General features: G+C 43.0%; 1 protein-coding gene across 3 annotated transcripts; it reads right to left on the bottom strand.

Annotated features, from left to right (window-relative positions):
• Positions 1 to 31,140: 31,140 nt before the first annotated feature.
• On the bottom strand, positions 31,141 to 142,307 carry TOX3 (TOX high mobility group box family member 3). 3 transcript variants are annotated; one of them, XM_082712166.1, is made up of 7 exons: positions 142,207 to 142,307; positions 61,713 to 61,778; positions 57,300 to 57,554; positions 44,356 to 44,625; positions 39,825 to 40,052; positions 37,707 to 37,787; positions 31,141 to 33,150 (listed from the first exon to the last, which is right to left on the bottom strand). In XM_082712166.1, the coding sequence occupies exons 2-7, from the start codon at positions 61,755 to 61,757 to the stop codon at positions 32,389 to 32,391; spliced, it is 1,641 nt and encodes a 546-aa protein (XP_082568292.1). In that variant the 5' UTR covers positions 61,758 to 61,778; positions 142,207 to 142,307; the 3' UTR covers positions 31,141 to 32,388. The 3 variants fall into 3 exon arrangements, with proteins under 3 accessions (XP_082568292.1, XP_082568290.1, XP_082568291.1); XM_082712164.1 differs by lacking the exon at positions 142,207 to 142,307 and adding an exon at positions 141,002 to 141,593; XM_082712165.1 differs by lacking the exon at positions 142,207 to 142,307 and adding an exon at positions 141,002 to 141,593 and having other exon boundaries at positions 57,300 to 57,551.
• Positions 142,308 to 144,179: the final 1,872 nt, after the last annotated feature.

Raw genomic sequence — 144,179 nt, 5'->3', positions numbered from 1 at the left:
TCAATGCTCACAAACTAGCTGGCTAATAATATATGTTTTCCTTTATTGGCTTTCTTAAATTACAAAAGCAGTGCATGCTCCTTAAAAGAAATTCTAAGAACACAGAAATGTATACAGAAAAAGAGGCAATATCTATCCTCTACTCCCATCTCACTTGCCAGATGTAACCTCTGTTACTACTTGATGTATGTCTTTCTTTTCTCTATGCATATAAACATATAGAGAGATATACATATGTAGCTTTAAGACAAACATAGGATGTGTGTGTATGTATATGTATTTTCTAATTTACTATATGGTAGACGTTTTTCTATGCCCATACAGATTGATCCACTCTATATTTAATGGTTACATAGAATTCCACTGTATTCATTACTTTTTCAAAATATGCTTAATTATTTTATGAGCAAAGAAATAAAAATGTGGGATTGTAGATAAACAAGAATGGCAAGATATTGACAATTATTACAGCCTGGTGATAGCACATGGAGCTTATAATGCTATTCTTTCTACCTTTGATGTAGAATTTTAAAAGAAATACTTAACAGACTTCTTTCTAATGGTGAATTGCTGAATACTTTTCTCTGATACTATAAACAAAATATGGATACTCAGTATCACTTCTCCTGAACATGATAATGAGGGGTCTGGGCAGTATAAGTTGCCAAGAAAATAAAAGGGATATGAGATAAAAAGGAAAAAGTAAAAGTCATTATTTACAGTTGATATAACTTCATATAAAGAAAGTGCAAAAGAATCTACAAAGTCTTAAAATCAATTAGTGAATCTAGCGAGGTCTCTGTTCACAGGTTGACACACAACTCAATCATGTTACTATCTACCAGCAACAAGGAAAAAGAGTTTTTAAAAATCTACTGAAAACATCAAGTACTTTGGGATAAATCTAATGAAATATGTAAGACTTCGTTGGTGACAACTATATGATATGGAGAGAAATTAAAGATAATCTAAAACAATTACTTAACAAAACTTTGGTGTTCTATGCCACACACTCTGGCCAGCTGAGGATACAGTGTGAAGTAAAAAGAAGCACAATCCTTGTATTCTTGAACTTGCAGGCTGGTGGGGTAACCAATACCCATTAGGTAACCATGAAAATTAATGTCATATTGCAAATGTGGGAAGGGTTCCAGAGAAAGGTACACAGCTTTGTGAGAGCTTTAGAGATTGGATTTGAGCTGATCAAAAAAACCAGGAAGCAGTCTCAAACTGCATTCCAAATAAAAAGGAGAGCATAATCAAAGACTTTGTGCAAAGAGTAAAGTATGAACCCTAATTAAATCAGCCATTCTTGGCACTGATGGTTATTTAGGTTATGGGATAGACTTTTGGATAAAGAGGCTGCAAGGTTTCCCTTCCCTTGGGTGGTATGCTACTCTCTGGACTCTGCGGGGAGACCACGTGGCTTCCCTTGGCCGATGGGATTATATCAAATGTTGATTCAAGTAGATACTTAAAGATATCATACCCTGGGACCTTCTCTCTCTTGTGGCACTTCGAATCTTGGGAATGTCACATGATCGAGCTCAGGCTAACCCACTGGAGGGTAAGAGACACAGGGAGCAGAGAGGGGCTCTCCCAGCTGACCATCCAGCTGCAAGCCCAAACCCTGCCAGACACCAGGGAGACAAAAGCAAATCCGCCAAGTCAGCCAAGACCAAAAACCCACGTGGTCAACTCAGAATCATGAGCTGAATAAAATGGCTATTGTTTTCCACCCCTACCTTTTGGAGTAGGTGTTAGGCAGCAAAAGCTAACCAATACAGGGTGACTGCAGTTTTCTTACAAACGTGATTTAAGAAATGACTTTGCATTTGCATCTTGCTGCGCTGGGCACACATCAAGGTCCTGGGGATGGGTACTTTGACTGTTACCAAGACAAATTAGGAAGTTACCCAAATGAGGAAACTGAGATACAGCTAAATGAAACTTCAATACCAACCTTATGGTTGGAGAAGGAGATATTTGGGATTAGTGGCCAGGACTTCAAATCCCAATGCAGCAGTCATTCAAATCCATCATTGTCTTATCTCGCTAGTGGAGAAAAGCGACACATTTTTCAAAGTCAAAAATCAAAGAAGTTCAGGACCAGTTCACTGGCTTACAACCCATCTATATTAAAAAAAAAAAAAAAAAAAAATCCTGTGCCTTTTAATCCTGACAACAAACCTGAGTTTCTCAGGCTTTAAGGAAGGGCGATCCTACAATAAAGACCACTGGGAAGACTGACCCCAGTTTCAACAGAAAAAGATTGCTGTCCCCTGGGAAAGAAAAACAGCAGACAAGCATTTTCCCTGACCCGGTTGGTCCAATAGTAGCCACAAATCATGAAGGGTTAAACAAAGATTATAAAGTCTCCTCAGAAGGGAGTGGTAAAGTTTATTTTTTTTTTAATCCAGTCTAGAGAATTACAAAAATATTATTTTCCTGGAACTTGGAAGGAGAGTTCAGCAGACAATATGAATTTCAGGAAAATATTTTTGCCATTAATTATGTCATAAGCAAAAGAGTAAAATAAACTGTTTATTATCACATATAAAATGCTTTTGATCAGTCAACTGAAAAACTAATTTCATTTTCTCATTACCCTGCCTCAGGCATCCTTTAACGTCAATTTTTATTATAGCAAAAGCAAGGAAATTAAAATGATCAGTTATGGTGCATAGAGAAACATTTGCTTCACAATTTTTAAAAGTAAAAATAATAAAGTACTGAACCTCTTTATCATTCATAATAATCACAACTCATCTGGCAAGGGAGGAATTTGGCTCCAGGGGGACCATGCCACCATAACCCTCTCCCGGAGACCCTGGGAACCGATAACGTTGGTCAGCAGTGAGAGATGCTAGCGGCCCTGTTCACGTACCTAGTGGAGATTGGATTGCATTTCCATTCCAAGTGGCTCAACGTTCCATAGATGGTACAGGGTAGGAGGGAACTCTGTAGCCACCCAGAGGAGCTAAAGAAGAAAGCTTTGTGGACGATTAGGGGATCATGAGCTTGGTCTCCATCTTTTGGCCCAGGAGCCGATGTTGTGGAAAGAGAAGAGATTTTATGGAGATGTGTTTTCTAAACGTGCTCCTGCCTTTTGCAAACTTCTTGATTGCGGGCGCCATTCACGGACCAAGGGTCCTGACTCAACATAGCATTATAAAAACATTAACGACCTATATATGTAAAAGTGAAAGCACTTTGTAAAGCAGTCATCAAGGTCCATTTTATAGTGGTTTTTAAGACAACCATGCCCTGGCTCAGGTGACCCTGGGACTTGGTTGTGTCCACTGGGGGAACCCTGGCTATGAACAGACCTCTTGTTTTCTGGCTAGAGGAAGAGGAAGTGATTCGGGGGGTAGAGGGTGATGGGAAGAAGGGAAAGAAGTCTTGGTAACAGAGTGATGACAGAGCGTTTGACCCTTGTCAGCCTGAATGGTCTGACGGAGGGCCCCATGGAAAAAGAAATAGGGAGAAACTAAATGAGCCATGATTCCATGATTCTTGGGTGAACGTCCCGACCCAGAGCCTAGAAGACAAGGTTGTTGAGGGACCATGTTCTCTCTGACCTGCTTCTCCACGCTCACAGAGCAGCACTGGCAGTCACGAGGTTACACTTTAGGAAGCAGAGGAGGTGACGTAATTCTTCACAAGATGGCAGAGGCAGAAGGAAGTAGGAGACCTACTCACCTAACCCTCCCTGCCCTCTGCCTCCTCCCTTCAATCCTGGGAATCCCTAAAGAAGCTCCGGCAGCATTCCTTCCCTGTGTCTGTTGGGGCTGGTTAAGAGAGAAGAATCTTAGCCAAAGGCAAGCAAACTGTCCCCTCTGGGTTCCCCACAGGAACCACAAAGGAGCCACTGTCCTCTGAGATTTGCATAAACATCCCCATTCCCCGAGTCGTCCCGGCAGAGATGAATCTTGAGGCTGGACTCTTTCAGCAGCTCTGTAGGCTGGGGAGAGACAACACAAGCCCGCAGAAGACCCTGCCCTCAAAGGTAAGTCAGTCTGCTGGGGAGTCAAAAGTCAGACACAAAGTGACCCCAAGGGCAAATCACAAACAACCTATAACTGGTCCAGTTAGGAGAGATGGGCCAGGTGGAGTTGAGGAGGCTGTCTTTTCAGAGAAGGATAAAGCCCACCCCAGTATATAAGGCTCCCCCAGCTCACGGTTGTCCCCCTGGCCTCTGAGAAATGTACGTGGGCTGTCCTCCCACTGTCCACTCCAAGGATGGACCTGCTGATGGGGCCAGCGTCCAGATGCCAAACAACACAGGTGACTTATCTCTGGGCTTTGCTTTCCTTAACACCAGCCCCATTCCCAGGCGTACTCTCCTACATGCCAGGCCTTTGGGCTTTCCAATCTTACATCCTGCCAGCATGGACAGAAAGAGGGCTTTGGATGCAAGTTCTAGAACGGGGTCTCTTTGACCCAGGATGGCCTTGGTGAGGGACCCTCAAAAGCCTGACCAATGCCATAATCTGATTGGCTACCTTTGGGTCACATGACCCTCCCCAGGGTGGAGAGAACAGGGTCCTTCTTCAAGGAAAAGGCTGTCAGGGAGGCAAAACTCACAGATGGCTCTGTAAGTACCAATGACTAGGCTCACCTTTTCCAAGCTTTCATTAGGGCTTGGCTTGGAGCAGGAAGATCTGAGGACAGATTCTAGATCCCCTCATGCCTGTGGCATTTCGACAGGCACACGCAGGTATGGGGCAAGTCCCGGGCAACCCTGTTTTTCTCCAGCCAAGATCGCCCAGCCTGATGAAAAGCACGATTAATCCAGCGGCCTCTCGGTAATCCAGCAACCCATTTGCTAACCATCTGTATGCCTCATTCCGTGGGGCAGCCCAAATGAAAGAGGCCCGTATTTGTTGTTTTGGAAAATGTTATGATTTTTCAAGTAAACAATAGAAACTTTGCAAAGCCATGAGATTTATTGAAACTGCCGGGCTGTCTGGACTTGATCACACTGGTTTATGCAGGTTTAAATGCAGGTTTCCATTCTCTCGGTTTTATCATCATAAACAACAATTTGTATTTATTTGTACAGGATCACAACTTCTCTTCGTGTTTCTCACATATTATTTCACTGACTCCCCACCAAATCCATGTTTGAAACAAGGGCAAAGACTATTCTGGAGCCTGTTTGATGGAGAGGGACGCTGGTGTACCAAGTGGTAAAAGGGTTCTGGAATTCACCTTGGTACAATCTTGGGCGGGTGGAGGGGGGCGTTGGAGCCCCACTCTTCGGATTGAAAACCGTGTTTCTTCTGGTGTGGCTTGTCGTGTCTTGACTCACCTTACAATTGTTACATGCCTCACAGGCCCTCTGGCCTCATTCTGCACCAGTCAGACTACTCAAAAGAAGGTAAAAGTAAATGAAAGAAGCCTTTGCTCATTATCCATACCCGAGATTTGTGCTATTTCTGACCTAGAGAGCCAAGGCCATTCTATTCCATTTTATTCAATCAGCAGACTTAGTATTTCTATGGAAGAAGCATTGTTCTAAACACCCTGGTAAACGGACACAGAGGAAGGAACAGTCTTATCTCCTAAAAAGTATGATGCCTAGTTGTGGATACAGGACAAACAGGAGGGAAAAAAATGCTGTACGTTTTTGCAAATTTTATAAAAATGATAATTTTATAAAAATGTTTTTAAAGAGATTTTATTTATTTATTTGCCACAGAGAGAGAGAGAGAGAGAGAGAGAGAGAGAGAGAACAAGTGCACAAGCAGGCAGAGGCGGAGAGAGAAGCAGGTTCTCCACTGAACAAGGAGCCTGATGCGGATTCGATCCCAGGATCTTGGGATCATGACTCAAGCCAAAGGCAGCAGCTTAAGCAACTGAGCCACCCAGGTGTCCCTATAATAATATTTTTTAAAGTTTATGGATACATTTACTTACTTAAGTAATCTCTCCACCCACTGTGGGGCTCAAACTCACAACCCTGGGATCAGGAGTCACACACTCTTCCAAATGAGCTAGCAGGGTGCCCCAATTATAAATTGTATAAAATGTAGATAGAATGATAGATACACAGATAAAAGAGCTCGAGACAAAGTAGATGAGCAGGTGGCCGTCACAATGTGAGGTAAAATACCACACAAATTGTACAGAGGACAAATGGAGAAACGCTTCAAAGAAAAGATGGCATCTTTAAGCCCTTGTTGCTGAATCACACCTGTCAGATGATAGCAAATCGCCTGAAGTTCAGGGTTTTCCCAAGACTAGGTCAAGACCCGGATCCTCCTAAAAGCATCGCAGTTGCTACCCTGTAGGCTGTGTATGAACAATTAGATGCTTTTTTTTTTTTTTAATGGTAATTAGAGACAACTCTTCTCAAATTTGGAAATGCTTGGGCTTGCCTTGTCTTTATTAGTGAATCATAAGCCTCCGGAGGACCTAAAACTTGATTTCTACCTTTTCTTCCTCTCCTCACCTTCCCTAGCAAGAGTTTGCCTCCAGAGCAAAAGCTAAGTCCTATAAAACTGGTATTGAAATAAATCTAATTTAGCTAATGAGCTCTAAGTACCCAGCTGCTTTAACCACGCAATGTTTAGGGAAAACATTCCCTGAGAGGCTGGCATAACTTAGATGGGGGTCCTGAGAGCAACTAGGGAAACAAAGCGCCATAAATTCAGCCTCCTGCCAATCGCACCTGGACTTTCCCACCTACTGCACCATGAGTCACCCTAAAAGAGGGGAGAGGTGAGTAACTTGGTTGACCAGAGGCTTAATCCAGATTCTTAAGGCTGGGCATATCTCCCAGGGGACTCGTCTCTATCCTTAGTGACCTTTCCTTCATGGTCATCTGAACCAAGGAGGGACCTAGCTCCTGTGAACAGACCATTCATGACAGAACTGAACACCGGAGACCATGGGAAGATACATCTGATGGAAATCAGTACATGACATACATGAAATATCTGGAATCATTTGATGAAATCCTATGCTTCATGTCCTTGGGTTTTTTTTTTTTTTCCTCCTCCTCTACCCTGTTAAATGTTCCCACTTGTGCTTGCAAGATCTGTACTGAAACCGCCTTAATACATTATTTCTCTTCCGAGCAATGAGTTGATCGAGTCTTGTTTGGTACATCTGTTATAACACATCACAGCCTCCCATAATTGCTCTTTTATTTAATTCTACACATTCTGATTAGCTGTGTCTGTTCCGGGCGAGCGCTAGGAGTGTGCTGAGTGTCCTTCATTCTAAAAGAGTTCTCCAGAACAGTATGAAGTGAAATTAAAGTAATTATTAAGTCATAGAAACTAAACACAGTCCCATAATTGGCAGATAGCTCGCACCCCGCAGGAAGAAGGGATCAGAGCGTCCTTCTGAAAGAATCCCTAAGTTCTGGTTCTTGGGAATGGCATGCAGTGAGTGAAGAGGCAGGAGAACAGAGTCGTGAACTGCTTGAGGATGGAAAAGGAGCCCTCTCTCAAACGCGGATGAGGATCTGGAGAAGCAGCAGCCGCGGAGAAGTGGTGTGTGTGATCCTGAGGCCGGCCAGGCTTGTCTTCCGGAGCTCATCTGCTTAGTTCTCATGAATATTCTGTGAGCCGAGAGGCTTTTAGTAGAGAAGAGACAATTAAATGCAAGCTTTTCACCATTGTATCTCTTGCACCAGAGAGAGTAATAGGGCACAGGGCAATAGACTGAAATTACATTGTAGCAGAACATGTGTACTGACCTTTCCTCTGAGCAGATCTATTTACTTGATGCCGCAGATCAACTTGTAGGAACTGATGTACTCCTAGCTGGAGTAAAGGTTAAAAACTGTGTGCATCTTAATTCATCTGGATTTCAGCTCTGCTCGATTCCTTTGCTTACTCTACAGACCCGCATGGATTGGCATCAACGCAAGTGAGGAGGCGACATTGTTTTGAAGTTAGCAATACATTGGCTCTTCCCTCCCTGAGCTCATGGGTCCTCCAAGTGTGGTCTTCGGCAGCAGGGTCTGGGTTACCTGGTATCTCCTTAGAAATGCAAATATTGAGGCTCTGTGCCCAGCCTGGTGAGTCAGAAACTGTGTTGTTCGACAAGCCCTACAAGGAATTCTGTTGAACGCTAATATTTGAGAACCGTGTTTGTGCACGCATGTGAGTGCACTCAGTTTGTGAGGCGATCCCTTTGACTGCTTTAACTATGCAGCCACCAATGTAGTACATCGTTTCCTAAAATGTGGCACGCAGCAGATAGGACCAGCCATGTATGAATACGAAGTGGTAGATGACTCACTTTGGGTGGTCTGGAGAAAGTGATTTTAAGTGGCACTGGAATGCACTTTTAAATCATACTGAATCTTGTAGCAAGAAAGTTAATCCTTTTCAACCCTTCTCACTTCTCAAGAAGACTCAGTTGAGTACTAATAGACTTTCCACCATCTCTCTAACTTGTGATAATCTCCCTTTGAAATAAAGACAGATCAGGATCCAAGCTCAGAACCTTCAGCATTCAACAGTATCAAAATAGAATACGATTAATATCATTCAGTTTTTATCTGGGTTATCCCTCCGGGTTGCTTTCTGTTTATCCCAAATGACACCAGTTTTCATACTATGACAGTGAGATACATTTTCTTTTTAATTAATTTTTCCTAAAAAGAAGGGAAACCAATTTAAAAAGAAATCTGAGATCATTCAACTAATAGATTATGAATGACTCTGAGGGACTCATAAACAGGCCAGGGCAGGAAGGCAATTTCCAGGGCAGTACCCAGTCAGTGTAGATTAAGTTTAATTTCCAACACCAGCTCGGCCTGTATCTCCAGGCCTTGACCTTCAGAAAAATGACCTGAAGTCTGAGACATTTGCCATCAGTAAAGAAAAATTCCATTCCGGTTACCACACAATTTAAAAGAGAGAAAAATGACTCATACATTTCCGAACGACTTCTAATCACAACCTTTTGAAATCAAAAGGGTTCTGAGGTGCTCAAAAATTAAAATATCAAAAATAGTCCATTACTCAAAATTCAGATTCATTGAATTTGGGTTGGTCATGGGGAAAAATCTTACATTTCCTAACTTTTATAAGAGTAACAAGTTTTCTAATATAACATTTGAAGATAAAAAGAACCAAAAGGAAAAAAAAAATCACACCATCTATATTTAGGTCTCTAAAAGGGACTTATTAAGATTTTGGTCCATTTTCTTCTAGTCTTTTTTTCTGCATGATAGTAAAAATTTTTCTTTTTATTTTAATGGGGATTTTATTGTGTGTGTAATACAGGAATAAATAGATGACTTATAATAAGTTTCCAGGTCCATATTTTCAGTATAAAAAGCATACCTTAGGGGTGCCTGGGTGGCTCAGTGTGTTAAAGCCACTGCCTTCGGCTCAGCTCATGATCTCAGGGTCCTGGGATGGAGCCCGCATCGGGCTCTCTGCTCGGCAGGGAGCCTGCTTCCTCCTCTCTCTGCCTGCCTCTCTGCCTACTTGTGATCTCCGTCTGTCAAATAAATAAATAAAATCTTAAGAAAAAAAAAAGCATACCTTAGGATGCTTTTGGTGGCAAATAGCAGAAAACCCAACTGGCATGGACTAAAACCACAAAGATATTCATCATGCCGCATAACAGAAGGCCCAGAGTAAAGTACACTGCGGGACTTAGTCTGATGATGACGTGAAGGATCTAGGTTCTCACGTCTTCCCAGAATAGTCTGGGGAAGAAGAATAGTCCCTTTCTAGGGAAAGAGATCCCTTTCCACAGAAATTCCTCCAACAGACTTTTCAGCCTTTGGGATATGGGCTGGATCCCATGCCCACCTCTGACCCAGTCACAGGACAGGGTGGCCTGGTTGGTTTACACCAAACTCCTCAAGAGGACAATCATGCTGTTGTGTCAACTGCCTTTTGCTCCAAAAAGGAAAACAGATTGGCGGTTTTTGTAACACATCAGCCTGGCAAGTAATGTCTGCAGTGCTTGAAGATAGATTCAATATCTCTCGATGGCTGGTTGCTTTCACATATTGCATGGAATATAGCTCTAGATAACTTCTAGTCCTTTGATGTTTTGGTCCACTCTGTTTCTCCAGCTTCATTTTCTCACCATTTCTGAGAAAATTTTACGTTCTTGTCAGTCTTTATTCTCCCTTCTTCCCTCCAAGAACAAAGCATTTTCCCCTCATGATGTCCTTCTGATTAAGGTTCACTTCAGCTCCCACTCCATGACCAACCTCCATACTCCCTTATGTTTGTAGGACATTTTTTTTCTATAAAGATTTTATTTATTTGACAGAGAGAGAGAAATCACAAGTAGGCAGAGAGGCAGGCAGAGAGAGAGAGGGGAGGAAGCAGGCTCCCTGCGGAGCAGAGAGCCGGACGCGGGGCTCGATCCCAGGACCCCGGGACCATGACCTGAGCCGAAGGCAGAGGCTTTAACCCACTGAGCCACCCAGGCGCCCCATAGGACATTTTTTTAAAGAGCATTCCCCCCCCCCCCACATTTGTCAGTTTCCCTCTTATAGCCATGTCTTAGATTTGTTGATCTAACACCTATTTGCCCACTCATCTGCAGACGGCACCCCAAATTTCCAGGAAGAAACACCCCTCCCATTTGCAATCCACATGACTCTACCTTCTGCTTACTAGGACAAGACAGCCACAATGTCTATTTCAGGGGTGGACATATGACCCAATCAGAGCCCATGAGGCTGAATTCCAAGACTTTGGGAACTGTTTAGCAGAACAAATTTGCTTTTTGTTGGGGTTGCTGATGGGATTTAAATCTGGACATCCTGGCAGACCTCTTGCTACCAAAGAGACAGCCTGCCTGGGAATGAAGCCAGCATAAGGTAAAGCAGATATAAATCAAGAGACAGAGAGATAGGGGCGCCTGGGTGGCTCAGTGGTTGAGCCGCTGCCTTCGGCTCAGGTCATGATCTCAGGATCCTGGGATCGAGTCCCGCATCAGGCTCTCTGCTCAGCAGGGAGCCTGCTTCCTCCTCTCTCTCTGCCTGCCTCTCTGCCTGCTTGTGATTTCTCTCTGTCAAATAAATAAATAAAATCTTTAAAAAAAAAAAAAAAAAAAAAAAAAAAAGAGACAGAGAGATAAGACCAAACTCAGAGAACCCCACCAGGCTCCCTGGATCCAGCTATGTCTGAACAGTATTCCCTCCGGGGTTTTCAGATGTGAACAAAGGCATTCCCTTTTTTATTTACAGCAGTTTGAATTTGATTTTGTCCCTTGCAACCAAGAGAACCATGGCTTATGCGGCTCCTCCATTATTCTAACTCTGTTCATCCTTAAAGGCTCGGTGCTTTCTCTTCCAAGAAGTCTTCCCCATCTGCCATAGTCTTCACTTTTTTCCCTCTCTTAGCACCCAAAGCATAGGCAGTTTCATCTATTTATGGCCTATTGTCCCCCCCTTTTTTTTTTTAATGAATTTTAACTCAAAGTGCACTATTGCAAGCAAAGGCCACGTTTCATGGATCTTTTGTATTTATATCAAGAACTGAAACAGAACTTAATGCATAGTAGGGACTCCCTAATTTATCGTATGAAACAGGTCTCAAGAAGAAAAAAAAAATTAGAGATGCTTATTATGCAGAGGGTACTCAAAAAGGGACCAAGATGGGCGCCTGGGTGGCTCAATGGGTTAAACCTCTGCCTTCGACTCAGGTCATGGTCCTGGGGTCCTGGGATCGAGCCCCAAATCGGGCTCTCTGCTCAGCAGGGAGCCTGCTTCCCTTCCTCTCTCTGCCTGCCTCTCTGCCTGCTTGTGATCTCTCTCTGTCAAATAAACAAATAAAAATCTTTAAAAAAAGGACCAAGATGTTGGGGCAGCTGGGTAGCTCAGTGCATTAAAGCCTCTGCCTTCAGCTTGGGTCATGATTCCAGAGTCTTGGGATCAAGCCCCACATCAGGTTCTCTGCCCAGCAGGCATCCTGCTTCCTCCTCTCTCTCTCTCTCTGCCTGCCTCTCTGCCTACTTGTGATCTGTATCTGTCAAATAAATAAAATCTTAAAAAAAAAAAAAAAAGGGACCAAGACGCTATTGGACTTTTCAAATACAATGCTATGAGTTTCTGTCATTTTCCCACTATGACCCAAGGAGTCACACCCTATTCCATTCTCTGAGGGAGGTCCTTGAAAACAAAGCCCCCCCAACCAGAGCTGGCTTCAATGTCCTTTGAAGAAACAAAGAAAAAAGGTGAAGGCCAAAGCCAACTGAGTACATTAATAGGAATCAAGGTGGAAGACGAGCTGTACTGATACCATACTAATAGCACCTCAGGTAGAGTTAATGACCTAGTCTCAGCAGCACTGGGCCAGAGAAGCTTCCCCCAGCGTGAAAGGGGGAAGCGGAGATATCATGATCCTTGTGGACAGCTCACTCCCCGAAGAATAAAGGTCCGATCTGAGTCTCCCATACTCAGTCATTCCTCTCCTACAGTCAAGTCGGTCCACTCTAACCCCCCACGGAAAGGAGAAGGAGAAGGAAACTAGGAGTTACCACATCTGAGGCCTCCCCTCCACCTCAGAGGGAATGTCAAGGACAGGGAGGTAGTACCTCCGTCCCTTAACACATGCTCTAGCCACGTGCCTTTGTCAAACCTTAGCACATGATTGATGGCAGCGAACACTCTCCTCTTACACGCGTAGTGACAGAAAAGAATTCCCAAAGAGACTTTGTGGAAAGAGTCTGAGAGAGCGATACCCTTGAGGAAAAGAAGACACAGTGTCTCTTCAGAGGAACATTTTCTTTCTTTCTCTCTCTTTTAAATTCTTATTTCAGGCCTGGCTTTCCCTCCTTCTAAGTTTGCTTTCTAAATCTTTCTTTTCCATGTTTTTGGATCTATGCTGAAGAGGAATTTTATGCTTCAAGAAGAGAGTTGATGAATCATGGAAAGTATAATCGACAAAGAATTGGCATGTTTTTCAACTCTTCTTTTTTCTGCATCAACTGAATAAGATTAGTGTCTTACATGGATTATTTTTTCAATAATAGAGAAGGCTATGTTGGCAACAAAAATTGCAAAACAGCAACATCATAAGCTTGCCTAACCATCCAGTGGCAGAGAATTTTCAACTTGAAAAATACTCTTGGTCCAGCAAACCAAGGACTAGAGTAACAATTACAACTGAAATCATTAAACATTTGCCTTTTCTCCTACTGAGAAATTGGATCCTCTAGGATTCTTAGAGAGAAAAGCAGAAAACATGAGGGGGAAGACCTTACATAATAACCTTTCTGTAAAGCTTGGATGGCATAAATGATTTTGTGAGACATTCAAGTCACATGTCATTAATCAGAAATGACAGTCTTTATTCACATATATTTGACTGAAGTCGCATAATTTTAGACTCCAATAGGTCTAGATAAATGACCCTAAGTATTGTACTTTTTCAAATTGACAATGATTGATGATGAGGGGGGAGAAAAATGCATACTGAAAAGGGACCCTGAAGTAAACATTGAAAATCAGTTGCAGCACTTTGGGAAAAAAATGAGTTTGGGGATTTTTTTTCTTTAAGACTTTCCCTCTTTCTGAGCATCTCTCACTCTTTAATTTTCAGTTTAATCAGGTGGGCATTGCAAAACTCTCCATATGATCTCAATGAAAATCTGAGACTTAGTTATGTTTGTTCACATAGGCAGAAAGGGAAAACAATGACTAATTAAAATCTATCCCACTGCACAACTATTTCCTGGGGCCGTTATGTTCCGGGTGATATTCTACATACTAGGGCTTCAGTAGAAACTAAAACAAATATAGTTTAAGTTTTGGGGGAGCTCATATTTTAGGGGAAGGAGACAGGCAATATCCAAGAGAATAAATAAATGAATGGGGTCCTTTCAGAAAGTGCTAAGTTGCATGAAGGGGAAAAAAAAAAAAAAAAAAAAAAAAACCAGACTGGAGGGAGGAGCAAGATGGCGGACGAGTAGGCGATCTAAATTGCCTCGGTTCCCAGGAGTTCACCTAGATAGTTACCAAACCATTCTGAACACCTACAGACTCAACAGGAGGTCGAAGAGAGGAAGAGCAGCCATTTTAGCAACAGGAAAGCAACCACTTTTTGCAAGGTAGGACGTGTGGAGAAGTGAATCCAAGGTGGTATTTGGGAGGACAGAGTAGGAGGGTGGGGGAGGAGCCTCTGTGAGCCACTTAGGGGCAGGTGACAGAGCAGCAGGGCACAAAATCGGAACATTCAGAAGTCTGCTCCACGACGTCGCTCCAGTGGCTAAGTGGGGCGTGGAATCCTCACAGGGACAGTGTGGTCTCAGGGCCCGTGGGGTCACAGGAAGCCCCGGGGGTGTCTGAGTGCTGCAGAGATCCCAGGTATGGGAACGGGGACGCTGGCTGCTGAGACAGAGCTGAGGAGGGGCTCTCAGCTTGGGGTTGCCATAAACTATGATCCAAAGCACAGTCGGGCCACTGCTCTTCGAGCAGGAGCCCCGTAAGTGGCAGTCGGGGAAGACCCTTCCCCTTTCCTCCACTGGGAGAAGCAGCGCAGGAGCACGTGACAAGAATATGTAGGGTTTGGAGACTCCAAACAGGGCAGTGCACCTGAGATAACAATGCTCAGTCACAGGCCTGGTGAGCACGGAGCGCAGCCGGAAACCACGGAGTTGAGAGGCTGCTTTTCTCCAAGGTGCACTGAGGAATGGGACCCCAGCTCTCCATCCCTCCCGGCTGGAGATTGGGAAGCCGCCATCTTCATTCCCGTCCTCCAGAGCTCTACGGAAAGCGTTCAGGGAAAAAAAGTTCCTAAAGCGAACCTGAGCAGATTACTTAGCCTGACCCCTGGCAAGGGCCATGCAATTACACGTCGGGCAAAGACACTTGAGAATCACGGCAACAGGCCGCTCCCCGAGAAGATCAGCAAGAATATCTAGCCAAGACCAAATTTACTGATCTATGAGAACTGAAAAATACCAGTGTTAGGGGAATAAGCTAATAGAATTCATGGCTTTTTTCCCCATGATCCTTTAGTCTTTCAAAGTTGAATTTTTAAAATTTTCATTATTTTTTTCTTTTTCTTTTTTTGAATTTTTCCTCTTTCCTATTTTAACTTACTCTATTTTATCTTATCAATACCTTTTTTAAAATCTTTTTTTAATTTTCATTTTTATAGTCATTCTATCCCTCCATTGTACTTAACCTTATTTTTTGTACACATATAAGTTTTATTTTCTTTAAAATTTTGGAGTATAGTTTCTTCTAACAGACCAAAGTACACCCAAAATCCAGTGTGTGGCTCTGTTCTATTCACCAGCCTGATCATACTTTTTTTTTTTTCCCTTGCTTCTTCCCCTGGTTTCAGGTCTCTTATGATTTTGGTTAGTGTATATTTTTCTGCGGTCATTGTTATTCTTTCAGCATTTTGTTCTCTCATTCAACTACTCTGGACAAAATGACAAAACAGAAAAACTCACCTCGAAAAAAAGAACAAAAGGCAGAACTGACTGTTAGGGAACTAATCAATATGGACATTAGTAAGATGTCAGAACTGAGTTCAGAATGACAATTATAAAGATGCTAGCTGCACTTGAAAAAAACATAGAAGAAACTAGGGAATCCCTTTCTGGAGAAATAAAAGAACTAAAATCTCACCAAGTCAAAATAAAAAAAAAAAAAAGCTATTAATGAGGTGCAATAAAAATAAAATGGAGGCTACTGCTAGGATAAATGAGACAGCAGAGAGAATTAGTGATATAGAAGACCAAATGATGGAGAATAAGGAAGCTGAGAAAAAGAGAGATAAACTATTGGATCATGAGGGAAAAGTTGGAGAGATAAGTGATACCATAAAGTGAAATAATATTAGAATAATTGGGATCCCAGAAGAAGAAGAGAGAGAGGGACAGAAGGTATAGTGGAGGGGTGCCTGTGTGATTCAGTGGGTTAAGCCTCTGCCTTCGGCTCAGGTCATGATCCCAGGGTCCTGGGATTGAGCCCCGCATTGGGCTCTCTGCTCAGCGGGGAGCCTGCTTCCTCCTCTCTCTCTGTCTGCCTCTCTGCCTACTTGTGATCTCTCTCTGTCAAATAAATAAACAAAATCTTAATAAAAAAAAAGAAAGTATACTGGAGCAAATTATAGGAAGAACTTTTCTAATCTGGGGAAGGAAATAGGCATCAGAATCCAGGAGGCATAAAAAATCCCCCTCAAAATCAGTAAAAATAAGTCAACACCCTGACATCTAATAGTAAAACTAACAAGTCTCAGAGACAAAGAACAAATCCTGAGAGCAGCTCGGAACAAGAGGTCTGTAACCTACAATGGCACAACTGGGTCAAGAGGCCTCAATCATGTCCCCACACTCAGGTTTGCTCTTGCATCATCTTCACCTTCCTCTGTTGGATGCCATTTTCAGTGATGGGAGTGTATCTCCTAGAGCTGGTTACGATAACCTTCCATTTACTTCTGAACAAGCTAACGACAGATAGAGATTTTCCCTTCCCTAGAGATTTAGACTGTGGCTGTGTCCAGTCTTAGAGACCATGCGGGTCTCTAAGTCTATTCTTGTGGCCCATGAGATGTGATGCTCTAATTGGCTGGGCCTGGTTCGTATGTCCAAGTTTGGGCCAAGAATGAAGTCAGTAACACCCATGCCACACACAGATAAGGAAGAACCAGGATTCAGATACCAAGAGAAGAGGACTAGATACTAAGCAATCAAACACCTCTGCAAATTCTACTTCACTATGAACATGGGGAGGAGTAGAAGATGGACCCCAAAATTCAGGCTAGCCTTGTCCATCAGTGAAATCATTACATAACACATAAGCAATAGGTAAGTCTCAACAAACTCTAAGGCACACGACAACCTTGTCAATGAAACCTCGAAACTGGGGGAGGCTGAAAGCACAGAGCTAAAGATAGTCTCACTGCAGCAGAGGAGGCATGAAAGAAGGTTTAAAGCTTTTCAGAATTCATAGCGTCAATTCCACTCTGGTATCTTGTGAGCAACCTTAACTGATACACTTTTATGGGGAGTAGGGTAGGGACTCAAAATAAGATGGCACTTCGTCCTGACGGTGGGCTCCTACAGCTGATATCAGATCCCGAGTTGCAAGGCCAAAATAGGAACACTAAATACTGCTCCCCTGGAATGTTCTTTCCCAATTCCTCATTACCCAGGGGACTTAATATTAGATGAGTGAACTAAAGCTGCCACAGAGCTGATGGGCCCTGGTGAGGAACTGCTAACAAGATGTGAACATGCTTAATAAAATGACCAACTCTTGCTGATATATAGCCAACTAATTACCTGCCAAATATCGAGGCTGTGTTCTCCCAGCTGGAATTGATAGCAGGCTGTCAGTGTGAGGGGACAAAGAGGCAGCTCAAGATTGAGAAATAAGAAGAAGGGTTTGATGTATTATAGTGGACACTGTTACTCTGTATATCAAATTATCTTGGGCTGCCCAGGGTCACACTGTCAGACAAGTCCAACCCAGTACTGTTAGGGAAATCTACAGTGACTTAGAGTCCCATCTATGAACCAAATTTTGGGGAAGGGGTGATGAAAGATATTTGTAGGGTATGGCTCTCAGGAACAGGGGAAAGAGACAGTACACTAGTACAGTAGAACTCAAAAAATAGATGTCTTCTTTGCACATATCCCCCACTCTGGGACTGTAAAATATGCATGCATACATCCTCATAAAAATACCTTCCTTCTTATGAAGAACACCCACTTTGGAAACTTCTGCTTCTTGCATTGCTATTAATTTGGAGAGCCTGAGCTGCAAATCTAGTGCTTAAGACTAAAGTTTAGCTAGAGATTTCTGGCTAAGTAAACAACTAGCCACGTAACATGACTGCTAGAATCTGGCCCTTTGGCAAGAACATCCACATGCATTTAACAGGCTCACCTTGCTTATGTGGTTAGAAGCTTCTACCTGGGAATTAAGAGACTTTATATGGAAATAGAAGAACTCACTATGTGCTCAAGGAAAAAGCATTTGGTCTACTGGCCTTTCTTGATCCAGCTGTCAAGTGGTGCATCATGGTGCTTTTCCAATTTAGCCACGTGTTTATCTCATATATCAACAAAGGGGATATTGACCAGGAAAGCCTGGGGGTGTTGGCACTTTCTGAAAATATAATGATAGGAAGCAAAAGAAGGCATCAGACATCTAATAGTAGGTCACAGAGGGCTCCAAAAGCAAGAGCTACAGTTTGTTCATTTGCCCAAAGGGTTAGATTCCCTCATTTACCACGTTTTTCTCTTTCCCAGGACAAATGACTGTAGGGCATACCATAGTATGGAACTGTCTTCAACCGGCTAGCATCGTGATTTAATTAGCTCATCAACTTCTTCCATATTCATCTGTAGCTCCTGGTTTCAACATGTAATGCCCTTTGACTGGTTCCTCGAGACATGGTATATTTCCAAATTAGTAGTCTTTCCTTGTAAGCAAGAGAAGCTAATTTTAGCCAATTTAAAAGACAAAAGAGAATGTGTTAAGTTTCTTTATAAAGAGTTGAGCCCTTTCAAGAACTTGGGAAGGAAGAACCAACATACCATGGAGAACCCTGAACGGAAGTTCCTAGACTTCCAGCAAGTTATTTTCCAAATCAGCGTGAAGATAAGAAACACCTAGGAGGGCTTGCTAAAACTGGTTTCTGCTTCCAATCCAAACTTACTGAATCAGTTTTGCAGGGAGTAGCCTGGAATCTGCATACTTAACAGAAAAGACTGAGAATATTAGCAAAGTGCTAACATTAATTCCACTCCATTGGCCCTCAGGCTCTGCTCCAATTGGCAAGTTCTGGGAGGGGTTGATCTGATTGGCTCACTGAAACACAGGTGTCCCTGGTCCATCAACTCTGGCCAGAAAGGCTATGTCGGAGGACCCCGTCCAATGTATCAGGAAACAGTGCCAGACAAGAAAAAATCACAAAGAGCAGGGAAACCATCACTAAGTGGTGCCTATTACCAATAAAATAAGCCAACGCTTTGTGGAATTCATTATCAGCTCTTCATAATTCATTTAGAGTTCTGAAATACCATATAAACAGTTTTTAAAATTAGGAAACATAGCTGTACTGAAAAACTAGAGGCAACGTCCCCACTGGCAAATCCAATCTGGATCGGGAGTTTGCATGAAGTGGAAAGATGTCAAGATACAGAGTCTTCCAGTGACAAATGCAACCTCCAGGATATCACTTAGGCTGTGGAGGTCCAAGGATGCGTCCCAGCTCCCAGGCCGGCACCCTGAATGTCCTCAAATTGGAGTCCATCCCAGTCGTGCTGAATGTAAAGCATACAGTCAGTGTAAGAGCTTGGGCAGGGGTCACCTACCATGTCTTCTTCTCCTCTTCCCGCGGGAGGCCCCACAGAGAGGGCTTTTGCCAAATGATGGCAGCTTTACAGACAGCCTTCTTTGTCCATGAGGTCTTAGTCACAGCAAACGTTCAATAGATGGTTTAGCTGCAGGCACACTTTGAAATGCCAGAAAAGCATCTGACAGTGTTGGATGTTTGCAGGGCTATTGTTAGGAAGATAAGTGCTGTCTCATGTTCAATCATTTATTCAACAGTCACACAGGAGAGCTCAAGAGGGGAGGCAAGTGAGCTCGGATGTTTTGGTAGGTTTTGCAGAGAAGACTCTCTCTCCTTATTTTATATACATAAAACCACGCACGGGGATTCTGAACAATAGGCGGGTCATACGGCCTCAATTTTCCAGGATGGACTATATGGGTTGACTCCAGGCAATGTCCTCACTTAAAAGGCAGGCTGAGAGCAAGAGCGAACCCATCCCTAAAGCCACAAAACTAATTATGTTGGCACACACCAAAGGCAAGTTTATCCTTTTCCCAGACTCCTGTTAGATGCTTTGAAGCAGCCAGCTCTATGAGAGGACTTTCCTTTGCAGAAAGTGTGTTACTTGCACTGTTAATGCCTCCTAGAATCCACTTGTTCTTCTTCTAGTGACAATTCCCTAATTTTCCAGAAGGGAACAACCTCTCCCTGTTCTTACTTCGTGTACTTCTTGGGGAGCGAAATCCATCCTCTCCAGGGATGAACAAGTGGCTTGAGCCTAACCAATCAGAGTGGTACATTATCCTAGACCACTGTGATTGGTTCTGCTGGAGCACAAGACCCAATCAGAACCAACCTAACTCAGTGAGATTTTACTGGGTTGGGGAGAGAGTACATTCTCCTTCCTCCTGGGAATGCCAGCGGTGAGGGTATTATTGTAAACCAGTACTTCCAGAAGTCAAGGAGTGGAACCTGAGGATGAAGATAACACAGTAGAGGACAGAAAAAATGAGCCCTAATGACTTGTCTGTGCTCTTGGTACCAGCTGTGCCTGCAGCCAGTTCTATCCCTGGACTTTTCAGTTACATGAGCAGATAAATTCCCTTATTTCCCCTAAGCCAATTTGATTTGGATTTTTAATCTCCCACAATTGAGAGTCCTAATTAAAACAGGAATGAACACAATAATCCATTTTGTTAATTCCATTTCTTTAAACACTATCTCTTGAGCACCTGCTGTGGGGCTTCCAAAGAAGTAGAAGGCATGGTCCTTCCACCAAAAGTTGCTTATTGCCAAAGAAAGAGACAATGTTCATGCAGCCGTGAGGTATAGAATCACTTCTACTTAAAAAACTTAAAAGGGCTAAGTTTTATGGATCAAATGATACACAAAAAGCTTGAGGTGATGCAAAGGGAAAGATCAATGTCGAAGGCAGAAGTCCTATTTTCTTGGAGGTGAGATAAGCTAGCGCAATGTCAATTTGGAATTTCTTCCCTCTTAGCCAGATAGGCCTGGACTAAATGGCTTAAGCTTGAGATAACACTAAGAGTCATGGTCAAATTTGGGATCTTCTTAGGGGCCACGGGAAAAATCCAACCAATTCAACTTCTCCTTCTCATGTGCTCCTTGTGAAGCTGGATTCTGGGGACCATCCCAGTGCTCCAGAGCCTGGGACAGATCATTTGAAGTCCTCTTGCCATCCCCCTGCACTAACTGTTATTAACGTGCTACTCTTAAACTAAAGAATTATTAATAAAGTAAATGTTGATTAAAAGGTAAGAACTCTTATTTAAAACCAATAAAGTCCTCTTCTTGATTTCACATGAAAATTATCTGAAAAATCAGTCAATCCACATATTTAAGCATCCACTGTGGACCCAGCACTTTCCTTGGTGATGAGGGACTGCGAAAGATTCAATGTAAGACCCTGCGTGGCATGAGCTTTAAAATAGGTAGCAACCTATCCAACAAAGAAGATAATCATTAAGTGCTTATTTGTTGGTTAACTCAAGTGCTCCATGAGCAAAAGCACCACATAAATATTTGTGAACAGATGCATGAATGAATGAGAATACTATTATTAATATTATGCCTACACTTGAGCCAAAAAGATAATGGGATAAAGCATAAGAAGTCAAGTCCATTGATACTCCATTTCATAAAGCTTAGAGAAAAATCAAAACATTTGTAAACATGAAAAGGTGAGAATAATTAATTGGTAGCACATTCACAGTGAGCCATTAACAGAAACTAGGGTCTTGGAAATAAAATCCTAAACTCCGAGACTAACCCCAGAAGGAACAATTGTGGGACGCCTGGGTGGCTCAGTTGGTTAAGAATCCACTTTGGCTCAGGTCATGGTCCCAGAATGCTGGAATCAAGTCCCGCATCAGGCTCCTTGTTCAGCAGAGAGTCTGCTTCTCCCTCTGCCTGCCACTCTCCCCAGCTTGTGCTCTCTCTCTTTCTCTCTCTCTCTGACCAATCAATCAATCTTTAAAAAAAAAAAAAAAAAAAGACAATGATTCTCTTTCATTAACAGTCCCTTGGGCTGCTTGCTGCTTAAACTGTAGAATTAAGCCAGGTTGATTAAAAGGGGTGACATATAGTCAAATAAACCAAACAGTTGTGATATATTGGTTAAGCTTAGTAGTCCATAAATGCATACGCATGTTTATCTGATCTATTAAAAAAAATAGGGTGTGTCAGTGCAGGTCCAAGGAGGGAAAATCCTAAGCACCCTTGCTTACTGAATATTCATATTCTCTTTTGCAAGAGAACCTGATCCCAGAGTTGATTATACATGCTGCTGCACTCATGGAGTCAGGAGCATTCTTGGCCATCTTCCAGGTGCAGGAAACAGCAAGACAGTTTAGAATCTCTGGAAGGCTGGAGCCATCCACATACCCAGGCGTAATGCAGCAGGGTACCAAAGCCATGCTTCACTGCGTCCCTCCTCCAGGGCCAAGGAGGACAACCAGGAGCAGTTCTCCTTTTCAGAAACCATGCCTAAAACAGGTCGTTTCAATCTAGGCTTGGAACATTTAGTTTTGGCCTCCATCATAACAAGGGAGCTAACTCTCACTCTTCCTGGCTGCTAAGGCAGAAGACATCATGTTTGTTGTCACCTGGCAGATAAATATTCAAGGGCAAGGTCCTCGGAGCCACAAGGAGTGAGCTTATGTGAGTAATAGTCTCCAGGAGTGAGCTTATGTGAGTAATAGTCTCCAGCCTGGCGCTCACTCCTCTGCATTAGGAATCGCCGACCTTAGAGAGGGGTCCAGATGGTAAAGATGCTTCTCCCTTCTTGGTGATAACACAGGAACGTTGAAACCCCCCGATAACGCTGTAATAAAGACTCCAGTCATCAGAGTGCAATAATTACCCTCAAGAATCAGGCAAAAGTTCAGCAGTGGATGCCACCCATGAGCAGGAGGGGTGGGGGCGCAGAGCACTGCAGAGAGCTGCATTGATTTCAGTGTCCATTACACATGCATTGGAAAACAAGACTCTTACTGAAGTCATTTGTTCTGAAATTTACTTCCCATGCTCTACTGTTCCCAGCGAGAAGAGCTGCTGCGCTCATGGACACAGACCTGCTTTGTAAATGCAATTAAAAGGAAATGAAGTTTCGCTTAAAACGCTAATGAATTTTCTTTGTGCTGGTTTTGTCGCTTGGGGGTGATAGGGACATAGGCTCATCTTTTCTTCCTATTAGAAGACATAAGAGTTTATGTGTAGAAGGATCTGATGTCTGTAGATTCACTAATTCCATCCAGAAACATTAAAATAAGCATTATGCCGACGTACCAGTTGTCACAATGTGGCGTAACAGAACTTTCCTTGGAAAAAAACTGAAGAATTGGGTGCTTTCAGCAGCACAGACCCATTTTTTCCTTTTTTTTTAATTGCTAAAATATTGATATATCCACAACTATCCATTCATTTCAGTGGCCTACAGCAGTTGGCTCCTCAAGTCCCAGGTGGCTTGCTACTGGAAGCAAATAAAGGGCAACTGGTTTTCCCAGGAATGCCAAGAAGGAGAACCTGGGCGTTTTATATTTGCAACTTTGCCAAACCTTGCAGAAGTTTGTAAACACCATAAAATATGTTACGATGTTTACAGCATATGTCTCTTATTGTTAAGAACTATTATGAAAGTATGAACAGAGTCTACTTCTTAAAATATTTTTTATATAATAGTTATGGCATCCAATTATACAATAGTAATTGTGAATAATTATACAAAACCCCAGTCTGTTTTATGACTACTTCTCACGCTGAGCTCGTATACTCCACATAAACACCATCTGTATCAAACATAAAACTCTTAGTTGTTCTAAGAATACAGGCTTACAAAATGCAGCTTATTAGTTCTGGGGCCAAGCAGTTTCAGGGCTGTTCCCCGGGCCCCCAGAAACCACAGGAATCCAATCATCTCCTCCTTCCCGGGGCTGCGTTCTCTTTCATTGACGTAGTTCCTACTTACCTGTCAGCTCAGGCCTGTTGCAGGAATCGCGGCCAACGTGTGCAGACCCCTGACACACTTCTGCAGAGTTTTTGTGTAGTGCCGAGCATGCGTAATATGCTCTGGAGAGTTGTGTTCATTTCCTGCAGGAGTGACAGTGATGTCGGCACTTGAAATTGACCAAATGGTGTTTTGTGAATTTCCCCCCGGGGGGGGGGGGGGGGGGGGGGGGGGAAGTGCTGGTGAGGTCTTGGGAGTGCCAGCCTTTGCATCCAGAAATCCCCAAAGGAAGTTTTCCCCAGGAAGAGGCCCCTCACTTTGTAAAAATTTTTAGCAACTACAGAGAACAACTTTTAAAAAACGTGACTCTGATCTTGAAGCAGTTTTGATTCAAGCATTTATTTTTTTAAAGACTTTATTCATTTAGTTGTCAGAGAGAGAGAGCGCACAAGCAGGGGCAGTGGTAGGCAAAGGGAGAAGTGGGGTCCCTGCTGAGCAGGGAGCCCGATGTGGGACTTGATCCCAGGATCCTGGGATCTTGACCTGAGCTGAAGGCAGACACTTAACCCACTGAGCCACCCAGGTGCCCTTTGGATCAAGCCCTGAATCGGGCTCAGTGCGAAGCCTGCTTCCCCCTCTCTCTCTGCCCCGTGGCTTGTGCTCTCTCTCTTTCTCTCTCTCTCTGTTAAAAACAAAACAAAACAAAACAAAAAAAAAAAAACTTAATAAAAGAAAAAAGAATTTAAACCTCTGTAGAATGTTACCTTCTCAAGAGTCTGACTTCCCTATTTTGTTCAAAATATGAACAAAGCACATATTTTATCCCCAATAAATAATATGTTCTTCAGCAATAAACAAACTTCAGGCACAACCTGCAAATAAATGTCGTCAGAGAAGTTAACCCAATGCAAAAAAGATCATTTGCACCCATTCTGAAAGTCATTCTGGCTGCTTGTGTCTACTAGTCGACTGAGGGCCAAGCAGGGCTCTCAATGACCTAGAAGCAAGATGGCTAGTAGAAGCCACCTTTTCTTGGCGTATTTCAATCCTGAAATTTTTTCCTGCCAATCATCCCAATCTCCTTACTAACTCGGATTTTAGGATTTAAACTGTGAGAAAACACACTTTTTTGGCGGGGGGCGGGGCGGTGGTAAGACGTTTCTACCTCCAAATAACTTAAGCAACAATTTTATTTTCTGCCTATGAAAGGCTAGTACATTTCCCCCACCGAATTACGTTCTGCTTTGAAAAGAACGATCGCTCTCCTCACATTCGTTGGCCAACACATTCTGAACATCATTAAAAAGTCCCATGCTAGGTATGCCAGCATTTGGACACAATTTATAAAAATGTTATTATGGAGAAAATGGTGCCAGTCCTTCCAGGTAACTGTCCAAACATCCAAAGATGGATGTCTTAATTTGGCATCCAAAAAAGCACACCCGAGGTCGGGCTACATGTAGGTAATTTCCTCAGATGCTATTATTTGTCCCCTGGGATTCTACATACTCAATAGCAATTACGGAAGAGAGGATTAAGAATGAGCGGAGAGGGCGGGGGTGGAACAGCAGGCCTGAATGATTTGGACTAAGATCTTGTATCAAATTTGCAAATTACCAATTAAGACAGGTTTAGAACACGGCATCATTTTCTCTCCTTGTGACAAAGTGAAAATTAAGACTCTCTCTGCATGTCAGAGGCATGACATGTAACAAGGACTGGTATCAGAAAGAATCTTACCGGGTAACAATAGATCCGTAGATGTGAGGTGACGTGACTAGAAAGAAAAAGTGGGCCAAAAATCTGAAGGTAAGCGTAAGATGTGCGTCTCAAAATAACCAGGACTCTGTGGACTCCGTAGAAGTCACTCACTTTGCAAATGAAAGCCCCTCCTGCCCCCCCCCCCCCAAATATTCATTTACCAGAATGCTCACGCCTGGTGTTCTGGGTTTTAGAATAGTTTTTCATTTTTTTCTTTCTTTCTTTTTTTTTTTTTTAAGATTTTATTTATTTATTTATTTGACAGAGAGAGAGAGAGATCACAAGCAGGCAGAGAAGCAGGCAGAGAGAGGGGTAAGCAGGCTCCATGCTGAGCAGAGAGCCTGATGCGGGGCTCGATCCCAGGACCCTGAGATCATGACCTGAGCTGAAAGCAGAGGCTTAACCCACTGAGCCACCCAGGCGCCCCTAGAATTGTCATTCATTTCTATTTGATTTTAGCAAGGAACTGTCTGTGAGATTGCTTTAGAGCTCCGTTCATGTAAAGTTGTGGCAATAACAAAATCTTGCAGACAGGGGACAAAGGATTAGCGAGGTCCTCACCTATGTATTTCCTTTAACAAGTGGTGGGCTGGGGTAGAGCCCACCTCGCTCAGCTGCGGAGGAAGGGGCTGTGGTTGCAGAGATGGAGCGGTCACTCACAAAACAGTAGGCAGGGTCGCTACTGCATAATCCCTAAGGAGATGCCTTTCCTATACAGGCATTGATTTCCCTTGCTCAATATTGATTGACGGGATGCCCTAAATAATGCATAACGACCCACATCTACCTGATGTTCACCCATCCCAATTTCCTTCAAACCCGATTTTTTCCTTCTTTTTTGCACAGGTGGTACGGTGTCATGCTTTGGCATTTCTGGGCTAACTCTGGTCCTAACACTCAAACGCCACAGGTCAAAGCTGTTTGCCTGAATACAAAATAATTACAGAGAGACCCTGGTAGAGAAAACAATCTGACTGTAAAGTATTCACGCTCAAAAACCTGCCATGTGGCATGGCGCCCCTTGGAGAACACAGACGAGGCGGCGTTCACTCTGGTTTAAGGTCTGTCCAGCCATAAGGAAAACATGGCTATCATCTATTCACACACATATCTATTTGCCTATCTTGTATACCAATATAAAACAGATATAAGTATGTATCTTAGATATGCCATTCCTATGCAAGTATTAGAAGATGAAATCACAGGAAAGCTACAATGAGGATATTTCCATTCCAGTTCCGACTGTGCCTCTTCTAAGCAGAGCTACTGGAACACGTTACAACTCTCTCTGTGCCTCAGTTTCCTAATTTGTTACAGGAGCTTAACACCTGCCTAACTAGAAAGGGAACTGCTTTGAAAAGGGCAGAGCACTATACACATGCTCGGGATAATGAGATGTTTTACAGAAAAGCATTATTCCTCTGCTAAGAAGTGTACATCCACGTTCACATTTTCTATCTGTGAAGGTTCGTCTTTGAAATTAAATTGAGACCATAACCAACCTCCCTCCCAGTGCTGCCTGCCCGAGGTTTTACTCAGCAACAAAGCACGGGCTTCTTTTCATCATTCATCACATTTGAGTTCAAGCACCGAGAGGTACTTTTTACAGTGGTGAAAATAGCTTTCTTTTCACAGCAGAAACACAGAAAAATGATCTCCCTCTCGATGCTAATGTAGGGATAAGGCTTATTCTACAGTCGTCGCCGCAAATGCCTTCCTTTGGCTGTGTCGTTGGTGTGTTCTTGCACCAGGAAGGCTGACGTGGGGTGAGGTGAGGCGACATGAATTGACAGATGTATTGAGGCATGGGAGTCATTAGAATATTGTGGTACATTTTCAAGGGGCAATCTCGTTCCCTTTTTCTTTCTGCTTCAATGCCAACTGGATACCCTCTTCTTAGAAGTCTGTTGATAACCCTTCATGCATTTTATCAATCTTGATCATAGCTTGCTCATTTGGACTTCAGAGCCTTTTGAGTTAAGCCCAAGTCCCTTGCCGGCCTTACCCAGACCTTTGACAAATCTACCTCCTAATTTCCTTTCTAGTACATTCTCCTGCTCCCCTTCCCAGAAGCACTGTGTGTCCGGTTTGCTATACTGTCTACTGCTGTTTTGATGGGGCTGGTGCTATCAACCTACCTGAATGGCTTTTCTCCTGCTCCGCTTGTCCTGGTATCACTTCCATCCTGGCCCACTGAAATCCCACCTAAACTTCGAGATACATCTTAAATGCCAATGATCCCATGCAGCCTTCCCTAATACCCCTAACGAATTGTGACCTCTTCCCTTTCTCAATAAATGTTCAATTTCTTAGATTACCAAAGAAAAACCCAAAACCCCAAAACCAAAAAAACCCCCACCCAGAACAATGTGCTATATGTCTCTTGTTGGCACACTCATCATTCTATCTGGGGGGTACGTTTCTTTGCCATCATAAACAAAATGTTCCTGATGTTGAAGATGGTTTATTATTATTATTTTTTAATTTTTTAAATCTTTATTATGGAAAGTTCAAACATATACAAAGTAAACAGAAGGTCTTGTTTATTTTTGCGTCTCCTTTGGGACCCATCACAGTGTTTTGCATGTAGCAGAAGTAAATTTAAGTAATTAGGGCAGTAGGCAAATGGAGTGTCTGTCTGCCTATCTCACTCCGTGATTCGTGGGTGGTTAAGCTTTCCCCACCCCACCCCCCCGCAACACGCTGGCACACACATAGCCTTCACACCTGTAGGATCACAATCAACATGGGTTGAACAGTTCACTGACTTTAAAATTCAGGGAAAGTGTTTAATCCTGAAGGTTACTTCAGATAGTTGGCAAGCTAACTATATTTGAGGGGTGAAAACCATCTAGGAATATTTTCTAAGAGAATACTAATCTGGTTGTGCATCTGTGTGATTTTCCCAGTTAGGCAATTTTTTTTTTTTTTTTACAAATTTGCAATATTTCATGGGTAACTAACAACTAGGAGGGCTGTCTGTCTGAACACACCCGGATCAGAGCTTTTCTTCACCTTGCACTGTTAGCTGACACAAGCCACAAGCATCCTCACGAGATATCCTTCCCTTCACCACACCTCAACCTTGGGATTCCTGTCTATAATTTTAGACATCTTTTTTTTTTTTTAACTTGTGTCTACTTAGCCTGTTAATTTCTGCTATTACTCTGTGTGTGTGTGTGTGTGTGTGTGCAATGAAATCCTGAAAGCGAACCAGAATTCTAGAGTGATAGATTACACGCCCATGCTGTGTCATATCCAATTAACTCAAATTGACTGTATAGTGCATTATTCTGTGAGTGCATGGAAGATCAATAAATATGGGGACCGTCCACCCCAGCGCCCCACTTTCCCATCCGATTCTCGTAGATCGGTGGCAGATCACGCTACTGTGATGTGGACGCCACAGCCCAGGCAGGCAGGTGGTGCACAGACACCATTCAAACTTGGCCTATTCAATCTCAACGCCTCTAACTCGCCATTCATGCATAGCAAAACACCATCTGGTCCTATTTTGCCTCCAGCAATCACAGCTGACCAAAACCGATAATAACAGCTGTTGCAAAACAAAAGCCAAACAAAGGGGGTGGGGGTGGTGGTGGTGGGGGGAGGAAAGGTTAGATTGAAGTCCAGTGCTGAAAAATGCTCCATGAAGTGAGTTACGGGAAAGAAATCATTCAGAGGTCTGAAGCCCGCTGAATGGACACAGCGGAGGACTTCTCCTTAAACTTGGGATATTAATCCATCTGTCTAGAACGCCTTCAAACCTCCGTCAGGTGGTAATAATATATGGCAGAAATTATGCTGCACGGAAGCATTTAAGCTTTTGTTCTTTGAGTTGAGAATGAATGACCCCGTGTCAGCTAAAAATGAGAACCCCCTTATGTTCCTCCATCGTATGGCGGTGTGGGTTAATGCGAAAAAGGAAACGTGTTTAGCAGGAGTAACCTGGCAGGGGGAGAGAAAAGGTGTGCGTGATGGAGATTGGGGGGGGGGGGTTGTGTGGTGGGGGGTGCGTGATGGGGGGTGGGTAGTGCGCAGGAGCCTCCTTAATGCCCGAGACCACTTAGGAGGGCAGTTAGACCATTTAGAAATCCCACTCATCAGTTACCAACATTTCTCGCGCCTTATTTTTCATTGCCCTGATTTATTTCTGACCTGTAACCAAAGCAGCACAGCAAGTACTTACTGACGTTTCAGGACTAGGAACCAGTCACATGTATAAACTGAAATACAGGTTGATCCATAATATGCTTTAGCGAATCCTGAGAAAAATAATCGGGTGACAAGGGTGGAGAAGTCTTTTCATGATTCAAGCCTTTTGACATTTTAAACATACAGTTTTGCCTGATGATTAATTTTCCTAAACTGTAGTCATTAAACTATTTTTTTCCCCTTGAAATGGACCGTCAGTGGCTTAGCAGCATTTAATCAAATGTGATAAAACCCAAGATTTATAAAATCATTTAATAGATGTTGCAACACCTGCTTCTAACTGCAAACAGTTGAAAACAGACTTCGCTTGCAATTAAGTCTTATCACTAGTGACATTTTTTTCCCAAGCAATACTTCATGGGTTTTCAAAATGACAATGACAGAACTAATACACAATTACTGTCACATGTAGTTTAGCAATTAATTTTGAAGACATTTGTCTAAAGGTTTCACAACAGAATATAAAATGGTTCTTATTGTTATGTAATGTTAGTTTCAATTCACAGAAAATCTCTTACCATCAGCTCTGCTTCTGATGGGTTGGAGGCAGATCATTTCTTTGTGGAACACAATTGCCTCCTTGTAGATGTGATTAGGCATCGTTCTAAGACTGTTTGAACACTGATACCTGTCAACTAATACATCTTATGAAAAGCTTCAATTTAGACATAAATTTTCCTACAGCAAGAAATCTATAAATTTATAATTAGAATCTCTTGCTGTTCAATATTTGTACATAATACAGAGTACAAGAGGATTATGAAATATTGAAAGCTGAATTCATTATTCATAGCCCACAACATACAGTAAATATTCTTTGAAATACAACAACAACTTTGAGGAATCCATATCCCGTTCTTTCTGAATGTCTCACACACAGGAACTATGGACACCATAACCCACACCCTCATTTTTACCAGATTAGGATTCTGGTCAGGGTTGACACTTTCTGTTTTTAATTTTCATTTTATCATAAGCAGTTTAAGACTGTTGCCAGTGGTAATTTGCAATTTTTATCAAGACCTCTTCATTATAGCTTCTGACAGGACAGATGCTGTAATTAATCATGCAAGACAACTGGGGATAGTGGTTCACACTGTTCTCAAAGAGGAGCCACTACAGAGCAAGAAAAGGGGGGAAGAAATGAACACTGAAATAATTATTTTCACCATCCTTTTTAATAGCAATAACACAATGCCATAAGTTCTAGCCCCAGACAGAGGACAAACGCTCTTTCCTCTACACTTACCTTGCCACTTGCATCTTAACAAAATGATAAAAATGATAAAAAAAAATTTTTCGATTTTCTTAAAAGGTCCTGGATTTAGACCATATAATCCAAATTCCTAGCAATGAATATCCTGTTTCCAACTGAACACAGAAGATGACGCTTTGGCTCAAATAAATGTTGGTATGTGGCGTCCTTTCCCATCATATACGTATTCAAGGAACCGAAAGTGAAATTTGACATATCATTTTATTTGAAAAGTGAACATTTTCCTGGTTGTTGCATCAAAATACAGTCCACAGTTTTTACTGAAATGTGTTTATTCTATAGCAAGATAAAAGCATTTTTGTTTTAGTTAAGCAAAATACAAACAACTTAATTGCTGCTATCATAACTCATAAAAAAGTATAAAACAGCATAAAAACACAATAAGCAACGTAGCAATGAATGGTTTATGTCACCAGTGTTTACGTTAAAGCCTTGTTTATGAAAACTTTACAACACATGATATGAAAACTTACAACTTTGAAAGAAAATATTTACATTGATTATTCAGATGTGGTGCGTTTTTTAAATATTCTACCGGTATCACATCATAATAAAAACTCTTGCATTTTTTTTTTTAAATCTTAACTTTTTGTAATAACTGTTTTCATTTAAGTGCATTTCCCTTTTTAAAAATACAGTGTTTTTATTTTTCGAAACTTGTCACTCAAAACACAGAATATAATATTCACATTCTTTTCTTCTAATTGGAATGAGTATAATGGGCTAACAGTGGCCATAGATATCGTTACAACATATACTGTGGTCTGATTTGGAGAAGTCATGGGTTAAAAAAGTGGAAATGAGTCAATAATGGAATCTAATCACTTGCATTTTTTTTTCTTTTCTGGAGAGATTTAGGAAAAAAAAATAAGAGCTTTGGCAAAAGTCTGTGATTTACATTATTTTTTTTCATGACAAAAAATGCCATCAACGATTCACGTCATACAAATGTTTGTATGAAACCGGATCTTCATATTTCAGGTAATTAGGACTGTGCTTTTTTATTATTTTAGGGCTCCGGAAGTTCAAATAGCCTCGAAGTGTGGTTTATTCACTTCTGGGGGGGAAATAAGGCCGTTTTCTATGACTCAGAGAGGCCAGTCTACAGTCATCAGTATGTCCCAGGATTCGTTAAACTGTTTGATTCACATATTGTAGGTATATAGCCTGAATAAATAAAAAAAGGCATCACATAAAAGAGCACAGCTTCTCTTGTTTAAAAACAAAGTGATTTATAGTCAGCTAGAAGATGATACTCAGCTACACTGTGTTCTTATTGCCTATCTAATAGACACTTGAGAGGACCATGTGATCTGTTACACGTTTCCGCGTCACGGACAGCAACTTAACGAGCTGCGGCCGTGGGCGCGCGGCGGACCCTCCTTCCGTGCGCCCACCCCCGAGCGCACCTGCCTCTGCCGCGGGCGTCTTCAGAAAATACTGACCTGCGACAGTACTTGAGTCTGTGTCTGAGCCTGTATTTGCGACTGATGCTGCTGGGAGGCCGGCTGGGGGCTCCCGATGGCGGGGAGGGGCGACGTCATCTGGGAGGCGGCGGGGGAGTGCTGCCGGGGGGAGGGCTGGGACGGGTGCTGCATGTGCTGCAGCTGCTGCTGCAGCTGCATGTGCTGCTGCAGCTGCTGCTGCAGCTGCTGCTGGCTGATCTGCTGCTGGAGGTGCTGTTGCTGCTGCTGCTGCAGGTGCTGCTGCATGTGGTGCTGGAAATGCTGCTGCTGCATCTGCTGCTGGATCTGCTGATGCATTTGGTGCTGCTGCAGTTGCTGCTGCTGGATCTGCTGCATCTGCTGCTGCTGCTGCTGCTGTTGCTGCTGCTGCTGCATCTGCTGCTGCATCTGCTGCTGTTGGGTTTGCACGGAAGGGCTCACTTGGGTGGAAGAGGCCGAGCCCACCAGGGTCGCTCCCATGGAGCTTATCAGCGGGGCCCCAATGTTCGATGGCATGTTGGCTGCAATGGTGACCGACGCCACGATCTGGTTCATGGGGAGTCTCATGGTTAGGGGTTTAGGGGCAATTGACCGAGGGAGTGATTGTTGGAGAGTCTGAGGGGAGGCCGACACGGTTGCGTGTTGCGACAGCGGAGGGTTGAGAAGGAGCGAGGATGTCAGATTGGTGGACGCCAGGGTCTGCTGAACGGAGCGGATGGTCTGGGCTTCTGCTGATTCAGCAGCAGCCTGCATGGTGGGGGAGAAAAGTCCCCAAATATTAAGATAGCCAGAGACTGACAGGTTGAACTGTTTTTAAGTACTGTAAATGGATTTTTTAAATAAAGATTTTATTTATTTATTTGAGAGAGAGAGACAAAGGGAGAGAAAGCATGAGAGGGGAGAAGGTCAGAGGGAGAATCAGACTCCCTGTGGAGCTGGAGCCTGATGTGGGACTTGATCCTGGAACTCTGGGATCATGACCTGAGCCAAAGGCAGTGGCTTAACCAACTGGCCACCCAGGTACCCCTGTAAATGGATTTTTAAAACATGACCGCCATTACTCATTCTTCCCTAGACCCAAGTCTCTGGTCATGTGACTTTTTAGCTTCCCCTCCCCAGAGGGAGAATGAAATCCCCCAACCCTGGGATCTTGGCTGAGCCTGGTCCCTTCTAATCGCTCTGGGAATCCGCCATCACCATGTGTATGGTAAGGGACATACGGCCCTGTCACCACTCGGAAGTCAGCCAGCCAACTGCCGTGTACGTGAATGAGCCCAGGCCCCGCCAACCTCCAGGCTGACTGCAGACTGAGAAGCAGGACCAGCAGATCCTGCAGGGCCGAGACTGCATAACTAGCCAGTTCTCTGGTACCCTCTGAGATAAAGACTCCTCTGTTTTGGGAGTCTTTGGGGCTGGTTGTTACACAGCATGATGAGGCAAAAGGTGGCTGATACACTTCTTCAGTAGTTAAGTCTGAGCTGACCTGCATCCCTAAGCAGCATATTGAAAGACAACAGAGTATCGACTGCCTGTGTTCCAGTCATGCTCTACTACTTAACAACTTTGTGACTTTGGACAACTTAAGTTCCACACTTTCCTTACCTACAAAATGGGGTTCTATGGCATTTACCTTACACAGAGGTTTTGAGCATTAAACTGGCTCATATTTGTTAAGCATTTAGAATAGGGCCTGGCCTACAGAAGCATTTAGCATATGTTAGTAATTTTTTATGAATTAACAGTTACTATTGCCAGAAAACCATGACTTGAAAACACCAGGGCTCTGCACGGGCACAGCAGCGTGGGACCGTGCTCATGTGAATGTAAGGAAAATGTAACTCAATTCTGCAGAGATACTAAATGGAAGTATTTTACAACCTAAGAAATTGTTGTAGTTGACCTGGTATTTTCAAAGATCTCCACAATTTATCACAGGAGTCCTAGGTGAGGGGAGAATGTTCAGCACTCAGGTGACTCCATAACCTCTCACAGGATAAGAACAAGTGATCTGATGTGAGGCTCAGCGACAGAGAGAAATGACCTATGACATTCTGCGCTGAACATACACAAATACAGCCACAAAAATAAATACTTTTACTCATGCAACGGTGATGGACATAATTGTGCTTACTATTTTTTCTTATTCGTCACAGAATTAGGTGTTTCTGGAGGCACTGAGCTGATATCCAGTCTCTTCAGTGATATGGAATGCTTACTTCCAGATTTTTATTACTCACATTTTAAAAATCTACCATGAGAAGGAATCTGAGAGGTGATCTTATATTGGAAATCACTCAGTGTGGGAGAAGCCATGGCTAATGGCTTCTGTTTGAACACATTATCATTGTAAAGCACCATGCATCCGTGGACAGCTCTCTGGTTTCGTGCAGAGGCTTGGTGGCCTTGCATGTCTACTGGAGGGGCACATTCTAAACCCTTAGGGTAAGAAGAAACCTGCAAAGACTCATTCACCATCTTAAAAAACCATTAAATCACCCATAAGGTAAAATATACACAGTGCGGTACATATTCACAAGAAAATAATTCTTATATACTCTAATGTTTAAAAATCACCCAGCTAGTCTTAGTATGAAACTACAAGAGAATCTATATTTAGACACCTGGGCAATCATACCCGTGTGCCTTTCAGATGCCACCCTGAGGGCGAATAGAAATGAGTAGATGAAAGAGGTCTTGCTTGCCTGCCAGGTTTACTCCCTTATGTTTTACTATTAGGCTCCTATTAATTTTTGTTGGTTGTTGGGAAAATTAAAAGTAATATAGTACGGTGGTGCCTGGGTGGCTCAGTGGGTTAAAGCCTTTGCCTTCGGCTCAGGTCATGATCTCAGGGTCCTGGGATCGAGCCCCGCATGGCGCTCTCTGCTCAGTGAGGAGCCTGCTTCCCTCTCTCTCTCTGCCTCCCTCTCTGCCTACTTGTGATCTCTCCCTCTTGTGTCAAATAAATAAAATAAAGTCTCAAAAAAAAAAAAAAAAGTAATATAGTACAGACACATCTTAAGAGAGGGGGCCCAGGCTCTGAATGTAGGGGCAAATGTTAAATGCATGTATGATGCAACGCTACTCACGATTTCTTTCTTTTTTTTTTTTTTTTTTAAAGATTTTATTTATTTATTTGACAGAGAGAGATCACAGTAGACAGAGAGGCAGGCAGAGAGAGAGAGAGGGAAGCAGGCTCCCTGCTGAGCAGAGAGCCCGACGTGGGACTCGATCCCAGGACCCTGAGATCATGACCTGAGCCGAAGGCAGCGGCTTAACCCACTGAGCCACCCAGGCGCCCTACTCACGATTTCTAATGAACATTCAATTTTTGCTGCCTGTGACCTCACTCCTTCGATGAGGTCTTCTATCTGGGGCACAGAGTTCAAACTTGGGCTTCCCACATGATGGCCTTTAACTTGAGGATCAAGATCACATGTCCCCAAGTCCTTGCCCCCATGATTCTTTCAATTATTTGAATATAGTCTGATTTTCAGTCCTTACCATCATGGAGGCAACCCTCCAGAAGGGCTTTCAGCTGGTTACCATTCCCTTTTAAATTGTAGGGGCCAAAAGAGAACGAATTCTTCAGATGTGGTCTCATCACCACGCTGTACAACGGATACTGCTTCATGTAGGCTCACCACTTTGGACGCTATCTCATACGTTTGGTTCAGACTGAAATTATTCGGAACATCTACCTCAAGGCCTATTTGAGTTCCTGCTAGGGCTCTGAATATAAATTAAGGATGCTCTCAAACTGCACCAACTTAATGAAAAGCAAAACAAAACAAAACAAAGAAATCCCAACAAACACTATTTTAGATTTTTTTTTCCTTTTAAATTCCATCATACTGGTTTTCGGGAATCGTGGACTTCCATGCGGAGCTACTTCTGAATCCTGATTCTGGAACCCATATGTAACTTTCACAGTACCCCTTCCACCTCAGTGACAGACTCGATGAGTCCAATCGTGGTTGCTGTTTCCTGAATGCCTTTTGAGATACCCGCTCTTGGCTGAAATCCATGTGTGGTCAATTATTCATGCTCTAATGCACAAAGATCACCTATTCCTGCTTCTGGGTAAATGAATGAATAAATGATCCACTTAGGAAGTACATGTACACTGTTCCTATTCACGTCACCCCATCTCATTAGCCAACTATATACTTCCCTTCTTAACATCTGTAGCCCACACATTCGGCTGTTGTCTGCCAATATGCAAATCTGAGGCCAGGACTGGTACATCTTACACGATGGGTCTTGCAGCGCCTCAGAAAAAGGTTTTACTATTGACCTGATGAATGTTTTCTCTTTCTAATGAAGTGGAAGGTGTCCTAACAGTTGGCAGTGGAAAAAAGGGAGGACCTCTCCTGATCTGATTTGAGCAGCTGCCAATGGTACATCTTAATATAAAGAAGAGACAGCTCAGGTGAGGAAGAGAAAAAAAGGAATGACATCCTTTCTAAATGGCTTTGCTGGCAACACCTACCATGCCTTGTAGCCCTACACGGAACCTGAGGCCATGCGCAAGACCATGGAATGGAATGCCCGATTGCCAGAGGAAATACATCAAGAGCAAAAACATTAGTTCCAATTAGTCTCCCCAAAGCCTCTCTAAATTCTAGGAAGGCCAAAGACAAAGTTAATTAAATGTTAAAATATAACCTAATAGCTCATGCTCCTTTTGGATCAAGGTAATAATAATCTAGACTGACATTTGCTTTGGGATACGGGTGCATTTTATAATACATCAAGGTCCATTTTATACTCTATGTATAATATATATACATGTCTTTTTTTTGTTAAGTACTTGGAGCATAATTTTATTTTAAATAATCATGAGGTTTATTTATTTATCTGATGGGGAACAGTTTGGTCAAAAATGCGATACCCCCATTACAATAATATAACCATTGGAGAATTTACTTTAGGATGTCCCAAATATGACCAAAACACCACCTGTTTAAACAGAGGACATTCGCATAGATCTCAGTCCCCGACAAAAAGCAAAGATAAAGAGGCTATTAAAAACCTGTCTACCCTATTTGTGTCTGTTAAATAGTTTCAACACACAGAAAGAAAGACCACAGAATCTTCTGGAAACAACTCAGATTCAGCAGCTTCCATTAACTCCTACTTTTCGGGCTATCACTGTGGTCATCTCTCATGGAAACGAGTTTATGAGTTGTCCAAGATGCCTTTTTTTTGGTCAACTCTAAGGGGAGCTGCCTTGATGTTTTCAACGCCCAGTGGGTGTTCTCAACGCCATGACTCAGAGACCCGCCATCCCCGCACAGGCTTACCTTAGAAACGAGGCTGGCCCGGTATGCGGCCAAGGCCTTCAGGTACTCCTTTTTGGCAGCTTCTGTTTTCCTTTTATACACCTATTAAAAAAAGACCACAATTAGCACCACCTTTAGCATACAGTTTCTCAGCCACAAAATCACAGCCGTGCAAATGAGGTCCCAACCGAACTCACTGAAAAAGTTGGTCTGTGTGGCTTTGATTTTCAAATGTGAACACACACACACACACACACACACACATGCGCACACACACACACACAGACATATTAAAACAAAACCCTGCCATGCTCATCAGAGCACAGTCTTGATGTTTCCAATGATAAATGGAAACAAGATTTCCAGTTGTAGCACAGATGCTTTGAGAGAAACAGCGGAAGGCCTCACTCTAGGGCCCAGATAAGGTGCAAGAAGAGTCAAATTGGCTACAAACGTTCAAATTACAGAAAATCGCAAGTTTCTCTATCAGTGCCTCCTTTCCCTCACACACATTTCTAACCCGCACCAAATCAGAGGATTTAAAGACCAACCACAAAAGGTACGTGTTGTGAAGGCACAAGAGAAAAGATGAAACCACCTTGGGTTTCTTTGGAAGGAAAAAAAAAATGTCAGGAATGAGAAATTTCTGTTAGTGAGGCCAGTGAGTTACATAAACAAGTCCCAATATAGTAAACGTGATGGGCGCTTCCTTTTCGTAACGGTGTCTGATGGCCGTCTGTTAGACCAAAGTGCAACCATCTTTCCAGAGATAAAAGAGGTAGGAGCCTGCCAGTCCCCTTAGGATTACATTTCGGGGACAGAAAATCAGTGTGCCACATACAACAATAAATGGTCAAATTCTACAGCTGCACTGCACCATCCCAAGCTAGTAGGAATGAGGTCATGATTTGTAAAAAAAAAAAAAAAAAAAAAAAAAAAAATCAAGGATTTTCCCCCCATGTTCATTTCTGAGATGGTGATTCTATTTTATTACTAAGAGAGGTCCAGTCATCTGAGGACATGGAACGTCCATTCCTACTAATGGTCATTGGGAGTTTCACACAAGGAGCAAGGAAGCCATTCTTCCTCTCTGTTTGTGGCGGAGATGCTGTAAGGGGAGGCCCAGGAGTCCAGACCCTAAAGAAGTATCTCCTGCCCGCTTGGCTAATCACTCAATACCTCTCATATGGCCGAGTTTTTCAATGACCTCGGAATAAAATTTCAAATGCCCGGTGATGGTAGTGAGACTCGCGGAGGTGGGTTCAAAGTTTGGAGACCACCAGGACGGCATAAAGGTTTGCACAGATGATCAAAGACAAGGCAAGCGGGATGGACCTAATCCCTTTGTAGTGCCCTTTCTGAACAAAGGGGGCAAACTTCACGTTGCTTAAAATGAAAAGATGAGGGCGCCTGGGTGGCTCAGTGGGTTAAGCCGCTGCCTTTGGCTCAGGTCATGATCTCAGGGTCCTGGGATCGAGTCCCGCATCGGGCTCTCTGCTCAGCGGGGAGCCAGCTTCCTCCTCTCTCTCTCTCTGCCTGCCTCTCTGCCTACTTGTCATCTCTCTCTTGTCAAATAAATAAATAAAATCTTTAAAAAAAAAAATGAAAAGATGATCATCAAAATTTAGGTGTGCAGGATGCCACCTGAATTTCCCCATTTCTCCTCTGAATGGGTTCTGAACACGCACCCTTAAGGGGAACCGAGAAATCCATATAACTGGGGAGGGGCTTGGATTTACTCAACTGTGTTTCTAAATTCCATAGCTTAGAAAGGCCTTGATGAGAAACAGTCATAGTAAGTGAACGTTCATGCAGGAAAGATGTAAGAGGGGCGCCTGGGCGGCTCAGGCTTAAGTTAAGCATCTGCCTTTGGCTCAGGTCATGATCCCGAGGTCTTAGGATCAAGTCCACACGGGGCTTCCTGATCAGTGGGGAGTCTGCTTCTCCTTCTCCCCTTTGCTCCCTCTGCCCCCCGTTCATGCTCTCTTTCTCTCTCAAATAAATAAATAAATAAAATCTTAGAAAGAAAGAAAGAAAGAAAGAATGGAAGGAAGAAAAGGAAAGGAAAGGAAAGGAAAAAAGTCCAGGAAATACTCTGGTGACTTTTTCCTATATGGCCGTGCCGGGTCTTTGCCTCACCTGCTTTTGTTCTTCGCCAAGGCTGTCCCACATAGATGCCACAATTTTTGAGACCTCTCCAAAAGTGGCATTGGGGTTTTGCCCTTTAATTGCAGCCTGTGTGTCCCTGAAAAACAGGGCATATGCTGATACCGGCTTCTGGGGCTCGTTGGGATCTTTCTTTTTCTTTTTCTTTGGAGTCTTGGGCTTCTTGCCAGAATCTGGAGCAGCTCTTTTCTCTCCAATGGCCTGCAAAGCAGGAAGAAAATTCACTGCTTAGAATGTCCTTGCAGAGAAGGTGGCAAGACCTACCCAGGTCTGCCACTGTACTGTGAAGGTTTTGTTCAGCTGATTCATCAATCGAGGAATCCCGAGCAAAAGCAGGGGAGGGGTGAGTTTTCTTAGAGTTAACTGGACAGCAGAGATTAGCATTTAGAACATTGATTAATGAGACCCAGAAGTATCTTCAATACATTCACAACATATGCTCTAAATAGCAATTATGAGTAATGAGAAACAGAGCAGTCTCTGCACCAGGCAAAGACGTGCGTGTGTATGTGTGCACATGTGTGTGTGTGTGTGCATTCCATGTGTACACATACAATATTTTACATTTTCAGAGGCTTTAGAAATAACTGTAAGTAAGTCAGGATGTTGATCTTATCCAGATATTTTAAATGAGGTCCCTGGCCATAGTCACGTGAATCGACTTTCGTAAAGGTTCATTTTTTTATGTTACCTTGCTCAAGGGTCTCCAGAAACTAGCGGAAATTAGCTACAATCCCCGAGCTTGCACAATAAAAGAAAAGTCATCTCTATTTCTTTAAGTCATGATAACGTTCGAAACAATAGGCTAACAAGAACTATAAAAAATGTCAAAATTCCTTTAAGTGGAGATAGAGAGGAAATTTTCTTCATTAAAATTAAAAACCTCTAAGAGTGCGATGATTGTTCAAATCACCAAGGCTGAAAAGAAGATCGATAAGGAAATAGTCCCACGGAAAGTAGCTCTGTTCAGAAGCCGACTGCCACAGGGACAGTAAGTGCCTCCTCACACATCGTTACCATCGTACACTCTGAGACCAAGGCCACAGAAATGACCTGGGTATAACTCCCCACGTTCATATACCCTGGAGCTCCAATATTCACCTGCTACTCCCCTCATCTAATTTCAGTGATCACATATTATACTTATTAGAGAGGCAGGAGGAAAAATTGATCAGCCTTGCATTCTCTCCCTAGATTACAACAGGACTGAACTGAAGATCATCTTGTAGCTAACTTCATCGGGGAAACGGAAAAATGTGACAAAATCGGTTTTAAAAGCCAGCCGTGGGGGAAGATCAAGAGAGATAGACTCAAGTCACTAACAGATTGGTTTTTAATGGCCTTGAGTCTCGGATCCTAAATTCAAATTTTCCGAGAGTATCATTACCTCCTGAATGAGAGAGTCATTTGGAACTTAATCCGATTACTAAAATTCTTAGAGAGAAGACTGTGAAGTAACTTGTCTCTGAGAGCCCTGAACCCTCAAGATGGGGAAGGGAGCCACAAGTCTACTTCTCTGTGGACCCCCTCGAGTCATAACAACTGTGTACTTCACACAAGTAGTTTACATATCTCCAATGGTGGTAAGCCACATCTCAACTCTCCTCCAAAATGCCATCTTTCATAACTCACGATTAATTCAATCATTTTCAATAATGGTCTTTTTGTTTTTCCTCTAGATTCTCAGGATAAATGAGTCTTGTTTATTTCTAGTTCATGAATCTGAACTTTTAAGAGACTCGGATGCTTTTCAGTTGGAGGTTCAGCAGGGGCAAAGTTTTCCTTCAGTGAAAAATATCACTTTAGCCCCACAGGAAAAGAAAAGAAAAAAAAAATATATATATATATATATGGAGAGAGAGACACAGATTTTTCTAATTGAGTCCAACAACTATACTGTTTTCCTGGAAGAAAAGTTGATACTATTGGCACCATCAATGCCCCAACCAATGGCAAGGTGAGAGTAATTTCCGGGGCAGCCTTTCCAAAAGAAAAACAGCTCGATCTCTCGCTCTGTAAACCAGCATTCCATGGTGACAACCTTTGATATTTCCCTTGGATAACCATGACTTGCCCTAATCATCATTACCTTTGAAGAATAAACCTAAAATGAAGAATCTCACAGTTTAAACAAAAGCTCGGAATTAATTCTCCAAAGGAAACCTGAGCGTTCGGGAAGGGGGAAGGTGGAGTTTACCCTCAATGATGATTTTAATCTTTCGTTCTCAGCTCAGGTGCTTGGAAGGCAACCAGTTGGATTCTGTGCCTTTATACAAAACCTAGACCCTTGCTTACAACGGAGTAAGGCGAGGAGTTGTGGATAAGGTTCTCCTTAGCCAGGACAATTTCAGAGTGGTACAAAAGTGAGTAGATCGGGCACCTGGGGGGCTCTGTGGGTTAAGCCGCTGCCTTCGGCTCAGGTCATGATCTCAGGGTCCTGGATTGAGTCCCGCATCAGGCTCTCTGCTCAGCAGGGAGCCTGCTTCCCTTCCTCTCTCTCTGCCTGCCTCTCTGTCTACTTGTGATCTCTCTCTGTCAAATAAATAAATAAAATATTAAAAAAATAAAAAGTGAGTAGATCATCTGTGGCAATGTGAGTGAAATGAAAGGAATCCATGTGAATTGTGTCCTGGCCAGCTGTAACTTGGCGGGGCCTTTTTCACATCTCTTGAGTTTCTTTATAATCATTGTTCTCAGGTCACCTTCACAGAAACCTGTGAGCAGAGACTGTTAATGCGTTAATGTGTTGACCCCATCTGTGTCCAGCAGGGTGCTAACATGTCCAGTGAGGAGCTAACATGTCCAGTGAGGAGCTAACATGTCCAGTGAGGTGCTAACATGTCCAGGGGGTGCTAATGTGTCAGGACAGATCAAACCCTTCTTCTTCCAATCCCTGCAATATATTCTTACCTCCCTTCCCTCCTCTTCCTCACTCTCAACCCTCTCTAGTTCCTCTTCTTCCATTTGCTACTTAAAAATAAATGATGCCCAGGGCTCTGGCCTTGACTTGTTCCTTACACACACTGAGAAATCCCAATACTTTTCCCTATCTTCACACCTAGGTGCTGATGGTCCCCAAATGTGTAGTTCCCTCCCCTGCCCCCATGACCTGAGTTCTAGACTCAAACATGCTGCTTTGACTTCAACCCAGACCATGGCAAACTCTCATCTTCTCCATGGGAGAAAAAGTAACACTCCTCTTTCTGGGCCGATACTCACACCCTGATAATCCATGCTGGCTCTCATACTAAAATCCCACTTATCTTCCATGCCTTCAGATCCCAGTGGATTACCAACACCTCATGATCCTCCCTCTTACTTACAATTCTCGCTCATCTGGTACCTCCTGTCCATTCCCTCCTTGGCTAAAAGGAAACACTTCATAGCAACTGTTGATCATTCTCCTTTCCTCCAGTCCCTCCCTCTGTAACACATTCTCTACACAGCCAAAGCCATCTTGCTAAAGCATGAGTTGCTTATGCCCCCTCCTCTATGCAAATAATTAATCAGCTCTCAACTACCTGCAGGAGAAAGGCTACCACATTTCAGCGATGGCTTTCTTCAATTCCTGTTTCTTCCCCACATCAAACTGTTCATGATACTCATAAATTGACGTGTACTTCCACTGCTCCCTCGACCAGAATGCTGGCCTCTCTCTTCTGCCTCACAAACTTTTATGTATCCTCTTAGACCTAATTCAAATATCACCTTCTCAATAACGTCTTCCTCAAATCACTCTCCCAAGCAGAATCGATTACATTCTTAGCACATCAAGATACATCAATTATACCTCTAATCACCTCTGGAGCTAGTATTAAACATTGCTTTTCATCCCCAGTGGGGAGTCCTCCAGGTAGTAATTCTCTTATAAATCTTTATATCACCAGAACCAAGTAAAAGGCCAAGCACAGAGTAGGTGTACAAAATATGATGAAAAAGGAAAGTACCTCGGACAGGTAACGTTAATGAAACAGAATACCTTTCTAAGCATTCAGAAAAGTCCTCCCTGAAATTAAGTTTTGATTTCAAACCATGTATATTTGAATTACCATCCTCCAAAACAAAAGCAGAGATGTGGAACGATTAGAACTTACTAAGTGATCAACATAGAAGGTGTCAAATATGACAGTGGCTCAGCCAACTAACTGGATGAAACTTATCCACATGAACAGTAACTTAGAAGCAGAGCACTTCAGAACTTCTGGGGAATCTAATGGAAGTCCTCCCTTCCGCAGAATGGGAAAATCATGCCTACAAGAGTTAAGTGACATTTCAATGCCTTATAACCAGTAGGAGAAGCTAGATCTCCCAATTTCCAGTGGAATATGCTTTTTCACAAAAACAAGTAAGTAAAAGAGAGAAGAAAAAAATTAAACTGTCATGAATGTAAATGCTAGCCAAATGCAGAAAGGAGGTTCATACCATGAGGGAAATTCGAAGACATAGCATGGGCTGATTCCAAATTCTTAGGTAGTGACATAACGAAGGCAGTCAGTCAACTTACTCTGTTGGATTCATCAGCATCCTCTTCATTGATGGAGCTGGAAGGGGAAGGGGTTGCAGACTTGCTCGCTGGTGGTGAAGGAGACGTGTGTGGCATACTGGCCCCTCCCAAATTCAACCCCAACTGGGCGCTGAGCTGAGACTGGTTGATGGTGGTGAGCTGAGTGGGAGGCATTATCCCAGAGCGAGCAGCGTCAGTCATGTGGACGATGGACCTCATGATCAAGGAGTGATCCTGACGGTACTGGGGCACTTGTGTGTGGCTCTGGTCCTAAAAAGACAACAGACAATGGTTGTGGGGGGGGGGAGATCTTAGTCTTCCCAAATATCAACAAGCTGAAAATGTTAGCACTGGTTCCTCAGACAGGTCTGACCTACTCCAGGATGATGGTCCCTGTTCATTAACTCTAAGGACTCATGCCCTAAAAGTTGAAAGGTCAAAAGCACAAAGCCCAAATGGTCCAGCCTCATTAGTCTATTTCACTCTAAAACTGTCACTGGATGACTTTTAGAGAAAATAATAAAAGACCTGGCAGTGAAAGAAAACTTCCAACTCTTACGGAGGAAATGGGTAAGAAAGGGTTGAAGCAGAGGCTCGGGCCTTTCTGGCTCAGCAGTTGCTCTAGTCCTCCATCCTTCTCACACACACTTTCTAGCTCCATTCCCCTTGACCCAGCTCTGTGAGGGAAGGTGAATCCAGTCTTTATTTTATCCTTCTGGGAATGCATTTGACATGTAGAGAGGACGGGCTTAGGGAAGCAGAGAGCCAACATCTGTTTGCTTCAGGGCACCCTTTGTATAAAACCCTCTGTGGTTAACCAGAGGGTCATTCCAATTCTGAATTACATTGTCAGAGGCATCTGGAAGTCATTCAATGTCTTTGGAATTGGATATCACTTTCTTCTTCTTAAACCTGCCTTGTTTTCTTTCCTTCAACCCGACATGATTTAATGGGCTAATAGATTTTAAAAATATGTATAAGGAGGAGGTAGAGATCATCAGAATTAACTTCTCTGAAAATTACTGCAGTCCCTTCAAAAGTAGCCTTCTGTTTTTGGCAGTCATGTAAAAGGCTGTAGAGTTGTTGCCGCTGCTCCTTTTTTTAATTCCAAAGAATCAAAAAAATGAAGACGTGCTTTTAAACAACTTACTTTAAGACGTGTCATTTAGTGTGAGTCTGTGATTTTTACTGAAACCAAATTCTCTTGACTCACAGTGACCCAGAATCCAATTTTATACACAAGCCTACAAATTTTTAAGTGTTCTTCTTTTGAGTCTTCCCAGTATCTTATTTTTGCTTTTTAAAGAAGCAACAAAATGAGTTGTAAATATCTAAATTGGAACATTTGGTTTCTTAATATTAAATATATAAATGCCACTAAGTAAGAAGCCATCAATAGGAAACTAGTTGAATAAATTATGATCTACCGTACTACAAAGTATTATGAGACTTTTTAAAATAATGAATTAGATTTATGTGTATTGACTTAGAACAGAGTTTCCAATCTTGGTTCTATTGACATTTTGAACCAGATAATTCTTTGTTGTGGGGCTGTCCTTTGCCTTGCGGGATGTTGACCGCAACCAGCCTCTATTAGATGCCAGCAGCAACTTCTCCCTCCCCACCAATCATGGCAATCACAAGTATCTCCAGACGTTTCCCTTGAGGAACAAAATTCTCTCACCTGAGAACCACTGACCTAGAGTGATATCCCAGCTATCATAATTGAAAAAAAATGAGTTGTAAAATAATTATAGAGTATAGCCCCTCTTTTTTTTTTTTTTTTTTTTGTTTGTTTGTTTGTTTTTTTAAAGAAGTATCTAGGGGCACCTGGGTGGCTCAGTGAGTTAAGCCTCTGCTTTTGGCTCAGGTCATGATCTCAGGGTCCTGGGATCGAGCCCGGCATTGGCATCGGGCTCTCTGCTCAGCAGGGGGGCCTGCTTCCCTCCCTCTCTCTGCCTGCCTCTGCCTACTTGTGATCTCTCTCTCTCTGTGTCAAATAAATAAATAAAATCTTAAAATTAAAAAAAGGACTGTCTAAACTTTGAACAATGGTTATATTTTAAGGGGTAGAACTGGAGGGTGAGGAGAAGAGCATCTTAAATGCTTCCATTTATTAAAACACAAAATGAGTTTAAAAACCTAAAATCCTTGAGTCAAGAAAAGCTTAAAACAGAATAGCTAATTGCTTGGGTTACATCTTAAATATATAAACTTCCCATTCCTAAACAGTTTGAGTTATTAAATTGCTGTGCCATCCCAGGAGAAACGTGTCACATGTACTAGAACAATCGCACTCTTTTCTGGTTCACTGACAGTATCGATATACTCTTCCACTGCTCCTAAAATACCACATTCTATTGGCAGGTGTTCCTCTGCAGACTTGTATCACAGAAGTGGATTTTACATTTTACATTATTCGTTTGTCCTTTTTTTTTTTTTGGATTAGCATTCTACTACTCGTTCAGCTTTTTCTCCTCCTCAAAAATTTGAGCTGTCTACTCTTCGATGTTCTTCTCAAAAAAAATTTTTTTTAAGATTTTATTTATTTATTTGAAAGACAGAGATCACAGGTAGGCAGAGAGACAGGCAGAGGGAGAGGAAGGAAAGCAGGCTCCCTGCTAAGCAAAGAGTCCAATGCGGGGCTCGATCCCAGGACCCTGAGATCATGACCCAAGCCAAAGGCAGACGCTTAACCCACTGAGCCACTCAGGCCATCCTTACTCTTCCCTGTTCTGTTGAAGTTCCACCATTGCTTGCTTACATCACTTCCACCCTCCAACTACTGGCAATTAAGCTACCCTCTTCTTTTTATTTTTTTCTAAGTTTTACTATTATTTTTTTAAGTAGGCCCCATGCCCAACATGGGGCTTGAACTCACAACCCCAATATCAAGAGTCACAAGCTTTACTGGCTGAGGCAGCCAGGCACCCTCGAAGCTATCTTACTCTTCATTCTACACTCTATATATGTTCTTCAGAATGCACTTTAAAAGTCCTTTCAGACTTATTTAAATCTAGATGTTTTAAGTGTTTACAAGCAAGTTCCAGAGTCCATTTGAACTAAGTATTTTAATTTGGACTGTAAAACAGTAAATTAGCCGACTGACATGACCAGGCGATACGATGATCTGATTTATGCAACTTTCTCATTAATGTAGAAGTTGCTTTGCTCTAAAACCTATGAAAATCAGCACGTACAGATACTTGTGACTTGTCCCACATCTACAGCTTTCCAGATGAATCTCATCATCAAACAGAAGGCCAGGAAGTAAGTTTCCTTGGCTTCATCAGCTCTTTCTAGCCTCTATGGAGCTAGGGTGATGGGAAAACTGTGCTCTAGGGAGCCATGGCCCACCAGTGGAGAACATGTTGACAGAGAGAGATGAATGGGGCCCCAAGCTCTCTACCACTATCACCCCCCCACCCTGCCCTTCAATGAAAGCACTCTGTATTCATTTATTTTAGAAGTTGAGCACGCTCGAAACACTTCACTTTAAAAAAAGAGAGCGAGAAATAATGGGGATGTTCTGCAGTGGGGACAGGGGAACACTACTCAAGAAACACACTGGTGGTGAGGCCCAGGCCTGACACAGCTTAGAGCCTTCACATCTGCAAACATGTAGGCCCCATCTTTCCGACCTCCTATGGGACAACACACCGAGAGCCTCTGAAGTCTTTTCAAGGAATCCCTGACCACATCACTGATGCGTCAAAATGTGCTAGCTTTTGCCATGGTCCACAGCTGTCCCATAATAACTTCCTATGCGTGAGGGTTACAGGATGAGGAGATTAATGGTAAAAGGGTCTTTTTAGAAATTCAAGTTCCTTTAGGGCTGCCAATTATTCACAACTACCTTGGGGAAGTTGGTGACTCTTAACAGTTCCAATTGTTTTCCATAAAAAAGGGTAACCTTTGAAAGACACTTCCTTTGATCTTAGGATTCCCACTTAAAGAAAGATGTCAGCACAGTTCAAAGGTACTTACTGAGCACCTGTTATGTGCCAGGCCAGAGAAACCAACAGACCGATTGCTCAAATCCTTGAAAACTAGAAAACCAGCATGTGGTTCTTTTAAACACTACCCAAGTAAAACATAATTTAGAATGGATTATTAGACTGACAAAGCATAGGCAAGAAGAATTCATATCTACTCCTCAAAAATAGCTTGCGATTTCTCCTAGTAGTCATAACACAATAAGGAAATATATAACCATCGATAAAGCCCTAAGAGATTTAATGAATTTTTTGAAAATCATTACCTCTCCCCCATTAGAATTCAGTCTTAAAAGACTTACCCATGATCACTGAAAGGCAAAGCAACTAGTGGGTTCTAAGAGATTGCCACGATCATGTCCGATGTAAGAGCTGAACGCTAGCTTTCACAATTACATTTTCTATCTAGAGTTCTCTTATATCATTTCCTAAACTGTTCATCCTTTGGGAAAAAACTCCTTCTTTCCTTGGTCTCACTCTGTCCTCTGATTGTTATAAGATAAGGATTTCCCAACCTCAGCAGGATTGATACTGTGGTCTGGATAATACTTCATTGGCGGAGGAATATCTTGGGCACAATAGACTGCTTAGCACCATCTCTGCCTCCTACACACTAGATGGCAGAAGCCTCCCCTCTCCAACCTGGTTGTGACAATCAAAATGTCTCTGGACATTGGCAATTGTCCCCTTGAGGATGGGGGGCAAAATGCCCCTTGTTTGAGAACTACTTTATTAAGCCATTATAATGTAAACATCTTGGGTGTGGAGGAAGAGGAGGAGCCAACCAGGAAAGGAGGGGAAATAAATCATGTTCCAGGCAGAGGGAACAGCATGTGCAAAGTCTGAGGTAGGAGAAAGCTTGGCATGCCTGAGAAATGGAAAGGTGGCGGGTACAGGTGAGAGCAGGTGGGCCAGGTGAAGAGGGCAATGCAATGGACGGAGAAGTGGGAACAAGCCATTCCCAGATGACTCCATCGTGCAAGGTGGGGTCATCTGGGAATGCTTCCTGAGGAGGTGACCCACTAGAGCCAAGGTGCAAAAGGAGCATAGAAGCTACTTAGCTAGAAAAGAGGGAAGAGCATCCAAGGTAGAGAAGAGTATGTGCAAAGGCCCGGCGCATGGAGAAGTAAAGGAGAGGCCAGTGTCACCGGGCCAGGAAAAGCAGGACTAGCTATGAAACTGGAGAGGCAAGGAATGGCCATAAAATGACAGGGTATCCTAGGAAGTCTGCATATTATTCAGAGTGTAGAAGGATGTCATGGTAAGCATAAAGGGTGGTTATCTATCTAGCAGGGTTACTTATTCCAATAGATATTAATTGATCGCCCCTCCAGGGCAACCCATCTAAATCAATGGTAGGCTACTGGATTATAATATAAGTAATATAAATATATATCCCAACACTTTAACCTACATTCTGAAGAGGACCCAAGTCTTTCTGAACGGGCAGGCCATGGACTTCACAAGATAAGAGGAGGCACACTGCTTTCTAGTTGCCCATAAACACAATTCAACAGAGCTTTGATGGTCTGCACACATGGTGGTGCGGGGAGTGCCCAGATGCCATGCCCTTCTCTCTCCACCTGGTAAGAGCCTCTCTGTCTTTTCTTCTTAAAACAGGAAACCGTGGAATGGATATTTCTGGTAGTGGTCCCTCATTTTCTTAAATTGTCTGAGATCCAGTTTATTCCTGAACCTTAATTATTTGAGTCAACTGTTAAAATCCGAATAATGTTATGTGAAAAGGGAAAACTTTGGATCACTAGTATAAATTAAAACCCAGGGACACGTGGACCAACGGAATGCCAAATAAACACCCAGAAAAGGAAACAACACGGTTGTAGTCTGTCTAAATACAGGGCCTGCCTAAGGCTCTGAGCCAGAACTCTGCTTTCTCTTATTTAAAAAGGATAAAAGAGGTGTGGGAGACTTATTAGCCCCACACTGAGACTTTCTCCTGGACTTCAACAAGACTGAAAGCAATTGGCAAGGTGAAAAGTGTCCTCACTAAATTACAGTGGGGTATTACCCTTGGACATGAATCATATAAAGATATGTTGGGATTCTGGGGGTGGGAGGGGGCTGGGTGGGAAATGGGCAGTTTGCTCTTACCTTCTCAGCCAACAAAACTCTACCTCCTCTACATATTAAATCTGTTCTTTCTCATTCTACCAGGCCTGGAGCAAGGGCCAGTCCTCCATGGCCTTTCCTTGGTGCACGGGTGAAACCCCTTTCCCTCTTGCATTGGCATTTATTATAATATCTGTGTGTTGCACGCTTAGTAGTGTATAATTACATATCCTCAAGTACTGGGTTCGGGTTTCTAAGGCAAATGCGAGACGGAGGCTTTCGAATTGATACCTTATTTGAGGTATCACACATGATTACTCTATTTTATTTATATTTTTCTCGTGGCGGTATCACTTACTTCCTTCGGGGTTGATTTTTGCCATAAAAGATTTTTAAACATCTAATGTGCATCTTCTGTGCACGTGTACAAATAAATATTTTCTGTAACGATCCAATGTTAGGTTTTCATAACAGAAGACAGCATCTAATTAAGAAGCAAATAACCCAAATATATTAGCGAGTGTGACTAAACACATCTGCACTGGGGGGGTTTTTTAAATCAATATTTCTTGAGAAATGGAGCAATTAAACAATTATCAGTAATAAAAATTGCTTTGTATTAATAAAGATCAGAGAACTACAGATATGAAATTCAGGTCAGTAATTTTACGCTCAATTATTTAAGTTACTGCATCCTATAGCGATGTTAAAAACTTTGTCTCCAAATGAACAACAATCAACCGTCACGGCCAGCTAGTGTATTCCTGACCCCAGTAAACCCTGAAATAAACACCGTTATGACAAATGCATACCAAGGGTAATTACAGACCTACATACCACAAACCTTAACTTCAACAAAATATGTGCCCTGAAATAGATAATTTTTCCTTAATAGCTACCCTCAGGGTTATAATCAAACATACCTACACATGAGTGTTTTGTGAAAAACAGTCTTCCTGAAAGTTAATTAATAGTTTCTTAGCAAAATAAAATTTCCAAGAGTTTGCCATAAAACGCTTAATGGTATTGCACCTGTAGACCTCGTCACTCCTTTCTTTTACCAAGGAGTCGGCTCCTTGTTGATTTCTTTCAGCCCCAAGGAAAAGTTCAAGGAGCAATTCCATGTTTACAGCTGTTTATACCTCAAATGGCCTCTTTCATTTTTACTTAATAATCAAGTTATGCTCTTAATAGCAAATACGCAGTCTGTCTTCCATTCATTCTTACATGCAACTGATAAAACACTTATTGAGCGCCTAGTGTATTTTAGCTCAGACACCGTTCCAGGTGTGAGCCTGCCTGCTGCCCATGAGACAGGCAAGAGGAGGGGACAGGCTGTGTATGGGCAAAGGAGGCCACTTCAAAGAGTGACAGGTGCCACGATTAAAGGAAATGGGGCAACAGCACGGAGTACAACCTTCATACCTCTACAAAAAAAGTCTGAGCCCTCACGCCAGTTTTATTCGGCAATCTGAGCATTGTAAAAAATGCTGTCTCTCCTGTCCCTGACCCACTGGGAGGTGCTGGCGGTATCACCATATAGTAGGTGACTATAGGTTATATAGGCTAAAAGCAAGATCCAGGGCAATAAATCAGGACATGACTTTCTAACAATTCTTTTTCTTGAGTGTTACCAATTAGGCAAGTGATCACGTGCCACGCTTTGCACACACGCGAACCGGGGTTAGCAGAAGTTTGGAACACGCTCCACCTTTTAATGGATGACCGTGAAGTTAACTCAACTTTAAAGACAGAATAAAGAACATTTATGTTAGGGGCACCTGGGTGGCTCAGTGGGTTAAAGCCTCTGCCTTCGGCTCAGGTCATAATCCCAGGGTCCTGGGATTGAACTCTGCATCGGGCTCTCTGCTCAGCAGGGAGCCTGCTTCCCTGCCTGCCTCTCTGCCTACTTGTGATCTCAGTTTGTCAAATAAATAAATAAATAAACTTTAAAAAGAAAAAAAGAACATTTATTTTAAGCTATGCCTGGGCCAAGGCTATTTGCTCTACAGAGAAAGGCAGATCATAAAAATGCCTGTGGCCTGTGTATTTGGGGCACACAATGGTCAAGGTATAGTAACTGCTAAGTTAAAAGTGTGGATGAGAAGCCCCTTTAAAGCAGTCATCAGACTCCGCAAGTTTTTGGATGGCCTGGAAGAGACGCTGCTATTTGAGAAAGCAACTTTGTACATAGGATAATCACTCTCTAATCATTGAGAACAATATATGGCACTCTGGTAGGTCTCAGCAAATACCTGCCAAAGGTGATACCATTTCAATGTGCTCACATTTGGACTTGAAACGGATAGGTCCCACTCCACTCAAAGTGGGTGTTCTGTTGAGGTCATTGGTGCCTTTTCTACTGTTGACTCAGAATAAAAATACTTTTTTTGACTAATTACTTGACCAAAAACATATCTAACTCGTCGTTATCATTCAATCTGTAATCATTCAATCTGTATGAGAGACTGTCGGTCCCTCCAATGGCTATGTGGTAATTATCCTGTGGCATGTAGCTGTGCAGACTCTGTTGACAATGGCAATGAACATGTGCATAACAATAATAAGGGCTTGTTTTAATAGAACGTTCCACGCGTTAAACACATTAATGACCCATGAAATAACTGTTTTATCTGTAACACATTAAGCAACATCGCTAAAACAATGTATTAATTGAAAGTCTGCTATTTCTCTAAATGTAAGATTTTTTCTTAAAGTATAAAAATGGCATGAAAGTCATTTTGTAAAAACGAAAATAATTCAACTTTGAAATCAGAGCCATAACAAACAATGATTGCGAGAAAAACTGAAAACAGGCCTGGTAGTTTTCGGTGTGTTATTCTGCTGGTAGCCCCATTTCTCTGCTTATAAGTGGTATCTGTCCAGAGTGTAACTTAAGAATCTTATGAATATTTTAAAAGCTTTTAATTTTCTTCTCTGCACGCATATCTTCTATAGGACTTATATCATTCCTTTTCTTTTTCCTTAACAGGTACAGAGCCTCCCAAACTCCAATACGCCTCCCTTACTTCCTGCCTTTTCAACTTCCTAACACTATGTCTGATATGACCAGAGTAACGAGAGTAGCATTTTCTATAAATATGTGGTATCACAATTAAATCCAAAGCAATATCAAACAGAAAAATGTCAGTCCTCTAAACATGAAATATAATGTATGAAGGAAAAGTATGTGAATTATCAGTGTGTTTTATAAATTCCCTTTTGGGGGGCATACAAAATATCAGACTAGAGACAATTATTTTACTGTCTGTTTCTTGGATATCAAAGAGAATTTTGAAATTCATCAAAGCTAACCTTCTGTTATGTACAACAGGCTAAGCTGAAAAGAATGTTAACAAGTTCAATTTTCATTCAATCAGCACTACTGCTCTCTGAAATGTTTCATTGCAGGAAAGAAATAAAAATAATCTATATGGTAATTATGAGGATGAATCCCCCAGTAACTTTCAGCTACATGAAAGGTCAGTTCTATTCAAGATATTTTATCAGTCCCCTGCACATACTCCTGTCCTGTCATTTTAAATCTGAACAGCATTTTATTTTCCCATTTACAGCTACCTGCAGAATTAAGTACTTAAGCCAAATAAGAAAAAAAAAAAAAAAAAAAAAAAAAGAAAGAAATGTTGAACGCTGGCAAAGGCTATAATAGCACAGAGATAAATCGTTCAGCTGCTCTCTCAAGCCTCTAGGGCTGCCGATTTTTCTTCTCCTGGTGCACTGTGGGTATTCAAAACTTGTTCAACATGATTTCATTTCATTTCAGGCACTGCCTCAGAAAACTAAATTACAGAATCAATCATACAGAAGGTCAGAGTGAGACTTCATTACAAGTATTGCATGCTTGCATGAATATCTTTCATTTATGACTGACCCAATATGTCACAATAGCTGTCTAGTAAAAATAATCCACTTTCTGAAATTGATGTACTACTGATGTCAGTACTACTCAGCAGGCTGGGCAGATTATAGAGAGGTGTTAAAAAAAAAAAAAACACCATCAAACCCTTTGGAGCGCACGTTGTAGATTTTTAGAATTGCAATCTTTTGGAGATTAAAATAATTTCCAGATGGTCATCTGTACTGACAATAATGCTTAGAGGTAGAGATTTTTTTTTTTTTTTAACCAGAATATACTGTTGGTTTTGACTGGCCAGCCACGTCCTGTTTCAAAATACACCCCCCTCCCACACCCACACCCACGCAAATCAAGGTTGTTCTCTGAAGCCACAAACACATCCACGTTCAATTTTTCAACAATTTGCTTGCGAAGAGGGCATTCTTTGCATATGTTGCAAAATGAATGCTAATCACTGGGCTCTTTTTAATCCCTCCTGTTTTGTTCCCTGCTTTCTGTTTTTACATATAATGGCATAAAGATAAGGAAGATAAACAGGTTGTGTTTGTTGCCAACAAAAATGCGGCTCATCAGTCATGTGACGAAGCTGTCAGTCTTTCTAAAGGAAAACCGGTGAAGCTCTGAAGAGAAGCCAGTTGGATACAGCATAAACAAGCTGGCTTCTCTCCTTCTGGGATAGTCTTAATTCACCGCAGCAATCCTTAACAGACGGCCATATTCATTTGGATAATAAAACTTCTTACTTGGATAAGGTCTGAAATATCCTGAAATATCTAGCACACACCGGGAAACCGAATGCATGATGTATAAAGTATTATTTATTATTTTTCTGGTGACCTTCCTAAGGCAAATCTCCAAGGAGCTGCTGTGGAGTATTATGATGAAGCCAGCCAACTCGGTACCCGGAGGGAGATCTAGAAGAACCTTGACATAGCCTATTTTTAACCATGCCTCTGGCGATTCTGAATTCAAGTTTATAGGTGAACATGTCAGGTAGTACACAGAACAAAGCCAACGACACATTGTATTCATCATAATTCTGTCCAAGTACATTTTATTCTTTCCAACATTTGTGATTTAAAATCCCATGACATTTCTTCAAGGTGAAATCCGACTAGAATTTTCAATACAAGATTAGTTTGTTTCAAGCCAAAATAAATATCACTCAGGTTCAGCAAAACTTCAGAAAGGCACTCCGTAAATGTGATGAGGTCTATGTCCGTACCGTGACAACAGCTTGCACTTAGCTAAAGCACTTCTCCTTTTAAAAATCAATGAAATAATTCAACTGCTTTGGTGATTAGCAATACATTACAAAAGAAGCATTAAAAATTGAGTCCTCTCTCCCAAGGCCAGTCCGTGAAAGCATTGTTCTTTAAGTGTATGTGAATATCATAATTATTTTATGATTCCATCTTTAGTTCTTTCCAATATAGTAAATTCAATTGACCATGAAATGAAATTTCATAGTCAAAATGCCTCCTTTACACTTTTTTATAGCAGCAATAACAGTTATAGAGCGTTAAGGCAAGGTAATTCATCAGATGTTTAATTTAAAGGCAGATTCTTATATTATTAATAAATATTTACCAATTTAATAAAATACACATTTTAGCATGCATTATATGCTCTTTTAACTATTTCTGCAACTGAAATGAGCCTCGCTGAGCATCTGTGAATAATGGCGAACCCCGGTAAACTCCCCTGGTGACTAAACACCCTTTTTATTTTCATGAGTTTCTGGGTACAGCACTACAAGGCTGACTGTAGAAGAACAGAGGACAGAACCCTCCATTCCAGTGTCAAAGGAACAGCAATGTTAAGAAAGTCCACAGGAAACAATTATTTGCGATGGTGAGGGACGTTTATGAATACTTAATGACCATTTCCCGACTGTTCGCTGCCTTATTTTCTGACAAAAAAAAAAAAGTAAAAATAACAGCCCTGATGTTCAGCTCAAACACAAAAGATCACAAGCAAAGAAAATTATGTTGCCGCAATCCTATTTGGGAAAGTAATCTTATATCTCAGAGAGCACGCTGAATCTTTGCACCGTTAATCCACTATATATTTTGCAATCATCTGTTGTTATCTGGGGAATTAACAATGAAACCAATAAACATCACTGGCATGGTCCTAATGTGCAGAGAAATATGTAAACAAGAAATAGGATTTGTTTTTTGTTATACCAACACATCTGTTTCATTTTAGCAGGGTTAAAAAAAAAAAGCCCTATAAACCATTAATCTTGTTTTAAGACGTCTGCTTAGTACCTCACCTAGATAGACACAAATGTATTATATATAGTATGATGGAAGAAAAAACCAATCCCAGCAGAAGACTTTAAAATACTTAAGCAGATTTACTCTGGTGATTGCTGACTATAATTGCACACTAAGAAAAACAGAACCAAAATTATTGCATTAGTGATTTTGGCTCTCTGGAGTGCCTTAGTCCATGTTTATGACAATAAATAACACAATTAGGTATATTTCACACAATAACCGACTCTATGTTTTCCTCTGCTGGCTATGAGCAATTACTCTTTTTCCCTTTCTCTGTATCACAGTTTGATATTTCATTTGAGGTAGGAGCAAATCATGTAGCATAAACATTATGTTATGATCCAACGAATGCAAAAGGCCTAGGTACCCGGTAAGGGCCTCCATTTCTAAAATCTCTCCTGGGCAAACTTCCGACTCAAGTACATCTCTGTGTTAGACCAAAGCCAAGGGAAGACTGCCTACTTCCCAACCAACGGATCAGACTTGTTGAAAATCATTTCAGATCAGAAGGATCTTGCTGGGTCATCTTCCTTCATGTGATCATTCATAAACCCATAACCCTCTCGCCTCTGTTTAAATGGCACCGGGAAGAATAATCCTCAGGTCCTTCGGCAGATGGGCAGAAGCCCCTTTCAGAACGTGCATTCTCAGGTCTTTATCATGAGTAGTGTAAACAATTAAAAAAAAACACTTTCAGGCAATAAAGGTAGCACCTACCATATGCAACCCACTGCTATGAAGCACGCCATCTTGTTCCACGAGATTTCTTGAGATTGTAATGGAAGGAAGATCCAGGCTTTGAGGGGGAAACTGGGGTGTGAACTCACTTCCCTGGGAAGGCAGTGGATCACTGAGGCCTTGAAAGGGTAGAAGAACATCGGGCATGCCCAGGGAGGGGTCTGACTCTGGAGGAGGCGTGATAGGGGGGATCTCAAACTCCTCATCCCCAAGGCTTGGCGTATGGAATGTCTGCTAAAAGGAAACAAAATAGAGACATCTTCATATTCTCTTCCTACGTCTTATTTCTCCTTAGAGGGAAAAAGAAAGATGTTGCATGATAACACTGCATAGCTAGGCCAAATATTTATTTCTCAAATGAAAACATCTTAAACACAGATTTCCATATATAAAGTTTTGCTGATCGTTCTGATTAAAGATTTAAGTCTCATTATCATATGGTTTTAATGGAGTATCAGTATTAACAGTTTTTTAATGCGTACTTAATTAGCAACATCTGTCTTTGTTGTTAGTGAGAGCATCAGCGACATTAGACTTGGCTATATAACAAATTGCCACTTTATTGATATGTTAGCGAAACAGCTCAAACCGCTTACATTATCCACATGCTTCATAAAATGCTGACGATTTTGTGGTGCGCACACACAACATTAATCCGGAAGTGAACATTACACATACTTACTTTCTGCCACAACATACAAAACACGTAATATTAAATTTGGGGTGTGCTTTTTTAATTTCCTTATTGGTCTACTCCCAAGCGCAGTGAAGGCTTCTGTGGAAATTGTTACGATTTATAATACAAAATTTTATATAAGGATTATCAGAGCATATATTAGAAGGTCCCAGGGCTTTTATTTAAACTATAAGGAGAGTTATTTTCTTTCATGATGATTTTAATATGTATCCATCAGAACACTTCTGGCAGTCTTCAACTTCGAAAGACTATCTATAGGAGTGCCTGGGGGGCACAGCTGGTTAATCATGAGTCTTGATCTCAGCTCAAGTCTTGATCTCAGGATTTTGAGTTCAAGCCCCATGTCGGGCTCCACTTAAAACAAAACAAACAAAAAGACAAAACAAAACCAAAAAAGACTAGAGAATGAGCACAGAAATACACTGATACAGACGTACTGAATCGACTGAGGTTGCTCACTTATTCCGAAAAGTGTTATTTCTCAAGACCTAAGGAAATAATAACATTACACTCTTCATTGCTACTTCAAGTCTTAAAGATAGTGTTTGAAAACTGGGTATTTGGATGCAAACCAGGGCTGCCATGTTCTATCAAGCTAACCACCTTTCTTAAACTAGAACTTGGATTTGGTGGGGTTGGGGTGGAAGACTAATATCCAGGATATTCGTTTTGGCAGGGTGAAGGGGTCAGATATAGTTTGTTCCTAGCTCAGAAGATCAAAGGTATCATCCATTATAAGTAGCATTTTTTTTTTTTTTAAGAATTAACTGATGCAAGGTAATTTGAATCTGAGACAATTGGTTTAGAGAACTAATTAAGAGCTACAAACCATCATTTCTCAAACTATTAATGACACTATAACTTAATAATCACTTGTGAGAAAATAGAAACAAACTCAAGGAAAAAAAAAACCAAAACCATCCCACATATAGGATCTGTCCACTGTTAGTTCTATCTTCCCAAAAATAAAGAGGTCACAAGCTATGGGAGGCTACGGTGGCACAAGTGAACATCTTGAGGTCCCTAGCAGATTTGCTATATATGCAAAACGTGAGAGCATAAAAAGATATTTGAAAGCTAGGATGGAGTATGAGATTCTTTGACATACTTATTCTAATCCTGACCCCCCCCCCCAAAAGATATCAATGTCTGCCTGTGGTACCTCGAGTTCTCAAACACAAAGGGATAGATTGGCCACAAACGTGGTTGGCTAATGAACATAGCCCTATAGCTGGCATTTGCCGTTACTTTGGCACTAATGTGGTCTAGTAACAGATGCAACTGTAATTTGTGACTCATTTGCTACCCCATTACTGCTTAATGAAATCTAACATATCACATTAACAATACGGATAAACACTCATTCTTGATATGTGGCATTTGGCTGTTTTCATTACCACTGTAATTAACACTTGAAATATTATTTCAATAAATATTTAAAGTACTTTAAAAATGGTCAGGGTAATCATGACACAGACAGAAAACATAAAGCAAATGTGTGAATTTCCAACTCGGAGTATCTGAGTCCCCGTGGTGTTATCTACAGGGCAGTATCTATGGGAAGGGAATTGGTTTCAGGCACAATTTCGACTTTCCAGCATTCAAACCTAAAGTCTGCCTGAATTACTTTGCACTCATTAAAATGTTAAAAAACCAAATAAATTTACTTTTAATGCAATGATTGGGAAATTAGGCACATGCTATAATGCGGTGCATTAACATTTACTTGGGCTTTCTTTTTTGTTCAAGAAAAGATGTACGGCAAAATCATTGTATAAGATTAGGTCTTAAACTCTAACGTAAAGCATGTCTTCTGCTAGGCGGTCAAAATTAAAGAGGCTTTTGTCTTTATTTTTGTTAAGGGACAGAGAGATGTCTTACGTGTAATACGTCCCTGTGGGGTAATTTTAAAAAAAATTAATTTTAAGGAAGACTCGGGTCCATTACTAGAGCAAAACCTAGCAAAACAATATAATAAAACGACATTACCATAAATAACCAAAAAAATGCTAAGATCTTGAAACACTTTTAAAGAGAGGTAATATATGAACAATAAAGTTAAGCATTCCTTAGAGAAAAGAGAAGGTGCAAACACTGGGTATGTCTGAAAAGCTACAATAACTATGTATGGTTCCACCACCGACAAAAAAAGACAGACTTTTGCAGCCCTGCCGTATGACCGGTATCAGGTTCATCATCGAGAGCCAACATGATTCCTTCTCACAGATACGGACTCTTCAAGTGTTTACCTTGAACATGTTAAAATAGTATGTACATGGTTAAATACCATCTGTACTGAAATGTTCAAAACATTTGTTCCTTTTGATAAAAATGCAAATCCCGAGAACTGTTGTATCAACATATAACAGCCAATGTCTGACACGGTGAATTATCACAGCTGGAATTAAATTGTCTCTGAACAGCTGCTGGCAGTAGAGCTTTCATCAATGTTTGATTCAAATGTAGGGAAAAAAATCCTACAGAATGAAACATCATGTTGTCCTTACAGATGGGGTTTGTGTTCATTATCACAAACAACACAGCAGCTAGTGCCAGACAATATCCCTTATCTGGGCCGTCTTCTTGGTGAGAGAGAGGATGGTCACTGGGAAAAATGATTCATCTACGAATACCCTTAATTCTTGATTCCTCATTTTTTTCTACTAATTTCTCCAAGTTAATTTCTTTCATACCACTTGCTTCCCTGTACCGAGATCATTTACAAAGCCATTATGATTTTCATCCTCTGGGGTCAAGTTAGTTCAGTTTCCTATATTTGAGAATGTATTTGGGAAAATGAAGACTTTTTATTATAGGAACCCCAGGAGGAAATGTCCCATTTGGACCACTTTCACCTGTGTGTTCTTGTTTTAAAAATCTGATATCTCACGGTTTGCCTTTTTTTTTGGAAACTGTTTTCTTGATCTCGTCAAGATTGAGGTTTTTCTGGAGGGCCAGCCAGTGAGCACAGAAAACAGCCGCAGGGCATGTAGTAAAAACAGCAACAAGAAGACGTTTGATCCCTTTGTTCCAGTATGTTCTAGACAGACCCAGAGCCTACGTGGTGCTGCCTCTCAAGTCTGGCACCTAGTTTTTCCCCCCATGGCCAAGTCTTGGAACATATCCTTTCATTCATTCATTCTATCTATATTCATTGAACACCTACTAAGTGCCAGGCACTGTAATAGGCTGTGGGGACTCTAACGAGAAAACAAAACACTCGCTTCATATCACTCCCCTGAAGACCCAAGTGACCATAATACTACCCTGCCGCATCCTTTCCCCAACCAGGGTATCTTAATGAAATTATCTCCAGAGCTCAGCCAAGTTGAAGTATTTTCTATTGAACGTCACTTCCACCCTAAGTTTTAAAATCACCACTTGATTTGCTCAGATACCTATTTGAGAAGATAGATTTTATGTACTTTCTTATGTATTCACTTTCGTTTGCATGAGCATTTTTTTCCATCAAGAGATGTGTGTGAATTACTAACGTTGGTAACAGCCTCTGGACAACTGATAGACTTGTCACGTCATTTTCTTTTCCAAAAGGTTTTTCTCGTTTCTCCTCCAGAGTCGTTACCTTGCACCACATAAGAGAGATAAATTCGATACTTTGCTTTTTCCCTGCAAGCCTTTTAAACCATCTAAATGACACACAAAACATGAGCAGACATATGAAGGCAGACACCTACCTCACTGGCTGCAAAGAAAGCACTGTTTGCCTCAGCCATGTTCATGTAATTATTGTTACTCCCGAACTGAAAGAAAACAGATTGTCTTATGTTAATATGCAGAAAAATAAAGAATCCTGATGGTTTCCTTAATACTCAGATGGGATTTGGCAAGAATGGTGGTGTCAAAAGATTTAAGAGTGGTTTTCCTCAGACCAAATGGGGCCTGGGACAGAGGCTCTGTGCTACGTGCTGTCGGCTGCTTCTCTCCGGAAGGAGAGCACGGAGTTAAGCTAACTTGAAAATTCTAGAAAATGGTGTTCCTCATCAAGACGGGCGGCGAAGGGAGACGATGGACAAACATTCGGCCAACTGGCCCACGAGTAGGTGTGGCTTGCTGAACCGGCCTTTGTCAGAGAGCGGAAGGCAAAGTTCCCCAAAAAATCACCTTGACACATTTTTAGAGCATGTTAGGATTTCGCAGCATACTTTTCAGGAACAGATGTCTCAAGTGTGAGGAGGTTAAAATGTGAAATAAAGGGAATAGAATTCAATTCTCGGGACTCAAATTCTATTTTCTTGTGAATGGGGTGTGGCATGAATATAAATAAATAATGAGACGAAAGAATTTTTTTTTTAAATCTCCAAACAGAGTTGAAAACGATATCTGTGTCCATCAGAGCTGTTGAGAACAGTGATATTTAATCTCTCAATGTAACATTAAGTGCAAAGAGGTTTAAAAAATAAGCGGGATCCTATGAACACAGCAATTTTTATTTAATTCCCTAACACAATAGCCTATTCATACCATCACAAATAAGACTGTATCAGCATTTCAGACATAAGCTCTTTACTGCGACAGACCTGTTATCAAAATGTAAAACTTGGATTTTGCCAGAGATGTATTTTCAGGTTCAGATGGTGTAAGTAGGCACGTTTTGTTGCTTTAAACATTTCGTTATCAGTCTGGCAATATGGAAACTCTCCATGAGCATAATTATTTGTTGCTATATTATTTTCATCATCTTTCCATGATGGAAAAATGCCCTTCTTCTTCTTCTTCTTTTTTTTTTTTATAATACATATTGTTTCCTGCCTCCGGTGCATCAAATAACACGCAGGTTTGGCCTCCAAAGGATGAAATGTATATGTCCATTCTCTAATGTAAACAGAGCTAGTTAATTACTTAAAGTAAAAGCGTAACTTTCCCAAGGAGGGAGAGGAGAAAGAGAGAGAGAAATGCAGACACATGGACAGGTAAATGCAGAGAATAAATATAGACAGGGAAGACCCACATAATCCTCCTCTCAATAATTCTAGGGGGCCCTCAGCCCCTGACTCAACCTGTAAGATCCACGCACAGACGCGGGATTGACATGCTACACTTTATCATGTCAGGGATCCAAGAACTAAGCGGGATTTACACGAAAGGCTCTAATGGCTCCGGAATGCCACTCTGGTCTACGGAAGCAAAATCCCACCCTGGAAAACGACCCCTAAATACATACTCACACAATGAGCCCTCAGATTCATTTGGATAAACATCTTTATAAGGATTTCTGAAAGATGTATTTGTTAGCACCGAAGAAAGACCTTTATCTGGTTTCTCTGAAGGCATGTGATACCAAAAACATGAGGGGATGCTTTTACCCACGTCTACTTGTCTCCAGACTCACAAAGGCGTCTACGTGAACTATGCACAGTTTGTTGTGTGTCTACTGTATTTCAACACAGGGGTTTAAAAACAATTTTAAGATTAAGAAAAGTACACATGGGAGCAGGTACCCGTGCACTGCCGCCCCCCTCCCCAGACACCGACATCTTTCCCCCATTTTTTCTACAATGTTAGGTATAGGCAAGAAAAAGCATAGGTTTCTGTCTTGGAATTTTCCATGAGTTAATGATGCTAGGATAAAATCTCAAGGCCTCCCTTCCGAACGTTCTTTTTTGGGTATTTTCTGAGAACCTGGGTCATGGCGTAAATTCCAGGCACCCATCCCGCCTCCCCAGATCGCCAGGCAGCCTGCATCCCAGCTTTAACGTTATTTAAATGTAGGTTTTGCTGGGGAATTAGAAATCCATTTAAGGAAAGCAGCTCATTATCAGAGAGTAATTTTTTTTTTTTTAAGATTAAACTCACTTATTATCTAATAGCACCTAAAACAACAAAGAAAAATAAAATGGCTATTAAACTAAGGGCCTAAACAATTCAAAAAACAAATTAAGCTTAGAGTGAAGTAAGAACTGGGTTAGAAATCCTCTTCTGAACAGTTAGTCTGCGAATGTAATTACTGAAGAAACTACAGCTAATCAGCTGTGAATTGTATCCATTAATTAGTATTTGCCCTGGAGAAATGAGAAAAATCAGTAACAACGCTGGCACCGCGGTGTGCTGATGAGCCACAGGCCCGCCGCGCTGCGTTTAGTCAAGCAGGTGGCTCCAGTGGTCCACGTAATTTGAAAAGCTCTCACCTGAAGTACGGGGCTGGAATTACAAAGCACTCCTTGCATATCTTTTGTATCTATATAAGGCCTTAATTAATGGCTTTTAATTTGGAAACCCTTGGCGATCAGGCAGGAACAGTTATAAATCATTTCAAATAGAAGAGAAGGTTTTCCGTTCAGTGTGGGGTTAAAAAAAAAAAAACAAAAAAAACCCCTCCCCTACAAAGATGCCGCAAATATTGACTTAGGCGGGGAACGAATGGCTTCTCTCTCTCTCTTGCACAGGTGGCTGGGCCCCTGGTTCACCGTGGTAGAGTAGCTTAACAGACAGAGGGTACCCAGTTAAATCTGGTTTTCAAATGAAGAACTTCAAGTGTAAGTATGTACCATGCACTATTTGGGATATACTTATACTAAAAAAAAAGTGTTCTCTATCTGCGATTCAACTATAACAGGCCACTCTGTATTTTTACTTGCTGAATTTGGCCACTCTACAGTGTGGTTAAACTGATCAGGGTGAAAGGGATGCCACTTTCCATCTGATTTACCTTATCTGGTAACACTAGCTTAATTTAATTTGTTTCATTTTAAAATGTGACCTATGAGTCCTCCTCTACTCGTTTTGTGTATGAACAGATCTGATTCTGAGAGAAAAAGTGATCCTTTGGGGCAGATCTCTAATATAATGACCTCGGAACAATTAACTTTAACTGAATTGTGTACAATTAAATTTACTTTATGTTCTAAGAGACAGCGACATCGGTAAACACAATATATGACAAAAAACCCCTAGGTCCATGAGGGAAGGGGCCTTTACTGCATTCACTACTGTCTCCCCCCAAAATCAACAACAATGCCCAGCATATTATAAACATTCCAATGTTTGTTGGAAGGCTATTTAGAAAGATTGATCACAATTTTTTTTTAACTTCAGTGTCTCATAATCACACATCTTGACTGGAGCAATTTCATCATTTTTTTTATGATGATATTGAGACAATAATGATAGTAATAATAATAATTACCATGAGAAACCCTCTACATACATTACTTCCTTTAACTTCCCCACGTGTGACTAAATGCAATTTGTTTACCCCAGCACAAGTTAGGAAAAAAAAAGTCATTATTATCCCTATTTAATAGGTAAACAGACTGAGGCTTCTAAAGGTCAATGGCCAAAATCATAGATGTAAGCATAGGAGTCTGGCATCCCTCTTGCCTCATAGTATGTATCACTTACGTTCCAAGGGCCACAAAACCTTGACTATTTCACTCAATCATCAATTCAAGGTTAAGACTCCATTTTCATCAGTTTTACTCAGGGCCAGAATTTCCCGGGAGGTGCTTCCAGGCACCTCATTCTGGAAAAATGCTCCTGAAGGAAAGCGTTCCAAGGCTCTTAAGTTTGAGAAAGGCTGCAGACCACTGCCCCTCTTTGATGAGCCACAGTGTCCACCACACCAGGTTCAATGTTCTGAGAAGTCCTGCAGCTTATTCATTCAACAAACATTTACTTATGCACCTCCTGTGTGCAAGGCACTGGCCACAAAATGGTGAGGAAGGTGACAAAGTTCCTATCCGGATGAAGCTTATATTTTTCTTTAAGTGGGGGATGGTAAACCCTCCCTCTTTCCCCAAATTTGCCATGAGATGCATTCCCCCACAACAGTCTGTGGGAACACTCTGTGAAACCTTGTTCCAAAGCCTTTACTGACAATACTCTTTTATTTTCCCTGAATCCTTACCAAAGCTAATATCCTCATTTTGTACCACGGTAAACTTCACGCATTTTGTGAATCACCTGAGTAAGAATTTCTAAAAATTATGCATTCCGGGTCATTTAATTGGCTGATTTCCAAACTTTCTAGATAGTAGCTGTTCAGGGATATTCCTTGGAAGATCTCTAACTCAACCAATATAAGGTTTTATAATGTGATTTCAGGAGTCAAAACAAAATATTTCAAATAAACTAAATGAACATCGGGTGAAACGGAGTTACCTGCGGCAAAGAGCATATAAAAACATTGTGAAAGAGAGTCCAATTCCAATGGTTTCCAAGGGCTTCTATATTGGGGGAAATGGTCACTACAAGGCAGGGGCATTTATGAAGTACACTGGGGATGATCAGTCCTTTCCACTTTGATAGGCTCTAATAGATGTGATCCCCAAAGATATAATCCCCAAAGATATAATTATAAAGCAGAACTAAATTACTCTGCCTGTCGAACTTCTGTATCTTAATAATTTCACAAAAGAACATCTTCATTGTACCTGGAGGTAGATTTGCTTTGGCTGCTTGATGAAGAATTACAGCTTCGGCAAATACAATTTATGAAGGACATCAATTAAAAGGGAGCATTGCAGGATTTCTAAAAAAATTTATTAGAAACCATCGTGTTCATGGCCTGTCTCACCATGTGAAGTGCCAAAGTAAATTAATGGAGATTGTTAATTCTAGCTTGTCCAGCAAAAGGCCTGGAAGAAAGTAGAGCAGCACAGACAAAAACCCATCTGTAATCACAAGACAAAATACTCCAGCCCGATGAGTCCACACAGCATCATTTCCCCTGAAATTATTTTGATGCCCATGTGAAGAATTGTATGGGCTTCTAATAAAGCGGCATTAACTACCGGGTATCAAACAGCTAAATGGCACAAACGTAATCCTTTAAAAAAAAAAAAAAGATAATCCTTCGAATTCTCTTTTCTTTTTTCCCCATTAAATCTGTTAGCAAACACCATCCAATGTGATGCCTCAGTAAGGACGTCGGTCAAGTTGCTTACCCAAACGGACTGTGCCATCGTGGCTCCAGCGGGCCAAGCACGGTCACGTGAAGGGAAGGGCAGAATCCCGCTCTCTCGCATAGTTCACGCACTCTCAAAAGCTCAGCTACCTACCCCCGCGGAAAAGAACTTCCCCCAGATAACCAAGTTTTCACCGTTTCCAGCAGCGGTCATCTGTCTCAAGGTAGACAGCCCCAAAGAGTGAACACAACAAGTCCAGTAGGACAGATGACAATAAATACCGGCGATTACTGGGTGCACCTGCAATCAAGATGGTCTACACCAAAGGTTATGGACGAGACCACAGCCTGGACACGAAACACTGCCAACAGTGGACCAGGAGGTATAATGAGTGGGTGATGATACACAGACGTGCGCAAACACGTCTGCTAATTAAGTATATACAGTTAAATACAGAGAGAGGCTGATGTACACACATATGTATAATTATACAATGCATATACATATGCATACATATATTAACAGGTTCAAATATAAAGCAAGAATTTTTTAAGAAAATAAACTTTCAAAAATATTATTTGCCTTTTCCATATGCTAAAAACTCCTAGATAATTATCTCCCGAGTGCCAGACTCATCTATCCAACTGCCTACAGCATTTGCATTTGGATATCAATAGGCAGGCTCGATCCTATGCACGAAAAACTGAATTCCTCATCTTCTCCCCAAACCCGCTCCACCCACAGCCATCCCCATTTCTTCTGATGGGGAGATGACTCACTTCCGGTGACTCAGGCCACAATGCATCCTTGAATCCACTCTTTCTGCCTGCCCCCATCAAATCATCAAAGATTCTGTTGACTCATCTTTCCAGTTATGGCCCCACGGCTGGCCACTTTGTCACCCAGGCCCAAGCCACCCACCCCCTCATGGGCCACAGCGGTCACCTCCCAGCTGGTCCTGCCTTCTCTAACATGCTGCCCATCAGTGTATTCTCAGCACAGAGCCGAAGAGATCCCTTGAAAACCGAGGTCAGAGCCCATCTCTCCTCTGCACAGAATTTCCAATGGCTTCCTCCTCCCTCAGGGAAGAAGCTAAGACTTCACGAGGGCTCCCCCTTTCTTCTCTGACCCTTGGACAATGTTCTCCCCCTTGCTTATCCTACCTTAACCCTGTTGGCTTCCCTGTTGTTCCTGCAGGCCCCCAGACACATTCTGACCTCAGGGCCTTTGTACCAGCTGCTTCCTCTACCTGAGCCAGCATCCCCAGCAAGGTCCCCAGCCACGTCCTCATGCCTCTCTCCCTTCCCGTCCTTTGGAGGCTTTTCTCAGATGTCATACTCTGACTACGCTATCCAACGTCTTTGCAGCTCTCCTCCTCCACCACCACTTTCTATCCCTCTTTCCCGTCTTGTTCTTTTCTGTAACACTTTTCCACGTCACATGTTTATTGTCTTTTTCCCCCAACTAGAAGTAAATGTAATGAGGATAACCACGCGTTGCACTGTTTGCGCTGAGGTCCCGGTGCCAAGGAGAGAGCTTGATAAATAGTAGGTGTTCAACAAATCTGCACTGAATGAACCAACAAAGAAATTAATTTCCAGATGGGAAATGCTGGCAGAACTGCTCTCCAGGCCCCCATCTAAGCACCTGAAATTCAAGCCAAAGGAGAAACCAGGCATCGATCCTCACAGGTTCCAGCAATAAGCACACCTAGGCGAAAAAAGGAGAAACAAGAAAGAGTTCTATATTCTAATAAAATTAATATTTTAAACAGTAGATATAGTGAGCTTGAAAAAAAAAATGCTTTGTTCTAGAAAATGCACCAACCCTTTTATAGAGAAGATATAGAGGCCTGGGTGGGTGGGGTTGGGGTGTGAAGTGGAGGTGGCTGAAAACACACTGCAGGGAATCACACTGATTTGGGTCTGCAGGCAGAGAATCCAGAGAAGAAAAAGCCAATAACCTAACATCAAAGGGCAAGAATCTTCAGTATTAAATACTTAGTAATAAATAGGACAGTTGATTTTTTTTTTTCTGATTTAAAATACTCTGTTTTTTAAAAAAATGTTTGCTTTATTGGCTAGGTCAGAGTTTCTCAAACTCTGGGCGCCAGGGAACGCCAACTGAGCAGATGCCTGTTAAAAATGGGGATTACTCAATTCCCCAAAGTTTACTCTAACAGCATCTCTAGGTGGCGGGGCCCCATGAATCTGTATGTTTAACCAGCTTCTCAAGAATTCTAGGACACACTAATATTTGAAAATGACTAGCCTCATTCCTTTTAGACAAATATGGATTTTTTTTTTTTTAATAAACCTTTCCAGACATCTGATGATGATCTCATGGAAATGTTGATGGGGCATGAGCTGTTCTGTTTAGAGCAACAAAGGCTCGGCTCAATTATTTCCAATATCTTCTTACGTCCTCACTTACAGGAAAATGGAACCAGTCATGATGGGACCATTGGCCCCTCTCCCAACCCTCATGCGCAGAAGGAAGGATGGGAACATCTTATGTTGGACCAAGGAGGGAATGCAAGTTCCACTACTAGATTTCTCGACAAGTTCTGTGGACCCACACAAGGGACAACAATGCCTAAACATATGGACTCTACCCAAACACGGGGGCCTTTGGATTTTCATGATCTGGACACATTTGAGTCTGTAAATTGCATAACCATCTGGACTAGTTAGAGGTGGCAAGGGAAAAAAAAAAAAAATACCCACAACACCCTCTCAAACCCAACTGCACTTGTTTAATATCAGAAAAACAATTAGAAGCAGAGAAGAGGCTCCTAGGCTTCCCAAATCAAGCTTTCTTTTTAACAAAAATGGAGCAATCTTTGGGACGGGCCTGGCCGGCAAGCATCACCAATATTCAGAGAATAGAGAAAGAAAGGCCTGATTGGCCTTAAACACACACACACCAACAAAAAGAAGCCAGTTGTGCTGCACCGAGGCCTAAGTGGTCACCTCTTTGGTGTAATTCTGATTTCTCCATGCACCCCCCCAAAAGGCCTTACCAACTCTAAACCCAGTACCTACTAGATCCCAACTAGTAGCATACGTCTAGGGAATACATCTACCTTTCCTAAGACAAGAAGCAGAAGTAGAAGATACTCTAGTGGCTTTTTAAGGGATGACAACCCAGTGAGGGAGATGAGGGCAAAACATTTCTCCACCTAAAGGCCAAGTCAGGGAGTGACACTGACCCATGACCTGCTCATTTAGAAGAACCAAAAGGGAACGAGGAACTTGTTCCACTCTGAGGAACAAGTCTTGAACCGAGGAAGGAGGGGGAAGGAGGGGGAAGGAGAGGGCGTCCCAGGCGGAGGGAACAGAGTGTGCGAAGCTGCAGACCTACATGAACAACACAGAGACCAATGTGGCTGCAGGGAGGTGTCTGTGACGGGGGGGGGGGGGTAGGCCGGGGGAGATGGCAGGCAGCCAGGCCCTGGAGAGCCCCCAAGGCCAATCTTAACACTTTGAAATGCACTAAATTTCAAGGTCTGTTGGGAGGAAGAAGGAGAGAAAGATGGAAAACCCAGCCCCGAGCACACAGAGAGTCGGACGTGGACAAGGTTAATTACAAGGGAAAAACTGGAAACAAGACCAGGTAAGACTTCAAGGCAGGCATGAGGCTGCAGGTGTCTAGACTGGGCAGAGTCAAGAGTGGGAAGACTCGAATACGGACAACACTTCATCTCGAGAGTCACCAAAGTGGCTTTGAACCCCAGTCCTACCACGGTAGCTGTGGGTTGGTAGTAGGTAAGTCACTGAACTGGTCTTAAGGACAATTCAAATCCCAGCTGAGGTACTTGCTGGCCACGGAACCGTGCACCGGCCACTGGGCCTCCGTGCGCTTCAGGGTTTTGAGGACTGAATGGGTTTGTACCTAAAAAGCCACCTTTTCCATCTGTACTAATGGCAAGGTAACACTTCAGTGAGCCCTGCGACACCAAAACAGGCCACGCATGTCTGTTGCATACATTGTCGTGGCTTCTAGCGTCAGAACAGGAGAGTTTTACTACTCAAAGAACTCCAATGGCTCCCCAATGATATTTACAGTAAAATCCAAGTTCCTGTATGAACTGGCTGCTGTTTGCTTCTCCAGACTTCCTCCTCACTGAGCCCCAAGCACACTGCTCCGACTCCTCACTGTCTTCTCGGGGCCTTTGCACGTGCCCTCCTCCTGACCCGACCACTCTCTCCCTCTCCATCCTTTATGTAGCTTTTGGCTTCACAACTGGTTCCACCTGGTTTCCTCTGGCCCCAGGGCAATGGGTGGCCCAAGGTTTGTAGGTGCTCAGTAAATAATTGTCGAACGTGTGAGTGAAGGAACGGGCCAGAGAGATCCAAGTTCAAATTCCAGTTCTGTCACTTACAAGCTGAAGATCGTCAGGTAAGCTGCTTCATGTCACCGCTCTGAATTTCTGTTTCTTTACTTCTAAGGGCAGAAGAAAGGAGCTTTAGGGGGACTGGGCTGTGTTAGAAGAGAGAAAACATGAGCCACCCCCCCACCAACCCCACCCCCAGCAAATGGTCTTAGATGGAAGAAGCACTTGGTAAATGTCAGAAAGCTGAGAGTGAGGAGCCTGGAAAGCTAGGACTTTGATCATCTGGGAAAAATAAATGGGTGATGGAAATATTTTACATAGTATTTATTAGGTGCCTATAATCTAAAAGAGATAATGGTGGTATTAGGTAAAAAAAAAAAAAAAAACACGTAAGACTCAGACTCCATGTCGCAGGTGCTACTGCGCATGGATATAACACAAAGCACGCCCCATAAACAGCAAGCAGATTTCAAAGAAGAGAAGCCACCGGAGTGGGGCTTTGAAGGATGCATAAGAGCTTGCTGGTGAGACAAGAGCATTGTCGTAGAGAAAACCACTTGGGCAAAGGCCCAATGTCATAAAAATGGGCCTGGCTGACAAAGAAATGGGGATACAAGCCTTCTTGGCAGAGACAGCAGAAGGAGGGCTGAAACAGGAGCCAGCAGGCACAGAGCATACTTTGGAGAGGTTTAGCTCAAACATGCTTTACGGATAAAAGAAGATTCGCACACGTTTGTAGGTGGCAGCAAGACCAAACACCAAAGTGAGGGGAAGAGCAGCCAACACGAAGCAGAAGATAATACGATTCGGAGCACATTTTCCAGAGAGTAAGAATAATGCCTATTCTGTGTGTTTTCGATTGTTTCCAGCAAACTGGGGGCATCTTTTATGTAATGCCAGGGACTTGTGAAACAGATGTGCTTGGTCTGTTCTGGTTTCTTGAAAAGCACTGAAATGATAGCTAAGAGTAGTGATTAGTCCGTATGGAAAAGGTGGCTCCTTTCTCTGAGGTCAGGATTAGAACCAGAAAGACCGTGACCCCTGACATTTTGACCGTCACGTGCAGATAGATTTCCATCACGAACCGCAGTAGACTGCCTCACGTGCGTTTCGAAAGGGCTGTGTCTCGTGATAGATTCTAGTATCTCTGGGAGGAATAATAACTTAGCTCTCATCTGGTAGAAGCACCTCAGTGCGAATTCGTTTACAGGGAATGGTATCATCAGCAAGGATAGCAGAGAACTAGCCCCTCAGAAAAGTCCTCCTTGGGACCACCTTGCCTACCGCTGACTGCACCGAGTTCTCCTCCTCCAAGCTCCAAGGCGGGCTGTGTGTCTCTCTGTACTGTGCTCAAGTGATCTACTTCCATACCTGTCTCCCTTGAGGGCAGAGGCTATATGAGAGCCCCACTGGCCACCAAGCACCATTGCCCGGCACACAGTAGGTCCTCAATGGATAAGGCGGTGCCTCGGGGTCAAGTTCAGCAGTACTTCCAATTGGCAGCTTCGGTGGCCTTAAAAACCTGTAACCAAACTATTTCTTTTTATGTATACGTGATTCCGTCCACATCGAATTCAGGTGAACCACCATTAACATCAACCAAAGTACGGCCAAGCCTTGAAACAGAACAGAAAGGGAAAATCAGAGAAGAGAAAGTCAGTTATTTTCCTCATGCTTCCAGACTCCATGGTTCACGCTGCAGTCAAATGACTAAGGGCCTCAGAGACTTTCCACCGAAAACAAACTTTAAGGTCTCTAATGATGTGACCTATTTATACCAAACACCCTTAGTAAGTCTCCTGGGCGGTGTTCCTTACACACCGTATGAAATTTCAAATGTAAAAAAAAAGACCAACAAACGAAGCCAAATATTCCTCAGTGGTTTTTAAATGAAACTGTTTTAACCAATAACAGTATTTCTTGAGTTCCGTAACTAAACTCTATTAACCAATGGTAAAGCTAACCCTCTCTCATTTCAGTTGGTCCCTGTAATTATGATTTATCATGAATTCCTTCAAAACATCCATGACTTCTATTATCGGTCTTCTGTTCTTTGATCGCTGAAGTAGAAAATGCAGTGCTCTTAAAGTGTAGGGTGTTCAGGTGCCTAGAACAAATGTACTAATACAGAAATGGCAGAAAAAGCCATAGACGGAGAGAGGCAGATAGAAGCAAAGAGGTCTACAGATCACACATTCTCAACCATGGGCAGTTTTGTCCCCCTCCCCCCGCCAGGGACATTTGATAATGTCTGCAGAGTTTTTACTGTCACTACTAGAGGCTACTTCTGGCATCTAGAAGGATATTGCTAAACATCCTACCATGCACAGAACAGCGCCCACAATAAAGAATGATCCTGTCCACAATGTCAACAGTAGCAAGACTGAGAAACCCTGATACCGATCAGTCTACACATTCAGCATAAACAAAAGACATTCAAGTATTTTAAAAAATAAATATTACAAGATTATTGCTTCTGCACTATCCAAACACAATTGGGGGTCTGTCTTCAAGTGGGCATTACGCGAACTTTAGATGGATCAACGTGTAAGACTATTGCCTATAATCAAGGATTACTTAAATGCGTTTCCAGTATGTATCAACTAGTTGGTTGTCAGCTAGGAAGCTTTCCATGTACATAAATACTCTGTTGCTTTTTCTCTCCCTGCTGCACATACATCAAGAAATAGAAACAGTGTAACATGGTATGCTAAGGCTAACATTTTAAAAAAGAGCAACAAATCTATGAATTCTTCCTGAAGAACTGTAAGTGTGTTTGTTTTCCAGTCTCGATCATATTTGATAAACCAAATACCGCAGGCCTACTTGACTCAAAAATCATCAGTGATAAGAAGATACCAACCAGATATAATATGTCATCATTTAAATCAAAAGGATCCATGCCTATGAATTCACATCTATCATTTCCAAAAGTTAAGAAAAGACTTTTTCGATAAGAGCGAGCATTTAAGAAACTACTGGCAGGGTCTTGGCTACTAGAACAGGTCAGGGCTACAGTTTTATAGCCTGGTGGCCCGGAGCTTTTGCTCACACTGCAAGAACATCTTGATTACATATATCTTTCTGTGATTTTATGATTGCCTGAATTCTGTAGGGACAACTTTTTACCAGATGGGTGATCATACAGCTTTCATTAGTTTCCTGTATCTCACCAGTTATGTTTGTTTTTTAATCTAACATCTTTGACTAGGAAAGGGCTCACACAAGACTCCAAATCCCACTTCGGATAAGGTCTTGGGCCAGGAGAGAGGAAAATTACGTTCCTTGCAACCAGCTCTTCCAAAATGTGTAATTTAAGATTTCATAACACGTTTATTTTTGAAAGAGGGGGTTTTGTTATTTTCCCCCCTAGACCTATATTTTAATTGGAGTATGAGGCTAATGGCTTCTTAAACATAACCATAAAATAAAATCTCTTAGATTTCATCTGGGAGACAAAAAATGGAATTCAGTCAAGATGCCGATGTTAATATGGTATATAACTCAAACTTATTCTAGCATTTTCATATAAAATAAACATGAATTTAAGTAGTCCTAAATAAAGGAGGCATTTCATTCTTGCAACCCCAAAAGTCGTTGTGTACTAACACATTCAAGATTACCTTAACATTACCTTGCATGAATTTAAAGAGATGTGATTATACAGCAATTTGTCAGCAGCTCTCCTTAAATCACATATCAAATTTTATGCACTTCAGCAAAATCCCAATTCTATTCCAGAAGAGTGACTCAACTATATACGAAGGACACTTGTATCCAGTTATAAATGCAAAGGCAACCAAAAACGAGGTAAAACAGAGGCAAAAATCTTAAAACAATCATAAAAGCATATTTGTGAGGCTGCTTGTTAAGCTAAAGAGTTTACGAATACTATCTAAAAAAACTGCCCAACCCTCTTGACACACCACAGTTAAAAAACACAACCTTATTTGGGGAGAAAATTTTTGCTTAGAAATTTTATCACAAAAGGACAAACTGCTTAGCTTTAAAATAAAATGTTAGCACCTTTTTATGGTGACTCAAGTATACACACTACCAACCTGTACCGACTCCATTTATTCCTAGAAAGAGATTTTTTTTTTCTCATTGCTACTAGCACAAGAATATATATGGCACAAAGGAAAAATTGCTAGACATTTCACAGCGCTGGTTAATAACGGAGGGAAAAAGTAAGATCCGTCTATAAAGCCTATCAATAAATTTCTTTGGCTACCATAAAAATAAGTTAGAGGTATGATCTTTTTTTTTTTTTTTTCAAGAACTGCAGCTGCTTTCATATCAAGATTAATATTGAAAACAAACCCCGTATAATAGGGCCCCCTGGGATAAGTAACAGATTCCATGAGGGGTGTCCATCTGGTACTGGCCATAAGCGACTCCCTTCCCCATCGGGCTGTGGAAGCATTCCATACCAAAAATAAGCGCTCACAGAAAGACCATGCCCTCAAAAGCCATGCTTATTGCCCAAATTGTTTCACTCTTAAGTTTTAATAACTTTCATAAGGTGATAAAACGGGGAAGCTGATACCAGAATGAACAACGGGGCAGGGGGAGTGGGGAGTACATAGAGCACAGAGTTTAACGTAAAGATGAGGTTCCAGGGCACCTGGGTGGCTCAGTGGGTTAAGCCTCTGCCTTCAGCTCAGGTCATGATCCCAGGGTCCTGGGATTGAGCCCCACATTGGGCTCTCTGCTCGGTAGGAAGCCTGCTTTCTCTTCTCTCTCTCTGCCTGCCTCTCTGCCTACTTGTGATCTCCGTCTGTCATATTAAAAAAAAAAAAAAAAAAAAAGATGAGGTTCCCCCATTGGGAAAATAAACCCTCCAGATAACAGGATATACATTATAGTGAGTCAAAGTTCTTGATTCTGGCACTGACCACAGAGCAGAGCAGAGCAGAGCAAAGACCAAGTCGGCATCTCGTTCCAGCATCGAACAGTGAGGAAACTCTCCTCACACGCCTTTTTTGAAAAGTGAGTTAAACCCTCACATACCAACACCTCTAGGGTTGGCCAAAGTTTACTTTAAAGCTGCTACCTCAGGGCGCCTGGGTGGCTCAGTGGGTTAAAACCTCTGCCTTCGGTTCAGGTCATGATCTCAGGGTCCTGGGATCAAGCCCCGCATGGGGCCCTCTGCTCAATGGGGAGCCTGCTTCCTCCTCTCTCTCTGCCTGCCTCTCTGCCTACTTGTGATCTCTCTCTGTCACATAAATAAATAAAATTTAAAAAAGAAAATAAAAAGCTGCTGCCTCTGCTAGTCAGGGCAGTTTTTAATACAGGAAAAGTAACTTAACCAAAGAGACACGATTACATTTCTAATGACAGACCCCGAAGTCCATGCTTTATGGGGTCACCTGGAAATGACCTGTGACCGGTACTGACCAACGTGTCCTCAGCCTGCTCTTGAGAAACGTGAATGATGAAAGGTCAGAGGATAACACGAGTTTTACAAAGTAACAGCAGGACTAAAGTAGAAAACGTACCTTTGACGCTAAACACAACGTAATACACTGTAAATGCAGCCTAACTTTCATCAAACCTTATGGACTCCAGGAGTGTAGAGAAACTCCATTAACTAGGTAAGGTTTTTGTGAGAGCTGTAACTGCATCAACTATAAACATTCTGGAAAGATTGTAGGTCTCAAATTTATTCATTTTATTTTAAACAGTTCTGAAGTGGTTTTAACAACGTAGGAAAATGGCCAGGGTGTCCACACCATGGTTCAAAACCATACACCGTGTGATGTAATTTTTCTTCTTTTATTTTTGTATGCTTTCTAAAATTAGTACCTACTAGTTCTGTACTCAGAAAAAATATATATATATTTACAATGGAACTGCTCAGGAAGGATTTCCCTAATCTCTATCAGCATAAAGCATGTAAGTAAATAAAAATCCTGGAAATAAAAAAGAGCAATAATCAATTTTTACTGTTCATTCATGTACTCATTCTAACAACAAACATATTCTGATAACATCTACGTTGCCAGGCAGTTTGCTGAAGTATTGAAAATACAACGTGAGCCCAAAAAGTCCTTGTCTTCACAGAGCACATAGCTCTGATCAGGGAAATACGAGAGCCATCATATGATAAGAGAAATACATGGTGAAGGGTGTCTGGGTGGTTCACTTGGTTAAGCGTTCGACTCTTAATTTTGGCTCAGGTCATGATCTCGGTCATGAGACTGAGCCCCGTGCTGGGCATGGGGTCTGCTTAAGACTCTCTCTCTGCCCCTCCCCACCCCTCTCTCTCCAAAGAGAGGACAGAAGGGAAGGGGAGGGGAAGGGAGGAGAGAGAAGGGGAGGGGTGATGGGGGGGAGGGGAGGAGTGAGGATATGGTGAAGTGTCACCTGTGAAGTATGCCATGAAGTAAGACATAGAGCGCAGAATGGATTAGGAATGGTGCCGGTAGACCAGCTAGGAAAATAATCCAACAGACCAGATGAGAGATGATGGCAGCAGGAACTAAGGAGGTAATGGGGGACAGAGGCAGGGTCAGGGGCAGATGAGGGATGAGAAAAATTAAGAAGTGGATGGAGTCCCAGGATTTTGACCCTGGATTTGATGAGTTGAGAGGGGAGAGCAAGAAGGGGCTGCCAAGGAAGGCAGCTAGGGTTGGAGCCTGCATAACTGGACACAAGGCAATATCATTCATGGAACTAGGGGAGGCAGAAAAGTATGAGTCTTGGGGGAAGGGGGGCTGAATCATGGTGCATTTTCAATATGTTGGGATTCAGGCACCAAGAGATGTCTGTAGTTTAATAGAAAGGTGTAAAATAGAGACGGTGTGTGTGTGTGTGAGAGAGAGAGACCTGGGTGCAGATGTTCAACAAAGCCAGGGACACGAATGCACCTACAGAGCTGGGCGAGAAGAGCCGCCGAGGGCAGAACCTTGAGGAACTGGAGTGTTTAATGACCCAGATGTAGACCCAGCAAAGGAGCCTATGAAAGTGACAAGGGTTATAGATGCAGCTTAGAGAGGGTCGTGTTCCTGATGTCAGGAGAAGGTTTCAGGAAGAAGATAGGGATAAGTAATGGTAGATACAGAGGCTAAAGTGTACCTGTTTGTTTCATGACACCCAGACCCTTCACCATTCACAAAAAGCACAGAGCACAAATACAAGGGAGGGACAGGACCCCCAGCCCTTGAGGAGTTGTCAAGGTGAGACAGACAGACTTCCAACAGCAGAGAACCGTATCCAAAAACCCCTCAACTACTTACTCCAGGTTTGGTAGGAGAATACAGAAGGGGAGGAGCAGGAGGGCATGCTGTCGCTAAGGACAAATCACACATACGGGGTCTCCTGAACGGTGTGGGGGCGAGAGGCACCAACCCCCACACCGTTGAAAATCCACATATAGGGGTGCCTGGGTGGCTCACTGGGTTAAAGCCTCTGCCTTCGGCTCAGGTCATGATCCCAGGGTCCTGGGATCGAGCCCCAGATTGGGCTCTCTGCTCATCGGGGAGCCTGCTTCCTCCTCTCTCTGCCTGCCTCTCTGCCTACTTGTGATCTCTGTCTGTCAAATAGATAAATTAAAAAAAAAAGAAAGAAAGAAAATCCACATATAACTTTGATTCCCAAAAAACTTAACTACTGACAGCCTACTGTTGGCCAGAAGGCTTACCTACAGGTAACCAGTCAATTAACACATATTTTCTATGCTGGAGATAATACATCCTGTATCCTTCCAATGCATAGCAAGCCAGAGAAACGAAAATGTTACCAGGAAAATCATAAGGAAGAGAAAACACATTTAGCATTCTGTACTGTATTTACCCAAAACACCCACATGTAAGTGGACCCATGCAGTCCAAACTTGCATTGGTCAAGGGCCACTGGTATAAAGAAAATGTGCATACTCCTCCTGAGTTCCTGATTTATTATGGAAGGAAAGATGGCAAGCATTATGCCCATGGCAAGTAAATTACCCCTCAACAGATAAACAAGAGTCTAAAAATATCTGTCAAGGAAAATTCCTTAGAACAAATGGACAAAAAAGATTTTCTTACAATGAAGCAGTGATGTACCTTTGGGGATTACAGAAATGACCTTGCCCCACCTACGAACCGTGAGTGCTGTGGGTTCCAGAAACTGGTGGGTCTCCGGTGGTGTAGGGGAACAGGGCTACTACTCTGTGCTCATGCCGCTACCTCATATCCCTCCCCATCAGGGGCCAGTGGCGCAGCTGAGTCAGAGCTGACAAAAAAGGAAAAGGAAAAAAGACATCCCCTTCATCATGAGTGGTGCAAACTGGAGTAAAACTGGCTTTCCCGATACCCTCTCACTGCCAGGAAAGGTCATATATTAAAAGGTATTAGAGGCTGACTCCAACCTCAAGACTGAATACTAATCTAGGGGCAATTCAAAATTAAATATCCATGTATTGAACAAGAAACACCTCTCATCTCCCGTTTTACTGACCCACACGCTTCAGGATGAGGAACTTCCAGACATGCTCAGAGGAAAATGACATCCAGTAGGAGAAGCAGGATGGAAAGCATTGCCTCTGTGTCTGGGACAACTGGAAACTGGAAACTGTCACTGTCACATGTCTTCATGATAATGTTTTGAGAACAAGAGAATCAAACCAGACTTTATAGTTCAAGTTAAGGCAGGGCAATAGGAACGGGGCATTTGAGGAAATTTCTCATAAAACGACACCATTCCTCACACAGCAATTTGGTTTTGATAAACATTAAACTGTCTGCGAAACAAAGTGAATTCTACAATTTACACAATTTCTAGAACTGCAAACGGAATGATTAAGAAAATACGGAAATATGGGGTGCCTGGGTGGCTCGGTGGGTTAAAGCCTCTCCCTTCAGCTCAGGTCATGGTCTCAGGGTCCTGAGATCGAGCCCCGCATCGGGCTCCCTGCTCAGCGGGGAGCCTGCTTTCCCCCTCTCTCTGCCTGCCTCTCTGCCTACTTGTGATCTCTGTCTCTGTCAAGTAAGTCAATAAATATTTTTTTAAAAAAGAAAACATGGAAGTAAATTCTGAAAGAAAACAAAAGTAATGATGAATGGGGAAGAGTGAATTCCATCCACCTTCCCCACTCTTGTATTGTATGAGGAATGAAATTCATCCATGTGGACTCCCTTCCCTTTCATCTGAGGTCCTGTCAGCTCTCTTAAGGAAGCAGAAAACGTCCATGCCCCCAAATTTGAGTAACTAACTGGCTACACTTTCTCGGTATGGGAAATCCTGGAGTATATTTTCTGCCTCTAACATACCCCGCAGTCTCCCAACTTGGTGCGTGCGTGCACCCGTCTCCACCTGAAATGCTTCTTCCCACCCCCATTCCAACAGGCCCTTGCCCGAAGCTAGGGGCCTCCCCTCGAAATTCCTTGCATTCATTGAGAGGCCGAGCAAACAGCTCTGGCAGAGAGCCTTCTCAGCTCAGGCCACCAGAGTTGCTGTCTCCTTCTTTAGAATCTTCAAAGCCCTTCCTTTCTATCTCGTTTATGGCACTCAGCATGTGCTGGTAATAAGGAGTTCCTCCTGCTTCCCCCCACCACCCCCTTCTCCCACTCCACTGGAAGCTTCTTAAGGGCAAGGACCATCTTGTCCACTAGGACTCCTTGGCAGGACTCACTATCCACAGAAGGGACACAATTAAGTATTTGGTTTGATCTTTTCATTCTCCGTGAACTTTTTTTTTTTTTTTTTTTTTTTTTTTTTTTTTTAGTGTTAGAGGAAATACCAACTGAAGACAAAGAAACACAAAGGTCATAAAAGTAAAACATAACGAGGAAAAGGGACTCAAGTCTTAACATTATATTATCTGGGTTCCATGAAATAGACCCTCTCCAAATGGTTTGCGAATCTACAACAACTGACTCATTTTATTCAACAGGGGTGTATTGAGCCTTCATTACAGAATATATAAATAGACATGGACACACACATATATGTACACACAAAGGATTAAAATAAGCCTTGGAGACAGGAGCACCAATACTATGTATGTCCCAACAGGCATGATCTATCTCTTTATTATTAGGTTTCTGATCTCAGCAGAGCCCCTGTGAGCACACAGGAATCCCTAGTAACTCTTCCTACTCATTTCTTAGAGCAGCTCTAACAAACCTCTGCCCCTTCTCCCCTTTCCCTGCCCCCTCCCCTTCCAGCATTCTCTCCTACCCTCCTCCAAAGAACGTTGTTCCTTACCAAGAAACAGGCCATGAGTTGAATTCTTCACCTGTCGCCCCAAAAATCAGCACCTGAAACCATCCTTTTCCTTCCCTTACCAGAAAAAAACACGTTCTTCTACCACTACTCCAAACCCCGGGCCCCATCTAGAGGTGACTTCCATCAATTCACCTCTCATTTGGTTCTGCAGGTTTTCCCACTGCACCGCTTCCTCCCTCAATTAACAAAAAATGTTCCAACCCTGTTCCTCTGGTGCGGAGGGGGAAGGAGGGGAACCACTGAGACCACAGAGTCCCTCTCAAATCAGTATCACCTCCCTCCCCCATCCCCACTCACTGGCTCCATCCCCACACCTGGATCTTCCATTCACCCCTAACCCTCCTGCCATCAGTCTTCCTCTGTCATGAACCGCTCTCATTAAGTCCGCCATGGACTCCTAAATACCAAATCCCACAGACGCTTCCCCATCGTGTCTTGGTCTCCAATGATCACTTTTCCTTCTCTGACAGGTTCAACCACTCTTTTTACAAAAAGAGTATTCTCGTTTGGAAACAGTTACTCTCAGTTTTCTTATCCCCCTGAAGATTTCTCAGTTTCTTCTTAACACATGCTTTGATAATTCATCACGTCCAACGTGTCAACCACCACCAACTCTCCAGTCTAAACATCAGTTGTTGTACTGAGCTACAGTTTTCCAGCTCCTTCTGAATAGGACCAAGGGCGTCCTACCAACTCAAAGTGAACAAACCCAACGCAGAGCTTTTCTTTACCAATCTTCTGCTTTTCCTGACCAACTGCAGACAAGTTCCCCTCAAGGAACCCACCACTATCAGTTCAACCTTCCATCGAAACATCGCCCTGGGGCGCCTGGGTGGCTCAGTGGGTTAAGCCTCTGCCTTCGGCTCAGGTCATGATCCCAGGGTCCTGGGATCAAGCCCCACATCGGGCTCTCTGCTCAGCAGGGAGCCTGCTTCCTCCTCTCTCTCTGCCTGCCTCTCTACCTACTTGTGATCTCTGTCTGTCAAATAAATAAATAAAATATTAAAAAAAAAAAAAAAAAGAAACATCACCCTGGATCCTCTCCCTCATCTTCGACCAGAGGTCGTTCGGCTAGTCCCCTGGTCAGCTACACAAACCTTCTTTCCCATTGTTCTTCGAATGGCCCTGTCAGTCCCAGCCAGACCTCAGGTCCCACTCCAGATTAGAATCCTTCTAACCCATGTCTGCAGTTACCTTTCTTTCCATTTATCTTCCCATTTATTACAGTTTTATTACACTGTAGAACAAAATGGCTAATATCAAAGAGCATAATGAACAGAAAAGTCATTTGCTCAACCCACCGGATACACCACCCAGTATTTTCGTATAATGCTTTCCCAGCGTTTTTTGTCTTTCCTCTCCACAATGTACAGAGTAATCTCTCATATAAAGTTGGGACCACAGCGTATATGTAATACTTTTTGAACTTAAAGGTATTCTCCAACCATTTCCCTCATCGTTACCTTCGAAGATGTGACTTTTAATAGCTCTACCGTGGGCCAACACTTGGGCATGGCAAAATTCACACCATCAGTGCTCAGTAGGTTCAGCCTTCCAACATGGAAATTGGACCATGCCTGTCCTTGTGGGGCTCAAAATCTTCAAAGGCTGCCCACAACTTACTGACTCCAAGCTCTTTTCCTCAGGAGGACAAAAAGGCCATTCACAAATGGATGTCCCGTTATCTATACAGCATTATTCCCATTCCTTCCCTTCCCCTGCCGTCAACCTCACCCCCTCTACTCCCATGACCCTCCGCTTCTTGGTTCAGCATTTCTTCTAGAAGTGTCCTCTCCTTCTATTATCCAATGGTTGACAGGTCTGCTGCCAAGATGCCTGGGCTGTCTTTCACACTACATATGACTGTTTGTCTGTTTCTCTCTTTAGGCTGTGAGCCCCTATGAGACACATCATTTTCTTGCATGGCTGAAGACTCAGCAGCCCCTCAAATTTGTGTTAAATAAGCGGGGACAATGGGGACAACAACAGGCATGTCACCTGTGAGGACTTACTGTCTAATACCTATTATAACAAGAGCTCAAAGTTATTGAACATTAAGTGTGAGCCACGTGAAATGTTGTCTGAGCTTCACAGTGGCAATTTTATTTGTATTTGTATAATTATTTGCCAGACATACTTGCCCTCCCCATAGACTGGAAATGTCACAAGGGAACCGCTTCCCTCGGTGCTCAGTATTTGGGTTGAGTATTGGACATACTGGGTGGCACGAGGTAGGTGCTAAATCAAGGTTTCCCACGTCGATGAACAAATGGCCCTGAGAGGTCACTAACAGGGTCATCTTCATCCTTCAAGAGTGGAAACTCAAGTTCAAACGCTCGGGTTGGGGTGTTCTATCAAAACTCAGATGATGTGTCAGTATGGTTTCAATGTCCCCTGACAACTTCTCTGAATGTTTCTTGTCTCTCATGAAAGAAGACACACGGCGGCCATATGCCAAGCAGTGCTCAGGGCTGGATGCCACGTCGCTTGGAGCAGTAGAAAGTTCAGGGCCTTTGAAGGACTCCTATCTGAACAGCTCAGATAGGCCCCCTTGACAGGACAAAGGCCGACCTTGAAACAGTACTCTCTCCGTTGTTCCTGGCTTTATATATCAGATCCATTTTGAGAAATGGAGCTCTACAATGAATTTTGGTATCAAATTCTTTTGGCAATGTTCTGAAAATGTTTTCACGGAGCTACTCAGGCCAGTCACTTTTAAAACTACCAAAAACATTCCTTCATTTGCCTTTTATGTAGAATATTCCCAAGAAGCTGCATTTTCAATATACCGCACCTAGGACCCAACACAGATGGCCAATCAAAGCTAAGTCCCTCTTCCCCTTTCCCAACTGAGTCGGGGCTCCAAACGTTACCAGGTGTTCTCGGCTATGACAAGAAAAATAAAAGGCCATATCTTTGCTTCTGAGTCACAGAATGATGAAAAGCATCTTCTTCTTCTTCTTTTTTTTTTTTTTCTCAAGAGTGGAGTCTTTCAACTCTCAATTTTGTTTTCATGAGAGGCACAAGGTAGATCAGACAACCCAACTGACAAAAAAAAAATTTCACCTCAGCTTTCGTTCTGAGAACAGTCGGATCAAAAGAATTTTTCTGAAGGCAAAACAGGTGGGTTTTTCCCCTTTATACTTACAAGTGAAACAAATATGTACTTTGTACTTTCACTGAACACAGAACGAGTGGACAGAACTGGGCTCCTCCAGGCTTCGTTAAATAGTCGCACCTGTAAAGGACTCCTGTCTCGCAAAGGAAAGGGGAACCAAACCAGTGACCTATCACTGGGGCAGAGGGAACAGGAACTCAGACACAGCACTGCAAACAACTCATGCAGAATAAAGTGCACGGAAGGGAGAAATAAATGTAAGGAAATGTTAAGAAATATTTAACTTTGAAAAAAAAAAAAAGAAATATTTAACTCTGTTTACACCCCCCCCACCCCACCCACCCCACACACGCCCCTCGACCTGCTTCCCCTCAGAAACCGGCTCTTTGGAACAGTGAGAGCTACGATTTTTACTCAGGTTCAGCATATCCATAAACTGGCCCATAAAATAAAAGTAGTAATGGTGAGCTCCCAGGAGAGGTTAAAAAATAAACGTCTAAGTAAACGACGGGCTGATGAGAAGCAATAAAGCACTTTTTGTACCAAATCTCATCCGAAGAGAATTACTTACTGGCAGGAATAAAGAGAGACAGTCGGTTACAAATGTTTGACAGCCCTAAATACTCTCTTTGTCCTTCTCGACCCCTGTGTTTCTCCCAAGGAAATGTCCCCAGTGTTGTCTTTTCATCCCAGTCTGCCTCGCAGAAATCTTCTTTAGCAAACTGGGCCTTGGTTGGAGAACATGCCTTCTCCTCCAAACGTTTGTTCCCACCCCTTGAACCCCTACCATCCCTGCAAAGCACCCCCCGCCTCTATTTCGAAGAAAGGTGGCAGATATTTTCCAAACTCCCATCCCTTTAAGCGCCTAATTACCCAGACAGCTCTTGTCACTGCCACCCCCCCCCCCGCCACTTTCTATTCAATGTCAGGACTCAAGATGCTCTTCCGGTGTATTCTAACTCTCCATGCAGACGCATGCTCTTTAAACATTTATCTGCACCCATGCTGAAAGGCTCGAACATTCGGTCTTAGCAGAGCAGGCACTTCTGACTGATAATCCGAAACTCCCCTTATACGTTGAGGAATAATTTTCCAATCTCTTCTTCCAACTCCCAAAAGAATCCCCCCATCCGGGCAGACCAACCTGCTTGCCATTTGCAGCTGCAGCGAACTGTTTTCTGCAAATCAGGCTCCTCTTTCCATCCGGGAGCAGGCCCGGAAAACCCCCTGCACTTCCGTGACACCCCGCACCCAGCTCTCATGCAGGCTCTTGCCGCGGCAGGGTGAGCAGAAAGGAGGGGCGTCCCTCCTGGGGCCCAAGCAGTTGAGAAGCAGGTGTCGCTTTCCCACTTCCTGTCCCGGCTGGCTATGGGCACTTAAAAGGAAGATAGCAGAGCCTCCATTAGCCTAAGTTCACTGCCCACCAGATCATCCTTGAACTGTACAGGTGAGGAAGAAATACACCTCGACTATGTGTACCCCATCTCACAGCTGAGGTCTACTTGTTAGAGCCACTAGACTATTCTCACCGGGCCACCGTCTCCTGCTTCCTCACGGTGTCATGCCTCTGAGGCCATCGCCATGGTTCTACATGACCAAGATCACCCTACGCCTTTCAAGTCCTTGACACCTCTGACCAGGTTCATCTCTCGAATAGAAACTTCCACCCAAAATCACCCTCTGGACACGTGCATTGTTTATGTCACCACTCACTTGAGCCTGGTTCCTTCAGCATTTTGGTCCCTCCCTCAATAAATATGTATTTAGTACTTACCATCAGATAGGCAAAGTTTCTACCAACCAGCTCATCTGATACTGGAGGAGGAAGGAGGGCTTTCTCATTTGCATGATCTCCTATGACAAATCAACCACCTGTGTCACAGGCGGGGGGGGGGGGTACAAGAATTTATGTCCCCTGGCCAACAGGGGTCTAATTCCATCATTTATGACAACACCCTCCTTCGTACCTTCCAAGGAGGGGTGGCAAATAAATCCCCTGTGAAGAATTCCTAAAAATAGGAAGAGTGCCTGATGCTGTGGAAAAGGGCCTGGGTATACAGTCTGGGGGACGTGGGTTCAAATTCCACCCACCAGCTGGGGTGACAGAAGTTCCTCACCAGATCCTTGAATCCTCCGAGCTTCCACTTCCTCATCTATACAAGGGAGCTAATGCTGAAGTTGGCCTTGCAGGACTGTTGTCCATCAGCTGATGAGAGACGTAACCCCTGTACCTTGAAGACCTCATACTACCAGCTTCCAAAGAGTCAAGATTTCCACAAGTGCTTCTGGAAACAGGGAAAATCTTCCTGTTCCTCAAATTGCAAACTCCCCTGATGTTTCACGTCTCTTCAAAATTCACGGGAGATGAATTTGAAGGGAAGATTTTTTGGGGAGATGTGGAGAATAGCCACGTGACTTTACACTAATCATTATCAAATAATGTGGCGGGGGAGGGATCGTTAGGTCCCAAATTTAGCACTCCCGAGTCAGCTTTTCCAGATCTTACTGGCTCTGAACCATCGACGAGAGAGACCACGCGAATGACGTTTACTGGCAAATTTCAGTACACCCTGCCTTGACCACGAACCAACGACGGATGCACTAGTGTCTGCCCCCGTTGCAAAGACACAGCTGATTCTCAGAGAAGTTTAGTATCTTGCTCAAAAGCCACACAGTGTGCACGTGCTGTGGACACAGGACTGGAAGGCGGTCTGCCTGTTGCCAGATGGTGTGTTCTTCACCGCCAGCACGGTGTTGACACACACCCTGGCCCTTCCAGAGCCCAAATGGCATGTCTATAATCTCCAGATTCTTGCAGCAATGCACTGGATCCTAAACTTTCCTCCCCAAATCATCTAGAAATTCTCTGAACCACCCTGGCTGGGGGGCGGCGGGCGAAGGTACAAAGCCCTATTTCGGTACAGTGAAACCCATGGATCACATTTTCTTCCATTTGTTCTCAGTATGGACTTTAGACATGAGAAAGGTGGCCAGCTACCCCCAACCCATCATCAACAATGATCGGACACGACCATCGTGACCCACAGGCCAGTGAAAAGAGGACTTCGATCCCATTTTATTAAATGCTATTCACAAAAGAGTATCAAGTTCTACCTATGAGTTTTTTCTCATTCTCTTTAACTAAAGACTTAAAAGCCTACATAAAATAGTAACTGGGAGCTTAAGAAAACATGTAAAATACCATATAATCAAGATTGTTTAAATGTATAAAACTGTCAAGTAGATTATCCTTTATGCAATTCAAATGAGCCTTTGGGAAACAGAATTAACTGAGGGCAAACAAGAGCTTAACTTTAAAAGACAAAGAGTTGGCTTATATCAAGTTGACACTTGCAGATAAGATACCGCATTATACCAGGTTATACTCGCAATAATAATTTTTGATTGGCATATCATTTGCCGCTAACTACTGCTTGGCTCCCACTGAGCACACGCAACATACTATAAACTGTTTTGAAAGATGTCTTTGTATTGTTCAATATTTACAGGGTGTGTTATTTTATAAATGCTCGAGTTGGCATAAGTTAAAAAAAAAAAAAGACATTAAAATATTTCAGATCAAAACGATCTCCTCTTGCCTTACAAAAGAAGTACTCTCTAAAGACAGGTGACGATTCTGTTCAGAAATCTTCACACCAAGGCTAAGTAAATGTGCAGTGGTAAAAAACAGAATTGCTTTGTTCAGCTGCACAAACAGATTTCTACATCGCTTCTATTTGCGTATTCCTGAATATCCCCTTTCAGATCCCACTTTTATGGGGAGCAAAATCAATTTTCTTTGGGACAAAAAAGTGAGATCTGGTCTAATGATTTTAATCTTTTAAATAAACATGAACTGAACTTGGAGCACAAGCTTTTTCCCTTAAGAAAAGATCTTTGTTGTTCAGAAAGATCTCTTTCAACCTCGGAGCAGTTAATGCCAGCGACAAGCTAACCTGGGGTTGGGGGGGTGGGGGGGAAGAAAATCTGTATTTCTACCAATGTCTTTTTAAAAGGAATAGCAAATATTAAACACACACACACACACACACACAGCCGGCAACCACATTATTCAGCCCCAAATGCAGACTGATGTGAAGTTTAATTTTCGAAGCAAATGAGGCTCCCCAATTCAATTTTCAACAAATAGAAAATGAGAAACAGAAAACTCTGACATAAAACTTTTATGGCTACTTTGCTAAAAAAGCACACTCATGTTTATGAAAGAGAGTCTCCCGTAGCCTCAAAAGGGGAATTATTCCGAAATTCGGCAATGCTGCGGGACCCTCACGAACAGCAGCCCCGTGCAGCTTTTCCAGGCCTGTTTCAGGCCTGCTAATAGTTATTGTTTGTACAACTGTAACCAAGTACATTACCAACCAGTTGTTCAATCTATATAAATTTAAGAAACACACATTGCCAAGGAGTGACTCATATATCAGTCTATTATATGCTACAGGGCTGACTGTATTAAACAAATCACTCTGCCTACAGCCGAAGAATAGAAGCTATATACAGAGCAGAGGTGATTGTCTAATTTAAATCTTGGCTCGCTTCCCAGTGCTGTACAAGATTCCAATTTGTGGAAATGTTGCTCTTTGCTACTGCCAGAAAGGCTGCAGAAAATGGTATTGGGAGCCTTCCAGAAATATGTCTGCAAAACGCCAATCAACAAGTCACTAAAGATTAACAGTATGACTGTACCAAATTAATTTAAATTATAGAAACATATGGCTAGGATGTTTGCTTTGCACTTAAGACAACACCTTCCTCGCGACGAGCTAGGTTTGCTCGGCGGTGTAAGATCCTAGCCCGGCAAATCGGGAACGTCGGCTAATAAATTGGGAGCCAGAGGTCCCTGCCCAGCCCGTCCTTTTGAAGGTTTAGGGTCTTCCCTCGAATATATTCAAAACATATGGGAAGGTATGTGCTCATCACAAGGTAGCTTTTCCCCTCCAAAGATATAAAGAAAAAATCAACATTATTCAGCGACTGAAAACAATTTGCTCTGTAATGTGAAGAAAATTCCGGCTTTATTGAGATTTGCCGTAGAACCTGGAGGATGATGTGATCTACTGCACATTATTCCCAATTCTAAAATATGAGAGTGGGCTAAGAATTTAATATCTCGCCAAGAGAAACGCACCAATTATATGGCCAAATCACGAAAATCAAAAGACAACACAATTTATACCCCGCCAGCTGCTCTCAGTGTATATGACATTCACGCTGCCTCCCCATTATTTTCACACGGATCTTTAATATATACAATCATGTCATCAACCAAAAGGGGGGAAATCAATGGCACTTCAAGCCATAGTTACACATTAGTGTACGCTGTATTTCAACTGAATAGGAAGAGAACTGTTTTATGTTTCTCTCCACTGCTTTTCTATTATTGCCTAGCTAATGGAAATACATCAAACAAATGTTCTACAAGAGCAATAAATATTAAAGTTGACCTATCCGTCTGGGAGAAATGAGAACAGTACTGCTCACTTTTAGCCCAAATATGACACTGATAAATGGAGCGATGAGATTCTATCACACCCGCAACAGTCTGGGCCGCAGCCCCCGCGTGATCCCGGTACCAGCAATTTTCTCCATTCATCTTCATTAGGCAGTCACTTGACCTGCCTCCCGACATCGCTGTCAAATCAGAACCTTTGGGGGGCTTGTTGTACTTTCTAACAATGTAGCCCTAAATGCGCTCTTCATTTTTTTTTTTTTTTTAGAAGCCAGAGGAAGGCCTCAATGAGCATGAAAGAGGGTGCGAACAATTCCTCGGGATGCAAAGAGACATCAAATGTTAGTCATGATTAAAAGGGAAACCGCGGTATGAAATGGGGCCACGCAGCCCCCTGCTTGCCAGCGCATCGCCAGGGTGGCAGGGGATGCCTGGGGCGGGGGAGGGGGCGAGGGCGGGGGGAGAGTAAGGGGGAGCAACACGCACCCCCCCTGAGCCCTACAAAGACAATTAGGTATTCAAATGAAGGATATATGTGGGGCTTTATCACAGATGTAGAAATGCTTTCCATTTCCTACCTCAATCACAGTTGCAAGTGAGCTGGAACAAGAAAGGAGGACATTCTTACCTCGCACAATGAGCGGGTGTCATCACATTAGCGGTTCTACATTGCAGTTCCCATTATTTTCTATTTCAACGGCATAATAAGAGGGGTGCTGATTTGATTATTCCATAATAGTGAAAATGAATACCAATGCAATATAAAATTGCTATTATAACACAAAGCTACTAATATGATTCACAAGACCCCCTGGAAATTAGGTTTTATAACCATGATCACAGGGGAAAAATTAGAAAGCCAGTAGGCAAGAAGGGAATTAGGTGTTCCTACATCGGTCTTAGCGAGGCGGGCGGTTTGCTCAAATGAAGCTGGCATTTCCTTCCAACCACATACAAAACCCAGTCCACGTGAATTATCTGAGATGTGCTCCTTTGCGTCGGTCTTTCTGGCATGTGTTCTCAATACTCATAATGTTAACTAAAGCCATGTTCGAGGGTGGTACTAAGGCAAGGTTTTTCTGATTCAAAGAAAGCCGTAAATGAAAGCATGCTAGGCAAAGTACAAAGAATCCATCACTTTCCCCAGAACCAGAGTTTTAAGACCAGACAAATTCTAAAAATCCACAATAAACAGAACGAGACAAGAAGTACAGTTGCCCAAGGATTTCCATCGAAGGGACTCTTTTATCCCTGCCCTTCACCCCCCAATAAAAAAAGATGCCAACCTCACGATCAAGGCTAACGCAATCTCCTCCCTCGCAGTCTTGGAGGATCTAAGACCCAGTTCTGGATCTCTGGAGGCAGGGAGTACACACCTGATATCAGAGAGGCTAACCAGGGGGTATAGCTCAGTGGTAGAGCATTTGACTGCAGAGAGGCTAACCAAGCTGAAAATACACTTTCCTTTTGGCTTCCAACACAGGCCTGCCTGGACAGGGCGTGGTCGTGAGTGTAGAAGATGCTGGACCACATCTCTGCCATCACCAACCTTCTCCCCTGCCCTGGGTACAAGGTGAAGATCCAAGACCCTCTACAAAAGCTCTTTCCAAGTCAGTTCTCTTCCAGCTTCTAAGGGTGTATGAGATGTCTAAGACAAGCAAAAAATCATAGCAAGCGTCAATCTTTGGCTTCGACACAAGTGTCACCAGCCCCAAAGGGACAACTGTAAATTCTCGCATCTGACCCAACGTGAGAAGGGATACTCTTACGGAGGCCGGAAGTCGTCCACTTTGTCAAAGACAGGGCGTTCTAGAACTGGAAAAGGATTTCCTATTCCTTACAGGACAGGATTTTCTTCTCCAAATAAAAGAGATGCTGCTGTATCCAAGAGACCTAAGAAACAACTTACTAATGTTCTGTTGGCAGAGGAAACCACCTCGCATCAAATTTTACCCTGTGTCTGCGTATTTCCTTCGTGTGTTTCAACATCTGTTATGGGAGGAGGCGGCATTATGATGAACAAAAACCAAGGATTATGTAAATAAAACAGGTACATCCCACACACATCACCCCTCAGCACAAGCCATAACTCCTTGATACAGCCTTGTCATCAACAAATACCCTGCCAGTTGACAGGGCCAGTACCACCTCAACAGTATTCGGTCATATGAACCAATGGTATCACAATGGAAGGCCTCACAAAGAGCTCCAGAACGTTAAAATGCTGCCAGGTTTCTTAAGCAGGGCACCGGAGAGGCACTTCCAAGACTGGGGAAGGCTGACAGTGACACTCCAAAACTCTGCACTCAGCGCCACCACGTTTTCGAATAATCCATACACAATGTATCTTGACAACAATATTTACTGAGCACCTTCCAGACGCTGGGTATTATGCTAATCATGTCCGAGTTATTTCATTTATCCTTTACAGCTATCTTAGGAGGTAGAAACTACCATATTTCACAAAATCTAAGACACCCCTGATTGTAAGATAAAACCCAACTACAGATATGTTATAATGTGGAAAAAAACGGATGTCTTCTTCAGTCAATGAAATATGGCATTATCATTATTTTTTTTTAAAGATTTTATTTACTTATTTGACACAGAGAGAGATCACAAGTAGGCAGAGAGAGAGGAGGAGGCAGGCTCCCTGCTGAGCAAAGGACCCAACGCAGGGCCCAATCCCAGGACCCCGAGATCATGACCCGAGCTGAAGACAGAGGCTTTAACCCACTGAGCCACCCAGGCGCCCCAGCATTATCATTATTATTAGTAGTAGTACTATTACTATCCCCATTTATATCTAAGGCTCAGAGTTCAAAGCTCAGACAGGTTAAGTAACCTATCCACAATCACACACCAGGAAAATCTGGACTCCATACTGAGAACAGGTGGATTCTGACATCTTAAATTCTACATAAGTAGTCTCCGGTTATTTTTAGTACATGCCTCTACTAAAGATATTCACAGACATGATCATAGTTCACACATTGCTCTTGCTTTCCATGGTGCCAAACACAGTCCAAAGCCCTCTCTGTGGGCTAACTCATTCATATGTCTCATTAACCTGCAGGACTGATACCATCACTGTACCCATTCTACAGAAGAGCAACTGAGCCCCTTGGCCAAGGCTACACAGTGATGCAGACAAGCAGGCTCCAAAGCCCACACTCCTTAGCCACTGCACTGTCTCTCTAAAAAATGGGCATCCACCCCAACATATGCAAATTTACTTATTTATAATTTATATATACAATGGTTACCATCTGACAAATTATGCATATTTCAAAACATCAAAAACTATAATAAGAAAGGATTGAAAATACAGAATTACTAATATTTTCTCCAGCCATAAAAGTCCCTCCCTGAGCTCTGTGAACTATACTAGGGAAAACCACTGCCCTCAAGCCACTAATCTAAACAGATTTGTTTTGACAACCTTCCCTATCCAGAATGATCTATAAAAGACAATCATGCCACCAAAGAAGGCTCCCTCCGCCTTCCTTCCCAGGGGGTAGCATGGACTCTTCTCAATTAAGCCCTACAATTACTTGAGGGAAGGTAGCAATAGAAAAGGGCAAGCAGTCTCCCATCATCTGAATACCCACCAAATAAAACCTGGGCTGTGTCAAAAAGGGAAAAGAGGAAACCATCCTCCAGGGAGCTTATCAATACACAGTAACCTGAGACACCGTAACTCCATTTCTTCCTGAAAGTTCCTTCCCGCCCTCTAGTAAGAAACAATTAACATCTCTTGAGCGCCCACTGTTTGCCAGCTCATGTGTGGTACCAGGAGCACAAAAATAAAAGCGAGAGTCCCTCAGGAAAAAGATTTCACAGTCAAAACGAGGAGGAAAATCAAACATTGGTGGAAAAAGCCCCACACTTCCATGTTTCAAGTTTAATTCTTATTTCTAAAACGTCTTCCCTTACTATTAGCCAGAAAGCCAGTCTCCAGTAAGATAAGCTCCAATAAATACGATGCAAGTCAAACCCACAAGAACAGATCTTCAAGAAAAGGAAACAATTTTCGGATCCATGCTGCCATGTCTAATGAGAGACAGTGAGGTTTCTAAGAAAATCTTCAGTATTGAAGTTTGACCAAAAATATTAATTATGTTGTAGTCAAAATGAAGAACTCCACAAAGAGTTCTCAAATATCACTTTTTAACAAAACTAAGAGCAGAGGAAGTATTTTACAATCATGATAAAAAAAATTTTTGAGAGACTAACGTAAGAATTCCATGATATCCTATTGAAGACTAATCCCAGTAACTCAGTTTCTAAGAATTTGAAAACACTGTCAAACAATATTGCTTCTTGCTTCATGTATAACATAGCTGGTGGAATACTAATGCTACTAATAAAAATAACAATGCATTTTTTCACATTATTTTAAATCAGGGGTTAGCAAACTTTTTCTTAAAGGACCAGATCATAACTATTTTAGGCCCTGTGGGCCATCAGCTCTGCCTGAGGTAGCATGAAATCAACCACAGAAGACAGAGAGTACAGAAATGAATGAGCATAGCTGCGTTCCAATAAAACTTTATTGACAAAAAAACAGGCAAACCAGCCCACGGACCCTAGTTGGCTGACCCATGCTTTAAATTATTATTTGTATCTACTGAGTTTCTTTTCAAGATTCATGTTTCTCAGGCTCTTTTCATCACAAATACTATGTTTGTTCATTAAAGACATTTGGAAAGTGTAAAAATGCAGAATGAGGAAAGAACACTGGGCTAGGACGTCAAACAAGGACGAGGTTCCAGGGCAGCTGTGGGACTCTGAGCAAGTGACCCATTTCAAATTGTCATTTCTTCACTCAAGAAATCAAGATGATGACCATCCTGACTAAGTTTTTTTTTAAGATTTTATTTATTTATTTCACAGAGAGAGATAGAAACTGCTAGAGGGAATCCAAGCAGGGGGAGTGGGAGAGAGAGAGAGAAGCAGGCCTTCCGCTGAGCAGGGAGCCTGATGAGGGGCTGAAGCCCAACTCTGGACTCTATCCCAGGATCCTGGGATCATGACCCCAGCCAAAGGCAGAAGCTTAATGACTGAACCACCCAGCCACCCTTTATCCTGACTTTAAGCATCATCAACATTCCCAGAGGAGTGAATGTGAGTAGAGTTCAAGCCCAGCACTGGCACTCTGTCACAAATACTGCTATCAACTTCCTTCTAATTCATCTCTGGTGATATTAAAGCACACCCAGCATGATACCCAACATAACTAAGTAGAACGTACTCCTACATAAGCAAATGAAAACGGTAAAAGGATGGAGGGAGATGGCGAATTTTGACCTTAGTTTCCAAGTTAGCGTAAAACCTGAAAGAACCTCTTAATGTTTTCTAAAAGAGAAAGGCAACAGAAAGTAATCACAGATGTTTGAACTGCATTAGTAGGTTTCCTAGAGAGAATTCCCATAATTTGTTTTGCTCAGACCTAAGCGGTAAAAGAAAAGACCTGCTATTATACGATATGATTGAACCCAAGGATGCGGTCACAGAAATGACACACAATACTCCAGGAGTAACAGTACCAGGCAGTCACACATATCTCCAAAGCTGACTTTGTCACTGTTTTTAAAATCTAGGGGTCCTAGGCGCCTGGCTGGCTCAGTGGGTTAAGCCTCTGCCTTCGGCTCGGGTCATAATCTCAGGGTCCTGGAATCAAGCCCCACATCAGGCTCTCTCTGCTCCCTGCTCCCCGCCTGCGGCTCTGCCTATTTGTGATCTCCCTCTCTCTCACTCTGTCAAATAAATAAATAAAATCTTTAAAAAAATATCAAGAGTCCTATGTTGGTGTATGTCTCCCAACAGCATCACCACTTTTGTATTCACGACAGTAGGAGATGAAATATTTAACAAATAATAGGTCAGGAAAATAAGGGACTAAGTCATTTCTTTTGGCAACACTGGACAGGAGAGCAGCATAGGCCAACCTAGCTGTGCAATGATTTCTGTTGTTGGGAATTGACCAAGAAGTCCAGTGTGTTCCCTGAAGGAGATCATGTTCTAAAATGAGGAGCAGGAGGAAATGTCCCTGTGCCCACAGGCCCCTGTAGACCCACGTTAGCTGGAGAGCATGGTCAAGTCAACACGTTCTCTTACCCACATGGCAATATTTCAAAGCACGGGTGAGATTCAAAGAAGGGAAGGGGAGAGATGTGGTTGGTTTCACTGAGGGAATAAAGGAGGCTTGCAGACATCTACGGGGATGGCCAAGTCAAGAGTCAAGTGTGAGAGACAGAAAGGCAGGGTGAGGGGCTCGATCTAGGGAAATGGGAAGAAGAGAGGAAAAGAGGAGACAGAACAGCAGTCCTTGGCAATGTACTAAAAGAAGAGAAACTCTGAAAGAAGCAGGATAGTGAAGATCAGGTAAGGAAGGCAACAGATGGGAAAGAAAAGGCCTGGCTAGGAATCTCTAACCCTTACCATTTCTATATGGTGTCATCGTAGTCATCGATGCAGTGAAGGTATAATGATTAATTTATGCCACCAGTAGCCCTGCTTTTATTAATCTCTTGCTCAAACAACAATAATCTGGCTAATCTATTGCTTCTGAGGGAGGACTTATTTGTTTGTTTCCTTAGCTATAATAAATTGTGAATGCCAGGGTCTCCAAACTGAGCATTAAACAAACTGATTGATAATTTGGAAGCATGGGAATAATTACAGATTATGTGAGACAATATAACTAGATTGTGTTTTCATGAAGCTGATGACTGGATTTTGCCACCAAAATCACACAAACTGCTTTGGCGTCCAGAGAATGGCCTCATGGATAAGCCCCAAGTTCCTTCTGGAGAATGCAAAACAGTCAGAATCACATTCAACGAGCTAATAATTCCGTATCACGATAAGAATTCAGAATCCCTAGGAAGGTCTCCATTTTTATCTAAACCTATTTGAAACCTCAATGATAAATTTATTAACTTGGCCCTGAATTGAAACTTCCAGTCAAAATTATTATTACTGGAGAAGGGTCTCAGCCTTACACTCTTAAGCTGTTTTATTTACATTCAGGAATTTGGGGAGCACTGTAATGAAAATTTCTCATGCTAAAAACAAGGCATCAGAAGTACTTTTTAGTTTTAGGTCTCACTATGCACATGCCTGAAACACACAAAATGCTCAAGCTGCCAATACCCAGGTGCCCAAAGGTACAGCTACCAAAAGAGAAGAACAAATAGAACAGACAGGCGTATTTTCCGCCAACCGGTAGAAGCCAAGTCCAAGGTGGAGAAAGAGGACAGAACACCAAGTCCTACTGCCTTCATCTCAACCCAACTCACCAAGTAATATAGCAGATTGGGCTGTAGAGAGATTAGAGGCTTTAAAAAAAAAAAAGATTTTATTTATTTATTTGCAAGACAGACAGTGAGAGAGAGCATGAGGGGGAGAGAAGGTCGGAGGGAGAAGCATGAAGCTCCCCACGGAGCTGGGAGCCCGATGTGGGACTCGACCCTGGGACTCGATCCCGGGACTCCAGGACCATGATCTGAGCCAAAGGCAGTTGCTCAGCCAACAGAGCCACCCAGGTGCCCGAGAGATTAGAGGTTTTATAAAGTGGCTTCTGTATACAACCGAAGAGCTTTGTGAATTCGTAGCCCTTCTTTGAAGAAGGAGGGGTTCTTGACAGTGGAATAACCACGGGCTCATGGCGGCCAGCCCCCTACCATAAGATACTCATGACATAGAAGTCTACTGATCAGGTTCATAAAGTAATGAGGACCCTTTAGAAGCTACAGGCAAGACGTAGCAAAGAAGACTCTTAGTGCGGCAGGAGAACAGGGCTAGAGAGGTCTCCAATGATGAGATACTATTTACAATCATTGTAAAGATGAAAAAAGATGACTAAATCACATCTTAACACTCTCCTCCTTAGAACTCTGCCTTTCCTTAGAATGCCCTTCCAAACCTATTGCATCAAACAAGTGCCACCATTCGTAATGTAATACGGTTTGTGTCAAATTCTCCAAGGAGGTTATCATGGAGACTGGAAGTACCTGGAAGCCCAGATAGAGTCACTCACAGAGTTGTGAATTCTGCTCAGTGTTCGAAGCTTCCCAAAAAAATGGTCACCGACCCTCTCGGTGATGAGACCCCCTTTAGCTCCCATTTATTATGAAAATGTGTAGGTGTTTGGTACCCCGCTACTGGGACTCACAGACACCCAGGATCCATACAAAACATGTGCAGAGTTATAGAGTGAAGGTGATAGTTTCCCAAACGATCAATGTTACTCCAAGCATGGGGAGAGACTGGGAACTGTGACTTACGTATTGTAGCAAACACAGAGACGTTATATAAAAGAATGCAAAATCTGTATTAAAAAATAAAACAAAGGACTTTGAAGAGTTGTTGCAAGCTATGGGACTTTGAAGAATAGGAGCTCTCTACCTTCTTTGCCATCTAGGTGCTCCTGGGGTAAAGCTGAAGAAGGTGTGTTTTTCAGAAGTCATTGACATCTTCATATCAACATTTATGCTTACCTGTTTGTACATATTGTAATAAATAAAAGAAGCCACAAACAAGGAAAGAGTTAGGAAAATATTGTGTCAAAGACTATTTTTAAGGAAAATGATCTGTAGTCAGTATGACCATGTTAATGGAGCAAAGGAATGCCACAGAAAACCCAAGAGACCTGGTTCTGGAATCTAGAAGTCATCCACTAAGAAATGAAATCCACCAGATTTTTCACAGTTTATCTAGAGGGCTAGTATCTTTTTTTTTTTTCTCCCCTTGGTACCTAGATTATATTATTTGAAAATAATAATCTAACCATATTAGGTGGCAGAAGAAAGCCCAGGAAACAGAGAAAGTAAATCAGATAACTCAGCTACGTCCCAAGTGAGCTATGGAGTTTGCGTACCTACAACAACATCATAGGTTTCAGGTTGGTTACAGAACATGTTTAATATTTGATCAAAAATATTGAGTGCTTCTGATGAAGCATAGTAAGCAAAGAAATATGCCATCCAAGCAGAACTCCTCTAAGTTTCCATTTTATAAGAAGTTTCCCTCTGATTTAATCAGACGATCAAGCCTACAAATATCTGGAGATAGTATTATGGAGACTGATTTGGACAAGCTGTCCAGCAGAGACACATTCTGGATGTTGCAACCACTCAGGACAACATTTCACCGTGACCTAATCAAGCCTGTTACCCTACCTGAAAACCCATGAGTTCTACCCCTTGGTAAAGAGATGAAAAGAACTCTTGCATGTTGCACTGGGGTGCAGACACTCAGATGTTTGTAGGGATACCATTCCTATGGGCAGGATGCTCAGAACATATCAAATGTCCGCTGACAGTGTTGGCATGTTCATACAACGGAATACTACAGAGCGGTGAAAACAGAAGTACAGACCCGTGTGTCAATGGAGGGGAATATCACAAAAATAATAATTGGGGGGAAAACAGCAAGTCACAGAAGGAAATGTACAGCGTAATTCCACTGCTACAGAGACGAGAAGTATGCAAAACCAGACAATACATAGTTGAGGGATAACCAGATGCCTAGTCAAACCGTAAAGAAAAAAAAGGAAATGATAAATTCACGAGGATGACTACCTCCAGGGGATGAGGATGGAGAGAACTGCAACCAGAAAGGACCCCAAGGGGAGAGGGGGAGGTAGGAAATCAATGACAACTTTCAATTGAGTTGGGTGTTGAGTAAGTAGGTGATCATTTTATTATTATTTTTTAAAAGTGCTCATCAGGGGGCACCTGGATAGCTCAGTGGGTTAAGCCTCTGCCTTCGGCTCAGGTCAGGATCTCAGGGTCCTGGGATCAAGTCCCGCATTGGGCTCTCTGCTGAGCAGGGAACCTGCTCCCCCGCCCCCCGCCTGCCTCTCTGCTTGTGATCTCTCTCTCTCTGTGAAATAAATAAAATCTTAAAAAAAAAAAAAAGTCTTCATCAATCATACTCTTGTATATAAAATAGATTTCATTATTTAAATCCACATGTATAGCTCTATATACACATATATATTATATATGTAACAACGAAGAGGCTTAAAATGCCATGGAAGAGGGAATAAGCCCAAATCTCTGGCATAAGAACAATCAAAAGATGATTGTTATTAATAAAGTAACTCAAAAAAAAAAAAAAAGCATTAGTGTATTGCCAAAAATCCCGGCTGCTGTGATGTTCCTTCAACCCAGGACAGCCAAGTTAAGGAAAGTTCCACTTTGTGTATCCTTGTTCTAAGCCGCAAGTATGAATAAATGTTTACTTGGAATTATCTCTATAACTATGCTTGAAGCTAATGTTGCAAGCGAAGCTATTTATATAGCCTCATCATTGGTTTGAATGCTTATCACTGCAGTTTTATTACAAAGAACATCTAAAAGATTTCTTTCCAAGCTAAGAGAAAAAAAAATAAAAAAGCAGTACTATAATAAGGTATCTTACATTAGCGGGTAAAAATACTCCGTTTAGAGAACATAATATAATTAGTTTCTATTCCAAGTCTGTCAGTGTGCACTGTTAACCTCTGACAACTATACATGAACCTTTTAATTAGTGTGTTATCTTTGGTGCAATTAATAACTTGTACCTCATGTTATAGGCAAATTAAAGTTTTCCCACTAAAGCCAAATTCTTCAGTTAGCCCTAAAACTGTTTTGCCATTTAAATGAAATTTTAACATTCAGATCTCTTGCTCCCCAAACACATAAACCATTTTTCCAGAGCTAGACAGCTTTTTGCTATCACTGTTCTTTCAAATATTTTACCTAAGACAGAGAATCTCATATTAAATTCAATTTCACACTTGCCAATCACACCCACCCACTCACAATTCCTCCAGATGATGTGGCGTGGCCTAATGCCTGTGTGTGTGTGTGTGTGTGTGTGTGTGTGCACGCGCGTGCGCACAGCATGCACAGAATGCTTAAATACACAGAAACACATTAACTGCTAGGGACTGGTCAAACCAACAGACTTTTAGCATACCATCTTCTTATACACTGAACGCAATGGCTGATAGTAGCAGTTCTACTAATACCTTTAAATGTGAACTGGCAAGTCCAAGGTCTAAGGTCCATAGCTGTGGTTCTCAAGTTCGTACTATCATGGTGAGTCATGGTGTTTATGAGATAAATCTAAAAGGAACCCCTCTCTCCCAGTCCCACCTCCCAGAAACCAAAGGTATTTGCTACTGGTAATGGGTGAGGAGGGAGCTTCTAAACGCAAAATCAGCTATATTCCTCCAACCCCTGGAAACCCACCTCCTCCCCTTGTGCCTCAAAAAATACATGTTGCATTTCCAAGAGAAAGAACAAAGGTGGTAAAACCAAACCAAACAAAACAAAAAACAAAAACCACCACTTAACAAGATAAAATGCAAGGCTCTTTTTCACTTGTCTTTTCCCTTTCTCTGATGACAACCTTAGATAATCTCAAAATATCTGTGTCAGTAAAGTGATGCATGACACATAAAGATTCAAGCAGAGAAAAGTGATACTTAGCATGAGGGCCTAAAAGATCTAAAGTAGCGATGTTGAGCAGAAAAACCTGTGAAACATTTATATTAAAACAAAATAAAAATGGATTTAGTAAAGCTGGATTTAAATTGAAAATAGCTATTTGAATTCGTGACTTTAACAAAAAAAAAAAAAAAAAAAAAAAAGATCTTTACAGCTCTCTCCTTAAAATGACCTAATGGAGAAGTCATTTCTTCCTTCTAGAAGTATGTACATGGAACTATAGCCAAACTTTAGACTTGAATCTGTTCTCCACTCAAAAAGATCAGAGCTCTTTGGAGAACAGTGGATTCCAAGTGTTGGAACAGGAGAATATTGAGATTGACTGGAACTTTTTGTGATTCTCAGAAAACAAAAATGCTTTCAGGAATGCATGGGAGTGAGGCTGACAGGCCATGGAGGGAGCCCCAGAGGTCACACTGTGACCATCTGAGAAGGGACGGGAGAATATAAGTAATCAGAACAAGTACATCTTAGAAAAAGCTGAATTGAAGATGCTAAAATAGAAAAGTTCATGTAAAGTATATTTTTTAAAAAAAGGTTATCTGTAATACAAAAGAAGAGTGAGTCTAAGAAGATATTTTAAAATAAATTTTAATGGGGGGGTGAAGTATTCACAGATTCTGTTCTGTTTCTCCTATTAAGCATTCGCCTCTTTATAAAGTACAAATCTGCATTCTTCATTATGTTGCTTGTACAAAAGAATGAAAACAGGAACTCTGAGTAACCCAATAGTTCCAGAAAAGTATAATACGTTCTGAGAAAACATGAAGGATCCCAGCTCCAGTTGGAAGAATGATCTTAAAGGGTCAGGAAGTTTGAGAACTCTTAGTCCATGCTCTCTTGAAAATGTAGCATCCTTTAAAAAAAAAGGAATTCTTCAGTATAAAATCCCAGTGGAGCTCCTAAGGGAAGCAGCAGAACACAGTGGAGAAGCAAATCTGGAATCAGATAACCCAGGTTCAAACACCACCTTCCCTATTTCCCAACTTAAAAAATGTTACCGCCTCCTACACTGTTGGTGGGAATGCAAGCTGGTGCAACCACTCTGGAAAACAGCATGGAGGTTCCTCAAAATGTTGAAAATAGAACTACCCTATGACCCAGCAATTGCACTACTGGGTATTTACCCTAAAGATACAAATGTAATGATCCAAAGGGGCACGTGCACCCGAATGTTTATAGCAGCAGTGTCCACAATAGCCAAATTATGGAAAGAACCTAGATGTCCATCAACAGATGAATGGATAAAGAAGATGTGGTATATGTACACAATGGAATACTATGCAGCCATCAAAAGAAATGAAATCTTGCCATTTGCAATGATGTGGATGGAACTAGAGGGTATCATGCTTAGCGAAATAAGTCAGTCGGAGAAAGACAACTATCATATGATCTCCCTGATATGAGGAAGTGGAGATACAACATGGGGGGGTTAAGGGGGTAGGAGAAGAATAAATGAAACAAGATCGGATTGGGAGGGAGACAAACCATAAGTGACTCTTAATCTCACAAAACAAATTGAGGGTTGCTGGGCGGAGGGGGGTTGGGAGAAGGGGGGTGGGGTTATTGACATTGGGGAGGATATGTGCTATGGTGAGTGCTGTGAAGTGTGTAAACCTGGCGATTCACAGACCTGTACCCCTGGGGATAAAAATATATGTTTATAAAAAATTAAAAATTAAAAAAAAATGTTACTGCCTGCCATTCCTCCCTCTCAGAGAAAATGAGAGGATCAAATGTGCAATAATGTGTTTCAAGTGACAATCTCTGAGGCTTTTATTTGTTTGAGGGCATTTGCTAGTCCATCTTTAAGATAGTTGGACCATGAAAAGATTAGGACATTTTATTATCACCATACTTCAGAAATCAGGACTCATTCTGGAAAAGACAAATATTAGCTCTGTAGACTTTCTTTTGACTGAATCAAAGGGGTAAAAAATTTACCTCAGGAACAGTTGCTAAAGTGTCCGGAAGGTTCTGGAAGGAAAAACTACCATACTGGCAGATGGCAGTCAACCTCAAAATGATTCCAACCCCAAATGCTCTATAACCCAGAACTTTACTCTGGGGATATTCCAACCAACATGAGTCTCTGTTTTCCATTTACCCAGAGCATAGCTACCGCTCAATATGTCCATTTATACAACATATGCCATGTGCTATTCTGCGTGCTTACGATGTAACTGGCAACAAAAGAGAACAAGGTCCCTGAGCGTGACAAGTGGGGACAGGCAAACACAGTTGGCCATCAGTAAGAACTGCAGATGAGGAAAATGCAACAAGATTATGTTACTTAAAGTGAGTTGGTAGAAAGATACTTTTGAAATGGGGACCAGGAAAGGCTTCTTGGAGAAGGTGACACTTGGAGCTGAGACACACACAATGAGAAGACAGCCTTAACCAAAAGCTGGGGCAAGAATTCCTTGCAGAAGAAAGAGCGGAGAAGCCCTGAGTTAAGAATGAATATGCCCACAGCAAAGGAAACAGTCAAGAAAACAAAGAGGCAACCCACGGAATGGGAGAAGATATTTGCAAATGACAGTACAGACAAAAGGTTGATATCCAGGATCTATAAAGAACTCCTCAAACTCAACACACAGAAAACAGATAATCATATCAAAAAATGGGCAGAAGATATGAACAGACACTTCTCCAATGAAGACATACAAATGGCTATCAGACACATGAAAAAATGTTCATCACTAGCCATCAGGGAGATTCAAATTAAAACCACATTGAGATATCACCTTACACCAGTTAGAATGGCCAAAATTAGCAAGACAGGAAACAACATGTGTTGGAGGGGGTGTGGAGAAAGGGGAACCCTGTTACATTGTTGGTGGGAATGCAAGTTGGTGCAGCCTCTTTGGAGAACAGTGGGGAGATTCCTCAAGAAATTAAAAATAGAGCTTCCCTATGACCCTGCAATTGCACTCCTGGGTATTTACCCCCAAAGATACAGATGGAGTGAAAAGAAGGGCCATCTGTACCCCAATGTTTATAGCAGCAATGGCCATGGTCGCCAAACTGTGGAAAGAACCAAGATGCCCTTCAATGGACAAATGGATAAGGAAGATGTGGTCCATATACACTATGGAGCATTATGCCTCCATCAGAAAGGATAAATACCCAACTTTTGCAGCAACATGGACAGGACTGGAAGAGATGATGCTGAGTGAAATCAGTCAAGCAGAGAGAGTCAATTATCATATGGTTTCACTTATTTGTGGAGCATAACAAATAGCATGGAGGACATGGGAAGTTAGAGAGAAGGGAGTTGAGGGAAATTGGAAGGGGAAGTGAAACATGAGACTATGGACTCTGAAAAACAATCTGAGGGGTTTGAAGGGGCGGGGGTGGGAGGTTGGGGGAACCAGGTGGTGGGTATTATAGAGGGCATGGATTGCATGGAGCACTGGGTGTGGTACAAAAATAATGAATACTGTTATGCTGAAAATAAATAAAAAAAAAAACAAAATAATATAAAAGGAAAAAAAAAAAAGAATGAATGTGCCAAGAAAAAAAAAAAAATGAATGTGCCAGAGAGAGGAAGAGAAGAGGAGGGAAGAGAAGGGGAGGGGAGGGGAGGGGAATAAGAAAGGAATAACAGGAGAGGAGAAGAGAGGAGAAGGAGGGGAGGGGCGGGGACGGGGACAGGGGGAGGGAGAAGAAGGAGGGAAGGAGAGAAGGAGGGAGAGGAAGGGAAAAAAGAGCAAGTAAGCAACCAAACGAAGGTGGCTTTAACAAAGTGAAAGCCAAGAAAAATTATGACTTGAGCTTGGACAGGAAGGAAGGAACCAAAGAACATAATGTAAGCAAGGTAAGCAAAAATAAATAATATCACTCTTAACATCCAAAACCTGATCAATTTTCTTTTTGCAATTCCAAACACTATGTCAGGACATAATATCACATTGTGCACAACTGCAGCAGGTGAAAAGGAATGAATGGTTATAATGTATATAGACAGCAGCCGATTCTTATAGGTGCTTAAGAAAGCAGAGGTGAAGGGGTGCTTGGGTGGCTCAGTTGGTTAAGCGTCTGCCTTTGGCTCAGGTCATGATCCTAGGGTCCTGGGATCTAATCCTGCATTGGGATCCCTGTTCAGTGGGGAGCCTGCTTTTCCCTCTGCCCTTCCCTGCTGCTTGTGATCTCTCTCTCTCTCTTAAAAAAACCAAAAACAACAACAACAAAAACCTTTAAAAAAATAAGTAAAAAACAGAGGTGGAGAAACCAATATGCCAATACAAAAGGCCGAATAAATCACAGCCTTATCCAACAAACACTTGTAAGGACGGATGCTGTAGAAAAGGCAACTGGTTCTCCATTTTCACTCATGCCCAGCTGAGAGCCATCACTAAGAGTAATCTTCCAAGCAATCAGATACACATCACCTGTGTCATAGAAACATTCTGTGTTATGATAATGGAAGATTTATGGGATATTTGTTATAAGGATGCAACAAATCATCTCCTCCTTTGTACACTCAATATAAAGACATATCTAGGACCTAGTCCATTCTTCCCAGTCACATTAACCGGAGCTGTTGTAAGGGTAAAAGCATGAGTGAAAATCACAGAAGCCTAGATGACACAGAAATTGAAAATATACTGAAAATGATTTCTCTTGCAGTTAAAATAGGAAAATCTATGCAAAGCTCCTAGCAGAGTACCTCAGATCCTATAAGGGTTCAGTAAATGCTAGTTCCTTTCTAAAATAAAAGTAACCTGTTTTTTTCTTCATTGTTTCTACTCTAGTTCTAAAGCTAACTCTACTGAATAAAAGCAGAGTGATCTAGAATTGTAATGGAAAGGTCGATCGAAAAAAAAATCTAAAATAGAGAACTTTCAAAATAAGGAGAAGTTATTTGATTTATTAAAACTACTCAGCAGAAGGGCAGGGAATTTACATATATTTTTCTAGATGCTTTACAAACATTAAACCTTCCAGAGGAACTGGGGTGGATATTACAATCTCCTTATTTCTGAAGAAAAAAAATCACGGTTGGGAGATATTAAGTAATGTCAACAAAGGCACAAAGCCAATAAACGGCAACTGTGGGAGTAGAACAGAAGGTTTTTAGGCTCCAAATTTAGGTATTTTTCCACTATATCAGATTGCCTCTCAGATACAAAATTTAACAAACTCCAAATCATTGAGACCTAAATAAATATATATTTTTATTAAACACTTTATGTCTTCTTTTGTGTTTCTGGGTATCACTGTAGCCATAAATCAAAAACTAGCGCTTTCTTTTTTTTTTTTTTAAGATTTTATTTATTTGACAGAGAGAAGTCACAAGTAGGCAGAGAGAAAGGGGGAAGCAGGCTCCCCACTGAGCAGAGCCCGATGCGGGGCTCAATCCCAGGACTCGGGGATCATGACCTGAACTGAAGGCAGAGGCTTAACACACTGAGACACCTAGGCACCCCAAGCAGTGCTTTCTAATTTAACTCCACATGACTGATCTTCAGCAAGATCCTGACTGATACTTAGTCCCTAAACTACTCATAGCACACTTCATTCAACTTTGAAACAGCCATTTTAAAAAGGGGGAAATGGGTATTGTTTTCACAGTGTGGTTGTAAAAGATGAGGTAAGAATAGCTCTAACAAGCTAAATAGAGCTGGAAATAGAAAACTCCAGAAGCCTATGAGAGAATGGGTATACTGGAAGAAGACAAGTAGATTGAAAATCTAAGAACAGGTATTTATATGGGAGATAGGAATTATCTTGGAAGGGCCAAGGCCCAGAGGAAAAGAAAGAGCATATAACTTTAGAAAGGAACCAGCTTTATAAGGGAACACAAGAGAATACAGTCCCATGAGAGCAGAGTTTTGGTCTGTCTTGTTTTGTCACACAGTAGACACTACCTAGGTATTACTGGATAAATAAATGAAGCAAATGGTAACTTAAAAGCATAGGTATGTAGAGTTTATAAAAAAGTATTTTTTAGTGGGGAGAGGCATGCCTGTGTCCCTGTCCTTGGTCCTGAACGGTTGTGTTTGGTTACATATGGTTTTCCTAATCCCAGGTCACCGGTGTTCAGATTCTTTGTTTGAATTTTCATCTTTATGAAATAAAAGAGGATGATTTTTTTTGAGCTGTTGAACAGATCATCCCCTGACTTCTGCTCTGAGCTTGCATTGCTGGCTGCATGGACTTAACAGTTCTACCATGCTCCACTTAACAAATATTTTCCCTGCTCCCTTTGGGAAGTTGGGCGTTATATGTTTCTCATCCTCCCCTGATGTTATACTTTAGTTTAAAAATAACAGTCATTATCACTCAATTATTCAGTGATCAAGTGTAACACCAGGTGCAAACAAAAGTTCTGACAACACTAAAACATGCCCTTGTTACTGCAGAGGATTTAAGAGCCTGGCATTCACTAAGCTAGTGATCATGTTACTCTCTCAGTTTGAAGGAGGTAAAACAGAAGACCAGCTTAAGCTGATTTTTTTTTTCTTTTTGCCCTTGTAACTTCCCTTTTTTGGTATTAAGGATAGCTGTAGCAAACTATATGTTAGCTTTCCATTTTCTTCACTTTCTCATCAACACAATCAACATCGAGAATGCTTTTAAATTATTTTTATAATCAATCTTCTGAAACAGTAAGTCTAAAATAGCAACAGTATAACAACTTTGGGTTTTTCTCTTTTCCTTTTCATTTATTATTCATGTGTGTTTTGCGGGGAGGGTCTGTATATACATAGCCCTATACAACCACACACACACAAATATAATGCACACATATATGGGGGGGGGGGGACTCAAAGAACTATGTATTTAGCAACTGAAAGGGCATTTGAGTCCAAACTCGTAGTCCTATAGATGATCTCAAATGTAAATTAACTTTCAAATTTCACACAGATGTGTAACATGGTCATGGATATAAAAGCTAAGAAAATCAGCTAAAGATTATCATTAACATATTTAGATTTTAAAATCTCATTTAATATTTTTGTCAGTTTTCAAATTCCAGGAACTAGATCTTTAAAGCCCTGTGCAACACACTATAAAAGGAAAATCACATTTTTCCCAGTTTAAAAATAAATATATAAATGAAAATTTATAATTGCAAGCGAAAGGGACCTGGATGCATTACTTATATGCTTTTAGAAAAATCTATCCCAGGGGTGCCTGGCTGGCTCAGTCAGTTAAACATCAAATCTTGATCTTAGCTCAGGACTTGATCTCAAGGTCATGAATTCAAGTCCCATGTTGGGCTCCATGCTGGGCATAAAGTCTACTTTAAAAAAAAAAAAAAAACTATCTCATTCATCAGCAACACTGAAAAAGAAAGGCTGGCAACAGAGATAATTAATTATACTTATTTTTCAAGAAACAAATAATTTGGGGTATTTAAAAATCTTTTTTTGCTATAATTGATATAAACTCTTCACTAAAATTCCTGGCATTCTTTCTTTCTGATAATGACTCAACATCACCAAAAGTAGCAAGAGACTGAAGAAATAAAACATATGTTAATCCACAGAGGTTTACCAATATGAATATATTTAAACATTTACATACTTCTTGGCTTAACTTAATTGCTTTAAAAATAAATGTATATCATAAACACTATATAGACAGAGACAAGATGAGTGGTTAGGGGTTAAGTTGTACAAAGGGGCACAAAGAAACTTTTTTTTTTTTTAAGATTTTATTTATTTAGTTGACAGACACAGCGAGAGAGGGAACACAAGCAGGGGGAGTTTGAGAGGGAGAACAGGCTTCCTGCTGAGCAAGGAGCCCCATGGGGGGCTTGATCCCAGGACCCTCGGATCATGACTTGAGCTGAAGACAGACATTTAATGAATGAGCCACCCAGGCACCCCTACAAATAAACTTTCTGAGGTGACAGAAATATTCAATTATCACGGTGGTGGTTGTTCACAACGATCATATTTATCAACTTACCAAACTACACGATTAGAATTGGCAAGTTTTTATTTTATGTAAATTATCTCAAGAAATCTGAGTCCACCCCCGCGTCCCCCCCCTGCCAAAAAACCCAAACCCTGATGTACCATGACTCCTAAGAATAATTTCTATGGAGTACCTGTCTAGAACACCATGTGCACACAAATCCTATGACCTAACATGATATAAAGCGTGCAGAATGTACATGGTGTTCTCCAAGACAACCACACACATGCTACCTGTTAAGGAATAATAAGTATAAAAATTCAGTCAGACACCATCATACAGAACAGAAAATATATTTCCCACCCCCTGCCCTGACTATCCCTTAATCATGCTCAGTCTAACTTAGGGAAGAATGGGAGAAGTTCCAGAAGTGTCGTAAGTCACTTCCTCCAGATATCCACCCCCTGAAGACTGCCCTTCTTCCCAGGCACTTCCGTCTAGTCTCACTCGATGTTCAGAATGATCCTGACAAGGAAAGAGTAGCTCACCTCCACCCACGCCACTGCCTCAACACCAGTAAGAATGAAGCAGAGAAAGAGATTCAGATACAGGAAGGAAAAAGATCTAGCGGCAAGCCAGGTTTGTTATGGCAAAACCTCCTCTTGACACACTGATAGCCCCCTTCTCCTCGGAGGTGCCCTGGGCTGGCCCCCAAGAGTGTCTATATAGAGAGAGCAGAGGAGAAAAGCACTAATAACGACTAATGTAACATAATTAAATAATTTATGAAGGATAAAATATTAGAGCCAGGGGAGCTCTGGAAGAACAGAAAGGCTACATGTGTCTTATGCACAAGTTCAATCTTTAAAAACCTAACTGTAGGGGCTCCTGGGTGGCTCAGTCGGTTAAGCCTCTGCCTTTGGCTCAGGTCATCAACCCAGGGTCCTGGGATGAAGCCCCCCGGGGTTCAGCTCCCTGTTCAGTGGGAAGTCTGCTTCTCCCTCTCCCTCTGCCCTTCCTACCCACCGACTCCCACTTGTGCTGTCTCCCTCTCAAATAAACAAAATCTTTAAAAATAAAGAAATGAAAATAAATAAAAGCCCAACTGTCTCTACGGTGCCGTCACTTTCCACGCAAACTAATAAATCGGGAACACTGTGGTCTTTCTGGTCAGCGTGAACCCATGAAGACCACTTTGAATGTATGCAGGAAAACACAAAAGTATCAAACCATAGCATTGTATTTTAAAAAATATAAACCACTCAAAGTATGAAAATATTGCATTCAGTCCATCTGCGAGCCCTCTCAAACCCCCAAGCAAAGGAGACACACACATTTCAGCTTCCAAAAAACAGTTTTGTCTTTCTCTGTTTTTTTTTTTTTGGACAAACGGTATAATACATGTGCTTTCAATTTTCAATTTTATTTAATAAAAAGTAGGGCAAAGTAAAAAACAGGTGCTTCTACAGATGGAATATGCTAAACACATGCAACCCCCTCTGATAATTCCATATCCCCCTCCACCCCCTGCTTTTGGAATTTACAACAGCCCTAAAAACCTGCATTTCAAATATTGCTAAATATTTAGAGTCTAAAAGGATGGGGGCCGTTATTTTGCATGGTAACACATCTTCAAATAATATTTCAGGCTAGTTTTGAAGATCTGCAATTGATATCTTTTCCATATATACTTAACCTCCTACAGATTTATTTGATTCTCAATAATTACTATTCTCTGGTAAAAGGCATATGTTATTACAGTACACTGCACTCCCACAAGCTGTCCATTCAGTGTATTTTAATAAATCTCTGCCAGAGCTGTATAAATTTGATCCTGTTTAAATTTAATAAGGATCAGAATATATCAAAGCACAAATACCCATGGGAGAAATAGATATTTTGCATAGTTATTGAATGGCCTATTCAGGGATACAATATGTAAGACCCAGACCATCAACCTTGAATTAAAAAGAGAGATTAATGTGTTCAAAGCCGGCTACTTGTTAAATAACATATGAAATTAGTATTTAATAAAACATCTTCTCTCTATTGCTGCTAATGGTATCAGTCCTAATACAGCTTTAATATCAATATTCCCACACAGAATTCTAATATTTACAAGAATTGTCAGCAACATATTTCTTAAATATCTACATTTACTCTGATAAAATGCAATAGTGACAAAATGCTACATGGCACAGGGATGAGCAGTACCTTATACTAATTTAGAATCCTTAATGTTCACCTGAATAATAGAAATGAAAAGAACAATTACTTTACTTGATACATTTCTCACAGATTCCAAGCATGATGAACAATGAATCGTTTTTCCAAACATCGTCTTAGATTCCAAGCATGATGAACAATGAATCGTTTTTCCAAACATCGTCTTCCCATGGTAGGATGTTTCTGATTTGAATCCTATTTCAATGATCATTAACATTCTGTGATTAAGCAAATCATTTCAATTTTTTTCATACCAAAATTCATACTTGAGTGTAAACACAAAAGACAGTGACTCATGAGCCTGGATTTAGGACCAGGAAGAAGGTAAAAAAAAAAAAAAAAGCAAAATGTCAGTCATCAGGAAATCCTTCCTCATCGTGAGGACAATGATCACCAAGATCAAAGGGAAACCATATCACTCAAGACATGCAAAGCCAACCTCTTCTAGCACTAAACAACCTTCCATAGCAGATGGATGGGCTAACAGGGCTTGAGTTATCTACAAATATTTTTGGAGGTTACAAACTGTTTAAAGCCCATGAAATCGACATTAGCTCCCACATGTTACATTGAAATTATGCTTTGTTACTCCCAATCACTTTCATCTTCTTTAGACTAGAAATGTAAGGGCTAGTTCATTCATCACTCGAACTGATAAAATACACTACCACTTGCCCACCAAGATCCATTAGCCAACCTTACCAGAAGATTAGGTCTTACTATCAGATAGGTAGTTATCAGGTAACTAAGCCTTATGTCAACATGCTCTGTGCCCTAAGCTAGGCAGTCACCCCTCCTTCTATATTCTGTGAGCATCTGAGTCTTTCTTCTCTGCCACTTCTGCCTCTTCTGTCCCTCTGCTGGACTGGGCTGGGTGAAAGAAGTGAATCCTAGTGAGCAAGTGAAGGCAGAAGGAGAGGGTTGGGTCATCAGCCATTTTTCTTCTCTGGTGAGAAGACACGCTTAAACACAATGACCTACAGATACAATGGCCAACGGAAACCGAAATGTGGATGCAGGTATCGCGTGTCAGATAAACCCAATGGTATGAAGTACTACTGCATAAAATCCAAACATAAAAAAGAGATCCGTAGGAGTAATTGGTGCATTTCAAAGAACCTTGAGGTCATACCTCTACCTCTATTTACAAACTGGCTCTTGGTTGAATGTCTTCAGTTTTCCAATGACAGTAGTGTAATTTTTTCATACTACAATTTCCCTGAGAAGCTTTTAAGATCAGTTTAGCAGCAGGACTAGCCCCTTATCTTAGGCAGAAGACAGAAAAAAGAGAGATGCAACCACTAGCAACTGTTTAGAGCAGCAAAAGCTGAGGACTCTATCAGATGTCATGTTTGTTCCTTTCACGTTAATAGAGTCACTGCGAATCACAGCTCTTCACCTTAGATCAGCGTCTGCCAAATTTCAATTATTCATATAACATCTTTATGCATTCTGCCAATTAAAGCAGGTGCACATTCATCTTTATCCCTAAAATTTTGGAGCCGGAATATGTTTTACCGTTGAGAGTTTTTAAGGTTTAGAAAAGTAATACAGGACATATTCCATCTATTACATAATACCTCTAGTGGTTGGACACAGGACCTCATAATCTGCAAATATTTCTGCAGCAAAATGTCTTAATATGGACAAATACATAATAAAAACAGTCTTGTGTGAGCTCAGTTCAGGTTTTGCTGCAAACGTGTTGCCATAAACTTATTTTTTAAGCAACTTTGTTTTACAGAGCTTTTAGAATTCTGGAATTATGGATAAGGTATTGTGAACCTTTATTTCTCCTTAAGTCAGCCACTTGAATAAAAACAATTGTGTTTTTTACTAACAAAGAGATACTTGATAGCCTAAGGGGGGGGGGGGAGGCAACATTCTTTGCCATAAATGGAACATAGTCACCAAAAGAAATACAATGAAAGTAAAATAAGTGATTTCATTCTAGCAAACTTCTAGCTCCAGGATTCTGTAACTAAGGAACTAAGTCCCTGGCTCTCTCCCTTTCCCATCCCTCCCTCTCTCCTTTTCTTCACTCTCAATCATTGTGTTGAAAAAAAGAGATTAGCAAGTGTTAGGTGTTAAAGACAGATTGGCACCAACCTGAGATTTTTCTCATTGATGTAATAAGAGAGACTCGAAGGGAAATGGAAAGAAAACACTTTCTATATAATCCAATATGGTTCAATGACATGTCCTTGTAGGTAAAATTAAGTCACACCCTACCACTGGTAGAAGCTCGCCACCATCCAGTTTCCTCCTGCCCTACACCAATGCATCCATCCAACCCAGTGCTTGCTGGTGACCCTGGCCGGCCCTACCTTCTCTGTCGGATGTCTGGAAACTCAGAGGTCTCCAGTATTTGCCTGAAAGGAAACGGAAGTTTATATAAGGCCACAAGGGAAGTGCTTCATTTCCCAAAAAACCCATCTGAGGCCTGTTTAATAGGTTTTGCCTTTGTCTAGGGATGCCACGGCAGAAGACACTAGCATCCCCTGAGTAGGCAAGCGTAACAGAACACCTGTGTGTGCAAAGCTCCAGTGGACGCCAGTGTATTCTCTCCAATGGCCCCTGACCCCTTCCTTCAGAGGCCTCAGGATGGTTCACAGCAGTGATAGGTACTCAAACTGAGATCCCAAGACAACAGCATCAGCATCATCTGGGCACGTCGGAAATGCACATTCCTGGGCCCCGCCCCAGACCAAGTAACTCAGAACCTTTGAGTGTGGGACCCAGCAATCTAGATTTTTACAAGCTCTCCAGGGGATTCTGATGCTCATTAAAATTTGAGAAGCAAGTTGGAGGAGGTGGGGGGGGGGGGAGTTGGGTTTAAATCCCTGCTCTGACACCTTCTAGCCTATGACAGTGAAAGAGTTTCTTCATGTAGCCAGGCCTCTATTTCCTCATCGGCCAGCTGAGACATTAGGAGGGCTTGCCTTGAGCTGTTGAGGGTTCAATTTACTAATACACCTACAGTGCTCAGAATAGGTCCTGGAAATACTCCACACTTATATTAACATCATTTCACGGAAGCTACGTAAAACCTTTACCTACAGCTAATCATGACATTTATTTTCTCCAGACAATACACTGAATAACCATGTTCTTCATTTACCACTTGAAAATTAAGATTCACGGGCCCTCTCTCCTAATGAATTGAAGTCTGGGTCTACTTCAGTAGAGGTAGCCAAATGACAGCCCACAGGCCATATGTAATCCTTAGACAGTTCCAGATTAGCTGCCAACATTTACAAATGAAAAACTACCACAGAAGGAAAATCTCTCGTTCCCCTCGAAAATTCGGAGCTCAGAGAACACTGGCCTGCAATTCCCCAGAGCTGTCAGAGTTATGACCACCGCCTTCAAAAGGGTCTGTGTACTCCTGTTCACCAAAGCCCCCAGCCACACACAGGAGCGGGTCTGCTGTCACTAGGTGTCATCTTCTAGGTGTCTGTGACCCGTGGTTTTGGGAGTCCTGTCCTCGTGCAAAGTCCAACATCTTCCAGTATGTTCTCTGTGCCTATGGTAACCAACTGTCCCAGCCTGCCCGAGACCGAAGGTGTCCCCTGGACATGGGTCTTTCATGCGAAAATGGGAGAGTCCCAGGAAACCCAGAACATCGTGGTCACCCTTTCCATGCATAGGGTCACCAGATCGGTATTCTAGGTGCCTCTCCTGACACTCTGGCCCAACTATCATGGGGAACATTTCCCTTGCAAATTCCACTTTCGCCTCCAAAAATGCCTTTCTTTCCTTCACCCATTCCTTCCGCAAACACTTCCTGAATGCCTCCTCTTTGACAACAGGGGTAAAGCAATGAAGAAAGGAGACAAGGCTCTCTGTCCTCACAAGGTTATATCCAACATGGAGGAGAGAGGAAACTGATAAAATAAGAGTATGTTTTAAGACCACACACTTGGAGAAAAACGAAATAGGGGCAGAGGAGACAGAGAATATCAGGTGGAGGAAAGAGGGTTCAATTTCAGACCGGGTCGGTCATCCATGGCTTCCCAAAAGACCCCGAGAAGATGAAGAAGGGAGATACGGAAGTATCTGAGGAGGGTTGGGGGCAGAGGGAGGTAAACCAAAGGCCCTGAAGAGGGGCGTGTGCTAGAGTTTCGAGTGATAACCAGGAGGCCAGTGTACGGCAAGAGCAGACTGAGCCATGCCCAGAAATTTCATGGTCAAGGACATCATGGCGGTCACCTAGTTAAGGCGGTGCAGGTGCAGGCCTGCATGTGGACTGCGACTCTTACCGTGAATGGATCAGAACCACTGGCAAGTTCTGAGCACAGGAGCAATGGGAGAGATAATAAGTAGCTCAATTACTTTTCTAGAATAGTCACCACCATACAGTTGCCTTTTGGTCATATCCAAGTCAGCTCAAGGAAGGTAGGCTCTACCCCTCTACCATTTCAGCATCGTTTCCACCCACCACAGGAACTACACCAAACATCACAGGGCCCTTAAGCAACAAAGACTGACAGAGAATCAGGCAGTTGAAAAGCATGTCTGACCTCAGTTCCTCCACTGGGATTTATGTACTGCGGGCTACTATGCTATTTGTGTTTATGAAGACATTCTGATGAACGATACTTTTTTTTTTTTCTGTTCATGAAATTTTCAACATAAAAGAACCCTGAATTCCTATTTTGAAATCCATTGTGCCATTTTTATTCTGCCTGTATTTTAATATAGCATCAATATTTAACTACTCATTAAATGAAGTGTGACTTTTATAGTGAAAATGTCAGTCTTTGCAGTTCATTAAATTCATTTAAAGCATAGCTGCTTGATATTTTTTTTTTCCTGGAAGAATAAAAGGACTATGAATTGAAGGCATAAACTTTAAATTTAAGCATGTGTTTTCCTCAAAATTAACATTCAGGATCTGGAACATTTTTCATAAGATTGAGGGACTGTTTGTATCTTCCTGCATTTTACTGAGTGACTGTCGTCTTTATGGAGTATAGAGCTGTTTATCACAGTTGGATATGACCAGTGGAATGTCACTGTGGACATTAAGATGTCATAAGCTATTATGAATCTCTGGAATTCTGCATGTAGTATTAAAAAAACATTATCTTGAACTACGGCATCAGAAAAAATAAAACCCTGGGAGACGTGAAATTTAATAACTCGCTGCATCCGATAGGGGCTAAAAGTGGCCTATTTCAGTTTAAAAAAAAAAAAAAATTCTGGTAGGACATTAGATTGCCTGAAAGGAAAGGGTATATTAAAGATGGAATTTGAGAAATGAATTCAAATGAATTTTTTAGATGTTTCCGATTTTTTTTTTTCTTCCTAAAATTACTATGATTTACATGTATGGAGCAGTAAATGCAAATGATTTCAAATCACCACGGGTACGTGTGCATGATTACAAAGTCTCCTAATGAGATTTTGGAAGACTTCAGCTTTCACAGAACAAGACATAAAGAGAATGAAGGCTTCCAGGCCCTTCCTCCGCTGGCAGAGGGCTGAAAGGGACTCAGCTCTTGAGACAAGGACAGGGCCACTCCAGATACTCCTCCCTCTCCTCCTCTCCCAGGGGTGCCCCTTGACGCCAGTTCCAATCTTCCAAAATGGAAATTTAAGCATGTCCCTTGATGTCCATGGAGCTATGAAGTACCTAAAAGATAAAACCTAAACTCTTAAGGATAACAGCCTAAGACCTTCCGAAATCTGGCCTCAACTCTCCTCCCCAGATCTCCTGTCTCTGAGAACCCCCAGTTTTTCCCGTTCTTGACCCCTTGGCCTGCTGATGCTTTTACCTCACCGCCCTCCTCTGCCCTGGCACATGTCCCCTAATGTTCTTCCACTGAGGTAAAATTCCCCAAAACAGTTTCTTTAGCTGGAGTGATCATGATAAAAGAAAAATTCTACTTTATCCTATTCTGGTTTCAAACATCTAAAGAGAAAGCTATTTGAGTGGGGAGAAAAGAGGTTTGTGGGTTTTTTTTTTTAATTGTTCTTTTTTTTTTTTTAAGATTTTATTTATTTATTTGACAGAGAGAGATCACAAGGAGGCAGAGAGGCAGGCAGAGAGAGAGAGGGGGAAGCAGGCTCCCTGCTGAGCAGAGAGCCTGATGTGGGACTCGATCCCAGGACCCTGAGATCATGACCTGAGCCGAAGGCAGAGGCTTTAACCCACTGAGCCACCCAGGTACCGCTAATTGTTCTTTAAAAAAATAAAACTGCAGAACCTAACTGGGACTGTGTGTGCCCGATCCCACCACACCTATGCAGATATAGTAAATAAAGTGACTGGAGATTCTTTCTGACGAATGCAGAAGTTGATGGCTGGGGGAGGGACTATCCATAGGTTATGACGCAATACACTTGAATCCGTTCATGGGGTTGTTTCTTCCTTTTCTTTTTCTTTTGTCCTTTTCCCTGCAGCCCCTCTGTTGGAAAGGAAATAGAAAGAAAACTTATCTGGACCCCAGAGTACCTACCTAAATTACTCAGACAGTAGAGCACCTACAAAATAAAATAATAGGGGGCCTGTGTGGCTCAGTGGGTTAAGCTTCTGCCTTCAGCTCAGGTCATGATTTCAGGATCCTGGGATCGGACCCCGCATCGGGCTCTCTGCTGAGCGGGCAGCCTTTGTCCCCCCTTCTCTCTGCCTGCCTCTCTGCCTACTTGTGATCTCTGTCTGTCGAATAAATAAATAAAATATTAAAAATAATAATAATAATAATAATAATAATAAATCAAATTTGACTTCAGGCATCCTGACCATTTGCTAGCAAGTGTGCATCCTGCTTCAGTGACTTTACCAGCTACACCTAGAGGGGCAAACACTAATTTCAATTCAGTGGCTACTGCCAAACGCTTATGAATTTATCTCATTGCTTCTTTGGTATCACAGATAGTAAGGGCATGAATTACAAAGGCAGCAACCAAAGGAAGGACCTCTTTCCAGCCTTTGCTCCTCTCCCCGCAACCCCACTGGGAAGTCCATGGGGACAGGATGTGCCCAAGCCAGTGCACGCACACGCCACAACATTTTCCAGTATTTTTGTATTTGGGGATAATGGCAGGAATGCTCTGTAATACACACCTGCCAAGAAAACCGAAAAGGAAGAGAAACTTGAAAAACGTGTAATATAGCCCACTGAAAGATACCTTCCGGATTCAATTATTTGAATTATTTGTTCCTCCCTTTAAACAGCAAAAATCTTGGTCTGTCATAAAGACATAAATGTTCATTTGTTTTCATTCAGATCTTCCAGAATTGACTCTACAAGAACTTCCCCTGAGCTCCAAAGTGGCTACTTTTTATAAAAATTTCCCACTGCCTCAAAAACATTCTCCAACATTCCCAGTGGCTTAAGCATTCTCTCTTACTTTTCCGCCTAAATTTGTCACTCCCCAAATTTAATTACCCCAGAACAATTCAGTCATCGACAACCATCTAAAAGAGTATGGAATTTTTTTCCCCCATAAATCTATTCATTGAGATTCTACTGAGCCTGGAATGTTCAGGGAAAGATTCAATAATCAGGGGAGAAATGAGTTGCAGAAACTCAAAGAGAACAGAATAGCCAAGGCAGGAGATTAAGAAGCCAGGAGATGAGGGCTCACTGAATTAAACATTCTTAAGCAGACTTACATACATAATGAATTGGTCAATTCTGTCCAATGTTTCTGAAAGAGATTACCCTTCCAACAAGCCAAATGAGTGTTCAAGGATGGCAGCTCGGATGGATTCCCGAACAAAATAAGTGTTAATCACTTTATCTCCTCCAATCTTTTTTTGTGAAGAAGAGCAACTTTTCATTTCCATAAAGCCTTGAAATCGTTGGCTGGCGGGGGCTTGGGGGGGATGGGAGAGAGCTGGTTAGAGGATGCGGACAATGAAGTCCCTCAAAAGGGGGATTTCCTGACAATAAAACCCTGATCACAGTCAGAGAGGGGACATTGTTGTCTGCAGCACTCCCCCCTTCCCTTTGGGAATTCCAGGCATGGTAGAGAGGGAAGTGTCATGGCGACAACTGCGTTGGGAAAGATCAACCAGGTAGGCTTTGCAATTTACTGCTTGGGAAATAATGCCGGACCAGCACAATGCATGTTCTTGGAGTCTGTCCTTTCAAACCGAATGCTGCAGCCTCCTTGAGACATCCTCCCTCAAAATGGTTCAAAAAATGTGTAAAGTAAAAAACTACAAAATCCTTAAGCAGGGGACACTGAATTGTGGCATGAAATCTTATCATGAGTTACATGTTGAAATGTTCCTACACACCAGGCACAGTGCCAGGCACTGAAGACGGGGCAGGGAACAAGACAGATATGGCCACTGCTCTCTGGAAGCCAAGTCTGAAAGGCCAAGACTGTTTCTGAAATTTCTATGCATGCCACACCATACACAGCAGCCATTCCCAAGATATTTGAGGAATAAATGAAGAAGAGACTTCTGAGGGGCACCTGGGTGGTTCAGTGGTTAAGCCTCTGCCTTCGGCTCAGGTCATGATCTCAGAGTCCTAGGATGGAGCCCCACATAGGGCTCTCTGCTCAGCGGGGAGCCTGCTTCCCCCCCTCAACGCCCATGCCTGCCTCTCTGCCTACTTGTGATCTCTGTCAAGTAAGTAAATAAAATCTTTTTTTTTAAAAAAAGAAAGAAGAAGAAGAAGAAGAAGAAGGAGAAGAAGGGGAGATTTCTGAGCATAGGATTCATGTGATTCAAGACAAAAAAAAAATTAATTTAATTAAATTAAATATAAGCAGCATATAAACTGGAAGTGACCAGAAATCTGAAATAGTCAACTTGAGTCTGCCCTCAAATTAAAAGAAATCGGATGAGAAATTGAAAAAAATTTTTTTAAGATTTTATATATTTATTTGAGAGAAAAAGATGGAAAGGAAGCACAAGGAGAAGGAGAAGAGGGAGAAGCAAGCTCCCCACTGAGCAAGGAGCCCCATGCGGGACTTGATCCCAGGACCCTGGGATCATGACCCACACTGAAGGCAGATGCTTAACTGACTGAGCCAGCCAGGCATCCTGAGAAATTGAAATTCTTGACAGTCAGGTCCTATCCATTATTCCGATACAATCACTGCACAGAGCTAGTCACCAGTTGCTCACCAGTGTTTTCAAAATTCCTCCCCAATGGTTTTGCAACTGACTTAGTTCAAGCACCTAGAGACAGGTAGGCCCCGATGGTGCCAGTTCCCCAGATGATGGTCCCTTACTCCCTTTAACAAATGCAGGCCTTCTCTTCCCCATCCTCTAGATCACACAGCTTCCAAAATTAAAGACATCTTTACTAATTCCGTGAGATTCCCAAACAAGTTGAGAGAAGCAAAATGAGGGGAAACCATTGGCAGGTGTCAAGACAGGTGTCGACTCCTGTACTTGACCCTGGAGCCTCCCTTCCCTGCTGGCCGTCCATGGCTCAGAATGGATGCCGGCCTTCGTAGCCTTTCGGAGGAACATGCAAGTGAGAGAGGCTTCTTTTAGCTCCATCAGGCCCGGGAGAAGAACTGCCCTATATTTAGACAGATGCCCTTTGTAACAAAGGAGTAACTCATCCCAGTTAGCACTCCCTAAATGACAAAACCAGAAAGCTTTTCCAAAATATTCCTTTAGCTCAGTGGTTCTCAAGCCGGGGCAAATTTGCACACGTGCATGCGCATGCACACACACACACACACACACGGAGAAGATCTGGCAATGTCTGGAGACCTCTTGGGTTGTTGTCACTGTGGGTGTTACTGGCATCTGGTAAGTAGAGGCCAGGGGTGCTGCTAAACATACCACAATCACAGGAAAGTCCCACAGCAAAGAATGATGTGACCCAAAACGTCAATAGTGTTCAAGCTGAGAAACCTGACCTAAGTATATAACAGAGAGGGTCTACCCAGCAATGCTCAAAGTGTTAACGTCTCCCCAGTGAGTTCTGTTAAAATATCAAAATATTCTGTGGCAAGATTCTTCTCCCATGGTCCGTGTTCAGCAACCTAACCTTATGTTAGGAAATGTCCCAGATCTCAGGACAATAACAGTATCTTATAATAACCATGATGACAATAGCTAACATTAAATGGTACTTTGTATGGGGTTACAATCAATACGTAACAGCAAATACTATTAGGATTCTCTACACAGTAAGCTTCTCACCTACAATAACCCCACGCCGCAGGTGGGTTTCGAAGTCCCCAGAATCTAAATGTGATGGGGCAGGACTTTCTTGGTTTCATTCACCACTGTTTACCCAACACCCAACAGAGGAAAATGCCCATTTTAAGAGAGGAAGACACTAACAGACTCAAGAATGTGCTGGAGCTCCCGGTGCCAATAAGTAAGTGGTGGAAATGGGTTCAAACCAGGCTTCTGCCCGCACGCCTTTCCAGCCTGCCAACTACTCGATATCCAAGGACATCAAAATCCAAAGTACTTCTTGGGCCTGACCTTAGATAAATAAAACTCACAGCAACTTAAGCAGGAATGAATCAGAGACTGCTTTCCAAAGTTACCAAAATAAAAATGTCCACTTTTCAGGAAGCTGGTTAAACAAAACAGTGACCCCAAGACAATGGTGAAGTGTATTTGCATGGCCATGAGTCACTTGAAATCAATCTGAGAGGATGGCTGGTTTTACAAGAAGTTAGCTGCTTCTTTCAATTTGAGCAGGGCTCACAAAGCACCAAGCAGCTTTCCCCAAGTCAAGCCAGCTTTCTCAAAGGACAAATGCCCTGGGTGAGCACAGAAACTCTTTTCAACCACTGGGAAGCCAACTCATGGGTCATGAGATGCACGTGTGGACCTGTCAACACTTGACAACAGGTCCAATGGACGCCCCAATGCCAGTCCAATCTTCCCACACATCGTCCTCAATTCAGATCGATGCTGATTCTGGCATGATGCAAACTTTCGGGAATTTGTATTTTTTGAATAATAAGAGAGCCCAGACTTATTGAAAGGCTCAGGGAGTGAACCAATTTCCCTATTTTCACCATTTCAAGAGATGCCATGATTCCGGTGGAAACATCCTGTAAGAAACAAATTCTAGGGAGAGCTATAAATTGAGAATTACATTCATCTTTATAAAAAGACCAAAAGGGGAAGTGTTCAGTTTTTTAGTTCTACAATACTGGCACAAGTAGACTTTAGCTTTTTTAAGTGGAACTTTCTCTTGTAGAAAGATAAGCAAAGTATCCTTGACACTACACAAACATATTCATCGCAATTCTAAGTACTTGAAGTATTTATTCACAGCCTGCTTTTCTCCACAAAAGGAGTTAGGGGTGAATTTTTAAAGTACTTTTGACTTTAAAAGGAGAGGTAATACTTAAAAGAGTCAAGGCAAAGAAAAAATAAAATTAAGAAGGTAATAAAGCCAAGATGGCCAGCACACGGAATGCGTGTACTACTGTGGTCAGTTACATGTTGGTTTTATGTCGGATTCCAAGCTTCTTGGAAGCTACTGCCAAGAAGGAAACGAAAATGACAAGATTAGTAACACTCCTAAGATAAAACTAAGTGATTTTTTTTTTTCAGCTCTTCCTGATAAAGTAAGCTAAGACGACTCTCTGGTAAATCATTATAAAAATGGACACTCTTGGGTGCCTGGGTGGCTCAGTGGGTTAAGCCGCTGCCTTCGGCTCAGGTCATGATCTCAGGGTCCTGGGCTCGAGCCCTGCATCGGGCTCTCTGCTCAGCAGGGAGCCTGCTTCCCCCCCCCCCCCTCTCTCTGCCTGCCTCTCTGCCTACTTGTGATCTCTCTGTCAAATAAATAAGTAAAATCTTAAAAAAAAAGGACACTTGATATGTAACAGGCTATATTCTAAACAGAGCCCCCAAAAAGGACATTCACAAAATTATTATTCATTAACTCCACTCAGTGCAAAGTGAGTGTGTTAATTCCAAACATGAGAGATAGCCAGGGAGGGCAACTGCACAGGGCCTTTCGCAGTGATGAGCCATCATGAGCAGCTCCTAGCCTGGCAGAAGCCTCCCATCAGATTAGGTTCTCTAGATGAACGGAAGCACTGCATCTTCTTCAGGCCACTCTCCACAAATATATCATTTCTAACAACAGAACACTTAATAAAGATTCAGCAGCAGACTTCAAGACTTTAATTTCTGATAAGAAACCAAAGAACAAAAATGTGGTGTCAGTCATTAAGCAGGACTGGCGAAACTTAGCATCACAAACAAAATTTCCCAGAACGTTGAATTCTAACCTGTACACGTTAGATCCCAGTGGGAACTTTAAGTCAGCGACTAAAATCAAGCAATGAGGGTACTGAGGTGGTGTTGTCCTCCAACTTTAGGTGGAATTTGCCTCATGTCTTAAAATCTACCATCTCTTTTTCCACTCCACAACTAGATACTGATTTTTTTGGTCTCTCTTCCTTATTTAAGAATCTTCTAGATCACTCTCAACCATTGTCACTCTTCCTGTCTTCTGTTATCACTATTCTTACTTTTCTCATTAGTCTATCAGAATTCCTTTAACTTGATTTGGGTTTCTTCACTTGGTTTCTCCCTTGAACTTCCACAAGTTTCTCTCTAATAAGCATGCAGCCTCGAAAAATGCGGAGGAAGGAGAATGGAAACTGCTACCCACCATCCTGCCCCTGCTTGAATGGCAGTACATTCAAAGTGCCAAACTATGAAGAGAAGCTCTTCATAAGAAGAAAAGATCTTCTTCGTAAGAAGATGATCAAAGCAGTATGTATCGTAACTACAGAGTTGCCTAGGAATCTAAGATTGAGACAAGCCACAAAAATGGAAATACGTACTATATGATTTTAGCCCACTGGCAGTTAGAAACCTGTTAAGCCAAAGCCAGAATTGAAGAGGGTATTTGAAAAATTATTAAGGAAGACAGAGCAAGGCTATTATGCCACCCAGAAAGCTATTTATTATGAACAACTGGGATTTGGGGGACAAGGGAAAAGAGCGATTTCAAATTAGTATTTTCAGAACAACTAATATATCTATGTAATATCTGAAAATATTAAGACAGGCAATCCTACTTTGTGGTTCTGATCTATAACCACTACAGTGACCTTGAGCAGAACTCTAAAACTTAAGAGAATTCACCAGCTTTTTTCTAAGGAAGTTTGGTTTTCCTTAATGTGGTAACTCTGGCACTAGACATGGAGGGTCTTTGATGTCAAACTGAAGACACAGCAATTTATCCTGTCGGCCAGTTCTCTCAATATCTATTACACACACTGGACTGATTTAATTGGTGTATAAAGTTTGTAAAATGTTCATAGTTGTGCATTTATTGTATGGGTAATTTTTATATATTGCAAGCTATACAAGGTTGCCTTGGGCAATAGTGGAATTAATTTTAAAATGAGTCAATGCAGGGAGGCCAGGGTGGCTCGGTGGGTTAATAAGCATCTGCCTTTAGCTCGGGTCATGGTCTTGGGGTTCTGAGATCGAGCCCCACATGGGGCTCTCTGCTCAGCAGGGAGCCTGCTTCCCCCCTCTCTCTCTGCCTGCCTCTCTGCCTACTGTGATCTCTGTCTGTCAAATAAATAAAATAAAATAAAATAAAATAAAATGAGTCAATGTAGGGGCACCTGGGTGGCTCAGTCAGTCAAGCCCACAACTCAGGTCACAATCTCCATGCTCAGTCTGGAGTGTACTTGAGATTCTCTCCCTCCGCCCCTCTCCCTGTTCTCTCTCTCTCAAATAAATAAATCTTTTTAAAAAAACATAAAAAATAAATTAAAATGGGTCAATGTAAAGAAATTCAAATAAATAGCAATACCCATGGTAGGTAGATGTGGCATAGATGAAGGTGGCGGATCTGAGAAAAGACTGCTCGGCACAAGGACAAGTGATCCGAAGTGTTTTCAGAAGGAGAATGACAGCTTACACTGGTATCCTTCCAAGGATTAAAGCAGAAGTGGGCCACGGATTCAGCTGGAGATGGGAGAAATGCAGGGTACAGGGGGGTCAATGAGGACCCTGCGACTCTAGGCAGAGGCCCAAGCTAGGATCCGTGGAAACACAGACACAAAAGAGATCATCAGAAGGAAAAACAAAGCCCACGTGAAGACTCACAGCACAAAGGGAGTGAAAGGGGACACGTAATCGAAATTCACTTTGTGTACCTGGGAACACAGGGGCGTTGAGAAAAATGGCAAGAACCTGAGCAGGAACTTCGGTTCCATGAGGTTTATGTTGGACTTGAACCACCATCCCGCCATGAAGGGACGGCCTCCCGTAGAGAGCCACGTGCCATCTAGAAGGTGACACATACAGGTTAGGGTAGGGGCAGGAATTTATATCCTTTCCCCTTGAGTCTGGGCTGGCCTAGGGACTGGCTCGGGACAGCAGAGATGGCAGAAGCAATGGTGCGACGTGTCTGCACCTGGGCTCAAGTGCTTCAGGGCACCCCTCAGAACGCAGCCCCCAGGAGGGCTCTTGGGTACAGCGTGCTGGAGAAGCGGGACTCTGTGCAGTGAGAACTGACAGGGAGGCCCCAGCTGGAGCTGGCCAACCTCCAGAAGCAAAGTCAAGCCTGCAGTCGACCGCCAACACAGCGGGGAACCCAGCCTCCGGGGCGGACTGGCAGAATCACGAGGGAGACGGGTTTGCGGGTTTGATGGTTTGTCGGAAGCCTCAAAGTTTGGTTTGTTACACAGTAAGAGATGACTGATACAAACAGTTCCAGTGTGGGAACAGCTGAAGACAGAAAACAAGAGGCACAGACAACGTCAGAAGAATACAGAGGCAAAAGAGGAAGAAGCCAAGTTTTGGAAGGATGTCCCCCAAGGCCTGGGAAGGGGCTGGAGAGCAGACAAGGTAACAGAGCAACAGCAATCGGAAGCGGCCACATATACAAGAGCAGAGAAAACCAGGGACATGGGAAGGTAGGGGAGACACAGGGATAGGGCAGTCAAGGAGTCATCAGAAAAGCATAACCCCAGGGCTCAGGGCAGTGGCTGGCCTAAGGAGGCGCTCCATCAGCTTGGATGAGTGAAAGCATTCAGGTCTGGCAAGATGCAGTGCCCTCGCTTCAGAAGAGCGGGAAGATAATTTTGATAATGGAACAGAGGGGGCCTGCGGCGTGTTGGGGAGGGCCAGGTGAGAAAGACATGGAAGCCTAAGTAAAGATTTCCGATTTGAGGAACTGTTCAGAGACATGTTGGAACAGGGGCCCGTGGAGTCAGGAGGACTTCTGAATGTGCATGGTCCTTTCTCTTGGACTCTACAGTTCCAAGAGGGGCCAGCGGCCAGCAGCAGCAGGATCCCCCTGGCAACCTGTGGGCAACGTCAGTTCTCAGGCTCACCCCAGACCTGCTGATCTGCATTTTACCCAGAGGTCCAGTTGACTTGCCTGCACATCTGAGTAGATGCAGCACCGCTCTGGAGGTACAGAGACAACAAAGTGAGAGAGCCTTTAATTACATCTTGAGAAAGTCATTCTGTTTTGAATTCCCTTTCAAGCTTCCCATTGGCATCTCCTACACTCCAAGATAAAATCAAAGACAAAGTCTCAGTTTGGTGCTAAGGGGTCTTCAACACCTTCCTCACACTTGCAAATCTCCCTTTTCCACAAACAGAGGCAAAGCCTTAGGCAAGCAAGGTCTCCAGTAAGCTTTGGATAATGGTGTTTACTTCCCTTGTGTTTATTTTCAGGATTTTCTTCTGTGTAAGGAAAGTGATAGGGTTTTCCATTTGTGGTGGTCTTCATTTCACATTTATCTAAGGGAAGAACCAGAGTTCCACAAAAACATGAAGCGAAACAGAATGTGGATGGAATGAGGAGTGAGCCAACGTCATTGCAAGGGAAGCGACACTCAGCAAGCAATCTGAAGACTGGAAAATCCTTGTGCAGGTCTGAAGACACTTAGGCACTGGTGGAAAGTACAAAGGAACGAAACAGGAAAGACGGGAGCTGTCTGTGAAACCAAGAGTATGCTACACTCAGGAAGGGATTAGCACCACTGGAAGGATTTATCCCAAAGAGGAGAACTGCTCTCCCCTGGGTCTGGAAAAATGACAAGGAGGGACAGCAAACTATCAACGTTCCCCATAAAGTCAAAGACCAGAGCTCCCGTCTAAGGAGAGTAGGGCTGGGTAGACTATACCAGCAGAAATCTTGGACCAGCCGTTGTGGAGAATGGCCAAGAGAATCAAGAAATGAACAGAAGTTTGACACAGCAAATGCCCGAGTGCTCATTGTTAGTCAGGAAAATGGGCGCCGAGTTCAGTCACCCTCAAGTTGAGAAAGGCCACCTCCTGGAGGCTGATAGAACATACATAGCAAAAGGAGAGAGGATTGTGGACGCCTGGGTGGCTCAGTGGGTTAAGCCGCTGCCTTCGGCTCAGGTCATGATCTCAGGGTCCTGGGATCGAGTCCCACATGGGGCTCTTGGCTCAGCAGGGAGCCTGCTTCCTCCTCTCTCCCTCTCTCTGCCTGCCTCTCTGCCTACTTGTGATCTCTCTGTCAAATAAATAAATAAAATATTAAAAAAAAAAAAAAAGGAGAAGGGATTGAGGGGGTTGGTAGGGGCTAAGGATGGTGACAAGTCTTTGTCATCAAGGCTGCACAACGGTCAAGAGTGAACAAAATCAGCCCGTGGAGGGACAGAGGAGGAAAGAGTATACGAGAGCATAAAGAACCCCAGGGACAGAGGAGGAAAGAGTATACGAGAGCATAAAGAACCCCAGGTTTCTAGGGAAGACGACATAGGGGAGTCAGAGGTAAGCTGGGTTAGACTGAAAAAGAAAAGCATCAAGTAGAAAAAAAATTTTTTAAAAAAAGTCTAGTTTAAAAAATGTTGGGGTACTTGGGTGGCTCAGTGGGTTAAAGCCTCTGCCTACAGTTCAGGTCAGGATCCCAGGGTCCTGGGATCAAGCCCTGCATCAGGCTCTCTGCTCAGCAGGGAGCCTGCTTTCTCCTCTCTCTCTCTCTCTCTCTCTCTCTCTCTACTTGCCTCGCTGCCTACTTGTGATCTCTGTCTGTCAAATAAATAAATAAATAAAAAATGTTGCCTGAAGATTGACCTGTACTCAAAATTTTATTACCAATGGTCAGGACTGCTGAAATGGCAGTATAAAAATTCAAGAGGTATTTTTTAAAAAGAAGAGAAACGAGGGCCGGAAATAAAGGTAATCAATTAAAATCAGGACATAAGGATTTGCAGTTCCTGCAAGAAGAAGATAAATCATTGGGTATTTTAAGCATGCCCCAAATAAAACCCCCGGATGAACAAAGGACTGAAAAGCTCTCTCGTCACAGTGCATCGCCAAAAGGGGACCCCTCCAAAGAGCAAATGAAACTAAAATATTGAATAAGGTTTACCAAAATATAGTGCTATACCCGGTACACAAAATCCTCAAACATGAAGATACCCAAGAAGTCTTCCTTGGACCCCCCCCCATCATTCACTCACTCCCATGCACCTGCTGAAATATGCATTTTGTCCCTGCCCGTCCACTCATCCCTTCTTCCACAGCAGTGGAGTATGTAGCGGGGCACAAGGCCAGCCACAGCATGGACCGCATTTCCTGGATACCTTAAAGGCAGAAGTGCGGCTATGCATCTCAGTGCCCACCAATGAGAAATAAGCACGTATCACGAGGTGGCCCCTGGAAACCTCCCTTTTCCCTTGACCATCTTTCTTCTGGTTAGACAAGGATGTTGATGGCGCTCTACGCTGCAGGGTAAAGGGTCACATGGAAGTCCGAGGTGGCTTGGCTCCCAGGTATCTACGAAGCCCCAACAGCTCTGGACTGCTTACCCCTTGAGTTCATTAGAGAAAAGAGAGGTGAGGGTCTACCTCATTTATGCGATTGCTACTCAAGTTATGTTTTTTCTGCTGGCCCACCTTAACTAACACACTCTTCTTTGCCTTTTAGCAAAGTCTTCCTGTCCTTGACCATTTGACCTTCCTCGGCCAGCCTGGATCCTTGGGATTGAGAACAGTCATTTCAAACTGCCCTTCTCGCAACCCCTGTTCTTCTCTCGCTCCTGCCTAAGCAAGACGCAGGCCCTTGTCCTCACCACCCCTCGCTTTGTCCCCTGCCAGCAGCACACGAAACAACGAAAGGGGAAATTTAAAATAAAATTTAATCTTAAAACCATCCAAGAGGGACCATTCTTTCAACCCCAGGCCAGTTCCTCAAGAACAGGGCAGGTGACCCCTCACCATCGCCTCCCACTGTCTCCAAGTATCTGGCACAGAGTAGGTCCAGCATGTGTTTATAACTGAGGGTTTTGGAGGGGAGGGGGGTCGGGGGGTGAGCCTGGTGGTGGGTAGTAAGGAGGGCACGTATTGCATGGAGCACTGGGTGTGGTGCCTAAACAATGAATTCTGGAACACTGGAAAAAAATTCAAAAAATAAAAATTTAAAAAAAAAAGAAAGAAAGATTAAACTTCCATGAGGTCTACTCAACAGTACTCTGACTCATCTCCAGTTCGTTCCTCATCACGCCTTCCTTCCCATGCTAAGCACTGTTCTAGAGGCTGGGCATAGAGTGGTCAGCAAAGATCCCCACCTTCACAGAGCTTTGCATGCTAGTGGTAGGGGTAAACAGGGAATATATAAATGAATGAATGAATGAATGAACGAACAAAAAAGTTCAAACAGACAGTGACTGGAGGTTGGTGGGGGGTGGTGGGGAAGGATTTTAGATATTCAGATGTTTTTATCTTTTTATTTTTTAAAGATTTTATTTATTTATTTGACAGACAGAGATCACAAGTAGGCAGAGAGGCAGGCAGAGAGAGAGGAAAGGAAGCAGGCTTCCTGCTGAGCAGAGTCGGATGTGGGGCTCCCTCCCAGGACCCTGGCTGGGATCATGACCTGAGCCGAAGTTAGAGGCTTTAACCCACTGAGCCACCCAGGTGCCCCAAGATATTCAGATGTTTTTAAGAGGCGGGGGCCATACTGGCAGGGTAAGACACACCCGGCCAAGGTGGAGGAACCAAGGGCCAGAGCGGAGGTGGAAACAGGCAGGGGATGGATCCTGGGTTTGTCAGTCAGTAACTCCCCCACCCGGTCCTCCTCACCTTCTCCTCTTCCTCCCCGCTGCTTCTCTCCCCCCTTCTCACTCTGACTCTGTCTCTCTCGCTCCCCCCACTTCTTGTCTACTAAAACACACATCTGAATCTTCAACCATCTTCCCTTTCTGCCCAATTATCTCAGAGGAAGGGGTAGCCAACGTTCAAGGCAAATAGCCCTCTATCTACAGCCTTCATTCCTACACCAACTGGTCATCGGTCCATCAGTACGTCACTCTCTTTGTGTGTCTGTATTCTCCCCTTCAAACATTCTCGGGTACAGCTGAAACAGCCTCTCATTTCCTCCCCCCCAATTCAAATGGTCATCCTCTCATCCTCTACGTACACGCACCCCACAAAACTGGCACATATGGAAATACACACACACGCCGAACAGATGCACCCACACACACATACAGGCACACATCCTTTACCAATCTCTGGTGAAACCTCAGCTCTGTCACCAGACGTGCCGGCATCCCCAGACCCACATCAACCACCAAAGGAAACGTCTACTGAGATGCAAACTCATCTCCCAACACGGTCCCACGGGACCATCCTACATAGGCCCAATGGGAACTTTGCTAGGGTGTCACGCTTACACAGAAGGCCTGCCTGGAATTCCCTCTCCAGCCCTCTCTTCTCTAACACCCCTTTTCCAACTTGTCCTTTCCAAACCCTCAGCCTCTGTGAGCTCCTGCACCGGACCACACCCCCCCCCAAAAAAAAACCACTTCTCTTGTCCCATCCATTCCTGAAGTTCTTTTACCTACTACAGTATCTCCCTTAGGCTCACATATACTCTCTTTCTCTGTTTCTCTAACACACACACACACACACACACACTTCATGAATGCTCACATGCACACACCTATGGGGACGTGCGGACGTGCCTTGGAGTTACTGCTGGAAGCCTCCCCCCACCTGAGTGGGGCCTGACAGGAAAGCCAAGAAGGAAGTGTTGATAACATCCCTGGAAACTCTGGGTTCAGTCATGCCTGAGAGAAAGCTCACTACCCCTTTCCTATTTAATTAAAAGTTTAAGGACTTTTTCCCATTTGCAGTCAAAAGAATTTTCACAAATCCAACAGTTTTAACTACCTCTCCATTAAACACTTCTATCGGAATTTATATAAAAGCCAAATAATAAGGGTTGAGGTTCTCATTAAAGACACACAGGCATATGGGCGCCTGGGTGGCTCAGTGGGTTGGGCCGCTGCCTTCGGCTCAGGTCATGATCTCAGGGTCCTGGGATCGAGTCCCGCATCGGGCTCTCTGTTCAGTGGGGAGCCTGCTTCCCTCTCTCTCTCTGCCTGCCTCTCTGCCTACTTGTGATCTCTCTCTGTCAAATAGATTAAAAAAAAAAAAAAAAGACACACAGGCATAAAGGAGGAACAAGACAGATCTACTGGGGGGTGCCTGGGTGGCTCAGTCAGTTAGGTGTCTGATTTCGGCTCAGGTCATGATCCCAGGGGCCTGGGATCGAGCCCCACATCGGGCTCTCTGCTCAGCCCGCTTCTCCCTCTCCCAATTGCCCTGCTTGTACTTACTCTCCCTTTCTCTTCTGTCAAATAAATAAACAAAATCTTAAAAAGAAAAAAAAAAAAAAAAGACCTACTGAGTATGCTTGGAGTGTCCAATGTTTCTAGTAAAGTTTAACTCCTCTTTTACCCAGAAAACCAACTTCCAACCAATCATATGTATTTCATAAAAGCTTGGTAGTCAGTCAGCATTTGGGACTTCTACCTCCTCTACCAAGATTTTAAGAGAAAGTACAAAAACTTTTATTATTTTAAAGTACATCAAACCCCTTGCTCATTACAAATCAGAGGGGGAAATTACTACAAATTTTCACAATATGGTACCATCGCTGAAATCACATCAATGTGGAGTATTAAAAATACTCACCTCCCTCACCATGTTTGATAGAGCTCTTCTGCATGAAGGATTCAGTCAATACAGAAATGACCACATTCAACTTGCACCATTTAGAATAGAAGGCCTAGCTTAAAATGTCTCTCCTCTAAAAGAAGGAATCCATACCCTTCCCATAGGCGTTTAGAGCAAAATCCAAATACTTCTCAGTATTGGCCAGTTTGTTTAACTTATGGATTGCCAAGACATTCAAATTATTCTTTTATAAGTGAAGTACAATCAAGTTAAGATTAAAGACAGAATGTTGGTCATAAGAGAAGGGCCATTGCCCAAGGTCAGATGTTCTGCGCATAAGCACAGAATGTATTTAAGAGAACATGGCCTCCCTGAGGAAGGGTTAAGGATACAAACCCGGGAAACAAAGAAAACAAAATAATCTACTACAAAGGGAGAAGACAAAACCTATCAGAGGCTCGTGCAGACCTTGAACAAAAGCCTCTACTTTATTTTAAACAGGGTTTGGGGAGTTTCGTTTTTGTTTTTGTTTTTGTTTTTAAAGAGCTCAATCCACTTTCCAAATACCTTTTATTTATAAGCCTCCTTAGCGAAAACCCCATCCTTCCTCATTAAGCACACTCAAAACAGATTCTCCAAGGTACTTACGACTTCACTCATGTCATAAAATCCAACTAGAAATTGCACCACTTACATGAAGAAAAGACACGAAACGTTTTAATTCCTAAATGGCTGAGAAGGTTTTCAATTACATTATTATGAATTTTACATCATTCCCCCTTAATAACAACGATTTAAAATTGTTTCTTCCCAAACAACTATTGAGATAAAAAGGCTGCACCATCAAACACACACACACACACACACACACACACACACACACGCATACGTACTCCTTTTTTATACCATTGTTGCAATGGTACAGCAGGACTTCCAAGTTTTCTGAGTCCCACACATCACTTCCTGAAACACTGCCTCGCCAACTGGGGAGGTGAGTGTGCAAACTTTGGGGGGAGGCAGTCACTTGCATTTCCATCACTCTACTGCCTACAGGACTCCCACTTGGGTCCGCCTCAGCCCTGAGGGCTCTCCAGTGCATTCATGCACGTGTCTACATGATGTCTCTGTGGGAACATAGCACCAAAATAGCCAAGATCAGCTTTCCCTTTCCTTCAAAACCAGCTTCTTCTGTGACATCTCTGCTTCGGCTCCAGACCCTACCATTTGTTGAGAGCCCTAGTTCAAACACCCTGAGTCACCGGTGCCGCCTCTGTCTCCCTTCTAAGTTACAGAGATGCTCTGTTCAGTGCCCACCTCTCTGAAGTTGGACTCTTCTCACACCTTTATCTCCATTGGGTGGTGGCATCCTCTCTTGTTCCCCCTACCTCTTATCAGGCTCTACACTAATCTAGTCAAAAGGTCAGATCCATTCTCACAATGTACAACTCCATCCACGATGCTGGTCCACGCCAAAGTCTTCAAATGTGCTCAGTGGTAGAGCTGGTTGTCTTTCCAAAGGCCTTCCTCCTCGCTCATAGAGCATTAAGATCATTGATGTTCATGTGACGATGTGCCTGGCCCCCAGGGGATGACAGGGGATTGGTCTAAGTTGATCACAGCAAGCTCCTTCTTTGTCAATGGTTGGCCTATGCCCATCTGAGGTCAGCTGATCCATTTCTGATCAATAAATTTAAAAATCCAATGGAACTGTTTCCAGGAAAGCTAGTCCTTCTTATTAAGAGATATATAGAAGAACTTTTGCTATCACTTCCACCCCCACTGCTATCTTGCTTCCTGTTCTGCATGCTATCATGTCAGGATGTGATGTCTGGAGCTACAGCAGCCAATCTGTGACCATGAGGAGATGGCTGAAACTTCAAGAATGGCAGAATAAGAAGAAAAAAGGGTCCTTGAAGACATGGTTGCTTTCATCCAAAATAGCCTGAGACTGACACCCTAACAATTTCTCTGTAAGTAAACAAATGTCCTTACGCTTTACACCACTGTCTGTTGGGTGTTCTGTTACCTACAGCCCAAAGCATTCTCACAAACTCTTACAAGGAACAAACTCTTTGCCTTACTACTGGAAGGTCCTCTGTGCTATGTGTTGTACTCAAAGCACAACATCAGCATCAAGTGGGAGCCCCAGCTTAGACTCCAGGATTCAGAACCTCTAGGGGTGAGGTCCAACAGTCTGTGCTCTAAAAAACTCTTGGGGTGATTCTTGTGCATGCTGAAGTTTGAGAAACACTCTCCTATAATATGATCACAAATTACTTTTTCCTCATTCACCTATTACCCTACATACCCTAAGGAATACTGGGGTCTGTATTTCTCCAGTGGTGGTAACCCCACTTCACTAGATTTGAGCATCACATTTTTTGCTTATTTAACTTCATCTCTTCTTAAAATTTTCAAACTCAAAGCCTCCGGGTGCTGGTGAGGGACACCAAGGCCTAAGTATGAGAAAGTCAGAGTGGAGAGGAAAACATGGCCATGCAAGGGAACAGATACAGGACTGCCAAATTTATGATTATGTCAAGGAAGGAAGGGAGGGAAGGAGACAAGTCAAGAAAACAGAAAGGAAGGAAGGAAAGAAAGACCTAAAGACAGACAGATTTACATGCAAGATTTTTAGACATAGACAACTAACTGAACTTTTTAAATTACTGGTCCAAATTAGATAAAACAAGTCCTCAGGTAGACTCAGCATCCCCCCGACTGTCTGTGACCCAAAACATCAAGTTCTTAAAATATGTACACGTACTTTGAATGCTGTGGCCATCTACATCCATCTACTTGATCTAAAACGACTATGATTATTTCTCTGTGGCTTACTGTGTATCAGCCTTTCCTGGGCACAGGGTCTTCATCAACGCCCCCCTGTTTGGGGTGGCAAAATGGTAAGTTCATGGACCTTTAGTTAGTGTCAACAGGACTATTTTATCCATCAGTCAGTGAAGATGACATCTAGAAGCACAGGCCTCTCAAGGGCTTACAAAAATGCTTATGATGTAAGAAAAAAATTCATTGGCCACACCCCTACCACACACATGTGACAGAGTTTAAACTAACAGATGCCTACAACATGTGAATATAAGTCAATCAAGCAGCATCAGCTCAGATGGCACCGTAAATGCAGGACGTGGACACAGCATGTTAACGTCTGATATGATGTGGAGGGGAGCCAGACCAACAGGGCTTAGAACCTGCTGAGGTCTGGAAAAGGCCCCGAGTTTCAACATGGAACCAATAATCACTCTGTCCTAAGTCTTGTCTACTTTATAGCAATCCCCAACTTCTTGACTCAGTTCTACTGCTCCTTAAGGTTGCTTACTCTAAAGGAGGATTCCCAGCCTGAAACAAAGTTTTCAACCATGGCTGCACGTTGGAATCACCTACGGAGCTTCAGAAACATGGCTGCCTGGTTCCCAGTCCCAGAGGCTCTAACTAAACTGCACCAGGGTAAGGCTGTGAGGCTGAGTATCTTTCACGAGCTTCACCCCACTCACCATAGCTCGAATATAGCCAGGGTTAAACCCCCACCATTTTAGAAACATTCTGGAACACTGTCTCTGACATAGTTCATCTACCCAGTTACACCACCTCATTAACTAGATTTTCTTTCTACTGCCAAGTCTTGGAACAAAGGAAGACCCTGGTGCTATCAAGCGCTCTGGTGATCTAGAACAGAGGTCAGCAAACTGTTTCTGTAAAGGGACAAATACTTAATATTTCAGGCTTCGCAAGCGATACCGTCTCTCTCACAGTGACCCGACTCTGACACAGCAGCATGCGAGCAGCCACAGACAATACATAAACAAATGAGGGGGCCGTGTTCTAATAAAACTTTATTTATGGACACAAATGTGAATGTCATGTAATTTTCACACTGATGAAGTCATCTTTCTTTTGATTTTCTGCCATTTAAAAACAGAAAGACCATTCTTAACTCACAAACCAAGCAGGAACAGGTGGTGGGCCAGATGTGACCCATGGGCCACAGTTTGCCAACCCCTGATCTAGAACTGTTCCACAGACTCGAGACCGACAATTAATGAATGACAGAATTTATATTATCCAATTAGAACTATGTTGAAAGTGGTCAGATCCTACTACCTGCACCCATTCCACCGAACTGTCCACGCAGGTGGATGCCAGTAGAGCTGTCCATACAGCTGAACATAAACCATAAACGACTTACTAAACAATGATTTTCAGACCTCAGCTGGATCTGAGTTTATCAAAGATAAAACCCTGCAAAGGAGCAGTACACAAGCATGTTTTAAGGGTCTTACCTAAGGATTTCAATAATGGGTTAATTTGCTACCAACATTTAGCATTCAGGCTATTTCACATAAAAACTCAGATTATCATTCTCTTGGAAAACTAACTGCAAAATGCAGATACTGGGCCCAAACATTGGCATGGCAACAATCTAGGGATGCTGAGCAAGGCTACCCTTTTACATGGGGCATGTTCTCCATCTGACCACAAACCCTATCTTCATGTAGGTTAACTGGCTGTCCCTAGAGGCATTTTGAGTTTATGACCCCTTGTCTACCATCCTTAGAAAAACCTTCTAACTCTTTCACAACATGGCTTCAATAGCTATCTTATTTGAAGACCTCACATGGAAATCACTCAATCTTCTCTCAAAATTCAACACCCCCATACACCAGGCCCTAGAAACAAAATCTCTGGTTCTCACACCAGTGCAAGGTCTCAACTTAAAAAAAGTTTCATTCAAATCCCCCTCTCAGTGTGGCCTCAATTTGAACCACGGTCTCCAATAAGATAGACAAATGACAAACGACCCTTCAGGTCTTCTTACTCTCCAAGCTGGCCAAGGTAGAGGACAGCCCAAGGAGGTGGGGCAAAAGCACTCACATCAGAACACCTTAATTAAGCAGAGTGATCAATCACACATATAGTAATTAGAAAGCAAGATTTGGGACGGATAAATTAAAACCAACCAAAGGCCATTCTGCACAGGATAAGAAGTCAAGAGCCAGATTTTGGAAGGGGGCAGGGGGTTAAAAACAATCAAACAAAACAAAACAAAACCTAAGAATACACAGAAAAAGCTAGTAACTAGAGTCTGGTCCAAGTTCATTATTAACCTACTGTGTCATTTCACTGGGCTCACACCCACCTTCAATACAATAGTTTATTTGGGGGTGGCAGACTTCTGACAACTACATGCTAATTGATCTGATGCATATTATCTTACTGGTGAAAGGACTGGGTCCTTTCCCCTTCCCTGAGGAAAGAAAAATTCCAGATATATAGACAGTGGATCCCTACTGCACTTGGGCAACATAAGCCTAGCCCCGCCTCCCCACAGCCTTTTTAAAAAATATAGGTGTTAGTTTAATTTGTTAGCCACATCAGAAAAAGGAATGTTCAAACAGTAGATTTTCCACTTGAAATTAAAATGGAAATTAGCCCTTAGAAAGCAGAGATGACTGTAAGTTTATACATCAGCTGCTGGTTCATGAATTATTAACTGATTTTAATGATCCTGGCTATATTTTATTTGAAGTTATTCTCCTACTTGCAATGACTTTTGAACCCTCAAAACTCTTTCATCCATTATCCATAGACAGTACACTTTCCGAGCGCTGACATTTTAAAAGGATCCATATACTCACAGAATGTAAAGATAATACACACAACATATAATTTATACGGAAGACTCTGGTCATTTGTTAAAGAGAGAAATGAATGAAACCCTATTATTCACGGTTGGTAAATAAATTTAAAGATAAGTGCTAACTTTTCACTTGTTAAGCCTGGAGCAGAGGGTTCTGTATTTCTTCTAAAAAGTTTCCCAGATGGTAGTTAAAAACAAGAAAGGGCAGAAACATACTTTGTTTGAAACCCATCATTTTGCCTCCAGAGTGATAATATACCTCACGGAGAGTTAAGTCTTAAGAGATTAATAATTACAGGTATTTCCAAATTAAAATAAATGCATGTCTTCGTATGCTAGTTTTTACACTTTCAGTATAAATCTGTACTGAATAGTACCACCTCAGACACACAAGTTAGCTGTGAAACAAAATGCTATAAACCCTTAATTATCACTTGCTGTTTTATACCCACGAAGTTAATACTTCCTCTTCTACTACATTCTCCCTATAAAGAAAAATCACTGTGAATAAAATTGGGTTTTTTCTCTGCTCAAATTAAGAGTACGAAGATAAAGTATTGGGGCTCAAATGCAAGATTATTGGATTTTTATCTGCAAGGAATTAAATGCGGACATCCCTTAAAAGAAGTACAATTTGATTTCCACCAATATTAAGCACTGTGTCTAACTTTCATAAATCAGATACACACCGCACTTGGGACCACCAGATCGGTGAATTACTAAGAAACCAGGTTGTTGCAGGCAAAAAGCTGTGTAAAGAAAATATGACAGCAAACCAACTTGCATTCTCACTCCCGAAGTTGAACAAGCATCTCCATAAATAACGGGTGGGTTTCGAGCTTTCTATACCCTCCTGAAGTAAACGTTCTGAGTTTAAATGGGCTCAAAATAGCTTTGCTCAAAAAAATAAAAAAAAAAGAGACACACACACAAAACACCCACAATTTCCTCTGGTCCCTTGAAGTACCCTTGGGATCGCAGTGAACGGAGAGATTTGCCACGCACTACAGAGACTGGATTAGCACAAAAGGTTTCTATTTTGGTGTCATTCGAGTGTTGCTGATCTTAAATCAGAGAAAGAAGTAGTTACATTAAGCAAGGTAATGGCTTCCAAAAATAAGAGCATGCCCAGTTCTCCCAGGCTTGCATACACAGGCTAAGTTGTAAGCAGATAAATAATACCCCACTGGAACAATTAGGTGTGTTCTCAGAAACACGACATACTTAATTAGGCTGCCTAAGTCACTAACTGAGCATACAAGGGGGACTTTTTAAAGCATTTAATAACCTGAGTAAATCCAAAATCAGAGGACAGAAACTAAAACCCTTAACCCTGGCTACTGACAGAGGCCTTTTCTTGCTTCCCTTTCTAAGCTTCACGTACCACTCTTGGAATTTTGAGAGCATGAACGCTCCCTCACCCACCACCACCAACAACTCCGGCCCTCCACCGCCAGCACACCAAAGGGTTAAAACACACTGAATAATGTCCCTTGGTTCTTTACTGGTGGGGAGGCCCGCGGTGCCAGGCGCGGGGCTGGGCGACGGGGACAGAGGGGTTAGGCAAAGAGACCCTAAAGGTCTTTCACAAACTTCAGCACTGGAGTTGGGAACGGAGTATAAACAAATAGAAAGGAACTCGAGCCTCCATCAGCCACGGGGCACAGCAAACTGTTCCTCACTCTAGATACAATCCCTCCTCTTCCTGTTATTTATTCATTAGTTTTGTATAGCACCTTTCTTTCAGCGGCTCCTTATTTCCTCCTCTGTTATCCAAGCAATCATAAACAAACTACGATTTGAAAGAAAAGGGGGGGGGGGAGCAGGGGTAAGGAGAAAGAAAAACCACATTCAAAAGGCACAGGCCATCCAGAGCACAGCTCTTTCTCTGAGCATCGCCCTCGGGGTGAATGTTTCCTCCAAAGCTTGGACCTGGGGGCTGCAGGAAGGACCCAGAAGGGGAGTCCACGCCGCCCTGGCCCAAGGGTTGCGACTCCAGCCCCGCCTCGCGGGTCTGAGCTGCGCCAGCTGCCCTTCCGAGACCCACCTTCGCCCACCTGAAAAAACTCGGTCCTCGAAGTTGCCGCGGGGGAGTGGGGGGAGACGAGGTGGGTTGACCCAGGGCGTGGTGGGGAGGTCTCCAAGCCTGATCTCCCCGAAATGCAAAACTTACCCCTTCCCCCCAAAAAATGAAAGATGTAAAGCAGCTTGGAGCTAACGAGGGAGGGGCTGGCACCTCCGTTCCGGGGTCCATGGCGCCCCAGCGAGAGGGCAGCAAAAGCCACCTGCGGGGGTCCCAACACTTCGCGCCCCCACCGCCCCCCGCCCAATACAGGGCACGCTCAAAAGTTTGTTCCTTTCATCCCCCCGAGCGGCCCCGGGTCCAGCTCTCCAGTGCGCGGGGAAGGTAAGAGGGGTTGGTGAGGTGGGGGTGTGGCGAGGTCGTCGGACCATGAGATCGGGGACTCGTGAGGTGCCCCCCCAACTCAGGGGCGCTGCGCCCATGTTTACTAATAACAACAACAACAAAGAATCACAAGCGTGTCCCCTCTTTCAGTCCTCGGGCTGCTCTTCGCTTCTTTGGGGCAGCAAAGGAGAGTCGGCGGGGTTGTAGGGGGGAGTAGCGGGGGGAGAGAGAATGTAGCGCCGGCATGGGGACAAAAAGGGGGGTGTGGGAAGGGGGCAGAAAGAGTAGAGTGAGAGAGTTGGACAGAGACGAAGGCGCAAAAAGGAAAGGCGTGGAGAGGGGAGAGAAAAGTGCAGCGGGCGGGGAGCTGGAGCGCGGGGCGCGCCCGGGATGGGGAGGTGGCCCCCGCCCCGCCGCCCCCCGGCCCCGGCCCGGTCACCTTGCTGTAGCCGTAGTAGCCCAGACACTGCGCGAAGTCCAGGCCGGCAGGGTCCCCGGCCGCCGCGGGGTAGAACCTCACATCCATGCCGGAGCCGGGCCCGGGGCCGGGGGCCGGGGCTAGGGCTCGCCGGGGCCGGTGCCCGCTTCTTCGAAGCCGCTAGATCCACCGTCGGGGGCGCCCGGCCGGGGTTGCCCGGGGGCGGCGCGCGGGGCTCGGGGCCGCTAGAGCGCTGCGACCGGAGCCCGAAGAGCTCGGGAGCCGCGGCCGCCGCACACAAAGGCGCGGCCACGCGAGCCGCGGGAGAGCGGGAGGCGGCCCGGGGGACGCGCCCCGCCGGGGCACCGAGGCAGCGCTGCGCGCGGGCCGGGCGCCCGGGGCGCGGGGCGCGGCGCGGGGGCCCGGGCGGCGCGGCGAGTTCAGGTGCGCGGGGCGAGGCTGGGACGGCGGCGGCGGCGGCGGCTTGCCCCGCTCCTCCTCCTCCTCCCCGGGCGGACTGAGGAGAGGAGCCGCGGAGACAAGGGGCCCGGCCCCTCCCCTCCTTCTCCCCCTCCTGCCTCCGCCGCCGGTCCCCTCCCCGCGCCGCCGCCGCTCCGCCCCTCCCACCGCGGGCAGCTGGCGCGCCGCCCGCCCCGCCGGTGCGCTCCTCGGCCCGGACCGCCCCCGGGCGCGCCGACCCCGCCCCGCTGCGGCCCCTGCCCCTCGCGGCCCCTCGCGGCTCACCCCGCGCCTCGCGCAGCCCCGGCTGTGCCCATCGCGCGCGCCGCGGCCTCCCCCCTCCCCGGGGCCCCTCTTCTCCCCACCTCGCCCCCCCTTCCCTCTCCGGTCCTCTTTGTCCCCGATGCCTCGGAGCGCTCCTCGCTCCCTTCCGCTCCTCGGCCGCTTCGGCGGGCCGGCCGCCAGCCCGGTGCCCGGTGTGGCCCTCCCACCCCCCTTTTCCGAGCCCCGCTTCGCTCGGCCCCCAGCCCCGGCCACCGGCGTCCACACGCCGTCCGCTCTCTTGCCACCCCTCGTTCCGGCATTTCCTCCCCTCGTCCCCTTCGTCCCTCGTGGTGCCGGTCCCCCGGTACGTCTACCCTACTCCGCCTTCACGCAGGAATGGCCCCTACTCGGAGGCACCTAACCGAGCAGCTAACCGGCATGAGGGCCTCCCGGGACCCCATGTACACCTGTGGTATTTTCCAGAAGGGGTGTTGGGGCCTGACCTTTCACAGGTAGGCAGACTTGAAGCTTCCCGAGTTAAGCCTTGTGTCGGTTCTCTCCGTATTTCCTTTGCTCTTGTTTGTATTCGAAAGGCATTTGAGTAACTGGATCTAGGCGGATCATTCACTGCTCTCAGAGAGAAAATGTCCCCATTTTCCTAAAAGGTTCTGGGTGATTAACTTCCTCAAACAGCACTCACCCACCTCCTCTTTATCTCTCTTTCTTTAAGCTACATCTCTCTCTCTCTCTGTCCGTGTCTCTGTCTCTGTCTCTCCCCCCTCCTTCCCCTCTTCCCTCCACGCCCCCCCCCACCTTGCTTTATTGCTTTGGGTTAATTTGAGAGTTTGACCCTCAGCCTTGGCGAAGGGAAGTGACTTTATTGCTTAGATGAGAACGTTAAGGAAAGGCGGTGGGATTTTTGCCCCCCCCCTCCCCAGTTTGGTTATCTAGAAGCTGCTTTAACCGGAAGGGAGAAAGGGAGACATTTCAAATATTTTAGCGGACACTCTCCAACACTTCCGTCGCCTGAACACACTTGGCTGGCCCCGGGGCCTGAACTTTTTCAGACGAGCTTCAGATGGGTTGCTTTTCTTCTGTTCTTCTGTTCTCCAAAGTAGGCTCTCCAGCTTGGTGACACCTGTGTGTGTACCTTCCCCCAGTATTATCTTTCTGGAACCAAGCAGGAAAAATAAACGTCAATTAGGTGAAAGTTTGTGTATTTGCTCTTCTCTTAGCCTAAAGGTGTGTTTGGACACCGCCCGAGAGAGAGCGGTGTGTATTCAGGGAAGGAACAACTGCTTACATTGTCCCTGGGTTGACTCCTGCCCCCCCCCCCAAAAAAAAAGCTTAGGTCCTCTCTCCCGGGTCTCCATTTAACGTTGACAACCCAGCGGCGCTCCCTAATGGCTCAGCGGGTTGCACAAATTGGCAGCGAGCTGAGATATTATCAGGACAACACCCCATTGAGCAGGTTCTTGAAACTGCAGACGTGGAGGCCCTTTCTCTGGGCCACTGGGCGCCTGTGGCCTTTCCACCAATCAGAGCGGGAGGGTGCAGTGGCCACCTGTTGCCTCGAACGAGAACATCTTTTAAGTTTCACTATTAGTATTTAACAATGGCGTATAGGGCAGCATCTGGCCGCAGGAGAGAAGCAGCCTGCTGATCTGAGGTACCAAAAAAGAATTTTTTTTTTTTTCTTGCAGATAGTTGTTAACCAGAGCCCCAAAGGCTGGGAAGAAGAAGTTTTTCATTTCACACTTCTCTTGCCCACCTTGTGCTCACTCTGGTGTAATCTGAGCTTGATTCCACGGGATGAGGGAAAATATAATCAGAGTTACGGAGAGACTAAACCTGTAGTTGTAATCAGACCTCGGGGATCCGGAATACAAATACTCACAGTGGAAACCCCACTAGCTGCGAGCCTGGGAATTGCATGTGGGCTGACGTGTTGCCACAGCCCTGAGCTGTAGACGCTGGAAACTGAAGCGAGAACCTTCTCCCAGGAGGCTCCGGAGAGTTAGGAATGCGGGGTCACATCCAATACCACCTCTTGGCCGTTGTTTTGAAAAAGCCTTCCCCTTAAAACCCGCCCCATCCCCCTTATGATGCAAATGCCTTGGGGAAGGGAACAATATTCATCAGTCACTATTTTATTATGATGATGATTTAGGAGGTAAGGTAGGTGATTTTCGAGCGTAGATCTTGATTAAAAGGGGGGGGGGCGGAAGGGCGGAGAAAAAGAAAGGGAAGGGTCTGAGATACTTGTGTTCAGGCAATTGGAACAGAAAAAATCCCTGGAACAGAAACAGGTCCTTCGGGAAGGCTGCTGACCTCACAGTCTTGCCTACAGTCTCCATGCCCTCAGCAGCTCCTCGCTTGCCTACCCCGTGCTGTTTTAGGCACTTGTGACTGAGAAAGAGGGTCCCCAGATGACATGCATGGAAATTCTCTGGGGACAGTATGGTTTGGACCCGTC

Source organism: Mustela nivalis, assembly GCF_964662115.1.
Source record: "Mustela nivalis genome assembly, chromosome: 18".
Lineage (NCBI taxonomy): Eukaryota > Metazoa > Chordata > Mammalia > Carnivora > Mustelidae > Mustela > Mustela nivalis.
The sequence above is the reverse complement of the archived record's forward strand: the minus strand, read 5'-3'. Positions and strand labels throughout refer to the sequence as shown.

Coding starts and splice junctions, on each gene's coding strand:
- TOX3 (XM_082712164.1), bottom strand. CDS start 141,088: ATGGATGTGAGGTTCTACCCCGCGGCGGCCGGGGACCCTGCCGGCCTG. Junction 61,779..141,001: donor GCTACTACGGCTACAGCAAG/GTGACCGGGCCG, acceptor GTTTTCTTTCAG/TTCGGGAGTAACAATAATTA. Junction 33,151..37,706: donor GGGCCAGCCTCGTTTCTAAG/GTAAGCCTGTGC, acceptor CCCACCATGCAG/GCTGCTGCTGAATCAGCAGA.